Source organism: Mytilus californianus, unplaced genomic scaffold (assembly GCF_021869535.1).
Source record: "Mytilus californianus isolate M0D057914Y unplaced genomic scaffold, xbMytCali1.0.p SCAF_3, whole genome shotgun sequence".
NCBI lineage: Eukaryota > Metazoa > Mollusca > Bivalvia > Mytilida > Mytilidae > Mytilus > Mytilus californianus.
In genome coordinates this window covers 5,454,316-5,598,494 of record NW_026262679.1, presented here as the reverse complement: position 1 = coordinate 5,598,494, position 144,179 = coordinate 5,454,316, and the positions used below count along the sequence as shown (strand labels likewise).

The window sequence follows — 144,179 nt, the reverse complement described above, 5'->3', positions numbered from 1 at the left end:
CTAAATTCGGGTTACTAGTGAAAAGATTTACCATAACACAAAAGCACAATGACGGGATGTATAAGTACAGAGCCACGTTATATGTAACAAAGAAACACAAAAAGGCATGACGGGATGTTGAAAATAAATAACTCAGCCTTAATAATCACAAAAATAAATGGTTTGTTCTGTGGTACTAGTAGTTCGAAAATAAATAACCTGACTTACACTGTATTGAAAATGAATAACTCGGCAGGTCTTTAAGCCATTTTATAAATGCTATTCGAAAGTATGAGGTGGCACCAGATTCTTCATAAAATTCATCTTTTTTTTTTTAAATTCGGGAAACACTTCCCCAATCTTTTAATAATAAAGGTATAAATGTTATTTAAATATACTTGAAATGTCTGAAAATGGGTTTCATTTAACTTGAGGTATATTGGCTCAGGAACACTTACCTCACTTTTATTACAGGGCTGTAACTACATTGAGGCAAATGCCTTTATGTAGGAAATTTTAAAACCAAAAGCTTGTCTTCATATCAAATTGTTTTCACAGCAAGTGTTTGCAAGAAGCAAGTTCTGTTCTCCCTTGGACGTAGCACCTGTTTTTTCGGGATCACTGTTTCTTTAAATTTGTCTTTTGTTCATTGATTGCCCTTCTGTATACTCTTAGTGTTGCATTCCTTTTGTGATTTAGTAATTTTGTTTTCAACTTGATCATAAGATTTATTTTATTAAAGACTTTTTAGCTAATTTTACAACTTAACTACTTTAAATTGTATCCCAGTTAAGAGCTACATCAAGTTGTAATTGAAATGTTTTATTAAAAATTACTTGACATAGTTATATCACTGATAATCAGCCCCCTCTTAACTTAATATGAATAAAACCCCATATAATTTACAGGTATAAAAGATTTAAATTCTGCATGCCGAAACAAAAAAAAACAAAAAAACAAAAAAAAAAAAAACCAGCAGCCACTGGAATGTGAATAACATTTTTACTTTATTCTTCATATTGGTCTTTTGATGTTGTCCATAAAAACTTAAGTCTTACGCTGAATCTATACATTTTGCTTTAAGCATGTTGAGACCAAAATATTGTCAAAATATTATTTAAACAGAACTTGCGTTTTCAGAATAAGAAAGGGTCTGGGAACACCCAGAAAGCACGGTTTTGCATCATTTGTTCTATAGTTTCTTTGGGCCTTCAACAGCTTCAAAACCCTTCAAAATTTTTTTGCCTCGCTCCGCTCGGCATAAATATATTTGGCAATACTTTTAAGAGGCTAGTCACAGCCCAACTCGATTACCGTGTATGTATGCAATACATGTATATGCAGTTTGGAAATCAGAAGATTCAATTCCGCAGAAATTTCTGTTTTCAAATATTATTAATATAGTTATGAAAATAAATAATCAGTCCCTTGTTTTAATGAAGATGAAAAATCTTGCTTCAACAGTGCAGAAAATAAATAATCTGTCCTCTTAGTTTACAAAAATAAATAACCGATCCAAAACAAATCCTCCTGGTCCCCTCCAGAATATCAAATGGTCGTCCTTTAAAACAGACTAAACAGTTAAAGTAATATTCATAAAGATAAATAAAAGAATCCTATAACACATTTTTAAAAAGATGATAAACAACGTCAGTACCCAGAATCTATACTTCAAGACCATTGTGTATTATTTGTGAAGTTGATAAGGAATATTTATCAACAAGGTCTTGGTACCTTCCGATGATTTTTATCAACTTTCTACTCAGACACTGGTGACGTTTTACAAAGTCTGAGTAGCAGCTGCAAGCTATTGAATACCGAATAAGTTGGGAAATATATATCCCATATGGAGGTGAAGTTGGTAATTTGCTACTGAGGTGGGGGAAATTGATGATTTCAAAATTAAAATCGTCTCGTTTGTCATAGATTCTGGTACTCCCGCATACTGATCACTTGTTCCTCTATGTAGAATGTTTTACCTTTTTGTTCACTATTAACCAAAATATGCCGTATGGTATCCCAAAGAAATAAATTTATAGCGTATGCTACCATTTTTATGTTGAAAAGCATTGTGAATTATTTCTTTTAGACGATTTTTCAATTTCATATAGGGAATGGTGGTATACAGGGTTGAAAAATCAAAAGTTTTGATAGAACTAATTTCAGAAAAAGATCGAGGTTTAAAATTATCCAGAAGTTCTTTAGAGTTTTTTAGAATCCATATGGTTAATACCACTACGTGTTTCAACAGTTTCACAGTATTTCTGGAGACCCTCTTTCACTGCGGACATAATTTATGTATTAATCAAAGTTGTACAAAAATCGAACATGTAAAAATGTTGTTAGTTTATAGTTGACTAGTTGACGCGTGTTTGGTACTTATAGTGCTCGAGTATCGCTTGGTACTTAAAGTGCTCGAGTATCGCTTGGTACTTATAGTGCTCGAGTATCGCTTGGTACTTATAGTGCTCGAGTATCGCTTGGTACTTATAGTGCTCGAGTATCGCTTGGTACTTATAGTGCTCGAGTATCGCTTGGTAGTACTGAGTATCGAATACCAAAATGATACTCGACTAATCGGTTTCCTATTAGAATGGTGTTGCCTTCTTGTCTTCATTTCTCGCAGAAATTGCTATAAACGTTCAGTTTATAGCACCCCCTCCCCCCCATTTCCCTTTTACATAATGTGTGGACCCATCCCCGAATATAAACAACAGGGAACTCAAAACTGACAGCGATTTTATGATAAATGAGGTCTGTATAAGGCACGGGGGAAGGGGTGGTGTGACTTCTGGCGTGCTGCTGAAATTTTAAAAAAAATCCCCTTTCATATATTGACGAAAACCAAAAATCTTATCCATGTTATAACTTATATATTTATATAGGAAGTAACCCACAGCCACCCCCGTGGTATAGGGAATATTGAGATAGGGGAGGTTAACTTGCCCTTTTTATTGATTTAAAAGTCGATTGGATATATGCAATATTTGAGGCAAAACATATGGCATATTGAAATGTGGTATACGGGACTTTCATTTGAAAGGATTGCACTTTTGGGATTTGGGATAATGCTAATACCCCCCCCCCCCCCTTTTTTTCCCCACTTAAAAAAAAACCCTAAACGCGAAAACAACATTGAAACTTTGAAAGAATTTAAATTATTTATTTACCACAATAACTGACTCATTTTCCATATCTTTATCAGGTACATGTATATATTGAAAGGTTATGCATATTGTTGTCAGTTATAAATCGAGATATATATACATGCAAGTAAATTTGTCATAAATATTAACCTGTAAGTTGCTTCATTATTTTTTATTTTGCGCGTTAATGTCTTCGTTTAACTGGACATTGCAGTTTTTACACACAAAATACCATTGACAAGCTGGAAGACACATTTATTATTTTCAGTTACTATTATCACATAAAGAAATTACGATTATCAAACAAGAAAAATGCCATCGAATTACGATTATCATCCCGAATTTTTCGACGGCAATTTTCTAAGCGCTTAGACAATTATAGTGCACCGTTACGATTCAAATATGATGTAATGGTATAGAAAAACCTTGCAGCTGAGTAACTCTTGACAACAACGGGCTTCATTTGATAAAAATGACTGAAAAGATTTTACCTATTTCTGCCGTCGCCATATTGGGATCGTCGTAATTCCAGTTACGATTATCAGTTTAACACCAGTGATTAGAAAAAATATATATCAGGACAGTCAATGAACGCCTTCCATACGTTGGTTCAATACTTTTTATACAATTTATGTATAAGCGTCATTTGAAAAATGTTTTGAATAAAGGAAACATGAGAGCCTCATATGGCAGTGTTAATTCTGGAACACCACAATTAAGCTGTTTGCAAATTAGAATCTGTTACTGTATTTCAAGCATAAATTTTAGAGTCAACATGTTAGTCATATAACTCAGCTAAAACCAATATTTTACCAACTGTTGACATATAAAAGATAAGCCCATGAAATCCTCCTATTTCTTATAATGTGGGAGTAAATAACGTCTGTCATAGACCATTTTTCATATAGGGCAACAATATATACAATTGCTGGTCAAAAGTTTGTATAGCATTTTGCTGAACATATCTAAACATTGTTTCATAGCAGTATATACAGTAAATGTTGCCATGTTGCTAGGTTTTGTGTCTATGACCAGAGCAAAGGTTAGAATCGTATCTTCAAATTTGAATTATGATAGCCTTTTGAAAAAGCCGGTAACAATTTGGAAAATTTTTTCAGTATTTTCTGTGAATTTGGGAATTGGAACTAACCTTTGCCTTGAAATAAGTCGGGGAAATATCCAAGATATGTCAGATGTATCTATGTTTTTCTTCAAACAAAACTCAATGTCTGCATTAACAAGGAGTTTTTTGTATCTTATCGATTGGTCAGCATTCCATAAGTTTGGTATTAGAATCTTCATGCGTCACAGATCTTTCTAGTTCAAGTTTAACCTTAAAGGAACGAAGGGGACAGCCATAGCTAAAAAGTGAATTTTTTTTAAACAATGAATTGTCTCAGCATTGATGTCAACATTACATGATCCCTCCTGTATTATATGACCACCTTCTTTCAATGTAGCAATGGTGTTGGGTAAGTCCCATTGGCTATATCTAAGGACTGCTTCAACTAGGAACTGTTGAAGAGGCTTCATGTAATGTTTAGTCTTCATTTATAGTTATTGTCTTAATTTCAGTTTCAATTTTGACGGTATCTTTTCAGGTTTTAAATGGCTAGCTGCTCGAACGGCTTCAAAAATTTAGATTGAACTACTGAACCCAACATTTGATTTTCCTTCCCCTTTCTGTTGTCGTATAACGATTGATTTTTTTCACAATCTTTTTTTTAAATGTTGTCAATTCGTATATTGGGAAGCAACAGCAGATTTCATAAAGAAAAGACATGACAAAGGATGTTGGTGAACTAGCACGTCTTCATGGATGAAACCATTCAGGCAATGAGAAGCCTTCTCTAAAAACATCCAACTCATCGTTTAATTACTTTTATCTTTGGAACGCTTAGTAAAATCATAACCAAGCAAGTCATGTAGTGAATTGCCTTGGTTTTAAATTCTTGTGAAAAAAAGAGTGATTAAATTTTTATTTCTAAATCTAAAGTACTAGCATCCAGTCACAAGGAGTGGACATTGATCTGGTCAGAACAGACTAAAAAGTAGTAAGAACAACAAAGATTCAACGATGAAAAATTGATCTGTATGATCATCCAAAAGGTCAGGCTGCGTAAACTTTTCTAAATTTACCATACATGTACTAGTTTATGATTTGTTATAAGATTTGTGATACCTTAAGGTTTTTATATCAACATCATCAAGCTAACTAGACTAACGTTATAGAGTCGGTGGTACACATCCTACTTTCTTATATTCACAGCATTATAAAGGGTTCCTTTTGCAGTTAAACAGGAAAGTTATTTGCTTGTTTTAATCGGATGTTTAATTCAAAATTCCAATTGTTTGAAGCACAACTTCTTTTAGCTTGCGGAAATGTCAGTATTAATAGACTATATAAAAGATGTATTTCGGGAACACCCCTTATCCGCCCCAATTTGGCTTTTACTGTTAGAAAAAATCTACTTTTAACTTTGAAAAAGACACGATAAATGTCTTTTTGACAAAAAAATATCAGTCAAAAACGTTGAAAAACATTGTTCAATAGTCATGTGATATAAAAAATTTCCACACAATTATATTCAACTGACATAAACACGAACTATGGTATGGTGCATTCGACAATAAAAAGTAAATGTACTTCGTATCAGTTAGAGAACTAAAGACTGAAATTCACTGATTTATAATATCTATTAAAAATATGTCGAAAAATGTGAAATTATTTGAAAAAGTGAGCCGAAGTGGTCCCATAACTTTACAAAATAATGTGTTATTACTTTTTGTCTTGAAAATTTGAAAGATATCGATGTCATGATATGTAAATTTACAAATGTTGTAAACACACCGTTGAAATAAAACAGAGTCCATATTTTTAAAACTGAGCGAAAACGGATATAATAAGGATAAATAGAGGAAATTACAGTTTTACAATATGAACAAGCACTTGAAGTCTTCATAAAATCCCAAATCAAGAGTTTGAAGACTATCAAAAAGACACAAATGTAAATTGTTTGTCGAGTTGCATTTTGAATGAACAACTCAACATGTCTTTTACTTTCCATTTTATGAAAAACTGCACCGCAGGAAATAGCTACGTCTGGGCAAAAAAGTAATTAAGGTAATAGCTTTGCAAAAAAAAAAAATTTCAGCCTGCAGTTATGCCGGTCCATTAAAGTCGTAAAATAAGCACCTTTTTCTTGATTTGTCACTCGACTATGATACGTCAATGCGACAGAAACCTATCTACACAAAAAGCCCAATAAGTAATTTAATTAGATATCAAAGTAGGCCTACTGTCTTAATTAATGTTAAAGTCATATGAAACTTCAAATTAAAAAATATTGATGCATAACAATTAAAACTTATGTACATTTATATTTTTTAGAAGAAAATTCTTTAATTTGTCGTCCAAATTTAGAAGAAATTGACCCTTTTTTTTAATTATTGGCTTCGCAGACAATAATTCGCCGACATGTTTTCCGTATGCAGTTACCTCAGCGTGACCTTTCTCGCAAAAATCCGGTGATCGCAATACGCAAGTGCGAAGGGGAAAACAAAATTGGCAAAGAGAGTCAACAAACATAAACATCGCTCCGTCATTGAAATACACTATATCTTATTGTACATGTTATACACGTGCTTACCTCAATATCCATGCTTCTTTGTTGATTGTTTACAAAGGTGACAATCGGTAAACACGACAATTAATTAGCTGCCATATTTTCAGAGTGAAATATATTTTTGACGATTATACGATATGGATGCGTGAAAAATGATAAAATCGTGCACATGTCGAAGACTAAGTTTATTATATATGCATGCATTGGCCCAAAATTGAATTAACATTATTTTTCACCAGTCACTCGTTTCATATGACTTTAATCAATATAGAGTATCTATATCATTTGGCAAACTCTAAATCGTATGGAGAATTGTACGGATAAATTTAACAGACACTATCAACAAAATGAGAATCATGATAAATAAAGATAACGCCTCAAACTGTTCTTTACTTTGAATAGGTACATAAAAAAGTTGCAGATTTTAACGGCATTTTTAGAATTCAACCCAGTGGAATATATATGTGTATGAAGAAGAACTGTCAGTTAAAAAGACACAGTTATAATAAGACCCGTATTATAGACTAAAACAAAAACGCAACCGTTGAAGTGCTATGCATATCCCCTCTTGTACATATTGAGAGGGAAAAAATCGAAGTATTGGCACACAGGAATTAGATATCTGACTGACCAGAAAACTGTGAACACGTTACAACTCATTGATGTTAAGCTGCTGACCAAATATGAAGTCTCTGAAAAGTAACAAAATATTTGTTGGACCACTGGACGGACGGACGGACAATGTGGTTGCACACACTCCTAGATTAGAGGTTTAATACAGACAAGTAAGTCAATAATCATATGTACCGTAATAAAAAAAAATACCCTGAAGACAAGCATAGGAAACTTATCCATAGATATAGAAGCATGCAATTTCATGCGCAATTACCGACTGCTGTACTTACTATGAATGTTACACTACACGGTAATGGACTTTTGAGAAAATTACGACATGAATTTGCTCGAAACAGCTCTATATATTCACTTTCTAAACATGTTCAGAGTAGTTTATAAGCTAAAATGAATTAATGTGGGTATGTTGATGCGTTCATATAATGCCTATATATAGAATAGGCCGTTAGTGTTCTTGTTTGAATTATTTTTATATTATCACTAATACTTTATAATTGTTTCACATTTTGTCATGTTAGGACCTTTTGAATGATTAAAACTATGTCCAAGATGTGTTTCCTATATGAATTGTATGACTAATGTCAGACAGAGCTGCAAATTAATATTTTTTCTAAGATTTATCTTTTTTTGTTTCCGAACATTTCTTTTCTAAAGGTAATTTACTAGAGTTTCTGTCTAAGTTTCGCAAGAATTCATAAAGGTTTGGCAAATATTTTATGGTATTTTACGAGTTACCAGCTTTATAAGTTTTGATGATTAATATCATTGCTTTCGAAAAAAAAACTTGGCTATACCACTTGACTTGACAGCGTAGTCGTGAACGGCGGGATTGTTTTCACGACGTTGTTGCGATTAAAACTTATTTCAACGAAATTTAGCGCCTTATTGGCAAACGTCCCGTTTGCCATTACAAATCAAGGTTTATTGCTTTTATTGAAAAAGCAGGCACTGTTTTTTTTTCTTTTGCAATTAATCGAGTAATGTTTCAAGAACGCTCCGCCAAAATTTTAAGAAAAAAATCAACGATCGATTTTTTTCTGCACTTCTGAGTAGACGCAAAAATATTGTCAACATCTTTATTTCAGTAATAGTAATATAAATTCAGGAAAGAAGAATTTGGTTAAACCTCAAACTTGTCACAGCATGTTGGTGACATGGATCAAAGGAACATTTTACAAAAAAAAAGGGTCAAGTTATGACTGTTCGTTCAAAACTATTGCTACTTTCCTTAAAAGTCCTTGTTTCTGAAATTTTAGGTTTTTTCCCTTAAATTTGCAAATTTCGAACCAAAATATCTCAAAAAGTAAGTTTTTCTTTGCATATTTCAACAGTACACTATCAAATTGACCTTCTATCAAACCTTCAAGAAAAAAATCAATGAGGGATCTCAACTGTATCGTATGCCCAAGTTAATACTAATTTATCGTAGGACATGTAGAAAAATCCGTCCGTTTGGAACAAATCTTAACTTGTTTTTAAAGTAGTTTTATTCATATCAGCCCACTTATCTATTATCATTTCATGTTTATTCACTGCAATTTGTTTTACAAATAGTATTAATGTGAGCTGTGTGATAAACGTGTTATGGTATTGGAGCCTTTGTAGGACATCACTGTAGGAACGATAAGCTGGACCAGGAAACAGTATTTGCTTGCAATACTGTTATATTTCAAAAAGACACGAGTTAAAACAAACTCTACTGTACAGTAGTTCTATAAAATAGAACTCACAAATTAATTGTCTATTTTTTTTTATTTTCCATCGGATATTCCAACTGAAAACAAATAATGAAATTATCCGACGAAAATGGCTATTAAAAAGGAAATTGATGGTTTTATATTATAGAACTAGGCGAACAATAACCGTAAAGGGACGGCCATTTTATATTCTGGAAAAGGGGAGGGGGTCACGAGGAGATTTGTTTTCGAAATAAATACATTTTAATCCGTTTATATGTATGAATGCTAATTATTTCCAATTCTTACAAGGCCAGCATATTCATATTCAAAATCCTCCTGTACCCCCTCCTTTTCCCCCCCAAAAAAACAAAACCATAACAAACCATCATATATATATTACTTGAATTGTTGTCCCCTTATTTTCGACGAGTTTAATTTGAATTAATCGATTGTTGGTTGCTTATTTCTAAACGCCCAGTGGCAAATATTTCATGCATGTTAAAGTCGGGTATTTCCTGAATATAAAAAACAAGGAGGTGTGCTATGGTTGCCAATTAGACAAATATCCACCGTAGTTAAACTGAAGTGGATGTAATCAATTATAGGCAACCGTACAGCCTTCAACAATAAGAAACAACACATACCGTATAGTCGGCATTAAAAGGCCTCGACATAAAAAGTGTGATTCAATTTAAACAGAAAAACTGACTGCCTAATTTATAACAAAACAATTTACGAAATACAATTATGACAGACTTGAAAATGACAACAACTGAACTATAGGCTCTTGACTTGGGACAGGCACATAAAGAAAGAGGCGGGGTTAAACATGTTTGTGATTGCCCAATCCTCCCCTAACCTTGGACAGTGGTAAAACAACAAACAAGTTTTAACTGTAAAAATCAGTTGGAATTTGCTTAATCCGCACGAGGCACAAACACAACTAACATAAAAACAATAGACACTAAGCATCGGAATTATCACTCGCAGTTACTGAAAGATAGTTCAAACGGCCAATTATAACTAATAGATAAATCATGTTCCCCCAGACTGAAGTATCAATCAGTACACAACCAACGGATTCAGTGTAAAGATAGTCTGAGAAACGCATGAACTTGAATACCTTGTTTATATATATCTTTTATTTACGAAAATAATCCAGTTTGGTTACTTTAAACTTATTTGATAGATAATCAATAATTATGTCTATTTCAATCACATACAAGACATACATTGACAAATTCTTGTACAGTTTAAGATTATTCTTGAAAATCAAATGATCGGCGCTTTAAGTCGGATTTGTTTAGCAAATTAAGTTAAGAAAGCATAAAGAAAAAATAATGTCACGTTCACAGCAATTCATTCCAACCAATGTTCTTTGTTTTACACTTATAGTATAATTAAATCACTGCCAAAACAGATTACACGTAACTGAATTTTCTAATAAATCATCGTAAACTTCAGTTATGTCTTCCAAAAAAATAATCTGCTTTATTCAACGCCAAATTGAATTTGCGTTTCATTGTTTCTTCTTAAGAATGTCTCTACATGAGTTCCAGATTCATTTTTTTGACGCTTCTGCGTGTGGTCTAATGAACCGTGAAGTCTACATACCAGAGGAATGTTTTGTCGCAAAGTAATGCAGCCGGGTTCGTCAAACAACCGTTTTGGAACCTCCTTTTTTTTAATTAGGTCTTTCCACAGAAACCGTATAACCCTGGAATCTTTTTATTTGAGGTCCCTAGGTCCTAACTTAGAAAATGAGGTCAAGGTCAAAGGTCAAGGTCAAGTTCTCAATTTTGACTTTTCCTTGTTTTTGCATTTTCTCAAACACTTTTAAAGATATATATGAAACAACAAGTGCAAAATGTTTGCTTTATTGTAATGAAGATATGTTACATTTGGTCTGAAACAATCTAATGGCATCTTATAGGAGTAAGTGCCCTTGAAATGTCCAGTTATAAGGTTAACTGATTATTACTTCAACTTGGTTCATTATAAGGCATATGACCTTTTACAAAAGGTTGGATGACATATGACCTTGAAGAATGACAACCGGAGGTGACCTTGAGAAAACCGGAAGTAGCCATTTTTGCACTTTCTTCATGGAAAAGTACTCGGAATCCATATATTTTGTAATTTTAATACATTAACTTATCACTGAAGACTAGAAATGACTTTCGATAAACCGGAAGTGACCAATTATCTCATTGTTTACAAGCAAAAGTATATAGAAACTATATATTTTTGGAATCAGTGTGAAAGAAACTATTATATGAGACCGGAAGTGACATTTACTTCACCGGAAGTAGCTAATTATCTCCCTTATTTCACTCAGAATTATATAGAAACCTATAATTTATCGCATCAGTATGAAGAAACTGATGATAAGATGCCAATTTTAACTTTGAGTAAACACGAACTAGCTTCTTTTCAATAAATTTAAAAATTGCTGTGGAAAGACCTTCAATTGTTCTCTGAACAATTGGTTTTTAATTATGTGAACGTTTCATATTGTCCTGGGGGGTTGGAACACTTCCCTACCCCCTTCATTCTGTTTTCAAAATACATGATATCTATCAATGCAGAGAATAAAGCATTAATATCAGGAATCACCACAGCCTGTTTAAGGGTAGTACACCACCCTTGATTTTTTTGCACCGTCCTTGGATTTCCAGCAGCAACTCTTGACTGCTCAGCATAACCATGCAATGTATGAGAAAACTTCAGAACATATTTCTTAATCATAATTTTCATTGAATTCGAAAGACTATTTAATTTATTTGTCACAAAATTTAGATACACATATATGTTTTGTGGATGTTACAAGAAATATATATATCCCTAACATCACTGAAGAGACATTAGTTGTCGAAATCCGGATATGGTGTACTAATTTTTGCACCTCATGTTTGCGGTATACCATCTTCTCCGCAAGTTTATTGTTTTCTGTTTGGTATTAAATTAATAATTAAGATTCATGTTACATCTCATGATCAATTAATTTGGCAATCGTCAATGGCAGTCAGCAGCCAGGGTTTAAGAACATCAGTTGTTCGACCTGTTAGTCAAATGCGTTTTGTTAAAATATACTTTTTCACTTTTTTGGTCTTTTGGAAAATGTTGTTTGTGCTGTATTTAGACCCCTCTACCAAGAAATTTGTTTTACATGCACACGTATAAAATTGCGGTTTTTATCCAACGCAATCATAGGTTTGAACGTTGTTTTCAATTTAGACTTGTATATATCTATATATATATATATATATATATATGTGTAAAACTCAAATAGACATCTAAATCAAACATCATAAAGAAATACGATTCCAAATCGACGGCTATTTCTATATATGTAGCTCTACTGACAACAATGACCGAACGTTATCTATCTAAAGTGCCTAAAAATTGAAAATAATATCAGTGTATGTTTTTTTCTATGTATCGCTTTATTTTTCGATTTATCTTGCCTCTGGACTAAATAGCATACGATATCAACTTTCATTAAATTAGGAAAACACACCAAATATACAAAAATATACGAAATAAAGATTCATTTGCTTTCTAACAATTCTTCCTATAGATAATCTGCTTGCATACAATTTGATCATTTTATTGTGCATAATGACGTCTCCTCTGAACATTTGCGCAGATTTTAAAGAACAAATATGTTGACAATACTTAATAATAAAAAAATGAGATGTGGTATTATGATTGCCAATGATATATTATTTTTTAAAGGCCAAATTCAAAGTAGAAAGAAGCGAACAATAATCGTCACCTAACATATATATAGTACGCTATATGTGACCCGCCATGACTCGAAATGAACACCTGCTTTATTCACTCATTTACATTGCTCCCTCATATCAAATATACAGAGGAAGATCTTTGAAGAAACACATTGCAAAAAGGTTTTCTTTAAGAAGTGAAGGAAAAAAAGAAAACAAAAAACAAAAACACTTTGCTACAAAAAATATTTTATGAATCAAAATTAAAATCATATAAAGTATGTACAATACCTAGACCTAAACAGTAAGACTGTATTTTTTTGTATGTCATGTTACTCATCAGTCAAAACTTTATTAAAGTTTTAAATATCTTTTGTATCATTTATTCAGTCTAGCAAACATTATATTCATACTGTTTGTATTGATAAGAAATTTCCATAGAGGAAAAATAGGGGAAACCATTTCCTTAGGGGAAATTTGATGTACAGAAATTTCCATAGAGGAAATTTGGAGATCAATATTTTCCTTAGAGGAAATTTGCTGTCTTGAATTTTCCCTCAAGGAAAAATTTTTGTCAAAAATTTCCTCAAAGGAAATGGTAGTTGACAAAATTTCCTCAAAGGAAAATTTGATGCAGCAAATTTCCTAACAGGAATTAGAATTTCCTCAAAGAAAAAATTTATGCAGCAAATTTCCTAAGGGAAATCTTTTTCCTTTGAGGGAAAATCTTTTTTCCATTAGGGAAATTTGATTTCCCTTGAGGCAAACAACTTTTTCTCTGAGGAAATTTGTCAAAAAAGGGGCATAACTTTTTCAACAGAGGTGCTAGAGCCAATTTTTTTAGGGCAAATATCAGGGAACCAACACCAACCAAGTAATCAACTTCATTTTGACCTACTTGTACCTCCAAAAATTAGGGTGACAACTTTTGCACTCAGCGGAATTGCAAACTCGTCCCGGAGACTGTTAATACCCTAATACTAAACTAACAAACTGGTTTTAATATTTACTGTCCATTTTAACAACTGAACTGGCTCATTTATACAATTAAACCAATTTGTTGGATGAGCTATGTTTAATGTCCAGCGCAAATTTTGCATGCATTGATATTCATGACATTAACACGTCAAAGTATTATAAAGGTAACAATATAAAGAAATACTCTGAATGAAAATTCACCAGCTTTTGCTGTTGTCTTTGTGTACTAAAGGGAGCTACCATTTGAATTTTAGGGGGGGGGGGGGGGGGGGGGGGGAGGGCTAGATGAAAAATTTTGTCCTGCTTTTTTTTTAGTTGTTATATCTATCCTGCCTTTTTATTTTTTACTCTATTCGGTCCTGCCTTTTTTTTTTACTAGTTTATCCTGAATTTTTTTACACAAATTGTCATTCTGCCTTTTTTTACCAAGTTGCTCATCCTGCCTTTTTTTTTACTCAAAACTCCTGTCCTGCCTATTTTTTTCAAATTTCATCCTAGCCCCCCCCCCATAAAAATCAAATGGTAGCTCCCTTAGCGGAGAAACAGGAAAAACAGTTTTAGTGGTTAACTCAAACAACCTCCCTCCTCTCAATGTTAGTCCTGTGCCACAAAACTACCGATATGGTTATGATAAATTATAAATAATTTGGTACATGCAAATACAAGTGGATCCTTTTTGTGCACAAGCATAAATCTGCCAAAAAAAAAACCACAGAAAGATAAAAGATTGATCTTTTTAAAGCAACAATTAGCATCTCTACCCTGGAGACAGCCTTTGTTTGTGAAAAAATCCTAAAAATGGGCAATAATTTCATCGAAAAGAATGCACCTTTTTATGTTCGGGCGTGTTTGACTTGACTATTCATCTTGAAAACGTATAAAGTGAAAATATCTGATTCATCATCTCGCTTCAACACCCCGTATAACCCCGATACAAATGAATCCGGACGTTGACGCGTTCGAATCGAACACACCGTGTACCACAGAGTTCAGACAGAGATGAATTTTTAACTTTAAAGAAAGTCCAATATTTATTCTTCGGATATTTTGCTCCAATATATTCTTTGCCGTACTACTTATTTCTTACTGCAAGGGTTTTCAAATATGTGATATTTTTATAGGCAAACATTAAAAAACACAAGACCATGCCACTGATAAAATCATGCTTAATATTTTTAAATGATCAAAATTTTAAGTTTCTCGTGCCTCATTTTTTTTTAAAACATACATTTTAGAAAATATCATTTTTAAAATTAACAAACTAATTAAGATCGTAGGTTTATGAGTTATCTAGAAACAAAGGAGTGCATCTTTAAGCGTATCTTTGTTGTCATATTGTGTACGGTTCGTTATCGTTACACTTGTGTACAATGTACGATTCATTGCGACAATATTGTATTTATCAAATGATTTTTGTATGTATTAAAGTATGCTTTCATATGTTTTTAACCTATATACATGTTAAAAAAAAAAAATTTACCACCATTAAATGCATAAAGCAACATATACTAACCGTTGTATTGTTGAAATACTCTTGGAGGTATTTTGTACACGTAAGAAGTTTTATTATCTATATAAAAGTGCAAATTGGTAAGAAAATACAATTGATCGACAAATATACGCGTACGCGTCCGACTGCCAATTTGATAGCATTTTTTTAAACGTTTACCAAACGACATTCAACAATGAGCAAATCCCACACCGTATAGGACCGTATACTACAGCGAGAAATGAAAAAAGCAAATCATGGTAGACAGCAATCAAAGACAACCAATGGATTATAGTCTCTTGGCCTGAATCTCAGAGGCGGATTCAAAGGGGTCATGCAATACTACTGTGATACCAACATCTAATGGATTTGTCATTCGTTCTGATTATTATAAGCATCTTAAAATATGTACCCACTTCGTGAAGAACCAACGACTCTTAACATTATAAAGGGCTTTGTTCTTTAGGAGATGGATATCAAGAACCACGACAAATTTAGTGTTTCTTGATTTTTGTTGGCCGTACATTATGTAATAATGATAATCTGTATTTACCAAAGTCATAACAACTATAGGCATACAACATATAAACTACACACAGTATTCTAGATAGCAGAAGGTAGTGTGAAACATATTACATGTTAGATCTTAATTTTTGTGAACGAAAAATTTACCCAAATTACATAGTTCTGTAAGATTATTAGAAGTTGGACATTTTAAAATGAAATGTATATCATCCTCAATGTCATTTTTACAAAAGCTACAGAGTCATTTACTTCTTGGAATTGCAGAATAACGTTCACATTCTATAGCTAAATCATGACTACTAAGTCTTATTTTGGTAATACATGTCTTATAAATAACTGGTATTGGTTCAAATCATGTAAATAATATTGTAAACGAAAATTTTGAACCATATATCTATAACTTGAACATTTAACTAAATTACTTAATTAGCTGTCAAAATCTTGCTTCAGACAATCAAACAGGCGCTGTTTAATTATCAAGTAAAAAGTACTGGGAGCTTATATCTAAAAATAAATAAAATTGAGAATGGAAATGGGGAATATGTCAAAGAGACAACAACCCGACCAAAGAGCAGACAACAGCCGAAGGTCACCAATGGGTCTTCAACGCAGCGAGAAAATCCCGCACCCGGAGGTGGTCCTCAGCTGGCCCCTAAATAAAATTGTGTACTAGTTCAGTGAAAATGGACGTCACACTAAACCCCAAAACATATAAGTGAACTATAATTAAAAAAAAAATACAAGACTAACAAAGGCCAGAGGCTCCCGTCTTGGGACAGGCGCAAAAATGCGGCGGGGTTAAGCATGTTTTGTGAGATCTCAACCCTCCCCATATACCTCTAGCCAATGTAGAATAAAGAAACACATAGCAATACGCACAGTAAAACTCAGTTTAAAAGAAGTCTGAGTCCGATGTCAGAATAGGTAACAAAAGAAAATAAGCAAAATGACAATGATACATAAATTAACAAAGGACTACTAACAGTTACTGACATGCCAGCCTTGCTTATACCAAATATCACCTAAACCTATACTAAGCAGCTCATTTTTAATAAAATACAACCAATTTGTCTTATCATTTTGACATTTTTGTAAATCATCGTATACAAAAACATTAACCGTTTTTCAAAATACAGTTTGTGGTACATAGCAGCTTAAACAAGTATTTAAAAATTCTACATTTTCTGGTGTACAATCACGGCAATCTACCTAGCTCATAGTACACCATGACATTACTAGTAGAGCTTTTTACTTTCATAATACTTTTACAATAGCCCAGATGTATTATCTCTATAGCTGGTGCCTTATGAGCACCCCATATTTCACAGCCATAACAAAGTATACTGTTAATATAAGTATCAAAAAGTGAAAGTAAAGTTACAAAATTCAAATATATATCTTTTATATTTCTCCTTAAGGCAAAAACAGCTTTTATACCCTGTTCTGATAGTTTCTGCTGTAACAGATTATATTTACCATTAAAATTTAACAATATACCAAGATAACTAAACTTATCGACAACTTCTATTTCCTGGTTATTATAATACCAATTTTCATGTCATGTACCGGTATTTAGGGTCACTTTTTATAAAAGCCATTTCACAATCGTTGACATACAATCATAAGTGATAATACTTCTCTTTGCATTAACCTACTTCATTAGTAAAATAATCAGAATTAAATCCATCAACACCGGCACAAGTACTGACATTGTGTGTATTGTTTTTATGTTAGATGTTTTTTGTGCCTCGTATCGATATTGTGAGTTAAGATAAATGCAACTGATTTGTACAGTTTTTTTTATCATGTTGTGCTATTACACCATTTTCCCATGGTAGGATGAGGGTTAATGGTTCACGTGTTTAACCCCGCTGCATTATTTATGTGCCTGTCCAAAGTTAGGAGCCTGTAGTACAATGGTTATGTCCGTCATATTTGCTTTTCGTTAATTGGTTAGTTATAAATTAGGCCGTTAGTTTTCTCGTTTTGATTTTCTCACATTTTTCCTTATATAGGGGCCTTTTATTGCCGACTATACGGTATAGGTTTTTCTCATTGTTGAATGCCGTACTATGGACTATGATTGCTTACATCCACTTCATTTGAAATTTGGTGGATAGTTGTCTCATTGGCCATCACACCACATCTACATATATATATTTTGTTAAAATATACTTTGTCACTTTTTTGGTCTTTTGGAAAATGTGCTGTATTTAGACCCCTTTTCCAAGAAATTTGTTTTGCATGCACACGTATACAAATTGCGGTTTTTATCCAACGCAATCATAGGTTTGAACGTTGTTTTCAATTTAGACTTGTATATATATATATAATCCGTTCATCCTATTTTGACTCCTTAAAATTCAAGAGTCTATCCTAAATTCAGGTAAATTAAATGGCCTTCAAAATTTCGATCCCTAACATCACTGAAGAGACATTAATTGTCGAAATCCAGTATCCGGTATTATATATATAAACCAGTTGGAACGTCATCTAATACATTCGACAAACAATATTCAACGAGATCCTCTGTCTGCTTTCGTTTAGGCGAACTTTGACCAAAATCTGCATTTGAAAGAGCCTCAAATTGTGAAAAGTAAGAGTTATTGAAGTTTTATTGGCTGTTATATACTTTTTGAAACTTAATTTCATCTGATATAACGTTGAAATTCCTAGTCTTCATTAGAAAAATTGCCGTCAGATGTGCCCGGTTAAAACATTTCAATGTTGACTTTGAAAGACTGATATTTTTATGGTCTACTATTTCGACAAAGTTTACAGATAAAAAAATTACAATAAAACACAGAAAAAGGGTCGCTGATGCCATCTCGAATACCTTAAAAAGAAAGGGATTTGTGGCGGTTTTTGTCAACGAATTGTACAGTGATTATTTGTAAAAGAGCAACGAACACGACACATTTGATGAAACGAACGGTACAGTAAGAGAAAACTTATTAAGTCTGATATCGTGTTTATTTTGAGTTTTAGGGAACATTTGAAGGCACGTAGTAATTTAATGTGTAGTTATTTATTATTGCTTAAAGTATTGCTATACGCAAAAGTTTAAGTAAGAAAAGATATGCAACATTGTTTACCTCATAAAACGTAGAAAATTGCACATTCTCTGTGCGTTTTGCATCTAGCAGTTTTATCAAACGTTCTATTAAAAATCTGAAACTTGCAACAACTGCATAATTGATTAGATAAACTACCATGTACATAGACACATTGATTTATTCTCACATAAGTTCTAGAAAGACATTCGAAATTGTTGTCATCCCAAATGTTGTCCTGATTATCGCTTCGAACGCGTCAACGTCCGGATTCATTTGTATCGGGGTTATACGGGGTGTTCAAATTCAATTATTTTTATATATTTAGACTACAGGTTGAATAAATAACATTAAAAATTTACAGTACCAAAAAATTAAATATATGGGTAAAGTAAAGTATCTTTCTAATGAGTCACAGAGTAGGTGTGTTCGAAAAATATTTTTTTACTAAAATTACTTAACGAAAGACTTAACAAGTGGATCTTAAGGTTTATGACCCCTTCTGGAGCCATGTGTTGTACGAAATTTTCAATGTGCAATAATAACATAACAGCATAGATAATGAATAATACAGGTGTGCAATTTTGTTCATATACCAAAGGGAAACTTCGTTCAAAGCAACATTATTCATTGTTTTATTGCATTCAATAGAAAATTGGGATTTTGTGACAAAGCCAAGATTTTTGCAGAAAATCCACAGACTTTAATACAAAGATTTTCGTTATCAAATTTTAAACATGGATTACTCACTTGTGTATCCATAAGTGCTAGGCTAAGCGTTTGTTGTTTACAAAATGTCCTGAACAACCAAAAAAAAACTCGTGCTGAGTCACTTAAGTCGAGCACACCCTATAGTACGTGTCAAGTAAGGTAAATTAAAAAAAAAATAATGGACCGAAATACCTCATGGATAATTTCGGTCTTATTTTGAAGATAAATATAATGCCCTTTGATTAAGTCATGTAGAGCGCCAAAGAGGCGCAGATTTTTGAAAACTGTGGTCAAAGGTCAAAAGGGGGGAATTAAAAAAATCGAAATTTTTGGACATTTTGGACAATTTCTCGGTAGTCCCTCATGATAACTGAAATTTTTGTCTATGGAATCATGCTCTGGGAATGCTCCACAAATTCAGCTAGTCATATTTATGCCTGATTGCCAGAGATTAGTGATGTGTACCCCCTCTTCCAACATGTAAGAAAATGAGAAAAAGTATCTTTATCTATACGGAAATTTTCGACAAAATATATTCATATTTAATATTTAGCTATGCAATAATATATGACAACATATAAAGATATTTTTGGGAAAGTTTACTTACAATACCATAAAGAACAAAGGAGAAATAAGTACTACATGTAAACTGTAAAGTTAACACCCGGTCCATGATTTAATGAAAAAATGATGAAATTCATTACTGATTATTTAAACCCAAAAGAATGTTCGAACTATAAAAAATAGTCGTGTGTCCCACTTTTTACAAAACAAGACAAACAATGACATATATAGCAGACTTGACTAAAACCGATTTGAAAGTCCGATATATATATATGCGTTTTGTTAAAATATACTTTTTCACTTTTTTGGTCTTTTGGTAAATGTTGTTTGTGCTGTATTTAGACCCCTCTACCAAGAAATTTGTTTTGCATGCACACGTATAAAAATTGCGGTTTTTATCCAACGCAATCATAGGTTTGAACGTTGTTTTCAATTTAGATTTGTATATATATATATATGTGTGAATTACAAGCAAACACGATTCACAGAGATATTACGCTACAAATGAAGCTGTCTAGTTATATAATACACTAACATAAGACATCAATATGCACGTCAATTTGGAAAGGTAACGGAATACTAAGAAAAAAAAATATGAGTGTGGATGTCATGGTATGTAATACTTCCGATACAAATATTCGATAGTCATACAAATATATCTCCAGTTGATTTGAAAGCGCACCAAACCGCGTCAAGGTCCGAGACCACTGGCATGTTTGTTTGTTTGGTTTTGGTTTTGGTTTGTGTTGGTTTGGTTTTTTTTTTTTTTTTGAGAGAGAGAGCTCCCCAACCACATCAAGTTTGAGGCCACTAACAGCAGAAAACTTGAAATATTGGGCATTGAGATTAATAGTTCAATTATCCTCCTTATCGTAGCAATCTTCTAAACAATCTGATGAGTGAGCTAGCATACGCAAAATTTGCTACAAATAGTTTGTAACAAGTCAGAGGACATTGGATTCAAAGTACTAGTATACTGAAACTATGGAGCTATTCCCAATATCCATATTCCAAAGGTGACCTAGGTGGTGGTTTGGCGATATAAGCATTCATCCAGACGTACACTTAAGAGTGAAACTCGACGAATGTACTGTCTGAATGATGCATCTGAAGGAGTTAGTCTAACTAAGTAAGCACCATTAGAAAGCGACGACTTCACTCTTGAGTTTATTCAGATCACCATGCACCGATTGAGCATTGCTTCTGTGGTCATATTGATCAGCGATGAATCGACTTTTCACTGCAACAGATGTGTCAATATTAGAACCAACTAGATTGACAAACTTTGATACATGCTTGGATTTGTTTCGACGCCTTGTAATTGTCTTTTTTGCCAATTCCGATTAAAGAAGACTTGTCGCACCCTGTAAGAGCGTGCGCAGCTGGTAGTGTGCCAGACATCAGTGGTCGTATAACTAAAATAAAAATTGCATATTTCATGAACAGGTAAAAACTATCTTGCGTCTTTAGTTGAAGAAACGCTTCCAGTCTGAAACCACAGTTCATCATGTTTGGCATCTGAGGAAAAGACCTTATTAGAAATAAAACATAAGTGTCTGATGATTTTAATATAATGCAACCCCTGGAATAACTTTTTACCATCTGCTCATTAGCAAATACCCGTTACAAAATTGCGTCACAGTCTAAAGATTTTGAAAAGATCCCGCTAGGAATATTTCGTTATAGTCTTGAAAATCAAAACCATTGTAGTGCGGGAGTGCACAGTCACATATAAATCTTATCAACCCCGGTTTGTTTTCAGGTGCACAATTAAAGAAATTTCTTACAATCTTTAATTGATCTGCATTCAATGACTTGAAGAACCTTAGATCTACCACCATTTGAAATAGACCTTGTTGTCTCTTTGACGCATTCCCCGTTTCCATACTCAATTTTACTTCTTATTCTTTCTGCTAATTTTGTAGAATGTTCCACATCATATCGACCAAACACGTCCACAACACACCCGAAGTGTTCAAAACAAGCTATTATGGTTTTAAAGGCGTCCTTGTCCAAATCTCCAAAACTGTTGTACCGTTTTACATAAAGACTTTTAACAAAACCCAGATACTTCCATAAGCCTGGCTAGTCACATATGTGTAAGTACTCAAAAAATAATTCTTGGGTAACACATTTTTTGGTATTAGTGTTCCTGATGAATGTAAATCCAGAACAGCAATTCGGTTAACACATTTGTAAAGTGTTAATTTAATTTTTCTACAAAAGGCCCCGGTAAGACACCATGTTAAACAATACACAATAGAACATTCGCGGATATATATATTTTGTTGGCACAAAACCAACCATCCTCCTAGTGGGACAGAGGTGTAGCAAAACAACAAATTGTAAATACATCATTGCAGATAAATGTTTAATGATTTAAATTCAAGTGTACATGCAGTTTTTGTGTGTGTGCTAAAAACAATATCTTAACCACAAATAGGTTATTGAAGAAGTAGGCTTCTTATATTAGCAAATCAGATGGGTTGACATATTTAATGTCCAGTGGCAAGTATTACATGCCCATCAGAACATTAACATGCTGATTTGATATGAACCCCTGCTTTGTATTAGACTGACATTCCGAGTCAGAATTTTAACATGCTAGTTAGAAAGGCAACAGTCACCAGGAAGACATGAATCTTAGTGTTATGTGTCCACTTTTGATAATAAACAGCTGCGCCATGAGCGCATGATACGCCCGTCGTCTTGTGTGTGAATTTTTATGCAATAATCATAAATAGTTTCTGACATACGGCGCGACATGCGAAACCCCCCTTTTTTTTGTACAAAAAACTGAATATCTCTAAAATAAAATTTTGAATCAAAACCAAATAGTATACAGGTCTTTAGATTAATATAACTAAGAAGTGTGTAAAATTTTAAGCAATAATCATAAATCGTTTTTGAGATACGGCGCGACATGTGAAAACCCCCCTTTTTTTACAAAAAACTCAATATCTCTAAAATAAAATTTTGAATCATCACCAAAAAGTATACAGATCTTTAGATTAATATAACTAGGAAGTGTGTAAAATTTTAAGCAATAATCATAAATCGTTTTTGAGTTACGACGCGACATGTGAAAAACCCCTCCCCCTTTTTTACAAAATACTCAATTACTCAAAAATAAAATTTTAAATCATCACCAAAAAGTATACAGATCTTAAGATTAATATAACTAAGAAGTGTGTAAAGTTTTAAGCAATAATCATAAATTGTTTTTTGAGATACGGCGCGACATGTGAAAAAAACCACACACCTGTTTTAGTTACGAAGTCCCGTAACTCAAAAAGTTTTAATCTTATTTTCACCAAAAAGTAGACAGATCGTTTGACCATCATAAGAAACAACTATGTTAAGTTTCATGAAATTTGGATAAGTCGTTCTCAAGTTACGGTGCGACACGTTTACGCCGGACAGACGACATTTGTATACCATAATAAGTCCCGTCAAAATTTTGACGGGCGTATAAAAATGGAAACATTTATATTTTTGATATCCAAGTGCAATGGTATATCTCCCTATACAACTATAATACACGATTTCTACACCCTACAAGTTTTTGTCAGAGCTACACTGTTCTATCTCCACATTCCCATTGGCTTATTCATCTAGTTAGTTCAGAGAACAATATTTTTATATATGTTGTATCTCCACTATTTTCGGGTATTTTTGCTGTAAAGTAATCATGGTGGCGTTATCAAAATTATCTCAGCAGTGCTATGCTTGAACTGTTTGCATGGTTTAAACTAAATCTATGAGCAATTCTAAGCACATCCAGCAGTCCAGAATAGGGGATATTACAGTTAAGAAATCCATGGTCTTTCTCCTTTAGAAATGTGTAATGATACATTTCTAAAACAACATTGTTTGTAGTGAAATGGGGATGTTTTATATCTATGTTGTTTTTCTATTAAAAAAACTATTGAACAAAAAGTTACTCTTCGTGTACGTATATACTCAATATAGTCATTATGTATTAGATGTCTCTGATACAATCAAATACTTAAGATACTGCACTTTTAAAACTTTTATACTATAAATTTTTTCCACTATTACCAAATAGGAAATACATCATTACAAGATTCACACGACGACATGTCATCATACCTGGACATTATTTAGAGTCCAAGTTGGCCAGTTAAACCAGTTTAACTTCAAAAAGATAGATCGATGCGAGAAGTGTCTGTCAACCGACTAAATAACTGTTTTGATTGAAGGTCTCACTTGAGTTGTTTCTCCTCTTGTCATCTCTATGACCAGAAAGTGAATCTAACCAAATGAAAACATTAGATACACTTTTGAAACTGGGCATGATGAAGAATAAACATCTCTGTCAACAAATCATCAAATGTAGATTTTACAGGTTATTGTTATGTATTTGTGTAACCATTGTGAAACATTAACAAGATCCTCCTTATAGCCTGAAATGTCTTCATAACTGTTGACATAAAGTAAAGCTTAAGTAAGCTATATACTTTAGTTGTCTTATTCAGCTTCTATAATAAATAAATAAATTATCTCTGTACCTTTCGTTTTGTAAATTTTCTGCAAGTTTAATCACACGTTCTTTCCTCGTTGCCTGTTAAAATACTAGAACCCCTTAAAAATATCTCGCTCTTGTTTTTATACAGTAGGTATGTAGCTATTGCAATTGCTAAAGTCTAGCTATCCTCAACGTGTCACCATAGCTACTGCCAAGATTGGCATGAAATTCACCATCAGAATATTTTTATTTGCATCCAAAAGACTTGTTACTTCATTAAACTATAAAACTTATCTAACTTCCATTAAATCAATGTTAACTATACTTTGTTTCATTGAAAAACTCACCAAATATAAATCAGAATATAATTCCCCCATTTTGAGCCTCACAAATTTTTCAATATAAAAAAATATGCACATGCACACAGTCAACTTTCGAATACGCATTCTCACTAGAATTTCGTACATCAGGTGCTTGTAAGCATTAACCGATAGGACAACAATTCGAAATAATGTGAAACCTTGACATGTTAAATAGGTAAGAACGAAACAAGTCCAACCAACGTATAACCTCTTGAGGCAACTGTCATGTGCTTAAACGAAAGAAATACTCCAACCATGAGACGTCCCACTTCTCGTATGTAAATTACTTTGACTCGTCCACATGTGCTTAAATTGCTCAAACTCATAGATCAAATTTTATACTTGAATGACTCATACTATGAAAAAACTGCAACATATGTTACGTTGATCTAAATATTGTGTAAATTAGCCCACACTAGTTCTTGGTAATAAAATAAGAGGCTCTCAAGAGCCTGAATCGCTCACCTGTAGTTTTTTGCCTAAATCTTTCATCGATGATTATTTTTGTTTTTCAATATATATTAATGAGTGGCTTAAAAATGCCATTTAAATGTTCTTTGCATCTGTCATATTTTCTTCAAAAGCAAGAAAATGCATTTTACCCCTATGTTCCATTTTAGCCATAGTGGCTATGTTTCTTGACGTACAAGGAAATAAAATACAAAATTTATACTAGTTACTCTGAAACTCATTCAGCCCAAGTTTGGCTGAAATTGATACAGCAGTTTCAAAGGAAAAGGTTTTTTAAAGTAAGCAAACTAGATGAACAAATTGTGAAAAATTGTCTTTAAAGTACAATAACTCCTTAAGGGGTCAATTGACAATTTTGGTCATGTAAAACTTAATTGTAGATCTTACTTTGCTGTTTACAGTTTATCTTTATCTATTATAATATTCAAGATAATAACCGAAAACTGCAAAATTTCCTTAAAATCATCAATTCAGGGGCAATAACCTAAAAATCAGATACCTGATTTGGCGGATATTTTCAGGGCAGGTAGACCTTGACCTAATGATTACTTTATCTTCTTGTCTGATTTGCTCTAAATGCTTTAGTTTTTGAGATACGTCAAAAACTGCATTTTACCCTATGTTCTATTTTTAGCCATGGTGGCCATGTTTTCTGAGGAAATAGAAAATAAAACACAATTTTATTCTAGATAACCTAAGAATCATTCAGCTTAAGTTTGGTTTATTTTGGTGCGTTAGTTTCAGAGGAGAAGATTTTTTAAAGTTAGAAAACATGATAAACAAATTGTGTAAAATTTTCCTTAAAGGGCAATAACTCCTTAAAGGTCAATTGATAATTTTTGTCATATAAACTTATTTGTAGATCTTACTTTGCTGAACATTTTTGCTGTTTACAGTTTATCTTTATCTATAATAATATTCAAGATAATAACCAAAAACTGCAAAATTTCCTTAAAATTACAAATTTAGTGGCAGCAACCCAACAATGGGTTGTTAGATTCATCTGAAAATTTCAGGGCTGATAGAACTTGATCTAATGTACATGTATACCCCATGTCAGATTTGCTCTAAATGCTTTAGTTTTTGAGATATAAGCCAAAAACTGCATTTTACCCCTATGTTCTATTTTTAGCCATGGCAGCCATGTTTTTTTTAGGAAACAGAAAATAAAACATAGTGATGGCATGAGCTAAAAAAAAGTGGGGGGGGGGGGGGGGGGGGTAATTTATAGATCATTACAGTAGTTTTTGAGATAATAGGCAAACACTTGAAAAGTTTAATCCAAACTGTCATTTAACAGCAATAACCACAATAAGAAGTCATTTAGCACTATTGTTTACAGCTTCTACTCTTAGTTTTCAAGATAATTGGCAATCACATTAGCATTTTTGTAGCTTGTTTTGCTAATCATTTCCCCCTGTTTTCAGTTTCTACCAATGTATATCAGTTTTAGACATAAAAGACAAAACTTAAAAAATTTAGTCCAAAATTGTCATTAAAGGGCAATAACCACTATAAGAAGTCATTTAATTGTTTCGGTCATTAGGCATTTTTCTTGATCTTTTATTTACTAGGCTGATTATTTTTGCAGTTCACAGTTCCTATCTATTTATTATATTTTTCAAGATAATAGGCAGTAACTCGAAAATAAGCAATAAATTGTCATTTATGGGCAATAACTTCTACAAAAAGTAATCTTATTATTTTGGTGGAAAAGGAAGAAAGTAGCTCTCAACATGCATTGTATTTTGCCCTCTTTTAGATTTTCAAAATATAAGACATAAAAGGCAGGAACAAAAACTACAAACTTTATACAAGATTGGATGAAATTTGTTCAGTATTTCTATAGATTTTTTTGCAAGTTTATGATGATGGATACCAAGTGATGCCAATATTTCTTCTGGCCCTTTGAGCCAGGTAAGCTAGGAAACAATACAACTATGAAGCTGAAGCCTGCCACAGGGTGCGGGATTTTCTCGTTGTGTTGAAGACCCATTGGTGGCCTTGGGCTGTTTTCTGGTTGAGTTGTTGTCTCTTTGACACATTCCCCATTTCCATTCACAATTTTATGGAATGATTAATCACAAAATGTTAGATAAATATAAGAAAAACCTTCCTTTGATTAGAAGTGACATTGTAAAAAAATTTCATTTTATTTGTTGAAAGCAAAGTGGTCAAAGTTGAGTGTTACCTAGGGTAGATTTTGACAATTTAAGTCCCATAACTCTGAAAATCATATCAAAGAACAGAATTCTCAAGAAATATCTTGAGACATATAAAAAATTACTAAATATTTGATAATTCAGTCCCATTACTCTGAAAACCCTTAAAATGATATGGTAGATAAGTTTTTATTGGACCTGTTAAAATTTAGTAAAAGTGTACTTGAATTATCTCAAGATCTGCTTGGTAGGAAGTAAACAGACAATGGTATCATGGGTATAATAATGTGAAAAATTTAGGTTCCAATTGGCATGCCTTTTTGTAGCGATTCTGAAGGCAAAGCTCTTCAAATGAAAAATCTGAAGATGATGCTGATCAAAAAAACAAAATAGGTGCACAGCAGAATTTTGATAAAATAGGTAAGATTGTGAGAAATTTTCACTAAAATTATGATCATTATATACCGCTCACTTTAGAAAGCAGACAGTATAAGTTTTTTCCATCTACTTATAAACTTTTTATTAAGTTGGTTTATGTGTACATATAGTTATCTCAGGTGCATGCTGTACATGTACAACATTATGCCCGTTGGAAAAATGACAAATCAGAAAATTTTTATTCAATATTTAATACCTCAACATACAACAGAGTAACACATTTATAAATTCTTAAACAAAAATTCCTATCATTTTCATCAAATCACAAAATCAATGATTCAACTTAAACTCTAACATACAAAAATAATAATAATAAAAAAAAAAAACTAGTTTGATTTTCCTGATAAAATCTTCTTTTTTTGACTTTGAACTAAACTGCTAAAACTACAAAACAGTCAAGACTAGCATAACTGATAAAAAATACCTGAACTCTGCAGTTAAACAGTAACTGCCTATATCAATTACATCATAATTTACTCTCAACTCAATCACACAAAAAAAGAAGCTTTGATTCAGGCCAATATTACAAAATTGGAGAAAGACAGTTCAAATCCAGGCTCTTTTCCTATTGCCCACTTGCCCTCAATTTTTTAAAAAGAATAAAAACAACCCTGTGCAAAGTGCAAAGTGTGTGCCGAATTTGCTTTCAATTACGATTTTAGGTCATTTGGCAGTCTAGAGCATACAGGTCTGATCAATTATTTGATAAATATGCTCCTTCAGAGGGGTATAAAAATTCAAGCAAGGATTTTCATAACAAATTACCTGAAAAAAAAAGCATTAATCAGGGTTTAACTACTGGAGTTGGAATTTGAGGGTTAACCCAATTTGGATGCAACAGTAAATAGTGTATCAAATGTATTGGTCTCAATTACAGATGTCTTCGGGGGGGGGGGGGGGGGGGGATAACAATTCTTACAATGACACATCCATGATAGTGAATTTGCATTAATTTGATTTGTATTATAAGAAACACAAGTAAGTATTTTGATATTTTGAAAATGGTGAAATTCCTCATTTACCACAAGGGACATCAAAGTAATCCAACAGCACACATGAAATCTTAACACTACTTGTTCTAAAATTCACTCTTTTCTTTTAGTTTGAAAGACCTTGGCAAGTCTATTTGACTAGATGCAAGATCTTCCAGCAAAGGCCCTTCTTTTATAAAAAGGGAAAATAAATACAAGCATTTCTATATAAATCAGTCACAAAACATGCAATACATATTTACTACAATACCATAATCTGCGTTTTTTAACAGTACATAGTTCAATATCATTTCTAAAAAAATTGGACACTATTCTGTGTATTTTATTATGATAAATTTGATAAGGTCATTTAACAGGCTTATTCTCTTGCCTAAATGATCATTTGTTAATAGAATAGTTTTAATATTAGCATACTCGTCTCAGAACTCTTTATTCCTGCCAAGTACAAAGGAATCTTTATTGGTGATGGAAGATATGTCTGTCAGTGGCTGAGCTTTGTCTATTGTTGATTTTTTAAATGTTTTTTTTTGCCCAAGTACATTTTCCTGAAAGAATGAAGGGAAATTTTCTGGTAGTTTCCTTGAACTTTTCTCAACTGTATTTTCTTGGTTTTCGAAGTGCATCTTTTTGCCAACCTTTTGTTCTCCATCGATACATGAATAATGTTTCAAAGAAAGATCATCCTTTATTGTATTTTGCAATGTACCAAATAATTGTGTTTGATTCAGCTGAATATTTTTCTTGATCGTATTTATTCTCTCTACAGCTACTGCTATCCTGTCTGTACATGGCTTTTTATAGGACAACTCCATCATGGAAGACTCTGGTTTTCTTTTTTGAGTACTAAATGCCTGACTGGTTGGAACAACTTGGTTGTTGCAGGAATCATAATTTCTATCAGAAGAGTTATCAGAATCGATAGCTTTGTTTGAAGACAATATTTTATTACTAGGTAAAAAGTTAGCATTTTGTTTCGACAGAATACATGATCCTGCCTTCACTTCAACAGATCTTCCAATTCTGTAACTTTCTTGTTTCTTCTTTTGGTTTCCTTCATTACTTGAAGCATCTCCACAGCTAGATATAAAGGAAAGGTAACTCTGCATGAAATTTACTCGACTCTGTTTGTCTCCCCTTTGACAGACAAGGTGTTGATTATCCATGTTTCCACAACCAACGTTTTTAGATTCACTCATGATCTTTTCATCACTGGTCAAATTAGTTGCATCAGAAGTCAGTGCATTCATCTAAATATGAAATTAAACAAAAGAGATCATACAATAACACAATGACATGAAAATTGCAGTGCATATATTTTATTTCCTAGTTTAAAAAAAAAAGTTGTTTTCTCAGGTATTCAATTCTTTGTTTTAATTCATTTCTATCAAAACAAATTGTATCTTTATTTGACCGAATTTTCATTGGCATTATATTGCCATAACAAACAAGATTACATTAGATTTACACTTCATGAATTATCAGCCATCTGACTGGCATAAAGACTATCATGTGACTTAAAATTAATTCTCCAGTTCTTATGAAGCACAAATTTAACCTCTATGGGCATGACAATGACTCCAGTGAAGCTGCAACAATCATGCAGATTGCATAGTTATATCTCAAAACAATACAAAAGAAATATTCAAATCTGAAGGCAAGTTTTCATTTGAGTTAAGATTGTCGCTTTGGTATCTTTGCCTATTTTTGTTGTTGTATTGTGAAAAAAATTCTCAATCTTGAAACTAGAAATAAGATAACCCTGCCATTTTACTGTTGTATTACAGAAGCACAATGGGGTTTTAACATGAGTTCTGCAATTTTATGGATTTTGTGTAGATGAATTTTTTTTTGTGTGCAAGTACAATGACCTTGAACTTTCATCATTCAATGAGCTGAATTCAACATCATTACAACCCTGCTAATAATAAATTCTAATCTCTTAAAACTAAAGTTAAATAAATATGCTGAATATTATTTAATGAAAAGAATTGATTTTCCAGGCTGTTTGGTTGTTTTCTAAAGCCTCTTTAATACAATGTTGTTCAATTTGCTCAGATCCAATATCAATACTAGTTTGACTTCTTTTACTGTTGTCAATATATTAATTTATCCAACTACTCTTTGACTTACACTGCTGACTTCTTTCTTTGGTTGCTTTTCAGACCAGTGAATTAAACTGTTCTCTGCTGAATGACTACATGTGTATTGGCTGTCAGATTGATATTTGGAATTATTTACTTCTGATGAATGTTTTGGTGTCCACTTAGTTCCTTTAACTTTTGGTTTGCTCTTGGTTTTTATAGATCTTCCTAACTTGAATGAACCTGATGCTCCCTGTCCTTTGCATTGTATCAAAGTTCCATTTTTCACTCCAGCATTAAGGGCCATTTTCAAATGGTTATTTGCAATTTTTTCATTAACAGCTATCTTATAATTTGCTTTAATGTATTTCAGAATTGCCTGCCTTGAACATCCACGCCTGATCTTTATACTTTTTATAGCATCTTGTATCATATCTCTGAAAGGTGGGTGATCAAATTGTTCTTGTTTCAGCTTCTTTTCCTGAAAAAAATTGAATTTAAAGTCTTTGCTTGCTGAAGTGTTTTCAGTAATTCTAATTGAACTTGATGTGATGGTACGCAAAAAATCCTTTTGATATATATGTGTTGGTAAGACACCAATGCATTTATCCTGCAGATGTCATTTTGAAAGCATTTTAACATTGAAAAACTAAGGCTTTTTAACAATTATCAATCATACAGAAACACTTTTTTATGGTGAATGTCATTGTTTCAATTCAATAATTGTCAAATTCTCTATTAACAACACTGCTTAGTTCATCAATACAGGGATAAGTTAGAACAATGAACTCACAAATGTATACCCCTACCTTAAGAGAGACAATTACCACATATTGAAATATTAAAGTAAGTAAACTTGATTATCTCCCCTTTAACATGTGCAACAAGGAGTATATGCACATCCTCAGGATGTGTTCATCAATTACGTTAAGTTTCATCAACATCCATCTAGCTGTTTAGGATGAGTTGCTTTGACTGAAAACTTTTATTACATATTACAATATTAAAGTAAATAAATTTGATTCTCTCACCTAAACACCTAGGACCTGGACTATATTCCTTTATACCTATTTTATAAAGCGACCTTAGGCCATAACATAAAAAGTGGGGATGTATTCTTATATCTAAGTAACTTAAAAAACTTATTTACACATCTTAGGCCAGGGTTTTTTAATTTGTTGGTTTACGGATCCGCCGACCCGATTTTTCAGATTATCAGAAAAAAAATCAAAGAGCTGAAAGCTCTGAGGAAAAATGACGCCACTGTCTCTAATATTGTGATATTTTTTATGCAAGTCTTGATTTTCACATACCGTAATTAGTTTAACATTCCAACATGTCTCGTAAGCATATAATTGATATTTGTATATGTGTGTGTTATGTGAAGATGACAACTGGCTGTTTTTTTAGTACAAATGTATAGGTCAAGACTACCTGAATGATCTACAGTATCCAATGACTACTGGCTGTTTTTTTCTATAAATAAAAAGGTCAAGACTACCAGAATGATCTACAATATCCAATGACTACTGGCTGTTCTTTTGTACTAATAAATAAGTCAAGACTATTTGAATGATCTACAATATCCAATGACTACTGGCTGTTCTTTTGTACATATAAATAAAGACTACCTGAATGATCTAAAGTATTCTAAGTAACTAAGTAATGTGATTTTTGTCTTGCAATTACATTTTTCTAAATCAAAAATATAGACTACTAGTATCCTTTTCAAACCAAATGATTATGAAGAGCCTGTTGTTATCAAGCTCTTATACCCCACATACATGTACTCATTAAAATTAATAAGTTACTAGTGACCTAGTTATTTCTGTTACTTGAAGCAAATAATATTTCTGTAGATTTAGACAATAGTATAATATTGTTTTACTAGTTTTATTTCACCTTGAAGATTAGACAAATAGGGATACTCCTTTGATTTTTTATTTCATGTCAGTCAGGTCGCTTTATATGAAACTTGAAACCACTTCTCTGCCATATTGTTATTTCATAACAACTCTGCCCTTGACCATCTTGACCCATGTAATTGATATTCATTCTTTAACCATATATCATAGTCAGTTAGTTTTTGATTTTGCACTCCCACACCACCTTTCGGGTCAAATGTCTGTCTCCATTTAAGTTAAAGACATTGAACAATCATGGTATTAAACACAATTTCAATAGTGATAATGCTGTTCTAGTAGGTCACCATATATTCAACTTGGGTAGCATTCCAGTTATTGAAATTTGTGTCAGATTAGAACAATGATCTAGACCTTTAGGAATGGATCTTACAATTTAATATGGAGCCATAGTATGGGACCCCTACACGGTAACACAAAAAAACAAGCTTGAAAGGATACAACATTAAGCGGCAAAATCTATCACCAGAAATTACAAGTCAAGAGAGGACGGACGGGATACATCTCTAAAATGCTTGCCTAACTGGAACTACAACAAGATCTCCAGACAAGACGAACAAGGAGTTGAAGCCAGAAGTTAATATTTATGTAAAAAGTAGTTGAGGGGCTGATTCCCGCTATTGAACCATACTGTCATTCTATAATATTATTGCGTAAGTATTTCGGTATTGTCCTTGTTATTGGTCCATGTCTTGGTGTACTGCTGGCCGAGGACCAACAATAAGGCCAATACAGAAATACATGTAATAGTATCTTTATTAATTAACTACAGTGTTACAATATTTTTTTATTTCATTTCACAAAAGATAAACATTTTTACCTTGAAGTGGAACTATCCAAATCTCAGTTTCTTTTTATAAGATGCAATATCTAATGATTTGGTGCCGTTTCCATGTATCTTCAGCCTGTTCTCATCTGATGAATTTTTCTACTCTTTCCAGTCACTATAAAGTGTTACAACTTTAATTTAGACACAACACATAAATAGTAATTGGAAAGGTACTGCCATTGCATGTGTAATGCAAATATATTTTTTTTTAAATAATGTAAGAGTTGAAATTGATACAACTAGCCAGTTGACCAAAGAACGAAGATTTGCGCAATTACAGAATGCATATGCCTAGTTCGGGTTTAAAAATAAAAGACCGTTTACAAAACATGAGAAGCGAAAGTAAACAGTAAAAATCGATTTGTACCATCGACATGATGAAATTATGAGGTCGTCAAGAAATGAACTTTGTGATAATTTACTCGTTCCCCAAACCTGAAATAATTCCATTGTCTACTTTCAAAATGCTTTTCAAATGAATGGGACCGTCTTTAACCTAAAATATATGCCATACTGAACGTATCAGCTTGTTTATGGTGAGTAAATAAAAACTACGTTGTACAAACAACTGTTTACTTTCAGTTTGAGTTTATCCTGACTTACGATCTAAAAACTAGAGACGTTCCGAAATCCTGTTTTGGCCGGATCAGAACTCGGCCAAAACTGAAAAAAAATCTGTATTGGCCGAGTTGACATCTTATATTGCATATGCAGTTTTCATCATATTAAGTACAATAACAGTGTAGTTAATTAATTATGATACAGTTACAGACTCTGCTGCTATAACTTTGTAAACAAAGATTCATACGCACCGCGTGGTTATAACCGTATTACTAATTTCCGATTATTAAAATCTTCGTAAATCTGGATAAAGACCAGTTTCTATCCAATGGATATCAAAATGATTCCGATTATTACTTTTTTAATGATTGTAAAGTTGAAATGGCATGAAAGGCTGACATTATTTAGGAGAACTATTTTGTCTAGCGATTGCTGATCATTGGAGGGTAAAAATCCAACACCATAACAAAACGGATCTATTTATCATGTATACATACCGATTGTTTACGATTGTAAGACATGTGCATAAAAGTGAAAGCTCGAATAAATATGAAAAATATAACAAAGGGATAGCTCCAAATACCATTTAATAACAAAAAACATATGGACAGGTCAAGATATCTTTTTGGTAAATAAAATAACGTATGTAAACTGGTTCCCGTCCGACTACAACACTTTGTTCGAGTGTAGCGTAATACAAGCAGATTCCAGTTAGTAATAGTATGTAAAATAGTAAATATGAAACCGAGTGCTGTAGGCGGAGGCATAATCAACTTCCGTTAGTTCTGGTCAATGGTATCGGAAACATGCCGCTGATAGCGTCATTTTCCAATAAAAATGACATTTCATGGTTTTTTTATTCCCGCCGACCCTAAGAAATATATTATCCCAGATATATAAATAAAATATCTGCGTAGCAGCATTTTCCTGAAATTATATGCATTATTTAAGCATGTTAAAACATTATCAGAAATGATTACACATTGTGTTCCAAAAAAATAAAACTCGAAATAATCCGTAATCGAAACGAAACCTACATTATAAACCTGTTAAAATAAGTTTGTTTTCTTTTTTTGTCATACTTCCGTAAGTTTTTTCATCTCATGGAAATACAAACTAGAGGCTCTCAAGAGCCTGTGTCGCTCACCTGTATTTACTGATGCTTTGGAAATCATGTAAAATAAGGTTAAAATCATAATTAATAGTATTAGATATTAGATATTATAATGATATCTAAGATAATAACCAAAAACTGCAAAATTTCCTTAAAATTACCAATTCAGGGGCAGCAACCCAACAACAGGTTGTCAGATTTGTCTGAAAATTACAGGGCAGATAGATCTTGACCTGATAATCAGTTTTACCCTATGTCAGATTTCCTCTAAATGCTTTGGTTTCAGAGATATAAGCCAAAATCTACATTTTACCCCCTATGTTCTATTTTTAGCCATGGCGGCCATCTTGGTTGGTTGGCGGGGTCATCGGACACATTTTTTAAACTAGATACCCTAATGATGATTGTGGCCAAGTTTGGTTAAATTTGGCCCAGTGGTTTCAGAGGAGAAGATTTTTGTAAAAAGCTAACGACGACGGACGCCAAGTGATGAGAAAAGCTCACTTGACCCTTCGGGTCAGGTGAGCTAAAAATGGGCCACTTCGTTTATGTCAAGGATAGTGAAGTGTAGTTTCCGTGCAACGTGTTTGAAATTTTTATTTCACATGTTTTCTGCTTGAAACTCATTATTCACCATATCTTCTGAGAGTAGGCAAAAAGCAACATGTAGCTGTTTTTTTGTTTGTTCGTAAAATGACCATTTTATTTTCCTGTTTTTCCGTGAACATTAGTCCCCCCTTTTTACAATCTTATATGACAACGGCATGCATTGCATCTTTAAAACAGCTGAGAAATAATATTTTGAACTAAGAAATGATGACAACTAAGCTTAAAAAAATATTGTTGGTAAGCTGAAAGATATATATTTTTTATATACATATTTATATTTTGAAAGATTTAGAAAAAAAAAAATTTCCCAACCGACCAACCCGACCTTTTCACATAGAAAATCCGTAAACCAACAAATTAAAAAACCCTTGCCTTATATATACTATAAGTAGATTTTTCAAACCTGTGATCTCTGCAACTCTGTTCTTGGTTCAATGGTGGCTGACTTGTGATTTTCTAACACACATAAATCAACTTGGTGTTCAGGAAATACTGTTTCATCATTGTAAGCATGATCCACCTGGTTCTTTGGTTGAAGTCTTTTTTACTACCCTGAAAATGATAAATCATGCATCAGTCAACTTAGTAAGCTCCTTCAGTAGGATTGACATTTATCAAGACAATAGTTCCTGGAGAATCCATTTGTCAATGTAGTAATGATTCAAAAGATGTCTTTATAGTTTCAGGGAAAAGATTATTAATAAATGGGTCGATCATTATTAAAGAATGTGTCTGTAACCATGTTTTCCAGTTTCAGGGAAAAGATTTCTAATAAAGGGGTCAATCATTATTAAAGAATGTGTGTGTAACCATGTTTTCTGTCCAAATTAAACTAACTAAGAAGAGCTTGGTTTAATTTGGCAAAGTGAAAGGACCTTCCATAAGTTATACCAATTTTGCTTCAATTGACAAAGTAGTTACAGAGAAAAATATGAAAAATAATTTCACCACATAAATTTACTGATAATTTATGTGCAATCATTGTAACTTTTATCATCAGATAACTATGAAATGAGAATCAGTTGCATATGATATCTCACTCAGCATTCCTGTCAAAATGAAACCAAAAGTGTGAGGGACAGAGCTCCAGATAAGCTGCGTATTTGTGTGAATACGCAATAAAAACAATTGCAGCATTCAAAAACCTAATTATATGTAAAAACTATGCGTTTTAAACCCTACTTGTTGCTATCGTGTGAGTTATTTACCCTTATTGATAAATAGTTGTCGCATAAATCTATTTTTGTAATATTAGGAAATCAGAGTTAGGAAATCTACTTTTGTTCTAAAAATAGAGCGTTACAACAAATATCTGATCTGGGTCCCTGTTGGAAGAAATTATCTGTTACTCAAAGCTGCATGTATCCCCGGTAAACATAAGGGACCAGTTTATAAAATTTTCTTTGGCAGACCATGAGTCGGAGAGGCAGAAAAAGCATCACTAGTAACAATTAAAGTGGTATATTCTGATGAACTATTGACAACAGACCGCTGTGCGGAAGCACAAAAGTACACAAGTAACATTATCAATTCCTTAATGGAGAAGGCGACAACTCCGAAAGAACCCATGGCTAAATAAAATCGATTAAATGGGGGTCTCATATATATATTGCTCTGAAAGTAAGTCTACCGCAAGCTGCTGAGACAACAAAATTACAACATGTACAAGTGTTTGGGTCCATAAAGGGACCCCAAATATTAAGCTGTCAGCTGAGTGACAAGACAAAATGAGTGTGCTGAATAATACAAAACAACATTTTTGTGCATGTACCAAGTCGGATTATCTGGACCACGTTTTGTACGTTGGCATTTGTCTTTGCTTGTACAATTGTTCTTTTAGAGGAGTTTATTTTTGGTGATTCTTTTAAACATTGTGGAAAGATAGATAAATACTTTAGCCATTAAAATAGTGCTGATACATGCATATCCAAATAAAACTTACTATGTCATCAACAGGTTGATAAAATGATTTTATATTTATAGTTTTGAACCTGTCAATCCAGGCAAGAGTTCCAGGAAAATTTTCAATTCTTTTTTCTTTTGCAATATTCTTTGCATTCTCCAGCAGCAGATTCTGATTCTCCAAGTGTACATTCTGCTTAATATTTTCCTCAATATACTTCTTTAATTCAGATTCTACATCTTGAAATGTTGATCCATACAGTTTATTGAAGTAGCTTTCTACTATCTTAACACGATTCCACATGATATTATTTAAAGTATTAGAAGAAATTCCAAAATCTTCAGCGATTTGTTGTCTTGGTTGTTCCCCTTTGTGCACTTCTTCCATAAGTTCCATTTTCTTTTCCAATGATAAAGGTGGTTTATGTTTAACCATTTCCTTCTGAAACTAAAACATTGATCACAATAACATATTCTTATCAAAAAGCCTTAAGTCTGAAGAAGATGTTAAATAATAATATCATTGGATTAATATTTCATCTAATATCCCAAAATGAACACCACTTTGTTTCCAGATTATAAGAATAACTAAATGTTCAAAACATCATGTATTGCTAATCAAGTATCATTATACGCTCAATGTCAACAATAGCCATAAGCCCACTAAACAAACCTTCCATACAATTTTCCAGCTGATTGGTACAGGCAGGTCTATCACAACTTAAGTGACTTCATTGCTGTCTCTTATGCCAGCTGGTCAGACACATGTTGTAATGGAATTCCAAGTTTTCTTGTTTATAAAGTTTGAAAACATTGTGCTTTGTAGTATAAGAGGAGAGCAATCTAAAAAGACCAATATGGATCAAGAATTCCCACTGACCATGGTTTTCACATACATGGTAAGTTATGATTAGTTTACATACAGGTCCTTTCTTTCACATTATTCCTGTAATGTTGTACAATTTGGTGAATTTGTTTCAGAGGAGATAAAATTTGTAAAGGGTTCTTGGGAACCCCGTGACAGCTGCTATTGCTGCTTTCAATGAAAGAGTATGATGTTTACAGTGAAAAACTAAGTTCATTTATCATTAAAATACAGAAAAAAAAGAATGTGTCCATGGGACACAAATGCCCCTGTTTGTAAATATGCAAGTGTCAATGTACTAATTCAAACCTATTGAAATCTTGTTTTTCTGTGAAACTTAACTAGAGGCTCTCAAGAGCCTGTGTCGCTCACCTGATTCTACTTTGGTTTTGGAAATCATGTAAAAATAGATTAAAATCATAACAGATACCCTAATAATGAGTGAGGCCAAATTTGGTTTAATATTGGTCCTGTAATTTAATAAAAAATCCTGGTGGCCATCTTGAACAGTAAATCGGCAACAAAGTAGCAACACTTAATCAGCACCTCATAAGAAACATTTATGCCATGTTTTGGTTTCATTCCATTCAGTGCACCTCTAGAAGAAGCATTTGTATGTATTTCCCATAGGGTCTTATGTTAAAGGAAGTCCCCCCATTGGCGGCCATCATGGATGAAGGATCAGCTTCAAAGTAACAAAACTTAGTCAGCACCTCATAAGGAACATTCATGCCATGTTTGGTTTCAATCCATTCAGTATGTGGTTCTCTAAAAGAAGACATTTGTATGTATCATCCATAGGGTCCTTTGTTAAACATTGTCCCCATCTGGCAGCCATCATGGATGAAGGATCAGCTTCAAAGTAACAACACTTGGTCAGCACCTCAAAAGGAACATGCATGCCATGTTTGGTTTCATTCCATTCAATGGTTCTCTAAAAGAAAACATTTGTACGTATTTCTCGTAGGGTCCTATGTTTAACTAATTCCTCCGCTGGCTGCCATCTTAGATTATGGATCGGCTTCATAGTAACAACACTTGGTCAGCACCTCATAAGGAACATTCATGCCATGTTTGGTTTCATTGCATTCAGTGGTTCTCTAAAAGAAGACATTTGTATGTATTTCCCATAGGGTCCTATATTAAACTAAGTCCCCCGCTGGCTGCCATCTTGGATGATGGATCAGCTTCAAAGTAACAACACTTGGTCAGCACCTCATAAGGAACATTCATGCCATGTTTGGTTTCATTGCATTCAGTGGTTCTCTAAAAGAAGACATTTGTATGTATTTCCTATAGGGTCCTATGTTAAACTAAGTCCCCCGCTGGCTGCCATCTTGGATTATGGATCAGCTTCAAAGTAACAACACTTGGTCAGCACCTCATAAGGAACATTCATGCCATGTTTGGTTTCATTGCATTCAGTGGTTCTCTAAAAGAAGACATTTGTATGTATTTCCCTTAGGGTCCTATGTTAAACTAAGTCCCTCTCTGGCGGCCATCTTGGATGATGGATCGGCTTCAAAGTAACAACACTTAGTCAAGACCTCATAAGGAACATTCATGCCATGTTTGGTTTCATTCCATTCAGTGGTTCTCTAAAAGAAGACATTTGTATGTATTTCCCATAGGGTCCCATGTTAAACTAAGTCCCCCGCTGGCATCCATCTTGGACTATGGATTGGCTTCAAAGTAACAACACTCGGTCAGCACCTCATAAAGAACATTCATACCATGTTTGGTTTCATTCCATTCAGTGGTTCTCTAAAAGAAGACATTTGTATGTATTTCCCATAGGGTCCTATGTTAAACCAAGTCCCCCGCTGGCGGCCATCTTGGATTATGGATCGGCTTCAAAGTAACAACACTCAGTCAGCACCTCATAAGGAACATTCATACCATGTTTGGTTTCATTCCATTCAGTGGTTCTCTAAAAGAAGACATTTGTATGTATTTCCCATAGGGTCCTATGTTAAACTAAGTCCCCCGCTGGCGGCCATCTTGGATTATGGATCGGCTTCAAAGTAACAACACTCGGTCAGCACCTCATAAGAAACATTCATACCATGTTTGGTTTCATTCCGTTCAGTGGTTCTATAAAAGAAGACATTTGTATGTATTTCCCATTGGGTCCTATGTTAAACTAAGTCCCTCACTGGCGGCCATTTTGGATGATGGAACAGCTACAAAGTAACAACACTTGGTCAGCACCTTGAAAGGAACATTCATGCTATGTTTTGTTACATTCCATTCAGTGATTCTCTAAAAAAAGTCATTTGTATGCATTTCCCATAGGGTCCTATGTTAAACTAAGTCCCCTGCTGGCGGCCATCTTGGATGATGGATCAGCTACAAAGTAACAACACTTGGTCAGCACCTCCTAATGAACATTCATGCTATGTTTTGTTTCATTCCATTTCGTGGTTCTCTAAAAGAAGTCATTTGTATGCATTTCCCATAGGGTCCTATGTTAAACTAAGTCCCTCACTGGCGGCCATTTTGGATGATGGAACAGCTACAAAGTAACAACACTTGGTCAGCACCTTGTAAGGAACATTCATGCTATGTTTTGTTTCATTCCATTCAGTGGTTCTCTAAAAGAAGTCATTTGTATGCATTTCCCATAGGGTCCTATGTTAAACTAAGTCCTCCGCTGGCGGGCATCTTGGATGATGGATCGGCTACAAAGTAACAACACTTGGTCAGCACCTCCTAATGAACATTCATGCTATGTTTTGTTTCATTCCATTCAGTGGTTCTCTAAAAGAAGTCATTTGTATGCATTTCCCATAGGGTCCTATGTTAAACTAAGTCCCTCACTGGCGGCCATTTTGGATGATGGAACAGCTACAAAGTAACAACACTTGGTCAGCACCTTGTAAGGAACATTCATGCTATGTTTTGTTACATTCCATTCAGTGGTTCTCTAAAAGAAGTCATTTGTATGCATTTCCCATAGGGTCCTATGTTAAACTAAGTCCCCCGCTGGCGGCCATCTTGGATGATGGATCGGCTACAAAGTAACAACACTTGGTCAGCACCTCATAAGGAACATTCATGCCATGTTTGGTTTCATTCCATTCAGTGGTTCTCTAGAAGAAGTTCAAAATGTAAAAAGTTAACGCCGACGACGGACGACGCCGGACGCCGGACGACGGACGCCAAGTGATGAGAAAAGCTCACTTGGCCCTTCGGGCCAGGTGAGCTAAAAATAGGGGCATAAAAAAAGAATGTTGAAAGGGACGCTACCCAAAGGACAAGGTTCATTTTAGGCCAAATGTGGCCTTGAATGTCAACTTTATCATAAAATTTCATAATGGCCATAATGTGGCACTAAAATGGATCTATTTCAATAGCCTTATTTCTTTGTTAAAATAAATCTCTTCATACAAATACATTCTTGGCTTCAAAATCAGCACATTTTGGATATACTGTCAAAATATGATGGTTTTGTGCATTTTTCAGACCTAAAAGCTTGAGGAAACTCTTGGCCCCAACCTAGGATCTAAAATGTTCTATAACCAAAAGTTGCCAATGATGATATTAAATCCCCAGACACAAAAACTTTCTGGATCATGGTTGGGGGCATAAGTAAATTATGCTAAAAACTGTTAAGAATTATTGAAAATTTGACCAAAACTGACGTTACACCACAAATAATGCATACTTAAGGAGTCAATACTTGTTGTTTTGAATGTGATGTGCCAAAATGAAGTTATTTTGTATTAATAGTAATATCACAACTATTTCTATGGGAAATTTGTAGTATTTTAACCTGATTAAAATAGAGCTGCGCCATGAGCGCATGATATGGCCCTTGTCTTTAAGTTTTTATGATTTTTCAACGAATAAAGTTCCATAACTCCGCAATGTCATATCAGAAATTTAATTAAAACAAGAGGCTCTCAAGAGCCTGAATCGCTCACCTGTATTTCAGAGGAGAAGATTTTAAAATGTTAGCAAACTTGATGAACAAATGGTGTGAAATTGTCTTTAAAGGGCAATAACTCCTTAAGGGTCAATTGACAATTTTGGTCATATTAACTTTTTTGTAGATCTTACTTTGCTGAACATTATTGCTGCTTACAGTTTATATATATCTATAGTAATATTCAAAATAATAACAAAAAACTGCAAAATTTTGTTAAAACTACCAATTCAGTGGCAGCAACCCAACAATGGGTTTGATTCGTCTAATAATTTCAGGGCCGATAGATCTTGACAAATTAAACAATTTTACTTCATGTCACATTTGCTCTAAAAGATTTAGTTTTTGAGATATAAGCCAAAAACTGCATTTGACCCTTATGTTCTATTTTTAGCCATGGCGGCCATGTTTGTCAATGGATCAAAACTTCGGATACAATTTATAAACAAGATACCCTAAGGAACATTTAGTTAAAGTTTGAAGGTAATTGGCCCAGCAGTTTCAGAGGAGAAGATTTTTAAATGTTAGCAAACTTGATGAACAAATTGTGTAAAATTGTCTTTAAAGGGCAATAACTCCTTAAGGGGTCAATTGACAATTATGGTCATATTAACTTTTTTGTAGATCTTACTTTGCTGAACATTATTGCTGCTTACAGTTTATATATATCTATAGTAATATTCAAAATAATAACAAAAAACTGCAAAATTTTGTTAAAACTACCAATTCGGTGGCAGCAACCCAACAATGGGTTGTTCGATTCGTCTGAAAAATTCAAAGCTGATAGATCTTGACCAATTGAATAATTTTACCCCATGTCAGATTTGCTCTAAAAGCTTTAGTTTTTGAGATATAAGCCAAAAACTGCATTTGACCCCTATGTTCTATTTTTAGCCATGGCGGCCATGTTTGTCGATGGATCAAAACTTCGGATACAATTTATAAACTAGATACCCTAAGGAACATTTAGTTAAAGTTTGAAGGTATTTGGCCCAGTAGTTTCAGAGGAGAAGATTTTTTAAATAGTTTACGACGACAGACGCCAAGTGATGGCATAAGCTCACATGGGCCCCGGTGAGCTAAAAAAAGGGAGATTATTTCCATAAATATTAACAAGTCACCATAGTTTCGTGAAAACTGATCAAAGCGTTTTTGAGTCATTGTCTGAATACTGGAAAATCCCTCCTTTTTTATGAATAATATTTCCCAACTCGGAAAAGTTAAATCTATAATTTATAAAAACCAAAGGGGAGATTAGGTCAATAGATATAAACAATTCACCAAAGTAACATGAAAATTGGTGAAAGCATTTTTGAGTTATTGTCCAAAGTGATGACAACGGACGGACAGAGGTATACATGTACCATAATATATAGTGCATATAGAAACATCAAAATCTTAAGAGCCAATTTTAACCCTTTGTGAACTTACTCCTTTGAACTGTGTTTGGTGGTAATAAACATTGTGTAAAAGTTTCAGAACATTTGGTTGTGGCAAAGTAAAGTTAGAGTGGGGAAACAACAAATTCGGCAATTTATTCATTTATACGGGGAAATAACTCTAGAATGGTGGAAGTGAGGTTACCAAATTTTTATTTGATCTGTTTGGCGATAAGCATCGTGTATAAGTTTCATAACATCTGGTTGAGGCAAACTAAAGTTAAGAGATTAGAAACCAATTTTTAGATAGACGGACAGACGTACAGACCGACAAGGATCAAACTGTTTTCTCTAGATGCTATTTATTTTTATCATGGAGAAATTTTAAACCAATTTTTCGTATTTTGTAACATTCCATGAAGGTTTAACAAAGTGATAGATGTCTCAAAAATTCAATCCCCGACTGCATGAAAAAGTCTTTTGTAAACTAGATATAGACAATTCACTTGACAGCTTTGGTGTCAAACACACTGTTAATTAACACCAATTACCTTAGCTTTAGGTCATAAATAATTTGTGTATTTAAAAGTTGTTTCACAAAAAATTTGAGTTACTTCCCCTTTTTTGTCACCTTTCAAAATATACTCCTTAATTTTATTTTTGTAAAAAAGATTAAATCTAAAACAAATTGAATGCAAATACATATTACAATATTACTTTTCATTATTTTTCTACCTTAGTACAATTAGAAAATAAATAGTTGAAAATTATTTTTTCCATCTCTACTTCCTTTAAATGTTTTAACTTTTTTTTTATTATACTCTAACATCAACCATTATTGAGATAATGTATGTTACAACTGTACAGATAGATGCAAATTGAGTGTCTTATGACTGGTAAATTGATTATAATAAATAAATAATGAGATACTGCTAAGTATGCATTCTGAAACAGAAATCTATCAAAATCATAAGTGCAATGCAACAATAATAGTTTTAAATTATTTTCAGTTAATACTTAACCATTGGAACATGCTTTGGTAATTGTTTGTTTTAACATATAAAAACAAATATAAAAAAAATGTCCCCTAAATACTAAATTCAGCTGGAAAAAAGTTTGTACGCATTATGACCTGAGATTTTATTCTTCAATGCAGGTCATGACCTGCATTTTCATTTTCATAGGTTGACAGGTATGTGCATGAGTATAGTTCCACATATTTTAGATTTGACAAACAGTGATGTTGGCATACAACTTGAAATTGTTACACTGTCTGTAAGACACAAATGATGCCCCCGCCTGACCATAGGAAATTATAAATTTAACACTATGTATGATGATCTATGTTTTATTCTTATGCTAAAGGCTAAACTTGCAGGACTGAAAAAAAATCAAAATTCTGTGGCCATGCACACCTCCATTATGTGTATGAACATCCTACATTAAAGCTGTAGCTCCAAAACATGATCTCTTTATGCAGCTAGTACCAAAACTAGAGGCTCTAAAGAGCCTGTGTCGCTCATCTTGGTCTAAGTGCATATTCAACAAAGGACACTCTCCAACATTGAAGACAAGAATAGAATTTATTAGAAAAATCTCTGTTTTGTTGATCTTGTATTGCTGATCATTTAGTCTGTTTAGTTTCTCTATATCTTCTTTAGTTTTTGCTCAAAACACAAAAGAGGGTAAAAAAAATCCTTATTTAAGGGGCTGGGCAATCACTCCTATAAAGAGTTTATCAACAAAATATGACTTGTTAGTAGATCGGACGATTTCCTCTATATTGTCTTAATTGTAGATCTTGTCTTGTTGATCATTTTTGCCTATATAAGTTTCTATCTATCTATTTTAATTTTTATGAAATAAGGCAAAAACGCAAAATATTGTAAAAATCATCATCAAAGGGCAATAACTCTCATATAGAGTAGGCTGACGATTTCGACAATTGAACTTATTTGTAGAACTTGTCTTTCTGATCATTTTTGCATTTTAATGTTTATCTGTATCTATTATAGTTTTCAAGATAATAGGCAACTAGAGGCTCTAAAGAGCCTGTGTCGCTCACCTTGGTCTATGTGCATATTAAACAAAGGACACACATGGATTCATGACAAAATTGTGTTTTGGTGATGGTGATGTGTTTGTAGATCTTACTTTACTGAACATTCTTGCTCCTTACTACTATCTCTATCTATAATGAACTTGGCCCGGTAATTACAGTGGAAAATACTTTGTAAAAATTTACAAAAATTTACAAAATTTATGAAAATTGTAAAAAATTGACTATAAAGGGCAATAACTCCTTAAGGGGTCAATTGACAATTTTGGTCATGTTGCCTTATTTGTAGATCTAACTTTGCTGTACATTATTGCTGTTTACAGTTTATCTCTATCTAGACTATAATAATATTCAAGATAATAACCAAAAGCTGCAAAATTTTCTTAAAATTACCAATTCAGGGGCAGCAACCCAACAACGTGTTGCCTGATTGGTCTGAAAATTTCAGGGCAGATAGATCTTGACCTAATGAACAATTTTATCCTCATCAGATTTGCTCTAAATGCTTTGGTTTCAGAGATATGAGCCAAAAACTGCATTTTACCCTATGTACTATTTTTTAGCCATGTCGGCCATCTTGGTTCGCGATCGGGGTCATCGGACACATTTTTTAAACTAGATACCCTAATGATGATTGTGGACAAGTTTGGTTAAATTTGTCTTAGTAGTTTCAGAGGAGAAGATTTTTGTAAAAAATTACAAAAATTTACGAAAAATGGTTAAAAATTGACTATAAAGGGCAATAACTCCTTAAGGGGTCAACTGACCATTTTGGTCATGTTGACTTATTTGTAGATCTTACTTTGCTGAACATTATTGCTGTTTACAGTTTATCTCTATCTATAATAATATTCAAGATAATAACCAAAAACGGCAAAATTTCCTTAAAATTACCAATTCAGGGGCAGCAACCCAACAACGGGTTGCCTGATTGGTCTGAAAATTTCAGGGCAGATAGATCTTGACTTAATGAACAATTTTATCCCATCAGATTTGTTCTAAATGCTTTGGTTTCAGAGATATGAGCCAAAAACTGCATTTTACCCTATGTACTATTTTTTAGCCATGTCGGGCATCTTGGTTCGCGGGCGGGGTCATCGGACACATTTTTTAAACTAGATACTCTAATGATGATTGTGGACAAGTTTGGTTAAATTTGTCTTAGTAGTTTCAGAGGAGAAGATTTTTGTAAAAGATTACAAAAATTTACGAAAAATGGTTAAAAATTGACTATAAAGGGCAATAACTCCTTAAAGGGGGTCAACTGACCATTTTGGTCATGTTGACTTATTTGTAGATCTTACTTTGCTGAACATTATTGCTGTTTACAGTTTATCTCTATCTATAATAATATTCAAGATAATAACCAAAAACGGCAAAATTTCCTTAAAATTACCAATTCAGGGGCAGCAACCCAACAACGGGTTGTCCGATTCATCTGAAAATTTCAGGGCAGATAGATCTTGACCTGATAAACAATTTTACCCCATGTCAGATTTGCTCTTAATGCTTTGGTTTCAGAGATATATGCCAAAATCTACATTTTACCCCTATGTTCTATTTTTAGCCATGGCGGCCATCTTGGTTGGTTGGCCGGGTCACCGGACACATTTTTTAAACTAGATACCCCAATGATGATTGTGGCCAAGTTTGGTTAAATTTGTATTAGTAGTTTCAGAGGAGAAGATTTTTGTAAAAGATTACAAAAATTTACGAAAAATGGTTAAAAATTGACTATAAAGGGCAATAACTCCTTAAGGGGTCAACTGACCATTTTGGTCATGTTGACTTATTTGTAGATCTTACTTTGCTGAACATTATTGCTGTTTACAGTTTATCTCTATCTATAATAATATTCAAGATAATAACCAAAAACGGCAAAATTTCCTTAAAATTACCAATTCAGGGGCAGCAACCCAACAACGGGTTGTCCGATTCATCTGAAAATTTCAGGGCAGATAGATCTTGACCTGATAAACAATTTTACCCCATGTCAGATTTGCTGTTAATGCTTTGGTTTCAGAGATATATGCCAAAATCTACATTTTACCCCTATGTTCTATTTTTAGCCATGGCGGCCATCTTGGTTGGTTGGCCGGGTCACCGGACACATTTTTTAAACTAGATACCCCAATGATGATTGTGGCCAAGTTTGGTCAAATTTGGCCCAGTAGTTTCAGAGGAGAAGATTTTTGTAAAAGTTTACGGACGACGGACGCAAAGTGATGAGAAAAGCTCACTTGACCTTTCAGGTCAGGTGAGCTAAAAATGAAAAAAAATGGTAAAATTTGTCATTTAAGGGCAATAATTCTCTAAGAAGTTGTCTGACAATTTTGACGTAAATGGACAGTTGGTAGAGCTCAACATTCTTAACATTTTTGCCATTGTCAGATTTTCTCTATTCATAACGGTTTTCAAAATAATATACAAAACTTGCATTTTACCTCTGTGTTCTATTTTTAGCCATGTCGTCCATGTTGGTTGGCAGCCATGGTCATTAGACACATTTTTTAAACTAAATACCCTAAGGATGATTGTGGCCAAGTTTGGTTAAATTTGTCTCAGTAGTTTCAGAGGAGAAGATTTTTGTAAAAGACTACAAAAATTTACGAAAAATTGTGAAAAATTTACTTTAAAGGGCAATAACGCCTTATGGGGTCAATTGACAATTTTGGTCATCAAACTTATTTGTAGATCTTACTTTGCTGAACAATTTTGCTGTTTACAGTTTATCTCTATCTATTATAATATTCAAGATAATAACCAAAAACTGCAAAATTTCCTTAAAATTACCAATTCAGCGGCAGCAACCCAACAATGGGTTGTCTGATGCGTTTGAAACATTTAAAAGCAGATAGATCTTGACCTGTTGAACATTTTTACCCCATGTCAGATTTGCTCTAAATGCTCTAGTTTCAGAGATATAAGCCAAAAACTGCATTTTACCCCTATGTTCTATATAGTCATGGCGGCCATCTTGGTTGATGGGCGGGGTACTCAAGATACATTTTTTAAACTAGATACTCTAAGGATTTCAGAGAAGATTTTTGTAAAAGTTAACGGAGGATGACGGACGCCAAGTGATGAGAAAAGCTCACTTGGCCAAAGGGCCAGGTGAACTAAAAATGACTGTCCAAATACCTGTCATTTTCAGAATATTTGAAAAAAAAAAAATCAAAATCCTGTGGCCATGCACACCTCCATTATGCATTTAAACATCCTACAAAATATTAAAGCTGTATCTCCAAAACTGTAGGAGATAGACTGACAAACCATGATCTCTTAAGGCAGCTTGTACCAAAAAAATGATTAAGTCCAACTACCTGTCATTTTTAGAATATTTAAAAAAAATCAAATCCCTGTGGCCATGCACACCTCCATTATGTGTATAAACATCCTACAAAATATTAAAGTTGTACCTCCAAAACTGTAGGAGGAGATAGCCGGACAAACAATTTATCCTAACCTGGATGGACAGATGGACGGACAGGGGTAAATTAATATGCCCCTCGACATTTTGTCGCGGGGGCATAAAAACAAAGTCCATCTATCAGTAAACTATTTAAATATGAAACTGAAAATATTTTCTAATAAAATGCTCACAATTGCTTTCATTTTGAAATGTGAACGAAGTTAAAAACTTGAGTTGCAACAGCACATATTTAGGCAATATTTTAAATTGGAGTTCTTTCTTTATCCATAAAACTATGAAAATGTGACTGTCACGCAGATAAGTTTAATAGTCAACGTGGTATTGCAATAGAACCTAAATTTAACAGGTTCAAGAAATATTTTTACACTATACATATATTTGGATACAAAATATTAAATAGAATTGGATCAATCACCTGAACACTGGCATAGTTGACTCTTCTAGCTCGCTTTGGAGGTTCTACAAATGTGTCCTCCATTTTCTGTTTCTTCCTATAGTCCTCTCCCTCAAAATAATAAATATCAATCTCTGATGTATCCATGGTGAATGATCTTAGGTTCTTGTCACTTACACTATCCATCTTCTGGTTTATCACCTCAGTCTGAAATCAGTTAAAAGAACAAAGAAATGATTCATTTATTTAGTTGTTACCATTTTTTCATGGATTGAGGACAAATTGTACTTTTATAGAACTTGATTTCGTGTGGTTTTTTACAAATTCTGGATACAACCCAAAAGAAAATATATGATTTCTGTTGAACTCAATGTGTTGTTCTCCTGCATACACCAATGTGCCTGTACAATAAGTATACCATGAATAAAGCACTTCTCTTTTACCCGTTTTCAAATAGATACATCTGACTTGGTAAACATATTTTGTAAAAATTACACCTTTTGTTCTTTCCATGTTGGAATAAACAGTAAAGATAAATTCAAAATATTGGAATAGCCAGATAGTCCAGTGGATATAAGAATAAATGATCACTTTATGGTAAAAACATGAAACTTGACATAGTGAAAGATTAAGTGGTATAAACAAAATTCAAATATGGTACTGTGAATACAACACAAAATCTTTCAATTTACTACCAATGAAAGATATGTACATTGTATGAAACCCAACAAAGATACAAGACAAGTATTTCTTTTTTCAAAATGGGAGCGAAAATAAAAATGGCACCTCAATAGTAACTATTTGGCATAACAACTTTATAGAACATATTCAAGTTATTGATAATTTAAATTAGATCCATCTGCAGGATAATTAAAATGTAGCAAAGTCTCAATGGATTTCTCTCTAACAGTCTGGTGAGCAGTTACATAATGCCTGTATTTCAATGCTGCTTTCAAGCATTTACATGCCCCTCAACATCCTTTCTTACAGCAACAGTGGATGAGCTCTTGATATGACATTGCAGCTTCTGCAAGCCCTGGACAAAATGGTACCCACGTACCATCAAGTTTTTGCCAACGAAATAAATCCTGAGATGGCATACCAGAATTATTTACGCAATTGCACAATAGAATTACGCATATGCATAATTAATAACACGATTGCATAAATAGAATTACGCATATGCATAATTAATAACGCGTTTGCATAAATACAATTACGCATATTCAGAATTAACAAGTAAAACTGTGAGCTACCGCTCACTGATGATACCCCCGCCCAAATATTTCGGTTAACAGGAAGTTGTTGAGTGATGAATCTGAAAACGCATCACACGGTATAGCTGACTTATATAAACCCTGAAACCAAATTTCAGAAATCCTTGTCAAGTAGTTCCTGAGAAAAATGTGACGAAAATTTCAACTTAGCTATCATGTGTAAAATAATACAAGTGTTCGGTAAACAGGAAGTTGTTGAGTGATGAATCTGAAAACGCATCACACAGTATAGCTGACTTATATAAACCCTGAAACCAAATTTCAGAAATCCTTGTCAAGTAGTTCCTGATAAAAATGCGACGAAAATATTCATGGGACGGACGGACGGACTGACGGATGGATGGACTGACGGAAGGACAGACAGAGGTAAAACAGTATACCCCCACTTTTTTAAAGCGGGGGTATAATTACGTGATTGCATACTGGTAAATACAATTATGCATATGCAGAATTAATAATCTATACGCGTAAATATATTTATGCAATTTTGAGTTATGACACACATTCCGCGCCATAGATGGTCTTCAATTTTTGGTGGGTCATAACATACATCAATCTAAGTTGTTACATCATAGTTTGTTAGGGGATTCAGTAGGAATGAATCGAAAAATAAAGTTCCAATCTGTCCAAAAATTACTTCACTAGTACACCACTAATTCATAGCCCATTGCTTTCTATGTTAAATTCCTCAATTTCAAGCAGGCACAGCTCTTTTGTCTTAAGTTCAAATTAAGTGGCAATCATTGCATGTCAAAGCAACACCATATGGTGTATTGTATCCTCGATGATTGGAAGTTTGTTACACTAACTCGAAACGAAAGAAAAAAATCACAACCTTGGAGCAAATATTATCCATTGTGAATGTAAATATTCTTTACTTATTGCCAAACAGTCTGATGCACTTAATTGATGAAAAGCTTCAGAAACATGGTCAATCTGTCTACGTTTGGTATTGTGACCCGATTATGTAAAATAAGGAGACATGCTTGTAAGTTCATGACCCTTTTCTTGGACGGTGGCTTTTGCGCATGTGCAACAACAAATAGTTCAGACATATTGTATTATGTATTTGAACATTACAGAATAAATTCTGAGTTCAAATAACAAATAAATATCTTGAAAAAAAAATGAGAAATTGGGACTAATGGTAACTTTTTTATTCACCCTAAAACAATTATCCTAATTTTTACACGTTACTTCCAGTGGTCAATAGGAAAGTCCAGAATTAAACACTTTAAACATGTTTAAGATATTACTATAACATGTCATAATGTCATTAATACATCAAAGAATTTTTTCATTCAATTTGCATTCAATGGCATAGGATTCATTTACTCTTTTACGAGCCAATATTCATCATGGTTTTGTTTTATCAAAATCTTTCAAATCATTTTCTGATCTTAAAAAATCTGCTCACTTAGATTTTAAAAAATAATACTCTTGGCAACAAAAAAGGGAAAAAGAGCGCCACATGACCTAAAAATAGTTGATGACTCATTGTTGAGATTTTAAAAACATTGCTGAAAGGATTTTCCCAAGAATTCAATGAACTTCTTGGAGAGAAATAAAACAGTAATAGTGGATCGAAACAGACGTTTAAGCAAATAATATGCAAGAACATACACAACTTCTCTTTTTCATGCCGATATTAATGAAAATGCAATGAAAAATATCCGGTTAAGTTTTTTTGAAGTAGCACGTTGCCGATGATAAATACTTATGCATGACGTCACGAATAAAGTGGAAATCCCCAATTGTTACAAACTTGCAAGCATAACAAACTTGCTATCATCGACGATACTGAAAAAAATCAACATACCTTTAATTGCATATAAGAGAGAACTGGTTCCCCGAACTTCGGATGTACCAAAACAGGTACTTCAGATCTGACAAACAGGCAAAATGTACCCTCCTTTTTAAATTTCATGCAATGTTTTTATTATTAAAAATTATAGAACCTTTGTGAGCATGCTCACATACCCCAAACCCCCACATTGTCACTGGGCAGACAAAATATCACCCAGTTCCTAAGTTCAATGATTAATAACTCCTACAAAAGTCAACTGATAAAAATTTCTTGAGGATATGCAAATCTGCATATTTTTTCCTTATTATCTTCAAAGTTTCATGAAATTCTGTAGTATGATTTCAGATGAGTTGCAATGACAAACTGCTGCAGTAGTATATTTAGGCCAAGATTCTAAGTTCAAAGAGGCATAACTCCTAGAAAAAAATTAAATCAAAATTTCCTGTCGATAAGCACATCTACATAGTATGTTCTAACTATCTATGAAGTTTCATGAAATTCTGTCGTATGGTTTCAGAGGAGTTGCGAAAAACAAACTGCTGCAGTAGTATATTTAGGCCAAGATTCTAAGTTCAAAGAGGTATAACTCCTAGAAAAAACATTGAATCAAAATTTCCTGTCGATAAGCACATCTACATAGTATGTTCTAACTATCTATGAAGTTTCATGAAATTCTGTCGTATGGTTTCAGAGGAGTTGCGAAAAACAAACTGCTGCAGTAGTATATTTAGGCCAAGATTCTAAGTTCAAAGAGGCATAACTCCTAGAAAAAAAACTGATTCATAACTACCTGTCGATATGCACATCTACACATTATGTCCTAATTATTTAAAAAGTTTCATGAAATTCTGTAGTGTGGTTTCAGAGGAGTTGAGAAGACAAGAACAGGACTGACGGATGGGTCAAAAACATTATACCCTATGGAACTTTGTTCCGTGGGGTATAATTATAAGTCAAAAAGTATTCTACAATGATCATAAGTCATTCATATTTCATTTGATACCAAAATTACCAAAATATTCTACATATTTTGAAAGTTACACCCAAGCATAGTAACTATTTTGTGTTAAATATGTACTACTTTTTGACCTGCCCCAATTAGTGGTGTTACACCTTATAAACAGACCCTGTATTTCCCTTATCCTTCACAAATCTAACAAGAACACCCTTATAATATTGCATATGAGGTTAAATCCTTTTATCTGCTACAAGATAGTTTGATGACATAAAATTAAATTTTAGATATGTGTATAATATGTTACTAATAATATGTTCAAAATGATTTCAATAACATCATCAACAAGAACGTGTCCATAGTACACGAATGCCTCCACTCGCACTATCATTTTCAGGGGACAATGAAATTGGGGTTCAACTTCATCAAAAACTACCTTGACCAAAAACTTTTAACCAAAAACTTTAACCTGAAGTGGGACAGAAGGACTCGCAGACGGACGAACGGACTCACAGACCGAAAAACATAATGCCCCTAAGTGGGGCATAAAAATGTTCATACCCTTTTTTCTCCCTTTGCCAAAATGGTATCAATATCATCATCATTTACAATAGAGTCTTTAGAAGCAGCTATTTGGTTGGCTCCATGTTTTATCATATTAAGAACTTCTCCTTTTCCCAGTTTATTGGAGCTGTCTGATAATCTACCTGCAATCATTCAATGGAAATATTTCATGTGATAACAAACAGCAGTTTCTTTAGCTAGATGGCTGCTGCGTGAGTGAGTGAGAGAATGAATTTGATTCGGTAAAGCACTGGCTTCAGATTCTCATTTTGAATTGTTAAACTGCTAGTCCGAAATTTTATATTTATTCTCAAATCATTGGAGCACATAGTATTATTAAAAATCTAGTTTATTCCTTAGCTGACAGACTTGTATAGTCCTTAGTCAAATGCAAATGTTAAAATTTAAATGGCAACACTTGACCCTGTAAAATATGCTTAAATTCTTATAATGGACATGACACTGTAATGTGCATAAGCTTATACAACTGGATACCAAAATCAATTACTGATTCCCCTTCAACTGACTTCATGACAAACTTTAACAATTGTAGTCACTGCAGATGCTTCCAGTAACAGCATTACCAGGTTTCACTTCTGTGAGAGAAAAACTAGTGTCTCGAGATAATTTAACTATGCTTACACAAATCCCTATGTTTTGTTTATATTGTATTAAATTTACATAAAATGTATTCTCTGATTTATGGATAGGCATATCAACTGGCTCTTGCTGAAGCTGATCATTGAACATCTATCCCCAAATATGTTGGTAACATTTTTTTTTTAAACCTATATCACCTTGCTGTATAACTATATAGTCAAGTCGAAGCTTTTTCTCTGCTCTCTCAAGTATTTTTTCTTCCACTGTGTGTTCTGTAACAAAGCGTAGGACCCTTACTTGTTTGGTCTGGCCAATTCTGTGTGCCCTGTCCTGAAATAAGAATTAAAGGGGTATTATCAAAGTATCATGCTTTGGATTTATAATTTAAACTGATACAATAGTTTGCAAGATTTGTTTATGCTAGAAAAAAAGAATCAACGCTTTGTCCTGCTTAGTACACTGATCTCGTTAAACAAAGTATCTCTCAACAGCAAGTATGTGTCTGACAGAAATGAAAACTGGTCACTTGTTACAATTCATCACAGTCAAGCTGGTGACAAACCATGTAGTCATTCTGTCTAGTATTACTGGAGAAATGTGTGATGAAAGTTTTAGTTTATTAAACATATTGAAATAATCAAAGTATTGGCAAACAAGAAGTAGGTAATATAAAGATAAGGAGATGTCTCTGATAGATTCAAAAAGTGCACACGTTACAACTCATCTCTGTCACAGAGAAAAGGACTAACATATTCCATCTAGGGGCCCTACCTTCCAAAATATGAAAGAATAACATAAGCACAATGGTCGTTTTCAGCCAAAATTTAGGGTCCCAGCCAAATATATAGTAGCCTGTGTTACTGGGCCCAGGGTAATCCTTTTCCCTGCTGTCAAGCTGCTTATAAATAAAAAGTTTTTCTGTTCCTTAGTACCTGAGAAAAGTGTGACAGAAATGTCTGTTGGACGAACTGATGGACAGGGAGATTACAATATAGCCTCCCCCTCTATGGTGGAAGTAAAATAAGGTGAAGAAAGTTTCTGCTTGTAAGATAGGTTCCTAGACCTTGAACAACCTGTGTAATCTTAAATATTTGGTAATTTAGTTTGAGCCATACATTTTGTGGAAAATCTTGTCAGGTACTACAGAACAGATATTTGTTCCTTTAAAATTATAGATCTTACACCTTTGAAGGTATAACTATCCATCATTGGCGAGTAGACAACAGTTTTATTCCAATCCTTGCAAAATTGGGATTTCATTGTTGGATAAAAAGTTTATTTCTTGAAAATTTTGAAACTATTTAATTTATTTTATGTGAACTATTAGTTTACATATACACTCACTGATTTTCAATTTAAAGAAAACAATTAAAACTTACCATGGCTTGTAAATCCACCTGTGGATTAAAATCAGAATCATAAATAATGATGACATCTGCTGTTGCTAAATTTATTCCCAATCCACCAGCTCGGGTACTCAACATAAAGATGAACTTTTCACTTCCAGGAGAATTGAATTCATTTATTGAGACCTAAAATAAAAGCCATATTTGGACTGATTAACTGTAACACAGGTCTGACCAGTGAATGGAATAGAATTGCATACATGAGAGTGCTGTAACAATACCATTTTCTATAGAATTTACATTTCTCAAGGACACAACTTCTGAAATTTTTTTTTTTTATCAGAACTGATTTTCAAAATTGTCCGATATTGGTGATATAAACCTTTAATATAAATTTCATAACAATCCTACAAGAAATGTAGGCTTTAGAGCCATTACAATGCAATTTTCTATATAATTATTATTTCCAAGGGGCATAACTCTTAAAAATAGTTGATTGCCATGACATATTATTATGGCTGCATGTGGACTAGTCTTTAATCTTACTTTTGAATGCCATTAACTTTAGTAGTACAGAAGCAGCAAATACAGTGTATTCTCTACCTGTAATGAACAATGTTGGGAAGAGGTTCCAGAATCTTGCTAATACAATACTTTTTTCAGATGAAGTTATTGCCAAACTTTATCAAATATCAAAATGTTATATTTATTTTAACAAATTACAAAATCAGGCTAATGCAGAAAAAAACCCCTACTATTTACACTTACTGTTCTTTCTGCATGTGGAGTTTTTCCATCCAGTCTACAAAACTGGTAACCTTGCCAGAATAAGTAATCTTCCAGAATGTCTAGTACCCGTGTCATCTGACTGAAGATCAAAACTCTAGAGCCTGAAAAGTCATTACTAAATTTATATAGACAAACTATGCTGTCACTTAATTATGAACCAAATGCATGGCCAGTTATACTTTTGCAAAGTGATATGTTAATCTTACTAAAATGGTATTATCTTTACGGCACATATGAGGACATATTCTAGTTATGTTCATTGTTTCCTGTGTACTGTATGTTTAAATAGAACAGCCTTAAACTTATGTTGTTATCTTACTTGTGTCTTTTTTTCATATTAAAGCAATTTTTTTAATATATAATCTGGATATATGGACAAAATCTGCCACATCTGTTTTATAGTTCAACTAGACAAAAGTAATCTCCTGCAATCCCTTTGCAATGAATTTTAATGATTCAACAGTTTTTTGCTCATTTCCTTGGAAGTATCCATCCAGATCAGACATATATAATTCTCCTGCATATTGTCACTCTAAGACTATTCATCCATGGGTCTAAACACATTAATTGTGCACACTGTATATATGAAATTCACAACCAAAAAATGTACAAGAACTAAACATCTCTGGAAATAGGACTCCAAGTAGAACTATACACATACACTCGAGTCTCTACAAAAATTTGCAAACGTTTTATCTTTAAGTGATCTATTCCAGATACTAAGATCAAGCAACCTACCCTGGCTCTTTAATTTTGGTAGCATTTTATGTAGGACTGACATCTTTCCACTGTTTACCACAAGGTGCATATCAGTTATATATGGTGGACCTACAATAATTATTCTTTTAAAAACCAGAACATGAATAAATGCTTATTTCTATGTAGTTGTGATATAATATTGACATAGTGTAAATTTTGTTCCTTTGATTTATATACAAATACAAATATTGTGCACATTTCTTCATTTGTGCACTTTTTAAAGTGAAAATGACTTTTGATTCTTTCCTAAGTAAAATCTGGGAGAGCTTTCCTATTTGTTAAAATTAGGAAGTCATATAAAAAGTAAAACATATAAAAAGTAAAATAACAAAAATACCGAACTCCAAGTCCCTTATCAAATGGCAAAATCAACTGCTCAAACACATCAAACGAATGGAAAACAACTGTCATATTCCTGACTTGGTACAGGCATTTCCTTATGTAGAAAATGGTGGGTTTAACCTGGTTTTATAGCACTAGCTAAACCTCTCACTTGTATGACACCTTTTCTTCTTGCATTACATAGATTTTCTGTGGCTTTAGATCAGTTTATTATCTTTCATGATTTTCATAATTTTTTTTTCTGTTGCAAAGTTGATTAAGCATTTGTAATTTGAAAAAAAAAAACAGCAATGTGAAAAATCCTTTTATTAAACAATTATATTTGTTCTCCATCTTATAAAAGACTAATACTGTCATTGTATGCTTAAAAAATATCAAGATCAGAGAACCTTTATAACAGCACACCAATAAATTTTGGCTCGTTTTCAAATTTCCAATGTAACTTCCAATAAGTTCCTGTATCAATCAAATTCTTGATTTTCTACTTTTCACTAGTTTTAAGGACTTCCAGGATTTAATTATAGTTACCCTGTTCAGCTCCAGCGAACAAGTAAGGATGGTTACAACATTTCCTCAGTTGCATCAACACATTCAGTAATCTCATCTTATCTACATTACCAGTACCATTAACTATATCTATGTCTTTCATCAGTATTTTTGTGTACCTGCAGGTATAAAAAAGTCAGAATTAGAATAAATCTATAAGCTGTCATTTACATTAAATCAAATATTAAATTTCGGTTATATCAGCAAATTGTTTTGTTGACTCTCAACAAATTTGATGTTGCTGTTGAACCCTACAGTCTTGTAGAAAATTTCATAAAGATATTCCTAAGAAATATAACATCATTTGAAAAGGCCTTAAATATAACAGCCTTTTAAAAAGGGCATTTTCAAATCTTCCCAATCTTCTAGTTTTTCTGCAAAAAGAATTCCTTGGAAATGATTCATACTAAAGTTTATTTTCAAGAATTTATACTGTATAATTTGATAAGATAAATGATAAACATTGCTCTTCATAATATACATATTCCAAATTCCTCCTGCAATCTAATTTTCCAAAATTTGTATGTGTTTGGATTTAATTTTTTTTCTAAAATAACATACCATTCTCTTTGCATGCTACTTAATCCTACAAATATTTTAGTCTCCTTTTTAGGAAGTAGCTGTTTCTCAACATCTGATTTGATCCTCCTCAAAAGGAATGGTCGTAAAATCTGTAATAAGATATATTATAGATAGACCAATCAAGTAGTCATATTTAGTTAGATGGCAAGATAAAGCAGTTAAAAAACAAGCTAAATATTTCACTTCATTTCAAAGGAAAAGTGTGATTCAATACATACCAAGTTTAATGTTTAATCTTTTTTCCACTTTCTAGTATTATAAAGATGCAATTCATGGAATACCATAGAAATCTGGGAAACCCTAAGTGCAATTAATATGAACTTAAATGTATAATTTCCAGAATTTTTCGATAGTAATGGCTCACAAGTATTATCAGGAATGTTCTTTACTTTTAACAAACTATCCAATTTCACAATTTCAGTTAAAGAAGCACTTACATCATGAAGACGTTCAATCAATTCATCATCACTCAAGCTATTCTTAGTGGAAAACCAAGCATCAAAGTCCTACAAAATAAATTAAAATCTTTAAAAACAAAAGTGTGTCTGAGGACACAAATGCCCCCACTTAAGTTTGCTTTTTTTTAAAGAAAATGGGACGAACGGAAAGACAGTCAAGAGTAACACTTAATGCCCCTTCGCCTTGCGGAGGGGACATCAAAATTCAAAAGATTTCCAGATATATCTGACAGAAAATGTTCTTCACAAAAGGAAGTTTTTAATTATGAACAAAGCTGATGAAATTTTATACAATTCATATCATAATTTATAGTCAAGATTTTCTCCAAATACAGTCTGCCTACAGATGCAGACCATGACCATTAATATGAAATCCATTAAAGTTCTTTTATTGTTTCAAGGTCATTATACTCTAAAAACTTGGTTGTATTTGGTAAATATACGATTTATTGAAAAGAAATAATAAAGAAACTAAAAGTTCTTTTTTCTTTTCATTCACAGGGTCTTTCTCATTTTTATCAAGTTACTTCCTTTAGCCAGTTTTTGCTAGGAAATAATATTTCAGCATCTCTTTTCAATTTGAAATTAACATGGGCCATAAATCTTGAACAGTAAATGCAACAAAAGTAAGGATAGAGCTTGACCTGAATTTTTGGAAAATATTAATACTACAAAATTATATGATCCTATCACAACAAATATACATGTAAGATCTTGGCTGTATGCAAAGTAAGGCTATATCATTAAATTTACCATTTAGAGACAACATTAGGGCCATTACATTGAAACAGTAAATCAAGTTACAGTGAAAATCAAACTTTAACTGGATTGTATTGTCATTGTTATGTTACAAACATTCAAAGCTCAAATGATGATAACTAAATTCATACCGACATCCTCCAACTACCCAATTTTAACAATTTTCAAGGGCCGTAACTATGGAACAGTAATTGAAACAAAAGTGAATATGGAATTTGAGCTATATTAAAGGGTTATAAATATAAATATTGGAAAGCTGTAAATTTACTTCGAAATAAACTAAATATTATCATAAGGAAAACCTTTTAACATTTAGAGACAAGACAAGAACATTGCGCAAACGAATGTTATCAATTTAAATACCCCAGCTGAATGAAAAACGTCAGGTAATAGAAAATTCAGCAATGCCCACAACTCATGCAAATTATTCTGCAGTGGGGTTCCAGTCAGCAACAATCTGTTCGTTGATGTTATGCTTCGAACAATCTCTGACAGCTGAAAATACAAAACACTCTTAATATTAGGCAGTATTTTGTGAATAGATTTTGAAAAAGCAAAGACACAGATTTTTTCAAACTAATTTTAATCCAAGTACTGTTACCAACTTGTAGTATATTTTGTTTTAGTATACCTTACTGACTGGTGATCTGTCCGATAAAACTCATCAAAGATACGAGTTGTAAAAGTTTAGTATCCAAGACGAGTATTTGGTCTACATGATACTCGAATCAAATTCAGTTGGAAGGGCAAATCAATTGCTAAGTTGAAGTGCATTGAATACAAAAACTTCTGTTGTCAGTTCATCTATGTTATGTAAACAAAATGCATGGACTTTACTGGACAACAGAAATTATTTCACTTGGTTATTTGTAATTCTAAATCAAAAGAAGACAATTAGATCGAGACAGTCCAAGATCTTTCTAACAGCAAGCTATGGTTGCTTTTTTTATTCAGAAGGGTATCGTTTATTATCAAAACTTTGATATTCCTCAACCATTCTGACCACACATTACTGTGGATTCTTTTATTTTTGTGGGTTCCAATTTTTGTGGATTGAGGGAATATTGTATTTTTTAGTGGATATTTGAATTGGTGGTTTGCCAAATTTTGCATACATGCCATTTGAAAATTTAAAATTTGTTCACTTTAATCCACAAAAATGTGCTTCGCCGAGCGCAGCTGGATACAACCACAGAGGTCCAACCCTGAACAGTGGGGGCAAAAATGGACACAATATTCAAGCTTAATACAGGTCTGAATTTGGATTGTAATTAAATATTTGACACATTATAGGTTTCTGACACAGAATAAATGTAGTCAAAGAACTTGAAATTGGTTATATGATTTGAATTTATATTCAACTGAAGATTTCTTGCTGTTGTGCAATACACTGTGCTGTTGCCTGTTGCACAATACTTAGTAAATCTGATTTTAGACTATATATAAAGAATTAGCAAAATAAATTGTAACCCCCAATTTTTTTTTTTGGAAAATTGATAATTTCTTAAATCTTGAGGAAAAAAATTGACCCCCCCTCCAAACAAATTTTTTTTACACCCTCCCCTCCCCCCCCCCCCCCTTTTCCAAAAAAAATAATATTTGAAGAAATTTTCTTTTTGTAAAATGTGGTACAATTTAGACAACTGTACACTTAAACACAAGTTATTGTCTGAAAACTAGAAAAATGCTTGTTTTTGGCCCCTATTCCTAAACAGTTTAGGCAAATACCATCAAAATGAATCCCAACCTTCTACTTGTAGCATTGAACCTTGTGGTACAATTTCAGTGCAATCAAAATACTTATACACAAGTTATTGTCCTGAAACTAGAAAAAAATGCTTGTTTTGGGCCCCTTATTCCTAAACAGTTGGGACCATAACCCCTAAAATTAATCCCAACCTTCCTTTTGTGATATTAAACCTTGTGTTTAAATTTCATAGAATTCCATTCACTTGTACTAAAGTTATTGTCCGGAAACCAAATGTCTTCGGACGACGACGACGTGATAGCAATAGTCGATTCCGGTTATTTGCATAGCCTATTTGTCAGACAAAATTATGCAATAAAGCGGAGTATGCTTATATCCGAAATGCCAAATTACGGAGTCAAATAACATCGATAGAACAGGTCAGTAAAGGAAATCCCTGAAGAAAGATGAACGTCTATAATCTTCTTACAACATATTGAATGTTGATTTATTCTAATAAAAGTTATATGTCTAGTGTCATACATGTTATTTTATTTTGTATTCTTTCAATAAAGATTGTAAACACATTTTGTTTTAGTTTATTTGCGTACCGAAGTTTCCTTTACCTGGGATACGAAAATAAAACAAATTGTTCTAAAAATAGATTTGTTTCTATGACCCGTATGTACAATGTACATTATTACACTTTGATTAAAATAAACTGTTTAACTATACTACACAATTTATAATCAGATGTGTAATGAACTGCCTTTGATATGCAGTATTAACAGCTTGCACAGTAATGTAACACTGTTTATTTTACCTCGTTAGTTTCGTATATGCAAAGCAGTAATGGGGCCCTGTACGGGTTATTTGCTGGACACGAGTGTTGAAAGTGAGAAAATATAATAATTAGAAGTAAATGCTCTTTTCATAAAATATTAAAAATAAATGATTGATGTATAAAATTCTTTAACCATATATAAATGCCCTGTAATATTTAACATAAATGCAGTTCACCCCAAGCCCAATTACGAGAGTTCATATTGGATAATGATCGATAATTAACAGGCGTTATTGTTTTTTAAAATTCACCCCAAATGTAATCTATGGACAATGTTTGAAATCCAATCAATTATTAACACCTTTTTGAGATCGAATGGTCAGTGTTTTTACAACAATTACCTGTTTGACATTTTTATGACCTCGAGGCTTAAAATAGATGGGAAACTTTACCTGTGTAGACATCGAGGTTTATTTTTAAATCAAATTCCATCATAAAAACACGAAAGAAACTGTTTTAAAACTTTATTTAAATAACACAAAAGTAAATATAAAATAATCACGAAAATAATGATGCATCAAGAAAAATATACTCACCAAATTGCCGTTTCCGGTAAAAAATCTCGTCAGTTTTAACTAAGCATATCTAGATGGCAAATATTTTCTATGCAATAAACCGAAAGGCCACTTGTGGAGCTATATATATGCATATAACCGGAAAATTTAACATTAGATGAATGAGAAATGGTTTTGTGCAGGAGAAAACTATGCAATTAACCGAATTATGCTATTAAGTGGAGTCGACTGTGTACGAACGCAAATTTTTGGCGGTCGTATAAAAATTAATATCCCAAGAATAATAATGAATCCACAGTACCTTGGATTTTTCATTCTTTATCCTATGGGCCTCATCAATGATAAGATATCTCCATTTCATCTTCTTTAATTCTGCTTTCTCAAGGATACAAAGTTCATAAGATGTCAGACAAATATCCCATACTGTAGTCTTCATAACTTTCTTTATCATTTCTTTCTGTAAAATTAAGGCACAATATTAACCGTTGTAATTTTTTATTTCATGCAAAACTACTGTATCAGTTTCAATAGACATTACACAATTATTGATTCCTAATTTAAGTCATATGAAACGAGTTTCTTGTAATTTTGTAATTTAAATAAGGAAATTATTGAACCAATGCATGCATATATACTAAACCAAGTCCTCTATGCACGTTTTTTTACAAATCTTTAATATATCATCAACAAATAATATTTTACTAAGTGAATGTTGATCGCAAGCTCAACTTTCTAGTTTGTTACCAAAGTTTACCTGATTGTGGCATTGATAAACAATCAACACAGATTCATAAAGCATGTTAAAAATAAGTGAATTGATAGAGCTATGCTAACTATTTTTTATATTTTCCATGCGTTCCAATTTGTTAATTAAACTTTTTCATAACAGTTGTTAAATGATTTGGTATTAAATCTGTTCTTTAAAAATCAATTATAACTGTTTACCTTCCAATGCAAGTTTTTCTACATTATTTCATCACAGTTTTTCCCTTGCACTTGCCAAAGTTGTAATGAGAGGTCTCGTAGTTAAGGTCACTCAGCAGCATAGGGAAAAATATCAGCAAATTACAGTACAGGAGACAATAATTCAATAGCAGTACATTACTGAAGATTTTGATAAGATAAAGGGTTTTCTTTTACAAGAAAGTCCATGAGCACTTGTTTTATAGTAAACTAGAGGCTCTCAAGAGCCTGTGTCGCTCACCTGATTCTACTTTGGTTTTAGAAATCATGTAAAAATAGATTAAAATCATAGCAGATACCCTAATAATGAGTGAGGCCAAATTTGGTTTAATATTGGTCCTGTAATTTAATAAAAAATCCTGGTGGCCATCTTCAACAGTAAATCGGCAACAAAGTAGCAACACTTAATCAGCACCTCATAAGAAACATTTATGCCATGTTTTGGTTTCATTCCATTCAGTGCACCTCTAGAAGAAGCATTTGTATGTATTTCCCATAGGGTCTTATGTTAAAGGAAGTCCCCCAATTGGCGGCCTTCATGGATGAAGGACCAGCTTCAAAGTAACAAAACTTAGTCAGCACCTCATAAGGAACATTCATGCCATGTTTGGTTTCAATCCATTCAGTATGTGGTTCTCTAAAAGAAGACATTTGTATGTATTGTCCATAGGGTCCTTTGTTAAACATTGTCCCCCACTGGCGGCCATCATGGATGAAGGATCAGCTTCAAAGTAACAACACTTGGTCAGCACTTCAAAAGGAACATGCATGCCATGTTTGGTTTCATTCCATTCAATGGTTCTCTAAAAGAAAACATTTGTACGTATTTCTCATAGGGTCCTATGTTAAACTAAGTCCTCCGCTGACGGCCATCTTAGATTATGGATCGGCTTCATAGTAACAACACTTGGTCACCACCTCATAAGGAACATTCATGCCATGTTTGGTTTCATTCCATTCAGTGGTTCTCTAAAAGAAGACATTTGTATGTATTTCCCGTAGGGTCCTATGTTAAACTAAGTCCCCCGCTGGCTGCCATCTTGGATGATGGATCAGCTTCAAAGTAACAAAACTTGGTCAGCACCTCTTACGGAACATTCTTGCCATGTTTGGTTTCATTCCATTCAGTGGTTCTCTAAAAGAAGACGTTTGTATGTATTTCCCTCAGGGTCCCATGTTAAACTAAGTCCCCCGCTGGCGGCCATCTTGGATTATGGATCAGCTTCAAAGTAACAACACTCGGTCAGCACCTCATAAGGAACATTCATGCCATGTTTGGTTTCATTCCATTCAGTGGTTCTCTAAAAGAAGACATTTGTATGTATTTCTCATAGGGTCCCATGTTAAACTAAGTCCCCTGCATGGCAGCCATCTTGGATTATGGATCAGCTTCAAAGTAACAACACTCGGTCAGCACCTCATAAGAAACATTCATGCCATGTTTGGTTTTATTCCATTCAGTGGTTCTCTAAAAGAAGACATTTGTATGTATTTCCCATAGGGTCCAATGTTAAACTAAGTCCCCTGCTGGCGGCCATCTTCGATTATGGATCAGCTTCATAGTAACAACACTTGTTCAGCACCTCATAAGGAACATTCATGCCATGTTTGGTGTTATTCCATTCAGTGGTTCTCTAAAAGAAGACATTTGTATGTATTTCCCATAGGGTCCCATGATAAACTAAGTCCCCCGCTGGCGGCCATCTTGGATTATGGATCGGCTTCAAAGTAACAACACTCGGTCAGCACCTCATAAGGAACATTCATACCATGATTGGTTTCATTCCATTCAGTGGTTCTCTAAAAGAAGACATTTGAATGTATTTCCCATAGGGTCCTATGTTAAACTAAGTCACCCGCTGGCGGCCATCTTGGATTATGGATCGGCTTCAAAGTAACAACACTCGGTCAGCACCTCATAAGAAACATTCATGCCATGTTTGGTTTCATTCCATTCAATGGTTCTCTAAAAGAAGACATTTGTATGTATTTCCAATAGGGTCCTATGTTAAACTAAGTCCCCCGCTGGCGGCCATCTTGGATTATGGATCAGCTTCAAAGTAACAACACTCAATCAGCACCTCATAAGAAACATTCATGCCATGTTTGGTTTCATTCCATTCAGTGGTTCTCTAAAAGAAGACATTTGTATGTATTTCCAATAGGGTCCTATATTACACTAAGTCCCCCGCTGGCGGCCATCTTGGATTATGGATCGGCTTCAAAGTAACAACACTCAGTCAGCACCTCATAAGAAACATTCATGCCATGTTTGGTTTCATTCCATTCAGTGGTTCTCTAAAAGAAAACATTTGTATGTATTTCCCATAGGGTCCTATGTTAAACTAAGTCCCCCACTGGCGGCCATCTTGGATGATGAATCCGCTACAAAGTAACAACACTCAGTCAGCACCTCATAAGAAACATTCATACCATGTTTGGTTTCATTCCATTCAGTGGTTCTCTAAAAGAAGACATTTGTATGTATTTCCCATAGGGTCCTATGTTAAACTAAGTCCCCTGCTGGCGGCCATCTTGGATTATGGATCGGCTTCAAAGTAACAACACTCAGTCAGCACCTCATAAGAAACATTCATGCCATGTTTGGTTTCATTCCATTCAATGGTTCTCTAAAGGAAGACATTTGTATGTATTTCCCATAGGGTCCTATGTTAAACTAAGTCCCCCGCTGGCGGCCATCTTGGATGATGGATCCGCTACAAAGTAACAACACTTGGTCAGCACCTCATAGGGAACATTCATGCCATGTTTGGTTTCATTCCATTCAGTGGTTCTCTAGAAGAAGTTCAAAATGTAAAAAGTTAACGCCTACGACGGACGCCAAGTGATGAGAAAAGCTCACTTGGCCCTTCGGGCCAGGTGAGCTAAAAAGTGTATAAAACATGTTCCAACTTTTTTTTAAATTTGATGTATCATATGAGTTTAAAATTCAATACATCTCAACTCATGACAAAACTATTGAAAATATCACCGATTTATTTAAAAGGGGGATGGAGTGACACTGGGCAGAAAAGTTGCCTTACAAGTAACAAGTGACCATCCAAACCCTCAAATATTTATTGCAGTTGTTCTTTCGCATGCAAAACTGGTGGCCTCAACAACACTGGACAGCACATTCATTGAATGGGGACATTCAAAATGTTCACCAAAATATCACTTATTGTAACTGCTTACTTAATTCATTAATATATACAACCCAGTCTAATCAGTCTAACTTCGCCCATTAAACTACTGGAAATGGCTAACTTTCGATTTATAAGTTATCTCTATAAAGCTGTGGAAAAAATTTCAATGAAGACACAATATCTCTATGCCTTATAACATTTTTTTTTTATTATAACAATTTTTTTTTAACAAGAATATGCATCTCTAGGACACCATGCCCTGTTTATGATTTTACTGGACTTTGGCCAAATGGCCATATCTTGTTTTGTTGCCTGATGTAATGCCCACCTCAATCATATTAAACTGCGGTAAAAAAACATAATTTCAAATACATATACCCTTTCTTCTTTGTAACCCTTCAAACAGAAGATTTTCAATGATGGACACCATCTTTTGAATTCAGCTATCCATGTGTCCATAGTTGACTTTGGACAAATGACCAGATGGGGTTCAGGAATATTCATATAGTGCTTCATGTATCCAAGTAAAGATATTGTCTGCAGTGTCTTTCCTAGTCCCTGAAAGAAAATAAACTGTCTACTAATAACACGAACTATGTAAAACATCCACTTTTAAATTGGACATTTGTAATTTATCTATAGTAGCTTTGCAGCTGCAGAAATATTGCAATTTAACAAAACTTCACCTGAAATTGTTTATTTTATCAGAAAAAAGACAAGGGTTAATGTATTATCGAAAAAGATTACTAAATTTTTTTGTTAGTCAGACTACAATGTTATGATATGATGTACAAAATATGTTTGTAGATTTCACAATTCAAGTTGTAATATTGGCTGGATGATTCTGGACTTTAATCAAAATCCAACCGACCCAAGCTACTACTGATTATTTTATTCTTAAGTGAAAAAAAACCTTAACTTTTATTTGACTTGGAGGTATAGTAATACTATATGATAAAACGTTGTCAATGTTCCAAAGAGTTTAGCCTTTATTTCAATATTATTTGCAGTATTTATGAATATCATAAAGTTTATTGACTTGTTATCTTTTAATTTAAGTTTGAGCTAAAGCATTTGGGAACCAACAATTCCCTAATAATATAAAAGTATACACTTTCTCCAACTACCATTCCTATTACAAATAATTTCATACCATTTCATCTGCCAATATGCCGTTTATACCATTTTTATGTAAGGATATCATCCAGTTCAAGCCTCTAAGCTGGTAATCTCTCATTTCTCCACCCTGTATAACTATAAAAGTAAATAATGTAATAATACTTTAACAAATAAGTTCCCACTCAATATAAGTATAAGATGTAAGGAATAACTATCAAAATATTTAATGTTATTTGTGTGAGATTTAGAAACTTGCTTTGTTACCATGTACAGTGTTCTTTTAAGGGCACATTGTATATTTCATACCTTAAGAATTCAATCTCAAAGGCAAAAAAAAACCTAAAAAAAATATAGTGACAAGGGTTTCCTTCTTAACTTTTTTTAGGTCGTGATATTTTCATTTTTTATGATTTTGGAAAATATCGTGTTTTATCAGGTCTGTTGCAGAATTAACAGATATTGCTTTACCTATATACATACATTATATGGAGCTTGTCCTCACAGAACAAAACAAGAATGTGTCTATAGTACACGGATGCCCCACTCGCACTATCATTTTCTATGTTCAGTGGACCGTGAAATTGGGGTCAAACCTCTAATTTGGCATTAAAATTAGAAAGATCATATCATAGGGAACATGTGTACTAAGTTTCAAGTTGATTGGACTTCAACTTCATCAAAAGCAACCTTGACCAAAAACTTTAACCTGAAGCGGGACAGACGGACGAACGGATGCACAGACCGAAAAACATAAATAAATGCCTCTCTACTATCGTATGCAAGTTTTGTTCAAATCCTTTAAAAAAAACTTATGTTATCACCAGACATAGTCAAATGGACAGAGTCAAACAACGGTATAAAATTATAAATTGTTCATTGATGGGTGAATAATAAATGAATGAAAAGTGGACATGAAGTTTGTGAACTTGTACTCAATTCATAAATCAAATTCTATTTAAACAAACTGTCATCACTTGAACAAGGTTTCATAGATTATTATTCGTCCATACAGTATTTTGCATCAAGTTCTTTCTAGCCAACATGGCTGAGATTTATTTTCATAATCTTTTCATTTTCTTGATATATTTATATAAGGGATGGTCAAAGTTTCACATGTTTGCGAAGATTTAAATTCACGCTATTTTTTTCTACTCGCGAAAAATTAGTTGGTTAACGTAGTAGTTACAGAAGATAAGGAGATAGGAATGGTTGAGTTTATCTTTTCCTTTATTTGGGATTTTGCATAAATAAATTCTGATCAAACATCTGGTAGTTCTGTTAATTAAGAATTAATAAATGTAAGATATGATAGAGTAAGATATTTTGAATTTTACATTTGTATTCAACTATGTAGATGACTTACATGATGGTGTTTTTTCGAATCGTAATGGCGTATCACATTCTTCTATATTAATCAGTTCTTTGTCTTCTTCTCTTTCCCCCTCGCAATGGCGGTTTCTAAAATTATACATGTATATCTAGTATTTCAAAGCTATAATGGTAGACTTACCAGTTGCACAAATAATTTACTTAATTTCTATTATAAACATCATGTCATAGACTGATGTTTGTTGATTATCAAAATATGATAAAAGTCATTTAAATTCTTGTACATCACTAAAATTTAATGGACAAAATTCCTAATCCTCATCCTGGAAATAAACCAAGCTTCAACTAAGGAACTAATGTCTAAAATGTTTTAAAATGTTGTAATCATTGTCAAATACATGAATAAAAAAATGTTGCATGCATGATAAATATTAAATTATTATACACAATTAAAATTTGAATTACAAAATCTTTAATATTACAAAAATGTATATCTTTTAGAAATGGCAAGACGAACCTGATTATTATCCATTTACAAATTAAATTTAACGAGAATAAAAAATATTCAAACCTTTCTTTTCCATCTTTTTTCGAATCTTTTTCATTTTAAACAATGGCCTTTGATATCTTCAACTGACATGAAGGCAATTTGCTCTTTCCAGTCTCAATTCCTGTTTGTATGAAATGGGAAAATACCTCAGTCTGTTTAAGAAGGAATTCAAATCTTCTCTTTCTATCTGTTTCCTGTGACATAATAAATCTTGATTTACATGTGAATCCATCTTAAATACATATAGACGACATGTGTAGCCGGCCACATTTTTTGTTTCAAAACATCTGCTATAGCCAAGAAAAACACAAATTTTACTCATTCTAACTAGACATGCTAAAAGTTATGATGAGGCCGCAATTAAAAATATCTTTGTTTCCCCTTACCCTACCCACCATTTTGGAAGTGGGTAGGTAGGTAGGCTTTTTTTTTTTTTTTTTTTAGAGAAAATCCCTGAAATATATCTAACACACAGGAAAACAGAGAAAAACAACAAATTGAACTTTATTGATACTAAAACAACATACTGTATAACGTATTATGCATGACTAGAAGACCTTACAATTTCAGACTAGAAAATGTTTGTAAATATATAAGTCTTTGTGACTTAGAGTAGACCACATATAAATTGAGACACGGTTCTATATTTTTCTTATATTTTTATAAATTCAATTGAAAATATAAAACCCCAACGAGACTGCTACCTAGTAACATTCGATGCAAAAAATATGTACACTTGTTTTTCATTTAAGGAAATACTAGAAGCCACAAACCGTGATCCAAGCGAGTATGGCTATGCCTATTAAGGCTTATTCTAGAAAACTATGAATTTATTTTTAACAATAAACTTTACCATGAAACCTTGGGCGTGCCTATGTGCGGATCAGCATTCGCTGAGTTAGCAGACCTTACAATGTTTGTTAATTCTTGAACACATTTTACAACGCTTTCAACACAGAGACACAAAATGATAATGATAGTTGAAGTTCGCCTACGTATTTTCCTGTAATGAAACAATACTCTTAGACACTGTCATAATTATACAAAGGAGAAAGATTCTTTAACGAAGGAGTAGTATGATACAAGACATTAAAACCAATATCAAACCAACTGAAACATATCAATATCTGCACAGACACAGCTCACACCCAAAAAGTGTTTTCATTGAAAGGATTTATCAAGGGTGAAGTATTGAGGTATCCCAGAAACACAAGCAGCAAAACTGATCTTAAAAAAAACAGTAAGAAGCTCAAACGAGGATATCAAATATCTGAAATCAACGATTTTTTTTTATCAAACACAAAATACAGAAAGGGAAAACTTGCTAACACATCGCCCAGCGAAAAGGGAGCAACCGCTAGTAATGTTAACAAAATTCAACCCATCTATACAGAAACTAAAAATATAATAATAAAACACTGGCATCTTATTTCACAAAACCCTGAATGTGTGACCATATTTAATCATCAGCCCATTATAGCTTATAAAAGACATAAAAACTTACAAGAACTGTTATCAAAGAATTAGCTGGTATAGTCATCTCGACTTTTCACAACACAATATGATACTGAGCTCGAAAAAAATCAACTACTATTTTATCCAAAGACAACTGGTGTATGGTCCAATATAACATACGAAATGAAACAAAATAGCATAAATAGCACGCCAATATACAACTTATTGAGTCGACCACTGATGAAGGCGAACTCAGGGATTTACCACAAACACGGCAGAAACACCGGGCCTAACATTTAAGCTCAAGGGTGAGCTCGGATGCGCAATCGTAACTACTCGGCCATTCTCGCTACGTATTTTGTTATTGGAGGCGTAGCTAGAATGGCAGAGTAGTTACGATTGCTCGGATGCATTTATTTAAAACATTATTCCATTCCAATTTCAGTATCCTTGCATACGTTGTTTACCCTTTGCTGCAAACACACGGGCGACAATGATTTCGCAGAATGTTGAAAATACGGACCACTCAAGGAAACGAAATTAAAAAACGAACTTTTGAGCGAAACGAAAAAAAAAAAAAGAAAAACAACAACGTGATTTTCGAAAAAATTATTTCAGTCGGCGGATTTTTAGTGGGTCGGTCGGGTAAGGGGAAACAAACTTAATTTTAATTTTGGCCTGACCATGTTTTTTACACTAAAGAGTAGCATTATTAAACATGGTTTTTAAACTGACAAGACATCCTCGAGATGATTAATGCAAATTTTGTTGGAATTGGGTGTTTTTGAGCACTACAAAATTTTAAAGGGCTACCTTTTTCCTCTACAAAAAGTGTCACATCTCTTTTTATTTCTAATGCTGCACTGATGAACTATTTAGCCTCTTTCTTTTTTTTCTGCATGATTCTTGCAACTTTTTCAATTGAGTAGAAAAATAGTACAATACAAGTTTGGCCATCCCCAGTATTCATACCTGCCAACTTTTGAAAATCCCGATGGGGGTTTTAGTGCGAGACAATTTCAAAGGTTACAATTTTTTGTGGAGTTTTTAGTGCGCCCTCTTCAGTACTCTAGAAAAAGTGTCACATCTTTTTTTTTATGGTTTACTCAAATTAATTATTGCTAATGTGATCCTATACACAGGAGGAAGATAAATAGAGAGAAGTCAGTGTGTTTCCTTTCAGTGCAATGTCTAGTGCATATGGATTTGATCTAAAGCTTTTACATTTAAGTGATAACAAAATTATTCTCTCCAACAGAAATGTTTTGAAAGTTTCATATTGTTTTAAAATGATTTTACATTGATATTTGCAAACGGCAAATCTTTTAATCAGGACATTATAAGAATTGTATGTCAAGCTTGACTGGCTTCAACTTTCTGGGGTACAATTAAAGAGACAATTCTCGAATTGTTCCTTTTCAATCAAATGTAATGTTTTTATAGCTGTCATCAGCACGGTAAATAAGCAAATCCTAAGTTTTTACTTTTCAATTGTTTACCTTTTCAAAGGAAAAAAGCTGATAAAACTGAAAGTATATTTGACTTCTAATATCGGTCAGAAATACGTGTGAAAACGGGTCATTTCCTGAAATCCCACGTTATTTGAATACCCGTTGGGTATTTAAAAAATCCCCTGTGAAAGGGGCATGGGTGTAACCTGCCGAATACGGGTCAGTTGACAGGTATGGAATTAGTACTAATTCAGTTCTTAGGGGTAATGATATTGCACAATTTGAATTATATTTCAAAGTATTTAAATCAAGCTAATTTTTCTAAATAGAATTACAGGCGACTCTAGATAAACCTGGCTATTACTTATGGCTAACAAGTGTCAAAGCTTAATTGCTATAAAAGCAGCTCAAGGATCTATATGCCAAATACTCATAAGTGTCATATTCATGGGACAAAATAAAAAAAAAAAAAATAATAGCTAGCAAATGTCGATCATCAACAAATTAGCATCCCTATGTCTAACCCACCTAAAATCAAAGTTCTATATGGTGTTCCGATGTTCCATAGCTATCAAACGGAAAACTTTGGAACTGATCAATTTTTGTTAATTTGTTGAAAACATCTAAAATTGGCTACTTTGGCACTGATCGATTTTTGTTAATTTTTTGAAAACATCTAAAATTGGCTAACAAAAAGTCTGATTTATTTGTGGGCAAATTACATTTCAATAATTAATCAATTATCATAGATTATTTGGTGGTCATGGTTTTTTTTTTTTTCTCTTCATGGACTTCAAAACTCAATACTTTTAACCTGGCATTGAAAAAACATTACAACGTTACCCCCTAGATGTCTCTGTAGGTTATCTAGTTTCTGGGTCTCTATCTCATTGACGTAAATCACACATTATATAAATAAAACATAGCGGAGATGGTGATAGAGCAGATTGTTACCCCGAGAAAAAATTGTCAACTGAGGCGAAGCCAAGGTTGACAATGTCTTTTCGAGGGGTAACAATCTGCTCTATCACCCTCTCAGATATGTGTTATTTAATTTATTATACTGAATGTTCTGTTATTACTGTCTATTTATTAGATGTGAAATTCAAAGAAAAAACTATGATATCTTGTACATAACAACCACCTGTATTTAATAAAGCTCACACTTGATCAAGCATCTCTGTGAAGGGTAATAGAGTGTATGTTTGCAATGGGAGAGAGTAAATTATCTCCCTCGTATTCTCCCTTGGATGGATGACAGTAGAAAACAGAATCAAATACCACAAATATTTACTGCTATATAAATGTATGCGGAAAGAAGCACCACAGTACCTACTTCAAAAGTTTCAACTTATATCAGTTAATAATCCTTATGCTTTAAGGGGTGTTACTCAATGTATTTAAATAATTCCTAAGCCAAAAACTGAACTGTTTAAAAAATATTATGCTTATTCTGGATCAGTTTTATGGAACGGACTACCATATGAAATGCGTAAAGTTCAAAACACTTTTTCTTTTAAACAAATTATAAAATGATACTTGAGGCAGTCCCAATATTCAGTCTTGAAATGATTGCAACTATTACTTTTTTTTTTTAAAAATGTATGATTTTGATTTGTATATAATATCTATTTACTACATGCAATCTGTAACTGTTTTATATGTTCTAATGGTACATGTATATTGAACTATCATGACTATACGATTGTGTAAATATGTTGTGTGTTTTTTTTTTTGTTTTTTTTTCTCTTATTATTATTTTTTACTTGTAATGTACATGAGGGCCTCAGGGAAATTAGTAATTGTAACTAACTGTGTTTACCCTCTTTAAGTAAAGAATTTATCATTATTATTATTATTAATATTAACCAATCAAAATCTGGCATTTTGACATGAAGTATAATAAATCCTTTTATCGCTATTTTACGAAATTTTCCTTTGATCTTGCTGACTGATAATTTCCTTTCTCAGCGGAGTCGAGTGATATGAAAAATTATAGCTAGAAACTAAGGGGGCCCGTGGCGTTGTCAATTGACAACGTCGTCATCGGTAAAATAGCGATAAACAGATTATCATTGATCATCTCAACTCGATTGCTTTTCTCACTTTCGCTGTACCGGCTCAAGCGAGAAAATCAATCTCGTTGAGATGATCAACGATAATCTATAATTATTTGTACACCAATAAACAATCATCACAAATACCAGTTACAAACCGGTTTCAAGAATTACACACATTTACAGTGCATCATTCAAAGATTTACTGGGAAATTAAGGGTAAACCCGAATATCTTTTTTTTCTAAGAAGTAACATTTTATTAGTTAAGAAACAAGTACTGCCACATTACATATTTCCAACGGCCTTTAGATCACAAGGTCATGTTTAAAAACTGCCTCAGGTAACCAGATTACTTTTAGGCACTTTTAAGCACTAGGCAGTTCTAGTCTGACCGGATTTTCTGTTTTAACATTAGGTCACAGGTTTCTGGTTTGCCAATCCCCCCTTTTTCCCCCGAAAAAAAAACCAAACCCAATAGCCCTTTAACCATTACTATGGCAAATGCATCACTTTGTGTGTGGTTACTTGATGAAGTTTTATTTGTTAATTTGACCTCTGACATGTTAACTTTCGTGGCTAACAACGCTGCTCTATGAGCATGTTCACTCTGGTTCAGTTTCAGCTGCTGCACATCGTATCTCTCTCCTTCAACATTTGGCGGGAAAAGTTGCTCCTTCTGTATGGACAACCACCGAAATCCACAAATGGTTTTGAGGTACTCGAGATCTCCTCTTAAGGCTATATAATTATGATACGAAAGTTGTATTCATCAAACTACAGTACTGAGGGTCCCAGGCTGGCATCAGAGGCTGATGATTTAGGGGGTGGTCATATGACTTTATTCAACACTATAAGATAAGATAGATAAGATATTTTATTTCCAATTATGGGCCCCAAAGGGCATAAACATTACAACATCAATAATTTTTTCATAATACAATACAAACAATGAGATAAAAAATAAAAAAAGTTAAACGAGAACTATTTAAGTTCTTAAAGAATACGTAGATAAAGAATCTATAGTATGTTGTTTTTTTTAATACTAATGCATTTTATTGCAAGTGTGGTTGATATAGATAACAAACAAGCAGCCCAAAAAGAAAAAAAGAAAAATAGATATCCACATATGTATAGTACACAAAAAGTTGGATCAATTAAATATATAATAATTAGCCAAAAAGAAAGTAGAAATTAAACATGTCCATGACTCATCCTGTGTCAGCAGCAAATAGGAAAGCATTATGGTTTCCTAAAGGCAGCTGACACCAGGGGGCGATACCTTATGGGCCATAGGCATGTAAAATGTGTGTAAATGTCTCTTTTATGTACAGTTCTCCAGACAGTGGAGGTAAGATACAGAAAAACAATATGGCGTCCAAACAGGACCCCACGAGCACAACTGATCCAATAAACAAGAGTTACCTTGGGAAACGGAGGCATTCTGACTCAGAGGAAAGACTTACAGGAGAATCATCGGACAACAATTCTCCTCCACGTTTGTTTACAGTGAACAGGACGTCGAGTGAGAGTTCTGAGATTCAGTCTCAGACTTCATCAAACGCGAGACCCATCAACCATATTCCAAAGGAGACAAGAGACTGGACAGAAGAAACTATTTTCAATAATCTGCAAATTAAAGACATGCTAAGCCCATCTCCCGTCGATGTTTTCAATACGGGATATGTTGACTCTTTCTTGAAAAACCATGTAAAAATTAGAGATTACATGTTAAAGGCCAACAACCAGGTCCAGGACCAAAAGCACAGATCAAAGTACGACTGCTATGCATTTGCACTTAACGAGGCATTTGATGTAGACTGCAGTGTTCTTAGTGATTTAACAATTTCTAAAGCATTGCAGTTAACTGAAGAGTTCAAAAAACCATTTCAGGAATCATGTTTTGCCAAGTGGCTGTTTGAATACAATCTAAATTTCATACAATTGGAAAAAGACAAAATTAAGGACATGAGAAATATCTGCCAAAAGTAAGTGTTAGGGTAGTTTTAAGTATAGCAGTCCCGGAAGTTTCAACATCGGTGCTTTACTGAAGATGACATTATGTTGCTAAGCAACATAATGCGGCTAAGTAAATAATGAATACAAGTAAACAATGTCAATGTGTAAAAGACTTACCTTCAACATTGAAAATCATAGGTTGGTAATGTCTTATAATACGGTTAATTTTGGTTTTTACTGATTTCCTTTGGCTCTTTTTCAACCAAGTTTTATTTCGGATTGGTGGTCGGGCAGGGAAGGCGGGTGGCTGCCAAATCGTGTCCGGGTTGTAACTTTTTTGTCTTAAGACCTAGGTCTTAGATCTTTAATATGTAGGTCACCTTAAGACGATGTGTCGCGTAGCAAGCATGTTGACATTGACCTTGTTCCTTCATCTTCGTGTCCGGCGTGTAACTTTTTTGTCCTTAGATCTTTGTTGTGTAGGTAGGTTACCTCAAGACAACCTGTCGCGAACCAAGGATGTTTACCTTGACCCTTCACCACAAAGGTCTTAAGACCTAGGCCTCCCATCTTTGATATGTAGGTAGGTTACATTAAGACGATGTTTCACGTACAAAGAATGTTGACCTTGACCTCAAGGTCAATGAATGGGTCAGTTTAGTAACGTTTTTGTCTTAAGACCGAGGCCTCTGATATTTGGTATGTAGGTAGGTTACTTCAAGACAATGTGTCGGGTACCATGGATGTTGACCTTGACCCTTGACCTCAAGGTCAATAGATAGGTTTTTTTATTAACTTTTTAGTCCTAAGACCTAGGCCTCTGACATTTGGTGTGTAGGTAGGTTATTTCAAGACGATGTGTCAGGTACCAAGAATTTTGACCTTGACCTTTGATGTAATGGTCAATAAATAGGTCATTTTTGTAACTTTTTTGTCTTAAGACCTAGGCCCCTGAGATTTGGTGTGTAGGTAGGTTAGTTCAAGACGATGTGTTTGGGTCTAAAGATGTTGACCTTGAACCTGTACCTCAAGGTCATTTTATTAACCCTTTTGACTTAAGACCTAGGCATCTGATATTTGGTGGATAGGCATGCGCGTAGCTACGTTTACGTCAAAACGCCCGGGCGTACACATAAATTTTGAAGAAAAAAATATGTGAACCCAAATAAATTATAAGAACTGATTAAAAAAGCAACGAGCCTTGTATTTTTTCTTCAATGACTTGTAATTGGAGATAAACGACAAAGTGACGAAATATACTTTTTAATCAAATGGTATCATATGATTTATTAGGTACTTTTAGGTCATATACATGTAGCTCTGTAACTGTTTCGGTTCTTATACATCCTCGGCTTTAAAATATTCGGCTTTGAGCGTTCCTGGTGAAGGTAAATCCAGAAAAGCGCTTCAAACTCATGAAATTAATAATTGTTGTTTTCATATTTTATATTATATATTTTTTTCATTTTCTGTCAAAGTCTCAATCTACTGTGAATTCTACTCAGTTTACTATTGTTTAAAGCAATTCATTATCTGGTCAGATACGATGTGGCTTGCATTTTTATGTTACAGTTCAATATTTATTTTTACGTTACACCTGCCCATCTATGAAAATTAATTAGAAGATATGTCCATTAACAACATTTGAGTGTAAAAAGGTGAGTAAACTAGATCTATAAGGTCAAAAAAATTAATAGAACGACAACATTGAAATGGAGACTTGCTTTTTGACTATCTCTATATAAAGTTTTGATTTTTTGTCGATTGATTGTTTACCCCACATCTCCTTTTAAACCAATCTAATTAAAATATATAGTTCTGATTTCGTTATACTCATAAGATACGAGCATACGAGTAAATACAGATATAAATTTTAGATTGCTTCTAAACATATTTTTAAGCAACTGTTTTGGGCATTTTTTCTCTTAAATACATTACCATTATATTCCAAATCAGTACATTTAACTGTAAAAAACACTTTAGACTCTAAAAGAGACGCGAAAGGGATATTCAAAGTCATCAGTTGAAAACAAACTGACAATACCATGTCAAAAAACGAAAAACTATGAAAAGACAAACAACAGTATACAAAACACAACATAGAAACAAGACTTAACAACACGGACCCCACCAAATCCTGGGGGTGATCTCAGGTGCTTCGGAAGGGTAAGCAAATTCTACTCCACGTGTGCAAACCCAGTGATTAGTCTAATTCGGTAGATCACATTAGAGGAAAAGAGGACGGGATTGTGGTAATATCAACAATTGGAACATATCCGTCGTCATTAACCTACTCGTTATGTCGAACGTAAAATTTTCGAAGGGATGATTTCAACTTCACCACTTGGAACTCTTGTGCCTAGTTCACACGTACATTTAATTCGAATTGAATTCGAATCGAATGCGAATCGAATTCGCTATTCGCGTTCACACACTCTTACTTTTTAATTCGAATTGATTCGAATTGGCTAATTCGCATTAGCCAATTCGCGTTAGAAATCCGTTAACGTCGTTCGGACAGTAAAGCAAATTTGACGCGTATTGCAATTCGAATTAGAATTAACGTCCAAATGCGAATTAAACTAATTCGAATTAGTTAATGCGAATCGAATTCGAATTACGTGTGAACGCAGCATTAGTTCAGTAGCTTCCTTGTAAGCATCCACTATCTATCAAGGAAAAAGTTAAATCACAAAAATACTGAACTCCGAGGAAAATTCAAAACGGAAAGTCCCTAATCAACTGGCAAAATCAAAAGCACAAACACATCAAACGAATAGACAACAACTGTCATATTCCTGACTTGGTACAGGCATTTTCTTATGTAGAAAATGGTGGATTGAACCTGGTTTTATAGCGCCAAACCTCTCACTTGTACGACAGTCGCATCAAATTCCATTATATTGACAACGATGCGTGAACAAAATGTCACAAATAGGGGTACAACAACAACACGAACCCCACCAAAAACTGGGGTTGATTTCAGGTGCTCCGGAAGGGCAAGCAGGTCCTGCTCCAAAAGTGGCACCCGTCGTTTTCATGTTATTACAAAGCCGGTAAATAGTGTAATTCGGTAGGTCACATTCGTGAAAAGGGAACGGGATTGTAGTTACGACATAAGGAACATATCCGATATCATCTGTATAACGGATATTCCATAACGGTCAACTAACTCGTGATTGCGTTCGTAAAATTTACGAAGTGATGATTTCAACTTCACCACTTGAAATGATGATAGGAAATGCAAGCTCTGGAATATCTTATCAACTGGCATGTATATACTCCATATGCAGGTGCTGCTGGAATGTTGCTACATAGAAAAGAAAAGTTTACAATTGGAGGCTGAAATCATCTCCTTTGTCGTAAAGTTTTGTTCTTAACCGACCAAGTATGTTGCTATTGATGAGTTTTTAATGACAGATATTGGTATCTCTTTCTCAATAACGCGTGAACATCCGGGGGGTTTCGTCCCCAACCAGGAGGTCGGGGTTCGGGCGTACACTTAAAAATGGCCTAGCTACGCCACTGATAGGTAGATTACTTTAAGTAGATGTGTCGGGTACCAAAGGATGTTGACCTTGACCCTTGATCTCGAAGTCAATAAATAGGTCATTTTTTGTAGCTTTATTGTCTTATGACCTTTGCCTCAGATATTTGGTGTGTAGGTAGGTTACCTCAAAGTGATATGTCAAGTACCAAGGATGTTGACCATGACCATCGACCTCAATAATACATTAACATTTGATTTAGAAATTCATTTGGGAGGTTAATAGAAAGGAAACCCTGTTTGCTGTCACCTTGACAGCTCTCTTGTCTTTCATTTGATCTGACATATTGTTTTTCTTATTTTTGTCCACATCATACACTTGTTTGATTAATGATATCATATGAATTTTTAAAATTTCTCTTCACTGTCATTCATGTACAGTTTTCTGACACAATATTGTGCAAAGTAACTGTCGTATAAACTTTTCACAGTGCCACAAGTTGGAAGAGATCTTTTTAATGGCCTCCAGGTAGATTCACTGGTTTTTGTATTTGCACCAGTTTCAGGGTCCACAAAATTAACGGAGTGATTAACGTTCAAATGTTTGTAACCTTCCTCCTCTAGTCTATCATAAGCTTTTCAGCAGTCGCTAATAATTGTCGTGCCTGGTTAAATATGCTCTTTTATTATTTTTACTAATGTTTCAGCTTTCATGTCATCGACAGTTCAAAAAAACACCTTTTGGAATCTTGTTCTATGCCCCCATTATACCCAAACACTATCAACCTTTCTTCCTTTGTGAAATTTTCGCTTCCATAAATTACTCTCGTCAATTTCCACAATTATGCCTTTCCCTCCAATTACTTCTTTTTCATTTTTTAGCAAATATTCAGTACAAACTTCTCGAGCATAATTATACCAATCAACAATAGTAGGTGCAGAAATTCTAAGTTCATGGACAACAAAATCCTGATTGCATTTATATACCTCAAAATAAGTTATAAAAATTATTTCTTCCATTGAAGGTCAATTTGTGATTTTCAAACCAGGAACTGTTCATGCTGTTTCTTAAAGATATTTTTTTATTGCATTTTTTGTTGGAACATCTCGATACATACCCGTCACTTTTGATACAAATCTTTCAGTTTTAAAGGCATGGGATTTACGGATTTTATTTTGTTTATATCAAATTTCTTTATATTTAAACTGCACGTTGCTACTGAATATTCATTATGACGTCATGTACAATGTACAAAGGTCTTCCGAATAAAGGTGTTGACAACAAATATGGATTCATAAATTTTTTACAGGGCACTGAAATCATGATCATTTAATTAATAGATTTTATTTCAAAAACTGTTTTAAAAAACATAATTTTTTTTAACACAATTTTGCACGGAGAATCTGATTTTTGGGTTATTTTTCCATTTTATTGCTTAATTTCCGATTTCAACTTTTTTCAGCGAAATTCTCTATATAGACTACAATGTACATTGCATATTATTTGGCACGTTTTTTAATGGACCGCTATACTTAAAGTGCTCCAAGTGTTATTTATATCATCTCCATTGTAGCCAAAAAAGTCTTCAACAGGCTAAGGATGATCTTCATTAATGGGTATTATACCCCAAAACTGGTATCAGTTAACAATGATAAAAAAAATAATTTTTTATTTCAGAATATATTTTGTCATGGCGCAAACATTGATGTTAACAGCAACATAAATTTCCCTTTTAAGACCATACAGTAACTGAAAAGTGAACTTGATGAAAAATAATAGCCTCCAAAATTTGATTTTAAGAAGGCCAGTAACTTTTAACCAGTGGGTATTTCATTTATGATTCTTTTAAACAAAAAAATGCTTTTATGATGTACATGTTTGTTTGCGCCATGACATGAAATATCGGTGAAATACAATGAAATATAGGTGTTTTACCCTCTGTATGTACAAACTTTTGTTAACTACATGAAGGTCTTTCCACCCTCTAAATAGGAAATTATATGGTTCTTATTACTCTAATAAAAAAGTTATTAAAAATAAGTATTTTTTATAGAAATAAGAAAGATAAACTCTACTTCTGGTTTAAATAGATCGATTCTTATGCAGTGTTGAAGAAATCTGTGTGCAGATTCTAAAAATATATAGTTGCTAGGTACTTTTCATTATAATAAGGGAGATAATTAGGTACTTCCAGTTCATAAGCACCATTGTATGTTTCATCCTTAAGCTTAATTTATGCTGATTCTATAAATATATGGTTGTTATGTAGTTTTTCTTTAAATAAGGGAGATAATTAGCTACTTCTGGTTTCTTTGAATTCACTCCTGCTGGCAAGTGAGAGCCCTTTTCACACTGATTCTAAATATATATGGTTAAGGGTACTTTTTACATGAAATTAATGCTAAAAATGACAACTTCCTGTTTACCAAAGGGCACTTCCAGTTGATTTTTTCAAGGTCAATTATAAATAAACATTATGCAAGAGACCCCATGTCTTTATCGTGTATAATAATGAAGTTATATACATTTAATCAATAATTTTATCTTTTCAGGGGCAATAACTCCTACAAATGTTGAAATACACTCATCAAACTGTACTTTATAACTTCCCCTTTATTTCCCAAACATTTTCCTCTATTACATTCCTTGTCTCTTAATAACACTTTAAGAGAAAAAGCAAAGGTAAAAAACTAGAAAGTTGATTTGACCTATGACCTTGACCTCACATGAAAGGTAATTACTCATGGATTACAAATCAGAAAACCTTGCGTCTCTATTATGTATGGTTTACAAGATATAACAATTTGAAAATTGCCAGGGGCAATAACTCCTATAATGGATGCTTTTTTCTTTATAGAACAAAATTGCATCTTGAGGAGACAAAAAAGTTTCCCATTACAATTCAACAGAAATTATTTACGGATTAAAAGTTTTAGTGATAACAAGGGTAACCTTAACAGGTGAAAAGTGACCTTGGCCTTTGACCTTGATCTCATTTTTATACGACCGCAAAATTTTTATTTTATTTTATATTGGTATCACGTTGTCGTCGTAAGAGTCGTCTGAAGACATTTTGTTTCCGGACAATAACTTTGGTAAATGTAAATAGAAATCTATGAAATTTAAACACAAGGTTTTTAACCACAAAAGGAAGGTTGGGATTGAATTTGGGGATTATAGTCCTAACAGTTTAGGAATTAGGGGCCAAAAAGGGGCCCAATTAAGCATTTTTCCAGCTTCCAGACAATAACTTGTGGAACGGTGTATGGATCTCTCTGAAATTATACCACAAGTTTTCATACCACAAAGGGATGGTTAGGATAGGCTTTGGGGGGTTATGGTTCAAACCGTTTATGAATTAGGGGCAAAAAAGGGTTTCCTGGTTAATGGACAATTAAAAAAAAGTACAATATTATGTTTGGATTACCTCCCTTACACTGCTTTAAATTATGTATAAAGAAATGTTGTATTGTCTTGAGGTGATTTTAAGACTTTTATGATGTATATAAATGGGTAAATTATGGTTGCAAACTCTATTGGAAATTTGAATTGAGATTATGACCATATCTTGAGGGAAAGAATTTTTTGGGGGGAAAAGGGGGGGGGGGGGAGGGTAAAAAAGAAATTGTGAGGGAGGGACATTTTTTTTGGGGGGGGGGGGGGGGGGGGGGTCAATTCACAACAGCATAGTGTATTGCACAAAAGTATAATATAAATTCAAATCATATAACCAATTCTAAGTTCTTTGACTTCAGTTATTCTGTGTCAGAAACCTATTATGTGTCAAACATTCAATTTCAATCCAAATTCAGACCTGTATCAAGCGCGAATATTGTGTCCATTTTTGGCCCAACTGTTCAGGGTTGGACCTCTGCGGTCGTATCCAGCTGCGCTCGTGAAGCAATTTATTTATAGAATCTTTACACATGTTATATGTAAATACAATTGTACATATACATTTTGTAGGTGGCCTTGTGATGTTTATTTCCTGTTTTTGGTGGAGTTCCTGGCTCTTAATTTGACATACACTATTCCCTATTTCCATTCTTTATTATACATTGTTATATGTACAAAAATATACATTTACTGTGTCCAGGTATTGCTGTCTGACAGTCTGAATTTGCAGGTACAAAACTGTACATTGTATTAGCACATTCTTTTTTTTTTTGTTTTTATGAAGCATATATCCAAGATTACAGCAATTTTGTGGTCAGCTTCTATTTATGGTGGAGCGTACACATAGGCAGAATTCAGATAACCTGACACAGGCTATGTATCAAGAATTATTTGTGACCTTTTTGAGAATATTTGGTGTTACTGTTTTGTAAGTATATACAATGTACATGTTTATTTATATTCTTTTATTACTGCAATAATGATATCAACATACTAAAAACCCTACTTGGATGGATTTTGGTGCCAGTGGTTTAATTATATAGTATTCATTGTGTTTTTCTGTCCGTTTGTCCGACCTTTGTATCCACTACTCCTTCTAAACTACAGAATGAAATTTGATGAAACTTTCAGAGAATCTTCATCCCATGATAGCATCATGCACCTCCTATTTTAGAATTTGATTAGACCAATTTTTGGGATTTCCCATAGCAAAACATGGACTTTGACTTTCATTGTGGTAGGGGGTACCATGATGCCATCTGCAACTCCTCCTAAACCACTGAATGGCATTTGATGAAGCTTTCAGAGGATCTTTATTACATGATGTCATATAGTGCACCTTCTATTTTAGATTTTGATCTGATGAATATGTGGGGTTTCCCATACCTAAACATGGAGGATATTCATTGTGATAGAGGGTACCATGATGCCATCCGCAACTCCTCCTAAACCACTGAATGGAATTTGATGAAACTTTCAGAGGATCTTTATTACATGATGCCATAGTGCATTTTATTTTTAGATTTTGATTTGAACATTTGGGGTTTCCAATACCAAAACATGGACTTTTCCATTCATTTTGATGGGGGGTACCAATATCCCACCAGCAACTCCTCGTAAACCACTGAATGGAATTCAATAAGAAATATATACATAAATATGTTAATGAAATAATAATATAGTGACATTATGCTTTGCATAGTGTTATACACGTATACATGCATGTGAATAAAAAGAAACACAACAAAGTTTGGCAAACCAACTAAGGGCATAGCTCTTGCTGGCGATGTTACATGTTCAGCAGTCTATTGTATTACGCCAAAGACTTCACGATGTGTATGTAGCAGAGATGCTGAAATGAAGTTATGTCACATCTGCTTTAAATTGTTTGAGGTTCTTTACTTAGCATTATGCGAAACAGCGTTTCATCATCGTATTCACTTAATTCCACACACAACTGTAACGGAAAATTTTCTATTAACATATCCCACCATATATTACGGTTGTCTGCTGTGGCTGTAAAGTTAGAAGAGACATCTGAAAATTGTCTAAGACATAGTTGACAGTCAAAAACTTCATTTTACGCCACAGTTGAAATAAGTTTAGCTATAATATTGCGGTCCTAAGTTCTGCTAATGTTTTTAGAAATGTCAAAATTTTTACTTTTGATATATTGTTGTAAATATCTTTAAAGCGATTAAAGTCTTTTACAAGATTTAATTCTTGCTATCCAGTTGTTATACGACCGCAAAAATTTTTGCGGTCGTATATTGGTATGACGTTGGCATCGTCGTCGTCCGAAGACATTTGGTTTTCGCACTATAACTTTAGTATTAGTTAATAGAAATCTATGAAATTTAAACACAAGGTTTATGACCACAAAAGGAAGGTTGGGATTGATTTTGGGAGTTTTGGTCCCAACAGTTTAAGAATTAGGGGCCAAAAAAGGGCCCAATAAGCATTTTTCTTGGTTTTCGCACAAAAACTCTAGTATAAGTAAATAGAAATCTATGAAATTTTAACACAAGGTTTATGACCACAAAAGGAAGGTTGGAATTGATTTTGGGAGTTTTGGTCCCAACAGTTTAGGAATTAGGGGCTAAAAAAGGGCCCAAATAAGCATTTTTCTTGGTTTTTGCACAATAACTTTAGTATAAGTAAATAGAAATCTATGAAATTTAAACACAAGGTTTATGACCACAAAAGGAAAGTTGGGATTGATTTTGGGAGTTTTTTTCCCAACAGTTTAGGAATTAGGGGCCAAAAGGGTCCAAAATTAAACTTTGTTTGATTTCATCAAAAATTGAACTATTGCCTATTGGGGTTCTTTGATATGCCAAATCTAACCGTGTATTTAGATTCTTAATTTTTGGTCCCGTTTTCAAATTGGTCTACATTAAGGTTCAAAGGGTCCAAAATTAAACTTAGTTTGATTTAAACAAAAATTGAATTCTTGGGGTTCTTTGATATGCTGAATCTAAACATGTACTTAGTTTTTAAGCAGTTAAGCTGCTTTATGCGAGCACCCTAGATTTGTGTTCTACCCAATAAATGCTGAAATATGTGCCATTGTTATTATCTGGCTGGCTATTATGTTATTTATAACTAATTGAACACTTTTTTCATACTTTTAATTCTGGAATACAAACAAAATGACCAGAAAAACCTTAAATGATCGTCGAACCACCCAAAAGTTTTGAAGTTGCACATAGGAAGTAGTGCTCAATAGAAATCCTTATGTAGTTTATTTTCCCCTGTGCTTTTGGCCAAGATGTCAAAGAACAATTGCATGAATTATTTCATCGCCGAAAATCTCTAATTACAAGTCGTTTACAGTTGCCAAATGGCACAAAGCGCAGGAATATTGTATAACGGCTGTGACTAAAAATTATATGACACGGAGTTGAAGTCTCAGTTGGCGGTAATTTTAACTTCGTCGACAAAACGTAAATCAAGGACGTTTTAAATTTGGTGATTTCTGATAATAATCATTTTGTTCAACCGCTAGCTGTATACCGAAAATCGCCAACATGTTATGTGTAAATCCGAGTAAATCGTATCTGACTGACAAAAACAACATTGAAAAACAATGGATGCCATAAACCGGAAATGAAGACAATTATAATACCGGACCTAATTCCGGGGGCGGATAAGGGTAATTCCGGGTTTGCCGATCAAATACAATAAAAATATAATAATTCCAGGCATGAGACAAAATACATCTATCATGATGAAATATAAACTCTAGAATTGAAAACCAAAGATATATTGAAAAGAAAGAAAAAGCAGGAAATATTTTATACAGAAACTCAAAATTACTTTTAGTTCACAAATTTTCATGTCAAAAACCAATAAAATGTGACAGTATTTTCCTTATCATTAATAAATATTGATATTACATGTAGATGTTTTTATTGTTTAAACATATTACTACAATTCCATGAGGTAATTTCTTCTCAATTTTGAAGGGCCTATAAAATCTGGAAGTTTCTTACTTTATTTTCACAGAGGAACTAGCTAATATAATATATAGTGCAACTAGATATGATACACTTAAACAGTTTTGAATTTGAACTGTTTAATATAATGGTATAATTAGTAATAAATAATCAGTTGTTGAGACAACACACCCACCCACAGTGATACCCTCAGCCTCCCTCAGCCTTCCTAATACAAAAAAAAAGATTATTTGAATTCATAAATTAATATACAAGACAATTACATTTATTATTAAACATGTTAAACGACAGTGACACTGACAATGAAACAAGCTAACTTAACACCAAAAGCACATTAAAGTGTCTTACTAAGTTATGAACTATTTCAAGTAAAAGCAGGACCTGGAATTTAGGTTGTGGACCTTTCAGTTTGGAGTGTCAAAGGTCCTGGACTGTCCAGTACCAAATGTTAATTTTAACCCCTGCATTCACAGTAAAGCGATTTTGACGTGTATTGCAATTCCAAGTAGAATTTACTTTTGGACATTAAACGTTTCGAATGCGTATTAAACTAATTCAAATCAGTTAATAATGTGAATCGAATTCGAATTATGTGTAAACGCAGCATTGATATATCTAAGAAATGAAGAATATTAAAAAAAAGATAGACAAAATATTTGTATTAAATTTGTTGCAATTTTTGTCTTGCCTTGACAGAGTCAAAAAGTGAGACATATATATATATATATAGGCATGCTGTTTTGGCGGAATCAACAATGTATTAGTTTGTGATTTTGTGATAAGGTCTGGTTTCTGGTAGGTCAATGACATTTGGTAAGTAGTTGTGTTAGCATAGGCACATCTCATTACCATAGAGAATATTTGGCCCCACCCCCTTAGTCATGGTCTATTGACTTTGAAACTTTGCATAGTTTACATGTATATGTTTGTGATTAGGTCAGTTTAGGGGGAACCACTAGTGGTAGGTCAATGATATTTGGTGTGCAGTTGTATAAACTTTTTCATTTCTAATTTCCATTGAGATTATTTGGCCCCGCCCCCTCAATCATGCTCTTTTTACTTGGAAACTTATGTTACTTTGAAATTTCATTTATTAGTTTTTGATTAGGTTAGTATTAGGGAAACCAATAGTGGTAGGTCAATGATAATTGGCATGTAGGTGTAGAAGCATTAGTACGTCTCATTTCCATAGAGGATATTTGGTCCTCACCCCTCAGTCATATGCATGATCTATTGACTTTGAAACTTGTACTTAGTTTACATGAATGAGTTTGTGATTATTATGATTATGTCAGTTTAAAATTTACAGTAATCTTAAGTCAAAGCTATTTGGTATGCGAACGTATTGGTATTCAAAAGTTTCATTTCCATGGATATTATATAACCCCACCCCCTCATTATGGTTCATTGACTTAGAAATTGAATTTGTGTTAAGGTTTGTTTAAAGGGAACGACTTATGAAAAGTCAATGGTATTTGGTTTGCAGTTGTACAAGCATTGGCACCTTTCATTTCCATAGAGATTGTTTAGCCCTGTACCTTCAGTCATGGTTCATTGACTTTGAATATCACTTACATGTTAAAGTATTACTATTTTAAGTGTAACATTTGCATTATCAAAATAACAAATAGGCAAAATATATCGTTGTGTTAATAGCTTATTATAGATTAGACATGTGTAATTATTATAAAACTGATAAGGAGATGTGGTATGATTGCAAATGAGACAACTATCCACCAAAATTCAAATGAAGTGGATGTAAGCAATTACAGGCAACCGTACAGCCTTCAAAAATATATGTTGCATCATTGCTAGGCCATTATAACAACATCAGCATTTCTTGTAATACTAGTAAACAAGAAAATTGCACCATTTCAGATAGTTTCAGGTATGATTTGATAATTGTGCATAGTGGCACCAGCTGATCCAACTAAAAGCGCTAATATGGCATATTCAAACTCTAGTACATAGTGGAATTAAACCATACACCACTGTTGGACACCATAATTGAAATTATTATTCTGAAAAGAATATTCCCCCATGCAGTCTGCAACAATTAGCAAAACCTATACTGCATAGTAAGATATAAACGACCACGAAATGACAAATGTAAAACAATAAAACTAAAGCAGCCTGATTTATGTACAAAACAATTATGAAAAATAAATATGATATACAGCAACAATCAACAATCACCAAATTACTGGGTCCTCACTATGGACAGGTACATACAGAATGTGGCGGGTTAAACATGTTAGCTGGCACAAAACTCTCCCCTAACATGGGACAGTGTATGTGCATATCTCAGACATTAAATCTTTAAAAAATAAATTGGAAATAACTTTTGAAAGTGGTAGGATTGGATAGCAGAAACATTACGGTACAAACATTATTTGATACTTGAGAAATAGCTGAGATATATAGATTCTACCACTGCATCGAGTGTGATACGATATTTATCCACTCGAGACAGTTAAATTTTCAAATTTAAAACGCGAGGCTCGCCGAGCGTTTTAAATATTTAAAATTTAACTGTCGAGAGTGGATAAATATCGTATTGCACGAGATTTGGTGGTGGAATCTGTTTCTCTAATGATTTTCAAACAATATGCAGGCAAACTTATTCCGTCTTTTCGAATGATCTGTAAAAAGATGTGTTCTTTCTATGTGACGTCATCAGGCATGGTCGCCTTTTTTCATGCCGTCACAATAGGAAATTCAGAGGAAAGCAAGTAAATTCGACGTCATAATCGGATTTTAACCAATGAAGAACTGAGATCAAACGAACCACACGTTGATTAAATTTTTTTTATACAATGGGTGCAGAAAGGGATAAATTGAAGAATTAGAGAAAAATATTTTCATCCATTCTTCCATAATATTCATCTTAACTTCTGCCAAGTTTACCTTTGATTTTTTTAATTAACTGCCTATAGCGCCTTTGGTGCTTTGATTTTATTATGGGCCCAGTTGGTCCAAATCGGGGTCCAAAATTAAACTTTGTTTGATTTCAACAAAAATTGAATATATGGGGTTCTTCAATATGCTGAATCTAACCATGTATTTAGATTTTTGATATTTGGGCCCGGTTATCAAATTGGTCCACATTGAGGTTTAAAGGGTCCAAAATTGAACTTTATTTGATTTCATCAAAAATGGAATTCTTGGGGTTCTTTGATATGCTGAATCTAACCATGTATTTAGATTTTGGATATTGGAATACCACAAAGGGATGGTAAGAATTGTCTTTGAGAGTTATGGCTCAAACCGTTAAGGAATAAGGTGCAAAAAAGGGGGGAAAGGGTTTCCAGGTTAATGGACATTTACTTAAGTACAAAACATAATTTAAAAGGCAGTGTAAGGTTGGTAATTGAAACTCATTTGAATATCTCACCTAAACTGCCCCAAAAAGTTGCGGGGGGGGGGGGATTTTTTTTTCCAATTTTTTGGGGTTCATATTTTTTTTCTTCAAAGCTTTTGTAATCTTCAATTGCACAGTATTGCGCAATAGCAAGAAATCTTCAATTGCACAGTATTGCGCAATTTCACAATATTGTACAATAGCACAATATTGGGCAATAGCAAGAAATCTTCAATTGCACAGTATTGGGCAATAGCAAGAATTCTTTAATTGCACAGTATTGCACAACAACACAGTATTGCGCAATAGCACAGTATTGCGCAATAGCACAGTATTGCGCAATAGCACAGTATTGCACAATAGCACAGTATTGCGCAATAGCAAGAAATCTTCAATTACACAGTATTGCGCAATAGCAAGAAATCTTCAATTGCACAGTATTGCGCAATAGCAAGAAATCTTCAATTGCACAGTATTGTGCAATAGCAAGAAATCTTCAATTGAAAATAAATACAAATCTTTTAACCAATTTCAATGGGATTAATTTAAAGTCTTTAATTTTTGGGGGTTCTTACCTTGTATTACTTTTTTGGATATTGGGCCCCATTTTTAAATTGGTCTACATTGAGGTCAAAAGGGTCCAAAATTAAACTTTGTTTGATTTCATCAAAAACTGAATTATTGCGGCTGTATGATATGCTGAATCTTATTGTGCATTTAGATTTTTTATTTTGGGCCCTGTTTTCAAATTAGTCCATATTAAGGTTTGAAGGGTCCAAAATTAAACTTTTGATTGATTTCAACTAAAATTAAATTTTTGGTGTTTTTTTATATGCTGAATCTAACCATGCTGTTAGATTTTAGATATCAGACCATTCTAGGTAAAATGAATGTCCCATTTCAAATTTTTAAGCTCTTTGACCACATTTATTTTGTGTCAGAAACCTATATTATGTCAAAAATTTGATCACAATCCAAATTCAGACAGTATCAAGCTTGCATATTGTGTCCAAACTTGCCCCAACTGTTCAAGGTTCGACCTCTGCGGTCATATCAGGCTGCACTCTGCGAAGCATTTTATCTTTATCATGTGAAGAGTTAACAGCATTAGATACAATTCGCTTCCAGTGCAATTTACTAGGAAATAGACCATCAGATATGAAATTGTTTAAGAATTCAACAAGGTCGTACTTTATAAGAATGTTTAAAAGGTCGGGAATAAATCCAAAAAAGATGAATCCTCTTGCTTGACCAACATGTATACAGTCTCTGTAAGAACATTTGTTTTGGTAAATGATAGTGTTCTTATGAAAACAGTTTTCTAAAAAAAAAATACAGATTACGTTTCTCTATTTCTGACACAATATAACGTAGGCCAACTATACTTTCGCAAATGTCTGATGTAGTATATGTATTAAACCCCTGTGTCTGTTTTACTACAAAATTTTGAAATCTATTTAGTTAATTCAGATCTTGAGACTTCAATTCGCACCATAGTTCACAGCCATAAAGAACAGTAGGAATAACAACGGATTTGTAAAGCCTAATTAACACAAGAGGAATAGTGTGTTCATTTCTAATGTTTGAAATACTAAAATACAAATTTTTTCCTTTCCTACATACACTATTTGTTCTTGACACCGATGTTATTTTGCTGTTTAATTCAATTCCAATATTTACATGACTGTCAGCTGATACAGGTATAGATTTGCCGCTTATTTGCCAAATCAAGTATGCTTTATGCATGGATTTAGAAAATTGTATTACACATGAGGTCAATAGGTCAAAGTTGAAGGTAGCAATAGCTATAAAAAGTTTGAAAATTTTACAAATCTTTGCTTTTTTATTTGTCATCCGATAAATAATTCCAAAATATGGCTTAGATATAAAGCAAAAGGAAGACTGCCCTATCGTCTGGAGGCCAGATATTTCGAGGGTTTGATATTCTTAAGGTCCAATGACCTGACACTCCGAAGGTCCGATAGTTTTATATTTCCAGAGGAGTTGCACCAATATACCAGTGTGATTTTGCACAGCAATTTCTCGTGTCAATAGACAAGTTTTCAAAGTTCTGAATTTTTTTAGCAAATATTTATTTGCTATATTTTAGAAGTAGCTCACACTAAAACAGCAAAATATTTGCGAATATAATGCTGACCAATGATAAAACAGCATTAGTATGGCATGCATGATTTATTTCTTCATGAAATTGAGTGAAACCACTGGGGGATAATGATATCTCATCTACTACATTTCCGATTAAAAACAATGCATGAACATTGAAAGACTTGTGTCACAGTGATGTATAAGGAATAAAAAACCCGATCAAATATTGTCTTTAATTATAGCAGCTAAAAAGTTATCTACGGTCAAAAAATTAGTTACCTATATCTGACACAAGTTACCTAGGTCTTTTCATTTTTTCAAAGTCATTTATCAACTTTAATCAACTTTATTTATGGGTATGATCAATCATAAAAAAACACCAAAGTGGAGCAACATATTATGCAATACTTTAAAAAATACAAGGAGTTAAAAATCTTAGCAATGTCACCTTCAGCACCTACGTCCGCTTTCTCCCAGTGATAATATTATTCTTTATTGAAAGACTATATACATTGTATCTACATTTTCAATTTAAAGAGATGTTCCAAATCTGCCTGCTTATCATCTGACAATTGGGGACAGGGTAGTAACTTCAATACCTGATGCTGTTGTTTGTAGCTATGTTAGGAATGGTGAAGAAGTAGAGGAGAAAGTTATTGCTGTTGTAGAGGTAAATAATGTTGTATATGATACCATGTTAATATGACTTCCGACTTAATCTGTTGTACAGGTACATGTACATTGTAAGTAGCATATGATGTTAATACAAAATTTACGGACTCCAGATAAGCTGGGTTTTTGGGTAATTACTCAATTGAATTAACTGAAAACCCAATTGATCCAAAAATGCTTGCTTTTAAAAACCTAAAATATATGTTGAAAACTCAAATATTCCCGAAAACAATGACAATGGGTAATGTACACCTTTTAATAAATTCAATAAGTTTAAACTAAACTTGCGAAGAATGATGCATGGAAGTCTCCTAATAGAAATGATAATCACAGATGAAATTTACTCAATAGATCGATTCTTATCTGGAGCTCTGGACTTTCTTTGTCCAGGTCTCTATTCTGTTTTATGGAGTGGCTATGCTTATATAGAGAAATAAACAAAATAAAGTTATATATACAACATGCTATTCTTTAATAATTCACTTCAACATTGTTCAAAGTAAAAGTAAGATTTATTTACAACTTCTCTGCAATGTAATTTCTTAACTACATGTGAATTGTTTCAGATTCTATTTCATGATGCATTTAGTTGTGAGAATTTATTTATATCTGGGATTTTGGATGAATATGCTATATTGATATATTTGAAAGGTAAAGAAAGACTACCCCAGACCAGACTCAAATCTGGAAATTGTGAGGCAGACCAGAAATTCTGAAAGGAAGACATCAGCTATTAAGCATATTGATTCTGGACTAAAAGGCCAGCATGCTGGAGAAATGTTAGCAGTTATTCCTTCATCTGTATTTGGTTCTAATGGAATATATGGAATCATAGTACAGGGAACAATGGTATGGATTCTTATTATAAAGAATGGAAATGAGGAAAATGTCAAATAGACAACATCTGGACCAAAAATAGGAAACAAAAAACCCAAGGCCACTGATGTGTCTTCTATGAACGGTGGAAGTGCCCCACACTTGGTCGCAGACTGCAGCTTGCCCCTAAAAATGCACTAAGTTCAGCAAAATTAATGCCAAACTAAGCTCTGAGACAAGGAACCAAAATTTTTTTATATGATGTATTTGATTTTAAATGTATATAATCATATGGTTTGCAATGTACATCTGTCAGTTTATCAAATTTTGTTGCAGTTTTCTCATCAACTATGAATCACAGCAGCTTTATATTTGATAGCAAGCTTCAGTATGCAATACCATATTAAGTTTCACAAATTCAGATATGTCACCCATGTATTTCTTGTTTTCTGACTTTGTTTATTGATATTTTTTGGGGGTATGCTTTGTGAGCATTTGCTCACACTTAATCTTGTCATTTCAACTGCAGGAAAATTTGGTAAACTTATCCCAGCAAGCAATAGAATACCCTTAAAACATCAACCAATTTATAAATTTTTACTGTAGGATATAATAACAAAAGAAACCCTAATTCACCAAGGACTATCAAAAATTTTGAACTAGAATTGTTATATATTTGTATTATTAGTTGAATTAGAACAAATGAATTAATTAGTGACTGAGTGACTAAACATCCAGCAGCAACTTTATATGCATATTCATAACCACAGTATGTTGATGAGTTCATAAATGACCCCTGCTTTGTACTAGACCGACATGCTGAGTGGATTTTTCATGTGCTAGCAGGAGTGATATCAGGTGCTCCGGAAGGGTTACGCATATCCTGTTTCGCATGCAACACCCTTTGTCTTTCCCAATGGTCAAAGCAGGTAAAATGTCAAATTAGGTAAGTGTCATAATCGGTAAAAGAATAAGAAGCACTCAAGAAAATAGGTCTAAGATCATTTAATACACACTTACTGAAGAACAAACCACCAACTAGTGATGGCAGCAGTAAAACTTCCATAATGATGACAACAGTTTAGACAGAATGTATCCTTGTCTGAGCCTATATGATTGTGTCCTCACAATCTCAAGAAATTCACTGTATAGGACACAAGCTCATAAGAAGTGGATCATAATGAAACTTTACAGAATTGATGTATACAAGGTGAAGTTGTGCAAGTCTTACATTTTTAAAGTTCCCTACCGACAAAGTCGAAGGAGACTTTAGGTTTGCACTCCGTTCGTCTGTCTGTCAATCCGTCAGTCCGGCAAATCAGTTTTAAACACTTTTTTTCTTTATGCTAGAAGATATTGGTTTGATATTTAGTGTATTGTTTTATCTTGACAAGTTACAGATCAAGTTCAAATTTTGGTCTGGTCTGATGACTTTGTGCAGAGTTATGGTCCTTGGACTTAGAAAATTCACTCAATTTATCAGTTTTCTGCCCTTTTTTTCGTCATGCTTAAAGATATTGATTTGATAATTGGTATAAAGTTTTATCATTTCAAATTGCAGATCAAATTCAAATTTTGTTCCAGTCTGATGATTTTGTGCAGAGTTATGGTCCTTGGACTTAAAAAATTCACTCAAATAATCAGTTTTCTGCACTTTTTGTGCCCCTGCCGTAGCAAAGAGGGCATTAAGTTTTACCCTTGTCCGTCTGTACGTCCAAAAATTGGTTTCTGTTCTCTAACTTCAGTTTGCCTCAACCAAATGTTATGAAACTTATCCACAATACTTATTACCACAAAACACAGATCGAGTTTGAAATTTGGTGGCATCACTTTTACCGTTCGAGAGTTATGCCCCTTTACAAATGGAAAAATTGCTGAATTTTTTTGTTTCCTTTCTCTTACTTTAGTTTGCCTCAACCAAATGTTATGAAACTTATCCACAATGTTTATTACCACAAAACACAGATCGAGTTTGAATTTTGGTGGCATCACTTTTACCGTTCGAGAGTTATGCCCCTGTACAAATGGAAAAATTGCTGAATTTTTTGTTTCCTTTTTCTAACTTGAGTTTGCCTCAACCAAATGTTCTGAAACTTATCCACCATGTTTATTACCACAAAACACAGATCAAGTTTGAATTTTGTTGGTGTCACCTTTACTGTTCTAGAGTTATGCCCCTTTACAAATCTCAAAATTGCTGAAATATTTGTTTCTGTTCTCTAACTTTAGTTTGTCTCAACCAAATGTTATGAAACATATGCACAATGCTAATTACCGCAAAACACAGATAAAAATTGAATTTTGGTGGTGTCACTTTTACTGTTCTAGAGTTATGCCCCTTTAAAAATGGAAAAATTGTTGAATTTTTCGTTTCTGTTCTCTAATTTAAGTTTACGTCAACTAAATGTTATGAAACTTATAAAGCAATTTTTATTATCACAAAACTCAGATCAAGTTCAAATTTGGGTAGTGTCACTTTTACAGTTCTAGAGTTATGGCCCTTTATAATCTTATATGCAAGCGGGGGCATCATCTGTGTCCCATGGACACATTCCCCATTTATTTTCATCATGCTTGAAGATATTGATTTGATAATTAGTATATAGTTTTATCATGCAAGTTACAGATCGAGTTCAAATTTTGTTCCGGTCTGATGATTTTGTGCAGATTTATTGTCCTTGGACTTAGAAAATTCACTTAAAATAATCAGTTTTCAACTCTTTTTTTTGTCATGCTTGTTTTTTATCAAATCAATTTTTACGCTTTTTTTACGACCGCAAAAAAAATTTTGTGGTCGTATATTGGTATGACGTTGGCGTCGTCGTCGTCGTCCGAAGACACATTGGTTTTCGCACTCTAACTTTAGTTTAAGTGAATGGATCTCTATGAAATTTTACCACAAGGTTCAATACCACAAAAGGAAGGTTGGGATTGATTTTGGGGGTTATGGTACCAACAGTAAAGGAATTAGGGGCCAAAAATAAGCATTTTTGTAACTTCCAGACATAACTTGTGTGTTAGTGTATGGATCTCTCTGACATTGTACCACAAGGTTCCATATCACAAAAGGAATGCTGGGATTGATTTTGGGGGTAATTGCCTCAAAATTTTAGGAATTAGGGGCCACAAAAGGGGCAAAAAACAAGCATTTTTCTAGTTACATGACAATAACTTGTGTTCAAGCATATGGATCTCTCTGAAATTGTACTGCAAGGTACCATACCACAAAAAGAAGGCTGGGATTGATGATGGGGGTAATTGCCTCAATATTTTAGGAATTAGGGGCCAAAAAGGGGCAAAAAACAAGCATTTTTCTAGTTTCAGGACAATAACTTGTGTGTAAGTGTATGGATCTTTCTGAAATTGTACTACAAGGTTCCATATCACAAAGGGAAAGCTGGGTTTGAGTTTGGGGGTAATTGCCTTAAATGTTTAGGAATTTGGGGCCAAAAAGGGGCCAGAAAACACATTTTTTTCTAGTTTCCAGACAATAACTTGTGTTCAAGTGTATGGATCTCTCTGAAATTGTACTGCAAGGTACCATACCACAAAGGGAAGGCTGGGATTGAGTTTTGGGGTGATGAATCATAAGGGGGTTAAAAAAATTTGGGGGGGGGATTTTTTTTTTTTCCTTTTTTTTTCTTTTAAAATTTTCCATTTTAAGTTGGTTATTTCTGATTTATATTTAAAAGCAAATAATAATGATATGGTAGGAGATACACACCAAACAGGATGTGTAAATTTTTATATCATAAGTATTGTGCAATAGCAAGAAATTTTCAATTGCACAGTATTGCACAATAGCAAGAAATCTTCAATTGCACAGTATTGCGCAATAGCAAGAAATCTTCAATTGGACAGTATTGCGCAATAGCAAGAAATATCCAATAGCACAATATTGCGCAATAGCAAGAAATTGTCAATTGTACAGTTGCGCAATAGCAAGAAATATTCAATTGCACAGTATTGTGCAAAAGAAGATACTTCGTATAAATTGCTTATTTCTTGACCAATTTCAATGGGGTTTTATTTTTGAATTCTTGGGGTTCTTTAATATGCTGAATCTAACAGTGTATTAAGTTTTTGGATTTTGGGCCCCGTTTTTAAATTGGTCCACATTGAGGTCCAAAGGGTCCAAAATTAAACTTTGTTTGATTTCATCAAAAATTGAATTATTGGGGTTCTTTGATATGCCGATTCTAACCGTGTATTTAGATTCTTAATTTTTGGTTCCGTTTTCAAATTGGTCTACATTAAGGTCCAAAGGGTCCAAAATTAAACTTAGTTTGATTTTAACAAAATTTGAATTCTTAGGGTTCTTTGATATGCTGAATCTAAACATGTATTTAGATTTTTGATTATGGGCCCAGTTTTCAAGTTGGTCCAAAATCGGGGTCCAAAATTAAACTTTGTTTGATTTCAACAAAAATTGAATATATGGGGTTCTTTGATATGCTGAATCTAACCATGTATTTAGATTTTTGATTTTTGGGCCCCGTTATCAACTTTGTCCACATTGAGGTCAAAAGGGTCCAAAATTAAACTTTGTTTGATTTCATCAAAAATTGAATTCTTGGGGTTCTTTGATATGCTGAATCTAACCATGTATTTAGATTTTGGATCTAACCATGTATTTAGATTTTGGATATTGGATCATAATAGGTGAATGTCCAATTTAAAATTTTTAAGTTCTTAGACCACATTCATTCTGTGTCAGAAACCTGTGCTGTGTCAAATATTTAATCACAATCCAAATGCAAAGCTGTATCAAGCTTGAATGATGTGTCCATACTTGCCCCAACTGTTCAGGGTTCGACCTCTGCGGTCGTATCAAGCTGCGCCCTGCGGAGCATTTTATCTTTACTATAACGTGGACTTGGCAATTCTCTATATATTAGAAAATTTGTGAACTCAAAATTTCCTAGTTTAAAATGGAATGGAATGAAACTTAACAGATTTGATGTGTACCAGGTGTGGTTGTGCAAGGCATAAATTATTTTTGATCAAATCAATTTTTGGGGTTTCTTTTACCGAAACATGGACTTTGCCATTTCTACATATGTGGAAAATTTTGAATGCAGAATCTCTTACATTTAACAGTGGAATGAAATTTTACAGATTTGATTTATACTAGGTGTAGTTGTGCAAGACATAAATATTTTTATCACATCGATATTTAGGGTTTTCTATTTTCTACACTGGTTTATCAATATCGCTATGTCTACTTACATGTACTTTATGCTTTATCACACTTTGATGTGTTTCCTGGACTCTTCCAGTTGTTATGTCCTCCCTTTAATAAATTTCTATATACAACCCTGGGAATGATTCTTAGAAGGTTCCTACTATAGTTCCTTTTTTTTGGTGGAAATCAAACTGCTAGATCAATTTTTATGAAAATTATGCAGGAATGAGTTGTTGCATAGACTGAAATTCTTTTACAGGATTGATCCATTTGGTGCCAATAAGTTTGCAAAGTGAACAATACAGGCACATTAGAGCCTTTGTTGAGTTGACAAGCTTTTATATCTGGGTTCTCTTTCATGTATGAGGTTCAAACAGTAGCATTTTATTTTTATTCTGTTTATATATTCAACCTGACATATTTCACAATACAGCATGTTCTTCTGAAGCTATTTAAGAAAGTAGTATTAAAAGTTGGAAAACTGATAATCAGTACAAAGTGCACATAACAAATGACAGACGAAATCTCTACCATCTGATCAAGTGTATCCTGTTTATTTGCAGATCACATTTGTATCCCTGGCAACAAGTCAAGAATATTGTAATAACCTTAGTGAAGGGAAAATGAAGAATTGTCATGCTACAATAAAGTACAGCAATGCAGTTAATATGCTGTCTACGGAGGGAAGAAAAGAACTTGTCAGTACCTTCCTTGGAATGTCAACTTTACTTGATTGTATGTCACAGGAAATAATGAACTAGGTATTTGTTTGTATTAGTTATCTCTTCAAACATTTTTGTCAAACATTAAACTTAGTTTAGAAGTAAAATACTGCTGGATTGACAACACTTTAGTGAACTGCAAGTTTTATTGTGACGACTAGCTATCGTCGTCTTCAGGACAAATTATATAGACATTACAATCCCTGAAGTATAAAAAAATGGTATCTAAATTTTAACGTCATAATGTGTTTACTCCATTGTCTTTGTTGTTCCTGGTTATCAATATATGAATGAAATGAAAAAATTACAAATGTATGTACATAAAGGTAGTAAATTAAAAAATATGTGTAACATGAATGTAAGTACAATGTCAGTGTACAGTTTGTATAAAGTTTCTTCCTAATTTGGACAACACTTTTAGGGCACACCCCTACCACTTCGACTGGCTTCCCTTTGGCCAGAGGTACTACTTCCAATCGCATCGGGAATGCCGTAAAGTGGTTTACCGTCGCAAAATTTCTAGGCAATTTAGGGATGGTATCTCTGTTTTTACATTTATATAAATAATTTTGGTGTTGCTGGCACCTAACTAATTTAACATTTAATTTTCTGAAGGCACGGAATGATGGTACATTTATTTCTCGAATCCTTTGCGGCTCTTCTTTGTACATGGATTCTGCTGTCTGATCTTCGTTTGTTCTTTTCCTTTTATTTGTTTGTAGTTCGGCAGAGGTTGATGGTGTCGGTTGATTGCTGGCTTCTTGAAATTCTTCGGTATCGTTCGATTCCATGGTGGCCAAGTGGTCAACGCTGTGTGGTAAAGGCAACTTTGTTGCAAAGGGGTAATATTGTCTTTGATCCACCTGTATATCAGTCCATTTGAGGTTTCCAGACAATAATTTGAAGATGGATTAACAAATTTTCTTCAACTTGCTACAAACCTTTATGACCATAAGGTACAGATCAAGTTTGAATGTGGATGTAACCAGATTTTTTTTTGTTCCATGGTGAAGCCCCTTTGTCAACTGATTATATAGAAAATATTGAGTTTTCAAAAACTTGGAAATGAGGTTTCTTTAGACCTGCCAAAGGTTTATTTATACTATGAGATACAGATCACTTTTGAAATTTGTGCATAATACTAAGTAAATGACTGATATGCATAGAACATACTTATGTAGCAACGTCACTTTATATTAAATTAGATTACCAGTAAAAGAGCATCGTTATATTTTTCTCAATTCCGTTTTTATATCAATACTTCATCATTGGTATTTAGATATACATATCAAAGGGACAACTTGATATCTAAATTAAAATCGTCACACTTGTTCATTTCATGTCTCCATAATAATATATTGTATAGTATCATATATGTTTATTTGATATTGTCTTGTTATTTATTATTTGTATATAATGGAGAAGACGTTCTATGTTGAAAAACTTGTGTCTGATCCTTTTGTTGTTATTTTGACAATAAAATATGTTTAAACTAAACTTTGTAGGAAGCAAGTATTGAATTCAAAAGATCTTGCTTACAAAGAAAATAAGAAACTCATTTTAAGTAAGCTTTTCAAAAAATATTTATGAAGGTTTTCAAATTTATGAATCTTATTACATGTATATATGAATTCTTCCCTTATACCTGTTTCTTCCTTTATTTCCAATATTTTTATGGAAGGTCTGTTAAAGCTTGAGGACATAACATCAGCAAGGATAATAAGTATATATTTAATCATCCAGTGAAATGTTCATTTCAGTACCATTCAAAACAAAGTGTATTTAATACATGTCATGCATCTCATTTAAATAAAACAGAAAAATTAGCACTTATTAACTTAATTTTTTCTGTTTTATCTAAATAAGATGACTTGTATTAAATACACTTTGTTTTGAATTTCATGCAAATTGAAGATTTTTCTCATCACTAATCATTAGTCAGATGTCCATTTGTTGTTCCTTAAATTTTACAAACAATTTTTGAAGCAAGAGAGCTTTCAGAGTGATAGTCAATTGGGTTCACTTCCTATTTACCTCCAAAATGAGTTTCTTGCACTTAAAAGAAATGAAATTAATGAAATTTCTAAGTCAAATATACATGTATTATTGAGATCAAGGGTGATGATCTAAGTTACAAAAATGACCTATTTTTTAACTTTGAGGTAAAGGGTCTAGGTCAACATTCTTGGTACACAACACAAATTTTTGAAGTAACCTACCTACACACAAAATTTTGGAGGCCTAGGTCTTTAGGCAATAAAGTTATAAAAATGACCTATTTATTGACCTTGAGTTCAAGTAACCGCCCTACACACCAAAGATTGTAAGCCTAGGTCTTAAGACAAAAAAATTACAAATTTACCCTGAGGTCAAGGGTCAAGGTCAACATCTTTTGATCTTTTCATAAAACACTTTTTTTCTGCCAGTTAACATTACATTCACTCTGTAGTTAAAAGTTTTTAAAATTTTAATAACTTTCTTAAACTATCCTGGATTTGTACCAAACTTGGACAGAAGCTTGTTTATGATCATAAGATAGTATCCAGAAGTAAATTTTGTTAAAAAAAATCCTGTTTACCGGGTATCCGTATTTTACTTATAAATGGACTTAGTTTTTTCTGCCAGTTAACATTACATTCACTCTGTAGTTAAAGTTTTTAAAATTTTAATAACTTTCTGGATTTGTACCAAACTTGGACAGAAGCTTGTTTATGATCATAAGCTAGTATCTAGAAGGAAATTTTGTAAAAATTAATTTCCTGTTTTTCCGTATATTACTTATAAATGGACTTAGTTTTTCTTCCAGTTAACATTACATAAAGTCTGCAGTTAAAGTTTTTAAAACATTTATTAGATTCATAAACCATCCTGGATTTTTACCAAACTTGGAAAGAATCTTCTTACAATCAAAAGATAGTATCTAGAGGAAAATTTTTAATAATGTTTTCCCCGTTTTTGTTGAGCCTGCGACTAACAGCAAAAGTTGGCGAGACACTGGGTTCCACGGAACCCTTACAAATTTTTGTATTAAACAGAGTAAAATTTAGCGGTATTAGGTCATATGTAATTATATGGTGGAAGGAGATTTGTCCTTTCGATTTCTATGGTAGGGCATTTCATGATGTAATGATATTCGTCGCCTATTTCTTGCATATTACAGATATTACATTTTCATTCTAACATGTCATAATTATACCAACGTCCACTTTCTATAGGTAATGAGTGGTTTACAGTTCAAAATTTACATAATGTTGTAATGTCGTTATCTCCCAGAATATCAAAGTAATCTTCAAAATCCAAATCTTCTTTAAAAGTCCTGTAATTAAGACATTTCGGGGAGTACTGAATTTCTGCATACCATGATTTGTTTTTATTGATCAGTGAGTGTTTGTTTTTTTTTTTTTTTTTTTTTTATTTTTTTATTTCCAACAATTAAAACACATACATGACATACATACAATATAATACATGTAAGATGTATACAATGTTATTATTATAAATACATCATAATTGGAAATATTTGAAATTTTCTATAGATCAGATCTAAAGAAAAAAAGTTCAAAAAATATAAAAATTGATAGATAAATAAATAATAATAATTAACAGTCAGATAGGAGTATAGGAGTGGAAAATGAAGAAGAAGAAAAAGAAGGGAAAAAAACTAAACAAAAACAACAAAAAAAAACAATCAAAAGAATTATCCAGTTACATCTCTATATATTTTTTTAACATTTTTAAATGTAACATATTCATGATGAAAAATATTTGAAAAATTAACTATACATATTTCTTTCGTAACAGCCAGCAACACAGATCAAGGACATAACATGACAATACTATTTTCTTTAAAATAAATGATAAGTAAATAGTCATAAGTTATTATAACAAAAATAGGCATTAGCATGCATTCAATAACAGTTTTTCAAAAACTTGCCATACATAGTCGAATTCAGTTATCTTTTTATTTTTTACAGCTATCATACTCTCTAATTTATACATATCTTTCAGCTTTATTATAATTGCTTGCAATGAGAGATTCTTTTTAAATCATCTAGAATTATACACATATTGTTTAATATAAAGAAAAATCATGTTGTATGGGTTGTTGGGGATATCTTGGATAAGTCTTCAAAAACAAAATTTATTTATTCATTGGGAGACTTATTCCACCGCAAAGGAACCAGTTATCAATATCAAAATTTTGTACAGTATTGCAATTGCAAAATAGGTGTTCTATAGACTCATTTTCTGATTTACAAAATGTACATAATGTTTGTTTAATGTTTAATGTAAGCAAGCCACTTGTGTTCATTCTGAAGGTGGAAAGGGTTAGTAAGTCCGCATTCTTTGAGAATTTAATGAACATGTTTTATTAGTCCCCTACCGACGAAGTCGAAGGGGACTTTAGGTTTGCACTCTGTCCGTCTGTCTGTCCGTCCGTCCGTCTGTCCATCCGTCAGTCCGGCAACTCAGCTTTCCACACTTTTTTTCTTCGTTCTTGAAGATATTGATTTGATATTTGGTATATAGTTTTATCATGACAAGTTATAGATCAAGTTCGAATTTTGTTCTGGTCTGATGATTTAGTCCAGAGTTATGGTCCATGAAAAAACTCCATAACTAATGTTAGAGTACTATGTTAAACCAAATAATCTGTATAAAGGGAGATAACTTATTTTTTAAAAGACATTCTTTTTTTAAATGTTTGAGGTATTTTGTGGCAGGTTTATATGTTATTTTGTATAAACTAATTTTCTGAATGCTACATGTATATATATATTTTTTTTTTATTAAGTGAAATCCTTTAATTAGATAATAATCTATTTTTATTACGGTATATATTTCATTACATTACATTGTGTAGATAAAAGTTGTTGACATTTTACAGGTAAGTTACAAATCTATATTAGTTTGTGACAAATGAAAGAAAAAATATTTGGAACTATTAATTATATTTGATTGTAATTTGAAAATAGATATACATTGTATTACATCATATCTAATGTTAGAGTGTTATAGGTTTTCCACACTTTTTTTCATCATGCTTGAAGATATTGATTGACAATTGGTAAATAGTTTTATCATGACAATTACAGATCAAGTTCAAATTTTTGTTTCGGTCTGATAATTTTGTGCAGAGTTATGGTCCTTGGACTTGAAAAAATTCACTCATATATTCAGTTTTCCACACTGTTTTTAGTCATGCTTGAAGATATTGACTTGATATTTTCTTTTTGTTTACACCATGACAAGTTATAGAACAAGTTAGCATTTTGGTCCAGTATAATTAATTTTTACCCAGTAGGGGACTATGTATTGCCATGCAATACTCTCAGAATGCTTGTTCAAATCAGATTATAACCGATAATTCTGTAATGAAAATATGCCAGCTTATATATGTTATGCAAATTATAACCGTTTATTGTATAATGAAAATATGCCAGGTAACATATAATTTAGATGTATTAAGTAATTCACCTTGTAGAACGCCACATGCTGAAGCCCCTGCTTGTGAAAACATATGTCCACCCATCCATCTCCTGTTCTACCGATGTCATGGAAGTAGCTGGAGCCCCTGCTTGTTAAAACACATGTCCACCCATCCACCTACTGTACTACCAATGTGATGGATGCAGCTGAAGCCCCTGCTTGTGAAAACACATGTCCACCCATCCCATCTACTGTTCTACCAAAGTCATGGAAGCAGCTGGAGCCCCTGCTTGTGAAAACATATGTCCACCCATCCATCTCCTGTGCTACCAATGTCATGGAAGTAGCTGGAGCCCCTGCTTGTGAAAACACATGTCCGCCCTTCCATCTACTGTACTACCAATGCGACGGAAGCAGCTGAAGCCCCTGCTTGTGAAAACACATGTCCACCCATTCCATCTACTATTCTACCAAGGTCATGGAAGCAACTGGAGCCCCTGCTTGTGAAAACACATGTCCACCCATCCCATCTCCTGTTCTACCAATGTGATTGAAGCAACTGGAGCCCCTGCTTGTGAAAACATGTCTACCCATTCGTCTCCTGTTCTACCAATGTGATGGAAGCAGCTAGAGCCCCTGCTTGTGAAAACATATGTCTACCCATTCCTCTTCTGTTCTACCAATGTCATGAAAGCAGCTGGAGCCCCTGCTTGTGAAAACACATGTCTATCCATTCGTCTCCTGTACTACCAATGTGATGGAAGCAGCTGGAGTCCCTGCTTGTGAAAAAATATGTCCACCCATCCATCTCCTGTACTACCAATGTGATGGAAGTAGCTGGAGCCCCTGCTTGTGAAAACACACGTCAACCCATCCACCTACTGTACTACATATGTGATGGAAGCAACTGGAGCCCCTGCTTGTGGAAACACATGTCTACCCATCCATCTACTGTACTACCAATGTGATGGAAGCAGCTGGAGCCCCTGCTTGTGAAAACACATGTCCACCCATTCATCTGCTGTTCTACCAATTTGATGGAAGCAGCTGGAGCCCCTACTTGTGAAAAAACACATGTCCACCCATCCACCTACTTTACTACCAATGTGATGGAAGCAACTGGAGCCACTGCTTGTGGAAACACATGTTTACCCATCTATCTCCTGTACTACCAATGTGATGGAAGCAGCTGGAGCCCCTGCTTGTGAAAACACATGTCCACCCATCCATCTCCTGTTCTACCAATGCGATGGAAGCAGCTGGAGCCCCTGCTTGTGAAAAAACACATGTCCAGCCATCCATCTACTGTTCTACCAATGTAATGGAAGCAGCTGGAGCCCCTGCTTGTGGAAACACATGTCCACCCATTCATCTGCTGTTCTACCAATGTGTTGGAAGCAGCTGGAGCCCCTGCTTGTGAAAAAAACACATGTCCACCCATCCACCTACTTTACTAGCAATGTGATGGAAGCAACTGGAGCCCCTGCTTGTGGAAACACATGTCCACCCATCCATCTCCTGTACTACCAATGTTATGGAAGCAGCTGGAGCCCCTGCTTGTGAAAACACATGTCAACCCATCCATCTCCTGTTCTACCAATGTGATGGAAGCAGCTGGAGCCCCTGCTTGTGAAAAACACACGTCCACCCATCCATCTACTGTACTACCAATGTCATGGAATAGAAGTCCCTTTAAAACATTAGTTCAAAATGGACGAAATATTCTGGAATATTAAGCCACTGGATGAAATATAACAGTAATTGTTTCTGACATAATAAAGGGTAGAAAATATGTCTTCCAACAGGAACAGATATAATAGCATTGTTTATGACGATGTTTTTACAGAAACTTCTTATAGATGGATTAAGTATATGTTTACATCCCAAATAAGTAAATATATTTTCTTTTCGTGTCTGTTAAAGGTAAGCACTGATTCACTTAAAACTGAGACCAAGAATAGTCAAGTCTGTTCACAGCAACCTGATCATACTAAAAGGTTTGTTTGTCCAAAAGATGATCATTCGAACTCTCAGCACGATAGTGGATATGATCAGGGTCTGGACTTTGATTCAATTACAAGTGCCAATCAGGATACACATGGTTTCAACACTGAGTCTCTAGGAATAAATAGATTAAATGAGTATAGTGCTCTACTGACAAACAATAGTGATGGGTATGAATCAATGGATGGATCTACTACAAACAGCCAAGGTACCTAAAACTACGAATAACTATTAGAGCAAATATGATTAAGGAGGCATCAAAATTAGATTTAATTTTCCAAATGACAATACTAAACACTTGTTAATAATTTCCAAAATAAAGAACAATTGTTTCTTGTAAAGGTCTTGCCAATTATATATTCTACATATGTTATCTCTTAAGCACTGTTTCAATTGCCCCGGAATCTATGAGATAAGAATGAAAATAATACCAGAAACTCAAACCTAAATACGGACTAGGGATCTAGGGATAGCTAAAGGGGATCATTTGCAAAAGTGTGTTTGTGGTTAGGTAAGGTATGGGGTAATCGTTATCGGCTGTAATCAATTACATTTTGCAATGTAATCCCATGTAATCAGTAATCATGCAATTTCTGATTACAAATTTAATCGATTACAATGTAAGAAACAGGTGTAATCATGATTACTTTTAGATTACATTCATATGATTACTTGCAGATTACAAATTTTGTATATGAAAATAGTTTTTGATATACAATATAAAAAATAAAAAGATGTGAAGCATGAATGAAAAATTATCAAACTAGTATTCGCTATGATGGATTGTTGTTCAATGTGATTGATCATATCATCTATATAACAAATTTAGTATAACCAAGTTCGGCATGTAGAGTGAAATGCGTATTCAACTTGTAAACGGTTTACTGAAGGAATTTGTCATTGTGAGATTGAGTTCTTGTGATACAAGAATACGCTTCGAAAGCATTTTGTGTTCCTTGATGGAACACTTCATATATTAACTCCAATTTAAGTTTACACAATATTTTGGTATATCTACATGGAAATTCAATAGCACAGAACATTTAGGTCCAATTTTGACTTTGATGATCGACATAAATGAGCCCACTTAATTAATGATCAAATTTAGAACCAAATTTCATTTTTTTACAATTTTATAAATTATATACATAATGAAAATAAGCTACTTTTATAACTTTATTGATATTGCAATAAGGACAATTAATTTTCAATACCCAAGCCCACCTATTGTTTGTCAAAAAAATTTAAGTAGTGTTTAACACCTGTAAAAACATATGGATGTGTCAATCATATCCCCACAGACAATAAAACTACTTAATTGATTTTTCATTATTTGGTGAGGATTTTTGTGAATTGGGCAGTTGACCAAATATTTTATAAAAACAATGTTATATCTTCTACGTAGAATAGGGCACTTGTCTATGCTATCAAACTTTACACGTGCTACACTGCTCCTGGTCGATAAGATGAATAAATTAAGGATATAAAGAAAAATCACAAATTTTCACAAAATTTGCTTTTTTCACAAAAATGAAAAGTTTATAAAAAATTGTTAAATATTACAATATACAATGTTATCCAAAGTAATAATGATTACTTTAAAGAAAAGTAATCTAGTATAATTCATTACATTGGAATTTAGGTGTTATTGTAATGTAATCGATTGCATTAAGGGCATACGATACAGTAGCAGGGGCAGATAATAACGTTTTCAAAACTTTTCGTGTTGTTTTAGCGACGTTGTTAATCAGAACGTTGTAATTTCGCGATTTTTCTAATAAGAACGATTACATTTCGCGACGTCGCTTTAGATGTAGTCATATTTGCGGAAATCCACTGACGTCATAATCCCGATTGCGCGAATTTGAAAAAAATACCTGCAATGAAAATCGGCCAATTCACGAGAATTGTTATATTTATTCATTAATACAACAATATTAACTTCGAATGGGAAAAAAATCAAATCCACATGCTTAATTTTGTATGTCTGTTATTTCATATGGGAAATGAATAAGAGATATGAAAAACACAAGACGTCGATGAGAGAGAAAACCAACTACACAAAAAAAAACATAAGTAATTAATATAGTAACTTCACCATTTGGATAACTCTAAATCGTTATGAGAATTGTACGGATAAATTTAACAGAGACTATCAACAAAATGACAAAAAAACGTAATAAATAATGACAGCGCATATTACTGTTCCTGACTTTAAAAAGGTACATTAAAGAGTTTAACGGCATTTTTAGAATTTAACCCGTGGAATATATAAGTGTACGAAGAAGAATTGTCAGTTAAAATTACTCAGTTATAAGCCCCGTATTATAGACCAAAAACAAAAACGCACCCGTTGATGTGCTAAGCATATCCCCTATTTACATATTTAGAGAGAAAAATCGGCACACAGGAATTAGGTATTTGACAGACCAGAGTTGCAACTCATTGATGTTAAGTTACTGACCAAATACGAAGTCTTTTTGTAAAGTAGTTTCTCAGATAAGAAACAAAATATTTGTTGGACCGGACAAACAATGTGGTTGCACTCACTCCTAGATTGAAGGTATAATACAGACAAGTAATTCAATGATTATATGTACCGTAATAAAAAAAAATACTCTGAAGACAAGCTTAGGTAACTTATCTATTGATACAGAATCATTAAATTTCATGCTCTAATATCGACTGCTGTATGAAATGATATACTACACTGTAATTGACTAAGCTGACCCGATTTAATGTGGGTATGATTTTGTGTTCATGTTATGCCTATAGAGTAGGTCGTTAGTTTTCTTGTTTGAATTATTTCACATTTTCATGTCGGGGATTTTTAAAGCTTGACTATACGGTGTGGCTTTTTCTTTTTCTTATTTTTTTTGTGTTGAAGGCCGTAGGGTGACCTTTAATAGCGTTTATCTTCGTCATTTGAACTATGGTTGACAGTTGTCTCTTTTGCAATCATACCAAATGTCCTTATTTTTATATCATCCCCCTTACTTTATAATTGTTGCACATTTTGTCATGTCGGGCCTATTAATAATTAAAACTATGTTCAAGCTGTGTTGTCTACATGAATTGTATGACTAATGTCGGACAGAGATGCAAATTAATTTTTTTATTATATATCTGTTTTGTTTCCGAACATTTCTTTTCTAAAAGTAATTTACTAGAATACTTTTTCTATCCAAGATTCGTAACAATTCATAAAGGTTTGGCAAATATGATGCTATTTTACGAGGAGCCAACTTTATTAATTTTCATGATTAATATCATTGGTTTTAAAAAAAACCACCTTGGCTCTACCACTGAAATTGACAACGTAGTATAGTGAACGGCGGGAAAGATTTCACGACGTTGTTGCGATTAAAACTTATTCCAACGTAGTTTGGCGCCTTATTGGCAAACGTCCCGTTTTCCAATAAAAATTAGGGTTTTTGCTTTTATTGAAAAAACAAGCACATGGACCCCGAGTTTTTTCTTTTGCAGTCGATCAAGTTCTGTTTCAAGAACGCTCCGCCAAAATTTTAAGAAAAAATCAACGATAGAATTTTTTCTGCACTTCTGTGTAGACGCAAAAATATTTTCAACTTCTTTATTTCACTTGTATTAAAAGAATTGAGAATATAATTACTTATTTCAACCGTTAACTTGTTACAACATGCTGATGCCATGGATCAAGGGAACATTTTACAAAAAACCCGGTTAAATTATGACTGTTCGTTCAAAAGTATTGGTACTTTCCTTAAAAGTCCTTATTTATGAAATTTCAGGGTTTTTCCTTCAAATATGTAAATTTCGAACCAAATTATCTCAAAAAGTAAGTCATGAAGGTATATTTTTCTTTGCATATTTCAAAAGTACACATCAAAATTGACCTTTTACCAAAATTTCAAGAAAAAATCAACGAGGGATCTCTACTGTATAGTATGCCCTTAAATTAGCAAAGTAATTGTAATTTAATTGATTACATTTCAAAGTAATTGACCTCATCCCTGCAGGTTAGGCAGAGGGTGACTTCAAGTAATATGCAGAAAATGTGATATTGAATTGATATTATCAAAGTATTTTACATTTAGTAGAATTTAAAACTAGATGTTTCATCTATAGGACTGAAATAATATTTCAAGTGAATATAAGTACTTTGAAATACAATTAATTCAAAACATTATGACATTTAGCATTTGATATTAGATATTTCTGGTTTAATAACCTATTGTGCATTCATGCTACTATTTGAAGAATGCTATTTAATAATCCAGAAGCCAAAGTGAGAAGACATATAGAACTGTGTCATTAAAATACCCTTTGTTAAATTTTATTTTATTGTCTTGTACTTATCTGGTAAACTTCTCAAACTTTGTCAAATTAGTTGCCTTCTGCATACCTTGATCGTAAGAAACAATATGTTAAACATAGATATTTATAATTTGATGCATTTGTTTTATAAATTTACTGATTCAGCATGTCAAATTTATCTGATAGATGTTTATTGTACCGCGCGTAACGTGTTGCAGGGGACATAGAAATACCGGGTGTCCGTGTGTGCGTCTGTCCGTCCGGTCTTGTTAGCGCCCTTGCATGTACGATTCTTGCCAGATTTTTATAAAACTGATATCATAGGTTTATATCAACAATGTCTCGGACAAGTTCGAAAATAAGTGGGTAACAACAATTTTTAAAAGAGTTATTCCCCTTAGAAATATTAATTATATGGAAAATTGCATTGTTAGCGCTCTAAAGTGTACAATTTGTGCCAGATTTTTATGACACTTATATCATAGGTTTATTATAGCAATGTCTCAGACAAGTTCTAAAATCAATGCCAATCAATTGTTTTTAAAAGAGTTATGTCCCTTGGAAATATTAATGATATGGAAAATTGCATTGTAAGCGCTCTCATTTGTACATTTTTTGTAGCAAAGGCTTGAACCTTTTCAAAAATCAGTGCCGATCAAATATTTTTAAAAGAGTTATGCCCCTTAAAAATATTAATCATATTGGAAATTACGTTGCATTTACTCTCAAGCCTTCATTTCTCTTAAAGTATTTATAAAAATTTTAAAGAGTTATTGCCTTTGGACAGATAAAATATACAATATCTTTTACACACCTGTCGATATTATGACATAGAACTGACCGCTTGCAAGAAAGAACACAGAAGAAATATTTATCTGAATGCTTCATTGGTACACAATTGTCAATACATATAGCAAAATATCTTTTTAGGATGATAGGGTCCAAAAATGTTAATCCAAAATCATACATAATCAGTATACTCTCTATATATGTAAGAACATGAACAATGGAACTAATCTCCCATCAAACAATTGCTTTTTTTCTTAAAATTTTTCTTAATATTGGAAATTATTTTAAAAGATGAAAGTATTTATTTGTGTCTTGTAATTTACAGGTGCTTTCCTTCTATCGTCTACAATGAGAAGAATGTTACCTGCTGCCAGATCTACTATGAAAAATACTGTGGGGACAATGATTAAATCTGTGATCCATTTACAGAAATGTGACCAAAGTTTTATTTGATATTGTTTTATACATTGTTTGTGTTCCATAAAAACTCATCGAAGAAACCAGGTTTATACTTTTGTACGCCAGACACATGTTTCATCTTCATAAAACTTATCAGTTACGCTTGAAACAAAACAGTCGAAAAGACAATTCAGATACAAAGTTAAAAAGCATCAAAAACCGAAAATTCGAAAAAAAAGTTATGCAAAATAAAGCTAAGGCAATTTTAACCTAGGGGTAGAAAAATCTTTTCGAATGACTCAACATTTCCTGAATAGTAAATTTACAGAAAATGATATTTCATGGCAACACAAAAGTGGTGACTACTGGTCTGGTGATACCCCCCGAGGATAAAATGTCTGCCAGCAGTTGCTTCAACCCATAGTTGTAAAATCTATGTACAGAAATGTGACCAAAGTTTTATTTGAATAAATTATATATTTATTGTTTAACATATTGTTGTTGTTCCATAAAAACTCATCGAAGATACCAGGTTTATAATCTTGTATGCAAGACACGTCATCATTTACGCTAGAATCAAAATATTTGGTACGCCAAACACATCATCATTTACGCTAGAATCATCATTTACGCTAGAATCAAAATATTTGGTACGCCAGACACGTCATCATTTACGCTAGAATCAAAATATTTGATATGCCAGACACGTCATCAGTTACGCTAGAATCAAAATATTTGGTACGTCAGACACGTCATCAGTTACGCTAGAATCAAAATATTTGGTACGCCAGACACGTCATCAGTTACGCTAGAATCAAAATATTTGGTACGCCAGACACGTCATCAGTTACGCTAGAATCAAAATATTTGGTAGGCCAAATCAAAAACAAAGTTGAAGAGCATTAAAAAATCGAAAATTTCAAATAGTCAGGCAAAAAAAAGGCTAAAGCAATCTATACCTGAGGTTAGAAAAACTTGGGTGTTTTGAATATTTCAACATTTTATAAACAATAAATTTACAATAAAATAAATAATAAATTTATTTCATGCTGACTACTTGGCTTGTGATACCTGAGGGGACAAAGCGTCCAACAGTTCTATGACAAAGTTATTTTTACAGGGAAATCCTCTACTTTTCAGGTTTGAAACGTTGATGAGGCCTTTTGAAATATTAATAAAACGATAAAAAACTATGCCTAAATCAAAATTAATGTTAGTGAACATATATTAACTTCGTATTATCGTTCTTTAATAACCTGATTTAGAGTTGTATCAATGCGAACACCATGTAAAGGTTACCTGGCCCTTGTGTGATATTGCTATCACTTTGAGTGTGTTGTTGTCAACCCTTATCATTGTAGTGATATGTTTGGTTTTTTTTTTATATCTTTTCTGAAATCACTGGATTAATTTCAACCACACTAAAATAGGATTTTCGAAATGTTGCCTGTTATCTAAAAACTATAATAGATAATGTAAACATAAAAAAGATCAGCAATATTAGATCTACCAGAATGTAGAAATGACTGAAAACATAGGATGACTCCTTATTAACTAATATTATTAATATATTCGAGTTGTTGCCTTTTATATAGAAATCTATGATAGACAGGTAGAAACTGTTAGTAGTAAAAATGATCAACAATTACAAGATCTACTCAAAAGCCTATATAACCGAAAACTTTGGATGGCTCCTAATATGAGCTATTACCCTGAAATGACGATTATGGCTAATTTTCATGTTTTTAACTTTTATGTCAAAAACTATAATGGATAGCTTAGACTACTATAACACTGTGTTCAAGTAGTCTCCGTGGATAGGTAGAACTGTAAACAGCAAAACCAATGATCAATACAGTAGGACTGAGTAAACAGCAACACCAATGATCAATACAGTAGGACTGAGTAACAGCAAAACCAATGATCAATACAGTATGACTGAGTAAACAGCAAAACCAATGATCAATACAGTAGGACTGAGTAAACAGCAAAACCAATGATCAATACAGTAGGACTGAGTAAATGATCAATAGAATAGGACTGAGTAAACAGCAAAAACAATGATCAATACAGTAGGACTGAGTAAACAGCAAAACCAATGATCAATACAGTAGGACTGAGTAAACAGCAAAACCAATGATCAATACAGTAGGACTGAGTAAACAGCAAAACCAAAGATCAATACAGTAGGACTGAGTAAACAGCAAAACCAATGATCAATACAGAAGGACTGAGTAAACAGCAAAACCAATGATCAATACAGTAGGACTGAGTAAACAGCAAAACCAATGATCAATACAGTAGGACTGAGTAAACAGCAAAACCAATGATCAATACAGTAGGACTGAGTTAACAGCAAAACCAATGATCAATACAGCAGGACTGAGTAAACAGCAAAACCAATGATCAATACAGTAGGACTGAGTTAACAGCAAAACCAATGATATATACAGTAGGACTGAGTAAACAGCAAAACCAATGATATATACAGTAGGACTGAGTAAACAGCAAAACCAATGATCAATACAGTAGGACTGTTATAAATTGATATTATATAAATAATGGAACTAAAAAAGCAGAAAAAAATGAAGGGTCCGTGTGCTTGTTTTTGAGATATAAGCCGTTGAAAATTTGGCGGGAAATGATTCTCTCTAGATTTTTTTCATACTATTAACATAGGCACTGTTTTTCTATCAAAAACTATTTAAAAAATAACAAGGATTTTACAAGACTTTCATAATTATATGGCTTTTTAAACTATATGTTATAAAATTATGAAAAGAAAAGTAGGGCTGAGTGGGCAATATTTTTAATGGCATTACATGGATAAAACCAGAGGATTCCGAATATCTGACAAATATTCAAAAACAAGAGGAGCGAACATCCTTAATTGAAAAACATTAATAAATAGTTTGAAACTTAAAACAGCAAAAATGATCAGCAATATAAGATATGTTATTGACAGGTGAACGATTCATGCTCTTATGGGCCATTTGTGTTAGTCAACTAATAGATGTTTATAGGCAGAGGGTAGTAACGTCTGGCAAAAAACATTTATCCCGTCACATGTTACATATATGTTTATATTGTTAGCTTTTCGTACTAGTTGTGTTTTGTGGACTGGTGTTTGTCAGTGCCATTCCCTTTCAAGAATCTAGTCTGTGATTATTTTATTCTCCTTCCTTCCTTAATTCGGAATGACACCCGTCTATTAATATTGGTGATGTCTTTCGTTATCAAAGTTTGTATGTTGTTAGGATGTTTGCTCATTGATATATAACCCACATCTCTCATTATAGCGCTTCGGACGCATGTAATTTATAACATGTTGTTTTCATTTTTTACAGCAATGGTTCCATATCACAGGCACTTATTTCTATCAATAGGATGGTCGACTATCGATACCTTTGCCGGTGGTCTATCAGTCCCCGAGGGTATCATTGTAAAGCATAATTCTTCCGGGTGAATTAACATCTGGCGGGGGGAAAATATTACATTATGATATTGTTAGATTCTTTCCGGAGGAAAACATTTCATTATGTGATATTTACCATTGATATGAAATTTTACAGATAGAAGGTGTGAAACTGGTGTTTGAGCCAAAGTAGTCGTATTTGAAAATTAAAATATCGAAAAGTAAATAAAAACTAAATTTTTGCAAATACTATGGGCTCAGGATAGAGTAATTAAATAAAAACTAAAGTGTAGGTCATACTACATCATCAGCTCAGTAGTCAGTACTTCGGTGCTGACATGATTTATAACAAACCTTTCTAAAATTGTCCGTTTATCAATTTTAAAATTATAAAGAAACCAAAGTTTCATCTCCCTCAAATAAAGTTGACCTTGGATTGATTTGGCTATTTCTAGGTCCATTTTTTTCATAAAGCTCTTCAACTGTTTCGGTTCTCGTGCATCCTACGAAGGTCAGTGGTCTTCTCAGGGCACTCCTGCTTTCTCCGCCAATATAATGTGACCAGCAAGAAATAGCCAATAGCAGAGACATATAGCCAATAGTCACGGCTGAAAGTGGCACAAAACACCAATCAGTCAATAAATCAATCAATCAAATATTCGACTTTGAGCAATCCTGACGAAGGTAAATCCAGAATAGCGCTTCGGACGCATGCAACTTATAAAGTCTTGTTTTCTTTTTTTTTATTCATATTTGAATGAACACTATCATACTATGCTCTCCTAAATGCATCCATAAACCTATACGTAAATGACACCTGAACTCAGACATACAACATAATATACTAGTTCTTCAAAAGAGCATAAAATGTAGGTCATATTGTCAACCTATTTGTAGATTGCTGTTTATACTCTCCTAGATACATTATTACTTCTGTTATATGACCTTTGTCTCTTAGTATCTTGGATCTGAACTTGAACGTAAAATGAAATTTAAAAAGATATTTTTTGGTGTGCTTGGGGTTTGTTTGTTTGTTATCTATTATAACATCATTAAAGAGTTAATTTCCTGCACTAATTTCTATTGTATGGTCTTTATAGATAGTTAAAAAACCTATCTACATGTTCATATCCCTACCCCGAATCAGGAACCTCGTCAGTGGTGTTTGTCATATTTTAATGTTGTTTTTTTTTGTGATTTAGTGCATCTGGTGTTTATTCTGAGAAACTTTCCTTTAATAGTTGTAATTCTCTTTGAATTAGTCTTCAGTTACTGCGAGTACTCTTGGATCGGTACTATGGTTCTTTTTTTTTCTTTTAGTATTTAGTACCGGTCTGGTGAGTCAAGCCCTTTACACATAATGTAATAGTTTTCCGACCGTGTGAGGATAAATACCCTCATTTATTTATCAATGTCATTAAACACTCCCTAGTAGTAGTTATAGTGTACGTGGTCGTATGGTGTTCTGTTAGCAATGCCTAGGGGATCACAGTTTAAGCGTTCAAGATGAGGATCCGGGATATTGAAGAGGGGGACCGAGGCCCCCAAACTAGGCAACTTTTGCAGTGGGACATGTAGAAAATCTATGTATTAACCATATATGTAGCTCCACTGGGGGCCTGACACCCTGACCCCTCTAAATCCGCATTTGCGCTCGCAAACGTGTTTAACCCCGCCACATTCTACATGTGCCTGTTCCAAATCAGGAGCGTTAAGTTCAGTGCTTGTTGTTGGTTGCTTTCTGTCATGTTTGTTTTCGTCTGTTGTTTTTTATAGCTTACTATATGGTATTGGTGTTACTTCCTCATTGTTGAAGGCCATACGGTGATTTACATAGTTGATTAAATCCACGTCATTTGGACTCTGATGGATTGTTGACTCATTGGCAATCATACGTTATCTCCTTATTTTTATATATATTCTGTATGTTAACCTCTAGATTATTATTTTTTGAGAGGTGACTATATTTTAAGTTATTGATTAACGATTAAGAAAGCTTGATTGGCTGGCTTCCTTTCAAGCAGCAACCGTATAATAAAAAAAATCCAAAGAAGGATATTTGAGATAAGGTACTGTCGGGGCGTTGCTACACTGAAACAAACGTAACGTAAATAAGAGAAAAGGAGAAATTCATCGTGTATGTCTCCATGTCATACACTTTTATTTCAATGGACTCTCATCTGTGATTTAATGCATATATCGTTGTAAAGATATGATCGAAATCGTATAGTGGCCGGATGCGGTCCGAGTTCGCACTTTCGCCTTGCATAATTAATAAAGCGAAAAAGCAGAAATTATGGGATGTATAGATACGCTGCCACGTCCGGTCTGTGTTTAGTTAAGCCGTTTTCAAATGATTTTTATAGTTTGTTTTTATGTTGTACTGTCCCACCACTGTCCCAGGTTAGGGGAGGGTTTGGCGCCAGCAAACTAGTTTAACCCGCCATATTATAAATGTGCCTGTCCCAAGTCAGGAGCTAGCCTGTAGTTCAGTGGTTGTCGTTGGTTCATGCCTGTCAATTTTGTTTTTTGTAAATTGTTTTGTTATAGATTAGTCCGTTATTTTTTTCAATTGAATGGTTTAATATTTTTTATATCGGGGCCTTTTATAGCAGACTATACGGTATGAGTTTTTCTCATTGTTGTAGACCGCACGGTTGCCTATAATTGCTTACATCCACCTCATATGTCTCAAAGGCAATATACCACATCTCCTTATTTTTGTATTGTTTAGCGCTTTCGCCTTTACGCCCTATTTGAACCATTATTGCAATCTATTAATCGTGGTATTAAATATTGGGATTTATAAAAGATCATACGCGAAGACGTCCCATTAAAATGGTAAAATAATCTTTCAAATTTTGTTTTTCAAATGTGAAAAGAATATTTAACAATCTTTGAAAAAAAAATTCTTATGCCACTTCCAGCGTGTAAAACTTGAGAAAAAAAATGAAATTATCTGGTAACAGTGTTTTTCCATATATTTTATTACCTTTGCCAAAAGCTTAAAAGTGTTCCTTTATTCTTATATAAAGAAAAGCTTAATTAATAGATGCATTATTGATTTTATTTTCTTAAAGCAAGTTATGGTGTATGAACAAGTGAATAAACATTAGTTTGGCTCGGATATGTTTGTAAGGACATCCTGTTAGTTTTTGTTCTATAAATCTTATCCATGAAATTTATTCAAGCATACTTGTCAAGAAATTATATAACTTGAATTGTTTATGGTTCATTTGTTATAAAAATATCAAATATATCGAGCTATTATACCCAAATAATTGTACACGATTCTAAACGATACTTACCTTACTTATTATTTAATTGTATCAAAAAAGAACTGTTTGATTACGTTAAAAAATAGGTAATTTTAAGTTAATTATCATTAAACAGAAAAGTCATCGTATTTTCATGTTTACGGCTCCCGATTTTCCACAAATTTCAACTGGCTTAGTAAAATAACAAGGAAGTGAGGTCTATTCTTCTGTTTTAAGGTTAATATGGCATATTTATAATTTTAAGTAATATGTAACAATTGCGTTCAACTGTTATTTATTTCCTTTTGTTAACATTTGAGTATACATATCCTGTTTCTTCAATGGTTATATGTATATATTTATTTCCTTTTTACAACATTTGTGTACATCTCCAGTCTCTTCTGGAGTTACATTTTTATTTCCTTTTTACAACAGTTGAGTACATATCTGTTCTCTTCTGTGATAATATTGGCAAACGAGTTCTAACCTTGTCGACAAAATCCGGGTCAATGTCACAATATACAATGGTTTCCAAATGTTCTGTAGTAATAAGAACATCTCCCCAAGGACTAACCACTGTACTGTGTCCCCATGCAACGTATGAAGCTGTTTCATCGCGTGCTCCCGACACCAAAGCTACATAGACTTCGTTGTCAACAGCCCTGGCTCTCAGCAAAGGCTCCATATGTGAAGGGCCAGTGGTCATATTAAATGCCCCTGGGTATACCAGAAATTTACACCCCATTTCACCGTAAATGTGTGCTAGTTCTGGGAATCGTAGATCATAACAGACTCCGATGCCGATTTTACAATATGGAGTATCAAATGTGGTAAAGTCACATCCGGGACTTAGCGAATCAGCTTCTCTAAAGCGAATTTTACCAGGAACATCAATGTCAACCAGATGCATTTTCCTGTGTTTAGTAAGAAGTTCTCCTGACGGACTAAAGACTGGACATGTATTATATACCTTTCCATTATCAATTTCTGGTATAGAACCTCCAATGATGTAGACATTGTTATCCTTGGCTGTCTGTGCTAAGACATCTGAAGTCGGTCCAGGAATAGACTCAGCATATTTTGGGAAACATGTCGTATCGTAGGGAGAGTTAAAACATTCTGGCAATATGACTAGTTGTGCTCCATTTTTAGCGGCCTTATTAATAAGTGTGACTGCATGCTCAATGTTTTCTAATTTGACTGCCGTTACAGCCATCTGAACAAGTGCCACCTTAAAAGTCATGTCTGTTCTTTATGCTCTATGTACTGTTGAGGTTGAAAATGTTCATTAATATTCTGAAAAAAAAATATGACGTTGATAAGAAGTTGATGAATCGATTATTAACATTGATTTGTGTAGTAAAATGTCAAGAAAACATTATAGCTCACAAGGTTACAAGGACTTCTTTTTCTTCATTTAAGACGAATAATCATAGCTTGAGGACTTTTTATTCTGTATGCTTGGCGGATCGAATAAGTAAAAAAACAATTATTGTCTGATTGGGTCACAGATTGAATTTTGAACATCTCGAAGTTTAGGCTTGAATAAATTTTGACGAAATACTTGTGAATAGTTACAATTCAACAAAAAGACTTAGACTTTAAATTCGTTCAACATGAAAAAGTATAGTTATCTTGTTATTTAATTAACTGAACATCGCAATATAAAAAGCAGTAATCCACGGTTGTCATTCGGTAAATCGAGAAAAATGATGTGAAAGAATAAGTAACGGTGGCTTGCATGCGACAAGATGGTGAAAGATCTGATATGGGATCGCCAAAGAAATCTTATCGAGGAGACACATGCAAGGTCAACAGACAATCTAATTTATTGAAATGTAAGGAAAAATTTTCCACTAAATCTCGTGTTTGTCAAAATTGTTCAACATTATGATCAGTATCTGAGAGATGTATATGTTACAGTGAATTTGTATAATCAGGGATTATGTAGAATCCCTGGTTTTTCAGGGATTATGTAGAATCACTAAACTCATTAGTGATTATATATAATCCCTGAAAATGACCAGTGATTTTACATAATCACTGAACATTTTACTAATTATTTTACAAATTCCCTAATATGATTTCAGGGATTATCAATAATGAAAAAAAAAAAATATAAGGGAAAGGTTTTACCAGTGATATTTTATTAAACTGTATGTTGACCACAATATTTCACAAACAAATAAGTATGGCAGAGGAAAATACAAAATGCAAGCTATGGAGAAGGAACAAAAAATGGTATTTTTACTTTGATGACAAAAGAACCAAGTAAAAAAGACTAAAATCCTGCTTAATTCTATCTGCTAACAAAGTATATATTTAAATTGTTTTAAGGCTGCTATTATCCTATATATTTCATACATATTACACTCTTTACAGCATTATGCAGTACTATAGGAGGGGACGGGGTTGGTGGGCATGGATCTAAAAATAGATAGTCTTCAATATTTGACGAAACAAATATATATTTTGTGAAAAGCAAAAGTTGTCAAAACTAGATATACAAAAACAGAAGTACCATTTATATGATTTGCGTCTCATAAGTATACTAGTTTTTATAACAAATCAGTGGTTGATTCGAGTTGAATTGAGGGCGTTGTCCATAGAGGGGATAAAGAACATGAAATTCAATTCTGAGAGAAATAACGCAACAGAATTCTGCTAGCATCAGCAATCAGTTCACGGCTGCTGATTCCCTTTTTTTGGGTACCTTCAGATGATTGTATTACAAACTTTATTTCTCTTAGACATGCCGTAAAATCTGATTCGATATGAGAAAGACAAGGTTTTTTTTTAATGTGGATAGTGTATGGAAATATTTTAGGATGTTTATAATGAAGTTTTATTATGATTTGATATTATAAATTATTTAGTTTAACTTACATTCATTTTCTTCATACACAAAACTGTTTCTTCATTTCAGTTATTATGCATAATCCCTGACGTCTTTTCTAGTGATTATACATAATCCCTGAAAATTTCAGTGATTATATATAATCCCTAAACTAACCAGTTATTTTACATAATCCCTGAAAATTTCAGGGATTATGTAGAATCCCTGATTATACAAATTCACTGTAACATATATACGCATATTTGTCGGAATTGAAATTCATGTTCAATCAATCAGAACCCGTTTATTACGCATGTGCATACAGGTTGTACATAAATTTATTACTAGTATTTCAGCATGTTCTAGTGGTTTTTTGTTTTGTTTTATGGGTTTTGTAATTTGTATAAAATGCACCGGAAAAAAGTTGTTTTTAAACATTTTTTCATCTATTTTCCAACAAGTTCCAAAATAGAAAAAAGTTACATACAATTAATCTTTTTATTTTCTACAAGGTAAAAAATAATTCAACAAAAACTGATAAATTCATTATTGTAACTTTATTTCCTGTGACTTTTCATCTATATTCATCAATACGAACGTAGGACAGGAGGTCACACAAATAAAAACAATGGAAGGACAAGAAGTCACAAACTAGTTTTTGAATATTTTTTTGGCAGAGATCTAAAAAAACTAACTTCTTCAACTTTTACTTAATTAAAACATTTGTAGTAAACCATCAATAGTTATACATTTTTGCTAGGTAAAAAGAATATCAAAAGGAATTCATGGCACCAATAAATATATACACTTGGTATGGTTCAAATTCATTTAATCTCTATCCAAAAATACTAATACAAAAAATAAGGAGATGTGTTGTACGACTACAAATGAAGCAACTATCTGCCAGAGTTCAAATGATAATGAAAGACTCTGACATGAAACATGTGAAACAATGCAAACTCGAAAACTATCGAAATAATCTATACAATACCATAGATGTAATACCCATTATACATCTATGACAATACAAACTACGAAAACTAAATATGACAGACAACCACCAACTACTGACAATTTTATGAATTACAAAAAACGCTGCTATGTGGAAGCATTTGGTTTATTTTAGAACTTACAATTTGTTGTAATTTTATTATTGACAATGATAGAAGAAAACTAAGAGTTTCATTGTATATCACCAGAAAGTTGAAAAAAAAGAGTCACTGCTGTTTCTCGTATTGTGAGTTAAGATGAAATTGTTTTTGTTTAAACATTTTATTTCTATAAATACCAAGTCCTCTACATTCTCTGCTATGAATAAATGTTATGGTAGTTTTGTCAATGTCTCTATTTAAGCTATTGGTGTGTTTTTTTAAATAACTACATAAATTGTTTTGTCTTGTTCGATTGCAGTCCCGTTGATTTGTACCTTTATCTCTTCTTATTCATATTCATTTCCAAATAATTTGGTGACATACACCGTTTGTCAGAGGCTTTGATAGGAATTCGTATACAGGCCAAGGAAAATAATATATTTGAAATCCTTCCATGACACAATAATGTCTTTATTACATATTGTTCTAATCGTGCAGTCAGCCTTCAAAAGGATACTTTATTTATATAACAGTTGAATAAAATTTAAATGCACGGTATTAAAACGAAAGATTCAAAGTTTATAAAAATATTGCAAAAGAATATTGTGTTTTTTACAACACACACGTAAAACTAAATTTAAAAACTTACTTATCATTGCTTCATATTTTACAGGATAATCAGAGTTTTATGGAAGTTGCATGTTGAGTGCAACTTTAGATACGAAACCATATTGATATTTTGTAGAAAACCTGTTTTCTGCATTAATTTAACATAAATCCTGTATTTTCAACACATTTCAAGTTTTCTAGGAGAAAAACCAGTCAAAATGATAAAAATGTTGCCGTCGTAAAATATATGTTCCAATGTGAAGAAAAATTGTTCCCATGGGAAGAAAAAAATTGTTCCGTTGGGAAGAAAATTGTTCCAATGGGAAAATAAATTGTTCCCATAGGAAAAGTTAAATTCCCATGGGAACAAACTATTTACTAATGTTCCCATGGGAACTTAAAAGTTCCGATGGGAACTTTAAAATTCCCATGGGAAAAGTACTTTTTCCCATGGGAACTTTAAATTTCCCATGGGAAATGTACTTTTAATCAGCTGTAGTGACAACAGTGACAGGTTGGGACATATGGGAAAATTTAGTTTTTTTATTGTCGTTCACTTGACCAAAAAATATTTTTGTTATCTTGTAAAACAACAAAGTCAGATTTGCCAATTCTCGAATGGCAAATTTGTCCCGCAGTGTTGAAGGGAGACTCTACTACACTTAAATGTATCTTCCTCCGTCTTGGATTTGAAATAGCAGATAACAATCGATGTAGATCTTTAATGAAATGTGCAAATTTCGAGAGTAGTATGTAATTCATGTGCAAGACTTTTCATGTTGATATCGAAAATTATGTGTTTTATCATATTTTACGGCTGTATTTAACAAAAAAAAGAATACTTTTCTTTAATTCATTTTTTTTTTCAACTTTGCCACATAAGGGGAAATAACTCAGATAAAGTAACTTTTATAATAGAATATGTTTGTGAATTTACCTATTTTATTATGTAGCAAGAAAATGAGTCCTGTGACCCGTTTTTTTCCTTTTTCTTATCTAAAAGCATTATTATTAGAGCTATCTTCTCATATTTTATTTTAAAAATCTATGGTATAGTTTTCTATTTCTCACACAAAATTTAGTTTAAATTTAGTTTTCCATGCATAATCTATACAAAATCTGACAATTTTGCACAACCTGTAGTGTGAAAAAATCCCGGTGATCCATACTTTTTAATGTTTTTTTTTTTTAAATGTATGATATAAACTACATTTTGACAAATTATTAAAAAAATCTATTTTAGACACCCCCCCCCCCCCACCCCCCACCCCCCACCCCCACCCCCCAATCTACCTTAAGATTTCGAACGCCACAAATTACTTAAAAGCTTTACATAAGATCCTGGTAAACGTATCGTTTCTTTAAATAATTTTATTCTAAAAGGTTGTCAATTCAACACTGTAATTATACCTTTGAATATTGGTTTAATTGGTTTAAATATTGATTACCTTATCAATAAATTAAAATCCAACTAAATATTATTGTTATACACATATGTACTTTCCCGGTCCTACAATATGTCCATACCTATAGTTTGGCATTGCACAAGGTCATTTTTTCTCTGACTGTTAATGACGTCTTTACACTAAAAGCATTGGATGTTGGATGTGTACTGGTTGATATTTTAGTCTTAGATCCATATATAATTTGTTTATCAGTTGTTATGGGCTTTGAACTAGCTTTCAGTAACTGCGAGTACTCTCAGATCTGTACTTTATGTCTTTTGTGTTGTTTTTGTGCTGTGTATCAATCTGGTGAGTTAAGCCCTTTTCAACTGATTTTTATAGTTTTTTCTAATTTTGTGTTGTTCCACTACTGTCCCAGGTTATTGGAGGTTTTGGTGCCAGTAAACATGTTTAGCCCCTCCAAATTCTGTTTGTGCCTGTCCAAAGTCAGGAGCCTGTAATTCAGTGGTTATCGTTTGTTGATTAGTACACATAAATCAGACCGTTATTTTTTTTTTGTTTGAATTATTTTACATTTGTCATCCCTGTGCCTTTTATAGCTGAATATGCGGTATAGTTTTTCTCATTGTCGAAGGCCGTACGGGGACGTATGTTGTAAACTTCTATGTCATTTGCATCTGGTGGGAGTTATGCCATTGGCAATCATTTGACATCTTCTTATTTTTATATTGACAAAAACCTCACAGTAGTGATAGATTCATAAAAATCACCAAAGAGTAAACAATAATATCTTACCTTAAGGTGAAAAGAGAAAAAGCTATGCACGATACCAATATGTTGTCATAAGAACCCACATCACTAAGATAACATTATATGTTCATTTGTACTAATATTGATCAATATTCAAACTCACTCTTCTCATTATTAATTTATTCTGTTCCACGAAACGAAACTTTATGTTTAACTTTGTTGTCATCGTTCATCCATGAAATAACCTGATACTTTAAAAAAAAAACAGTTTTTATAACTTTGCACATTTACATAATAATACGACCAATGAAGTAGTTCTTTTATATAACCGTTCCACGTATTTTTGACGTTATTGGATGTTTCTTCTGTACTCATTTAAAGATGTCCGTATTTTGCCAGTTTACTGGAACTGAAATGAGAGGACTTCGGCATTGTCAAAAACACATGATTTAGAAGCATATGGCGGTTAGCCTTGATCTGTAAAGAAGTTTAGTTCAACAATTTCTCCAGTATATCAGTTTATAATTTAATTTTGGATGTAACACGTGTTCTGATTGGCTGAGAGAATTTTGTTTATCAGCTCATAGACATAATTTTGTCATGTGACCGTGACGTTATCAACGTTTTTTTCACGATTAACTCCTTAAAAATGGAATTTAGAATTAAATTATAAGGAATGATTGTAATATTTTTTCTGTCTATTCGAAATAATAGAAAAAATGTGGTGCACACTGTTAAATAACCCACTTCGCGCGTTATTCAGTGTGCACCACATTTTTGATGTTGTCTTCATAGACAGAAAAAATATCACAGTCATTCCTTAAATATTACAAAATATCTACACACACAAAAAAAAAAAAACACAGAAAAACAAATCCAGCACAAAAAAATTACACCAACAAAACAACAAAAAAAGTCAACTTTCAAACACAAAATGTTAATCTTTATAATTAAAAATTAAATAAATATTGGTGTACTCTTCTAAATTATGAACATGTCGTGCTAATTTGAATAATTGTAGTCTTTGTAAGATTTGTTTAAAATCTTTTGATATTTATATTGTAGGAGTAAATGTTTTGATCATTTGTCTTAAATTCTTATGATCATAAATCCTCACCTAAAATAAAAGACCATATAAATAAGAGGAAACGTGGGCTTAACATTGATAAGACAGCAAACCAACAACAAAGTTAAACCAAAGGAGACATCTAAAGGACAATATATGGTCTTCAATTAAGTATCTATAGCATACTTTAAACTCCAAATCGCTTGGTGTTCATTTTCTTCGGTGTTAGTTGCACAAGACATGAACTATCTATTGACATATATAATTTGGATTTGAAGGATCGAAGCAATAATTACGTTCAGCGGCAAATCATATACTCTGCTTTGAACGAAACCGACATGCAAAGTAGGATTTCTAACGTGTTATAGACTCAAATCGGTCAAATTATTCGGACTCATATCCGGCCAGTCTTTGATCTTTCTCCTATAATTACCACTGGCAAGGTGGCGAAAGAGCCAGTACCAAGCCTAAAGTATTTGGCTTGACAGTATCGAACCAATATCCCCCTCCCCACCTAAACGAACTCCGAGTCAAGCACTCTACACCAGACCAGAAATGTGGTAATAGGTTATGGACAAGTAAAACAATGTTTCTATTGTAGTATTAAGGAACAAACCGGATATGAACTTTTTAGTTCTGAGATAGTATGGCAGATTTGACTGACCTTGCTTTCAGTGACTACAAGAATTTTTTAATAAGGTGTCATGTCTATCTTACGTCTTTTATGTTTTGACGTCTGTTATGCCCATATTTTAACCAACTTAGTAAATTAAAATCATTCTTATATTTTTGTTATACACTTTAACGGTACTACAATCTGTCGATCCTTTATTTTGGCATTGCACAAGGTCAGGTTTATCTCTGACTGTTAATGACGTTTTTACACGAAATGCATTGGATGTTGGATGTGTACTGATTGATATTTTAGTGTTAGATACATGATTTTTTTATAAGTTGTTATTGGCTTTGAACTAGCTGCCAGTAATTGCGAGTACGTTCAGATCTGTACTAGTGTCCTTTTTGTAGTAAGGGATGAGGGATGTATAAATACCCTGCCACGTCCGGTCTTTATTTTATGTTTGATGTTTTTCTGCTTTGTATCGATCTGATGAGTTAATCCTTTTTCAACTGATTTTTATAGTTTGTTCTTTATATGTTGTGCTGTTACACCACTGTCCCAGGTTAGGGGAGGGTTGAGCGCTTACAAACATGTTTAACCCCACCATATTCTTTATGTGCCCGTCCCAAGTCAGGAGTCTGTAGTTCAGTGGTTGTCGTTGGTTCATGTCTGAAACTACTTGTTTTTCGTTAATTGTTTTATTATAAATCAGGCAGTTAGTTTTCTCAATTGAATTGTTTCATATTTTTCATGTCGGGACCTTTTATAGCCGACTATGCGGTATGGGGTTTTCTCATTGTTGAAGGCCGTACGGTTGCCTATAAATGCTTACATCCACTTTATTTGAACTTTGGTGGATAGTTGTCTCGTTGGCATCCTTATCTTTATTTTGTCTGAACCATTTAAACCTTATTGCAAATGTATGATAGAGATTTATAAAGGGAGAGAAACCACCAACTGTTAATGTTCTTATCAAAAGTAAAAAACGTCGTCAGTGGTTTATCTTTTGTTCTGTATCAATAGTTGTTTTTGTTCTTTATTTTTTATCCATTTGAGGATTTAAATAGGAGTTAATAGCAGATTTTTGGTAGTATTTATTTGTTGTTGCGATTTGGAGCTTTACATATGGTATAGATCATTTTCTGTTGTTGCAGCATGTTGTTGAATTACTGTCTCATTGACGTATGCTGGGTTGGAATGAAAAGAGATGATATATGGAAGGGAAAAAACCATAGTGATGATATCGTCAATAGGTCAAACGTCAAGGTCGCTACTGAATAAAGAGACATTTTGGAAAACTGGATTCCAGATCGTAGACTATTTTTTGCTTGATTGAAATGAAACACATGGAATATAAAGGGAAGGGAAAGAAGCCTATTTATTTTGTCTTCAGATCTTCTTTTTAGATATGATTTCCGGAAAATAGTTTGAGTTTCCCTTGCTTAGTTGGAATTAAACGTTTACAAATGAAAGATACAGCGCAGGGAGGGGAAGCCTACTCCCTATTGGGTCGTAACTATTGGCTAGTGAAGATTGATTAAAATGAAACTATAGCACATTGAAGATATAAGGAAGATTTAAAAGCCTATTAGTTTTGGGGCTAGCAGGTTAAGGTTAAGGTTACTGTTACTAAAATAAGAAAGAAAGAAAAAATAAAATGACTTTCGGGATGGTATTCTAATACATGATTATGTTATATAGATACAATGGATAAGCGTGGATTCTTGAAAAAGAAACCATGAGCCCGGAGGGCGAATGGTTTGTTTTTCATGAATCTACGCTTATCCATTGTATCTATAACTTAAACTATTGTGTTCATTTCTTTTCAAAATTAAAGCCTTTTTCTTAATTAGAAGGTATTGTAAGTGAGTTTAAATAACCATGTTATCGTGTTCAACGATGCATTGATAAATCTCAGATCACAATTAATTGGTTAAAAAAATACAAATATAACCCTTCTACCTTTAAAGATCTTTATATTATCAGGCATCTGAATATTATCTTATTACAAAATAAGACATATTCGTATGTATTTCTAATTAAATTGAGAATGGAAATGGGGAATGTGTCAAAGAGACAACAACCCGACCAAAGAGCATATATAAAGTATATATAATAAGTATATTACCGAAATTTCTAGCACTCTAGGCACATCACGATTTTTCTCGCATAGGAATTTGCGAACAAACATTTGTAAAATTATGTAGTAAAACAGAAGAAATCATACTATATTTATACAACAAAACAGAGACATATAATACAAGAGATTCGCAACTCGGCGAAATCCCGTAATAACACGCGGCCACTAGTTAAACCTCGCGAGATCTCCTTAGGTAATAAAGTCATTAATAAAAGTATTAAAAGTACTCGAAGTAAGGACGAATGTTTAAGCATAACATAAACTGTTTCAGTGTTAAATTTATCATAATTAATTAAATATAATTTGAGTACATATATAATTATTTATTTTAATGTAATTTTGATTTTAGATTTGTTTTATTGAAAAAGAGACATAATTTGATATTTTATAAAAAAAAACTGATATTAAATAATTAACACTTGATAAATTGTGTCAGAGTTCATTTTATTTGATAGTTACATAATGGGTTTCTATTGAATATACACCTGTCTCGGAGACATAATTTCACAGTGTGACATGTATATTAGGTTTGAATTATTCGATGACCAGGTAAATCACGAACATGTTATAAATAATGAGTTTTAATTGACACCTTGTAAACAAGAAGTTGTCACACCACAGGTGTCCACACTCTTTCCACAAATACAATTCACAAAATGTATAATTAATTAATATGGAAAAAAACTTAATTTATTTGTTAATTAATTGTTAATCATGATAGGCTTTGTTTTTTATTCTTGATATTTATAAATTATTAAAATTTTATTTATTTTTATATTCCTCATTTATTGGGCTTTCATTGAGTTTTTTTTCTGTAGGATTGTCGGTAAATGTTTGATTTCTAAGTGTTGTTTGACAGTTTTATCATATAGGCTTGCATTGAGTTGTTTTTTTAAATGATTGTCGGTAAATTTATGGTTTCTTCATGTTCGAAGTGTGTATTGAGAATTAATATTTAAGAAAATTACAATTAATTTCTCATTTGAATAAAGCTTCATTCATGTGCACGCAATATGGAAAATTCCGATTTTATTTCGTGGGATCATGACAATCTTAATTTCGTGGGATGACAATCTTAATAGTTACGACTTAGATATACTCCTAGTTGAATAAACTGATAACGAACTCTTTGTTGATAGTGAAAAGGACGAAAACATAAGCGAGAGACCCACCAACAAAAACTATTGACAATACTGCATACATAGATGGATATGTGTGTCCTCGAAGCAACAAAAAATCTATAAAAAAACACAGGTCATACATCAAAGCAACACGGAAGACACTATTTAAAAAGTATTTTATAACCTTGTTTCCACGAGACAATCATTTGTAGTGGTTTTTGTCTTTTAATCATTTGTAGCGGTTTTTGTCTTTTTATTCTGGGGTAAAGAGATGGCAATTTAAAAGTAAGATTGTTTATGTGTATACATATACAAATCCTTGGTGTAAATAAAATCTTTTATTATCAAATATATATATATATATATATATATAAAAGTCTAAATTGAAAACAACGTTCAAACCTATGATTGCGTTGGATAAAAACCGCAATTTTTATACGTGTGCATGTAAAACAAATTTCTTGGTAGAGGGGTCTAAATACAGCACAAACAACAATTTCCAAAAGACCAAAAAAAGTGAAAAAGTCTATTTTAACAAAACGCATTTGACTAACAGGTCGAACAACTGATGTTCTTAAACCCTGCTGACTGCCATTGGCGATTGCCAAATAAATTGATCACCAGATCTAACAAAATGGATCTTAATATTAATTAAATACCAAACAGAAAACAATAAACTTGTGGAAAAGATGATATACCACAAACATATATATATATATCTTTTGCAGTCACCATTGAAATGTCCTCAATACGATTTTAATTTAAAAATGAATTAGGTTCATGTTTTGAACGAGAAGCGTAGTCTGAAACGACAACAGATGCATATGAAGCTCATTCATAATATTACGACCAGCAGAAGGTTTCCTTTACTAGGAAAATTTTACTCCTTTTGTAAATTTACTGCATTCGTTCATCTTTGGCACCCTAAAAAGAAGAAAAAAAACAATGACTTCAGAACAGGAGAAAATAAACAACTTTGCTATAAACAGAATGAAAAATGAATAAAATGTCTAACAAAATGCAGGCTATAAATTTCATAGTGCACAAAAAAGAAGGACTGATTTAAGTAAATTTGTCCATGAACAATTTCAATATTTAGCCAGTTTAATAAAAAATTTCGGGTATCAATCAGAAAAAATCGCCACATTGTTGGTTCAAATTTTACGAAAATAGTCTTATTTTCAGTCACGAAACAACATTTGGGAGTACTATTGGCCCATAAAATTATATATTTATTAGCATATTTTTCAAGTTTTAAGAAAAAAATTGGGAGATCAAATGGTTTCTACGGCAATAGGTGAAGTAAAATGGGCCGAGTTTTAACTTTGTTTGTATTTGATTAATCTCATCATTAGAACACATTTTATCAATAACAAATTATTAGAATTAGTTTTTTGTAACTTTTAAATATACTTGCATGCTTTAGCTGTGAAAGGTATCGGCATTATCCATCAGAAAAATCGTGAGGCGTAGAACCTTTTACACAACACTACGGGTTATTACCCATAAATCCATCGGATTAATCGGCTTTCCGGTGGCCACGTCATTTCATTGGCTGTTATATAGACTCTACTAGAGTTGCGAATCTCTTGTATTATATGTCTCTGAACAAAAATGGACAAATAGAATGTTATCATTTTTGTTTCAAACATGTGAAATAGCCAATAATAATCCAAAAAATAAACGGTAAACTCGCTATTATTACAAAAATATCCACTATAACATGCAAAATTAGAAAAAAACAGAATTGGGACAACAGAGATAATACTGGGATTCGAACCTAAACCGACAAATCCCTATCTTTTAACTCGTTGATTTTAAGCATGCTAACCTCCCGGCTACCAACTTATACTATACGACCGCCCATTGTGTATATATAAAGGTACAATGTGACATGTTCACCCCCCTTTTTCGCAATATTTTGTATCAAATAAATGCAGATTGTTGCCATGGTTACACCAAAAAGAGATTATATTTCACCTTTTTAACTATTAAAAATGAAATCTATGGAAGATGCTCTTCCCAGAAATATACACATGCATAACACAAATAGTAAGCCTTATTTATTAGATGGGAAGGAAAAGAGGGTGGTTAAAAATTATGAGTGTCAATTTTAAGATTTTTTCCTAACTGTGTATTGCTACCTTATGGCATTTGACAAAATACAGAATTGCTTATTTTTAGACAAATTATACCACAAATCTATTGATATTTAGATTATAGATACATTTCTGAGGGAGAAACATCTGTTAGTATGACAATATATGTTAGTTTTGTTGTTTATTGTCCTTAGCAACCAATATAGACATTTTGACACAAAGACTTGGTTCGGTCATAAATTGATACTTTATTGGCTACCCCTAGGAAAAGAAAGAATGCGCGTTATGTAGAAACCTCAATAGGGAACGCTTTATATTTTTTCATGCAAATAAATCAAATTTATTATTTTAGTAAGTATAAAGTTACAATTTAGCATGAATTAAGTCTAAATTTGTTCCCGCTGTTATAAATTAATTCAGTATTTGCTAAATTTTAACCAAGGCTTTGGTATGCTAATACACAACAAAATTGACATTCTAGAGCTTTAAAATAGCTTTAATTTGTAAAACTTGTCTTCTTTTAAGGTTAATTTAAGTTTTTAAACAAGAAAAGACAAGCACAGAAGGTAAAGTTTTAGAAATTTGACTAAAAAAGGAGAATTTACACTTTGACATGGCATGTTTCTTCATATCTCTTTTTTGTTGCATTTCAGTGGCAACTGCTAACCTTCATAAAATATTCATTTCTGAACCAATTTTCAAAACTAGCAGGCCAATTTACTCAGTTTAGCTAGAAGAACACAGAAATTCATTTAAAGTGGAATTTGAAAAAAAAATGTTTATCCTTAAGGTAGCAATACACAGTTAGAAGTTTAGTTTCGCATTATGGCCATGGTGAATTTTTTAAATATGAAAGTTTTTGTACATTAAAATTGATTTTTAGATAATTGAAGAATAATATAGCCTTCCAAGTGGGTTTATATGATCATTTAGATTGTTTTTAGCATGTTTTATAGGCCATTTTTCTGTGTGACAGTCCGTATTTTCCTATCCGCACCACCCTAGATCTAGAAATTATTGTAGTGTTTTTCAACAAAGATTTGTTGCTCGATCTTTTCAATTCAATTTTATGGAAAAACAAGCAGAAATGCATATGATTTTTTTTGGACCTCTTGTTAGATATAGGTCTATGGTTTCAGGAAAGGTATCACTCTAATTGATTGAAATTTTCCTTTGGACCAAATTTTTGAGACTTTTGTGACATGTTCACCCCCCTTTTTCGCAATATTTTGTATCAAATAAATGCAGATTGTTGCCATGGTTACACCAAAAAGAGATTATATTTCACCTTTTTAACTATTAAAAATGAAATCTATGGAAGATGCTCTTCCCAGAAATATACACATGCATAACACAAATAGTAAGCCTTATTTATTAGATGGGAAGGAAAAGAGGGTGGTTAAAAATTATGAGTGTCAATTTTAAGATTTTTTCCTAACTGTGTATTGCTACCTTAACTCGTTGATTTTAAGCATGCTAACCTCCCGGCTACCAACTTATACTATACGACCGCCCATTGTGTATATATAAAGGTACAACCCCTGTGTGTCCGATGTTCATTTATATATATAAAATAGACATGTAAGTTGTAACCCATTGGTAGCCGAGAGGTTTCATCGATGTGTTGATGTCAGTCATTCATAACAGATTTCAAGGAAGGGTTCGATTCCCAGTGAAGGCATATACAAATTACAAAGATTAAAGGTAAGTTTTTAAATTAATTCCATTAGTGAACAGAAATCAGTAAATTAGCCAATTCAAACTTAATTGAATTGGATACACAAAGGAAACAATTGAAAATAATTTGGTGAGTCCATTTCAGCGGCAGATTTAGGAAGCGTTGATTCTAGAAAAAGAATCCACGGTAAACGAATAGGCTGACGTCACCACAATGGTTCAATACTACTTATTTTTCACCTCAGGTGATTCTTTTGCAATAATAGTTCATGTTTATTTGCTCCACAAAGGAACTCTTGAAATATTTTTTTTTCAATAAATAGCAGGGGTTAAAAAATCCACTAGCCCGACGCCCGGGACTAGACATTTACGCCTCGGGCAATCAAAACTTGTAACCCAGTATGCCCGACGGACTAGTAACAAAACATTCTTGGCGTTTCTAAAATAGATAGTGGAAAATCCCTTCATCACCTTTATACCTTAGCCAATCAGATTCAATTACGTCATCCGGGATTCCAAGAATTTGAGCTGGTTTGTACAGGTCCTCATGCGCAGTAACATGTTTTAAAAATAGAACAAATAACTCAGGGTGACCCGTTATCATGTATTGATCGCAATTCTTGTACTTTCAATATCGATTTCTAATTATAGGGGATATTGTGCATTGCTTCTGTCGAGTTTTTCAATTAACGGTACCGGGGGGTATTATGTATTGATCGGTATTGATCTGTCTTGTCGGACAACTGTTCATGCAGTGAGCACGAAACAATGTCAATGCAACAAAATATATCAAAATATTTTACTACGGCCACCGCAGGAAATTCATCAACTTCAAAGCGAAAATCGGTAAATGAAGGCGATACTAATGAGGCTGAAAATACATCTAAACGATCGGGACAAGCGAAAAGGAACTTTCATAGCGACATGGAATGAAAGATTCCCGTGGGCAAGGTCGGTTGTGGAGGATGAAAAACCCGAGACTATGTACTGCGAATACTGTCGGTGTTTTCCCGAGTTTGCGAATAAAAAGTCCGCCTTGTATGTGGGGACATCAAATATAAGAATTGATCCACTTGTTTCCCACGATAAAACAAATGAACATGTTTTCTGTGCCAGAAAAAATCTAACGACCCATAGTACTACAACGGATAAACATGAACTAGTTTATAGAAAAAAGGTGACTCCCGCCGAAAAGCATATTTTTAAAGCTTTAGTGAAATTATCTGACAAAGAAAAAAACAAAATGAAATATCTGTTTAATACAGCCTATGCAGTAGCTAAAAAGGGAAAACCCTTCTCGGACTTTATTTTTATGATGGAAGTCCAACAAATGAATGGATTTATTGACTTTGAAAATTACCAAAACATTCTAGCATGTATAATGTTTATTGAGTCCATAGCTCAGGTACTAAGGATTGGAATCATGGCTGACATGAACAAGGTCAACTTTATAAGTGTTATGGCAGATGGTTCAACAGATTCAGCAGTTATAGAGCAGGAAATAATTTACATAAGGTACGCCATGTTAAATGTCAATGAACATTATTCATATTAGTAAAATTTCAAATGTTTCAAATTCTTCCCTTTCCATTGTACAAGCGAAAAGTTATCTTTGAAAGAGTTAACTGTTTTCTTTTTGTAAATTAACACTAACTAAGTAACTGACAAAATCGGTTTATATCCATTTTTATTCCTCCGTTAATCGACGAAAGGGTATCAAGTTATGTTTACTCTTGTTCTTCCTTATAGATTCCTTTAATTTTTCTACAACTTTAGCTTAAAAAAAACGTAAAAAACCTGTGTATAAAAAGGGCAATGAATCGTATGATATCAGATATGTCTCTGATGGTTTTAAGTCTACCCCAATGCACATATATTTCAAAATCTTTATACATCGTCTTGTGTGTGAAACTGATAAAGTTAAAACAATTAAACTTTGGTGGTGTCTCATTTTGCCAATCATACCACATCTCCTTATTTTTATATCTCAGTCAAGTCTCAACTTATTTACTGGTCACCGACCGTGTACAATATAGTACAAGTCCTTCTCAAATTGAACTTTTATTTCAGGTATATGGATCCAATTGAAAAGTTACCAGTGGTTCGAATGATCGACATTGTGTCACTTAATTCTGCAGATGCTCCCGGGATACTCGAAGCGATAAAAGAAGGGTTAAAATCTGTTGGGCTCGATTTTGAACAGTTAAAAGCCAATGATGGGACTCATCCAAATCTGTTAATGGTTAATTTTGATGGGGCTTCAGTGAATTTTGGTTCTAAAAGTGGTGTAGTAAAACGAATTCAAGATGCAGTGTCTGAAAGAGTGTTTGCTATTCACTGTATTGCTCATAAGTTAGAACTGGCAGTTCTAGATGCAAATAAAAAATTTACCTACATGACAAAGTTTGAAAATACACTGAAGGGAATTTTTAACTTTTATCATTATTCACCACGGAGAAGGCGCCAAATAAAGGAAATCGCAAATATGTTTGAAACTGATTTGACACATTTTTCAGGAGTAAAACAAGTGAGATGGCTTGCAAGCAAGGACAGGGCAATTAAAGCTGTGCAAAATAATTTTCCATTAGTTGTTAGTCATTTGGAGCATAATTATGAGGCTGGTAATAGAGCAGATGATGCTAATAAATCTAAAGGGTATCACAATGACTTGACTTCTTTTAAATTTGTCAAAGTTCTTCACTTCCTGTTAGATGTCTTGCCTATTCTTACTAAACTGTCTAGGTGTTTTCAAAAGAACGAAATCCTGATTTTTCAAGCCAATGATCTCATTGAATCTACAGTAATGGAACTTATTGCTTTAAAAACTGTACCAGGTAAAAATATGAATGAATTTGGAACAATGTATGATGTTGACAGTCATGAGTACAAAGGCGTTAAATTGAGAAATTTTTCAATTGTAAAATTTCCTACACAGATGACCAGGATATCATAAATTTCCTTACAGACACTATATCTTACATTAATAAGAGATTTGAAAATTTGAAGCAGGAACCACTCTGCTTATTTAGAATCTTTGACATAAGTAAATGGCCATTTGATGTTCAGCAGCTAGCTTTGCATGCATGGTCTATGTGAGATCAGAACACTTATGTCTGAATATCTAAATGAACACTTTACTGAGGTTGAAATTGACGAAATCCTTGGACAGTTTGCTGATTTAAAAGTAAAATGTAGGCATCTGAAAAGTGAAAATGTTGTTCAAGTCATGTCTAGCTACATATTACAAGAATCAGTTAAGGACACAGCATTTGCTAAGCTGGTTGAGTGCATAATGTCAATTTCTGTAAGCACAGCTAGTTGTGAAAGGGGGTTCTCACATATGAAAACTGTTAAAACGAACTTGAGAAGTATAATGACACAGTCTCACCTAAAGAACCAGCTTCTTGTTATGAATGAAGGTCCAGAGTTATCACAATTTAAACCAGAGGCCAGTATTGAGCACTGGCTGTTGTCGAGTGAAACTACCAGGCATGTCAATCATCACAAATTGCCTGGACCAAGGTCAAAGGACAGAAATCAAAACTTGAACATTCAGGATGAAAATGACAATGCTGTCTTTGATGTCGAATTCCAAAAAGATGCCTGAAGATCCTTGTTATAATTAAAAAATAAAACATAACTTCATTTGATTTATTTTATTAAATAGTGTATAATGCCCTTTCAAAACATGACACCCAGCCTGTATTATGCAGCACACTCTGATTTGAAAGGGATATTCGGGCTAGCAGGTTAGTTTTGATGGGCTAGCAGTTCTTGGAACAGGGCTAGTAAAATCCAGCTGCCAATAAGTCCTGGGCTAGTTAGCTGTAATAAAATTTTTTAACCCCTGAATAGATGTCGGTACCGTAGTTTATAGAATATCAGTTGACAATGGTATTTTAAATGCGTTTACAAATCCTTATATTATCTTACATTCTCGACGTCCAACATTACAACGAGAAAATAAACCCAAGAAACCAAGTGGAGGTCTTGCAACTTTTATTAAAAAAAAAATTCATATGTATCCAATTAGTTGATAAATCAGTCAAAGTTATGTTATGGTTCAAAAACACAAAGTTTTTTTTAAATTATCTAAAGATCTATATTTGTGTTGTTTTTTTTTTTGTTTTTTTTTCTCTCGGAAATGTTCTTCTTACGCATTAGAGACAAATTGTGATAACATACTTTTGAGATACTAGAGAGGGATGTTTCAAAATATATCAATTGGGAGATATTCTCATAATGGGAGATTTAAATGTGTACATTAATCAACAATATGAAAATAAGAAGTTGTGGTATAATTGCCAACGAGACAACTCTCCACAAGAGACCAAATGACACAGAAATTAACAACTATAGGTCACCGTACGGCCTTCGACAATGAGCAAAACCCATACCGCATAGTTAGCTATAAAAATCCCGAAAGGACAAATGAAAAACAATTCAAATCCTGGGACAGTGGTGCAGCAGAACAACACAAGAACTGTACAAAACGATAAACAAACAACACATATGATCGACAGCAACAAACAACAGCCACTGAATTACAGGCTCCTGACTTGGGACAGGCACATATAGAATGTGGCGGGGTTAAACATGTTAGCGGGCGCCCAACCTACCCTAACCTGGGACAGTGGTGTAACAGTACAACATAAGAACAAACTATAAAAAATCAGTTGAAAAAGGCTTTGTTTTTTTCTACATTGGCTAGAGGTATAGGGGGAGGGTTGAGATCTCAAAAAACATGTTTAACCCCGCCGCATTTTTGCGCCTGTCCCAAGTCAGGAGCCTCTGGCCTTTGTTAGTCTTGTATCATTTTTACTTTTAGTTTCTTGTGTATAATTTGGAGTTTAGGGGCCAGCTGAAGGACGCCTCCGGGTGCGGGAGTTTCTCGCTGCATTGAAGACCCATTGGTGGCCTCCGGCTGTTGTCTGCTCTATGGTCGGGTTGTTGTCTCTTTGACACATTCCCCATTTCCATTCTCAATTTTATTTTTCACAGAGTTTGTCTTTAGTACCGTGTGGAGACAGTAGAGTGCCTCCCCGTGCTTCAGGTTTATGCTCTTATAATATACTAGATTATGGAGTGTGTGTCCGAGCGAGAACTTCTCTATGTTCATTACTTTAGGAATATTTATCAAAAAGTAGTATTTCACATTCAGCCCCATTCTTCTATTTAGTCAGACGTCAGTCGCTACCCTGATATACCCTATCTTTTGTTTTATTTTTCGGGTAATTTAAGACGGATAGCGTTTAACGTCTTTAGCCGAACAGTTTTATTATATTCACATAATTCAATTTATTGTGTGCTGGTTCATATTCTGGACGCTAGTCTTTGCTCCTTTCTAATAAAATCCACAAAAAAAAAATATGAAGCTTAGAAATGGAAAAATATTAAATACTAAACTCGTTCAAAGGGTATCTACACGTCTCAATCTTCAAAATCGCTTATCTAAAAATACTACCATCGCTAACATTTTTGACAATAAAAATCGTGGTTACCCTTCTATCGATAAGTGTCATGCCAAAAAATGACTTACATGTCCCCGTCTTTCCACCAACAATACGGTAAGGTCTACATTTAATGGTCGCACATTTTCTTTAAATTTTGAAACTGATGTAACTTGAAAAACAAACAGTATTATTTATTTACTCACATGAAACAAACCGGGATGCGATATTCAGTACGTAGGTGTAACTGGACGATATTTATCTAAACGCACGCAAGAACACCTGTATCGTTTTAAAGACCCAATAAATTCAAAAGTATCATTTATCAACATCTTAAAAAGCACAATCATCCTATTAAATATTTAACAGTTCAACCTTTAGAAGTAGTAAATAAGCAGCCTGGTGAATCTCATTCAAAGTTTGTACGATCACGGAAAATAATTGAATTAAATTGGATTAAAAATTACAGACAGTCTACCCTCTCGGTCTTAATGATAATATCATGGGAATTGGTAATATACCAAGAACCGATTCTGTTAACATTTTGGATATAGTTTCTAAAACTGTTCGTAAAAACCGTTCTCATGGGCGTAGAAAAAATCGCAATCAAAGAAAATTTCGGACCAACCATACAAATATTTCGGACCTAATTTCTATTTCAAAAAACAACGGCAGACATTATCTATTAACCAAGCTCAGTTCTTTACCTATAAATAAATTAAATAAAATTTTAGAGGATTGCAACACAATTTCATATTGCAGTCCTAAGTATGAAATCGTTCAAATAATATTGGCATATTGTTATTCTAAACTGTTTCCCAAAATTGATCGCCCTGAAGATCATAAAATACATTTTATTAAAATAAAGTATGTCAATAAAGGTTTTGATTTTGTAAATATTGCCGGTATTTTTAACGACCATTCTGTTAAAGAACAAATTCCTGGATATTTTGATAATACTGAACTCCCTCTTATTTGTTATATTTACAAGAAATCTACTCGAAAATTTGTGTTTAATTATAGCCAAGTCTGTAAAGATGTAAATATCAGTGAAAATACACCTCCGTCATGTAATTGTAGTAGTTCCGAATACACTTATGGCCCTAGCCTGGCATCCTGACCCAATCTAATACTTCGTCGTGCAGTGAGCCAGGACCCCAGGCTAGTATGGCCCCATTTCCCATGTTATACTAGTAACAGGAGACCTTAACATCGTTCGCGACCGAGAGTTAAAATCATTCCTCAGTAAAGGACCTAAATATCGTCCCCCGTCAATTATTAATTGGAATGAGTGTCGTAATATCATCCACGACTCACTTCGTGCTTACTGTTTGAAATGGATAAAACGGGAAAAAGCTGACAAAAAATCTTTGGACTCTTTTTTTAATTCAGTAATGAAGATAGTTGATAAACGTATACAACATTTTAAAGAACATTTTACTCTTAACAACAACCATAAAAATCCTATTTCTCGTATCAAACATAAAGTAAAAGAACTAGCCAAGGAATTTGTTTTTGTCCCGGCTGATAAAAGCTGCTAATAATATCATTATGGTTTGACGTAAATTTTACATTGAGGTTCTGCAAAAGGAAATCACGAATTCATTAACATTCCATCTGACTTCATTTTCAGAAAACGATATCTGTAACAAACATAAACTATTAGCTACTTCTTTACAAGCAGAACCAAATACAATGAAAGTCCCAACTATGCACTGGCTTCCGAAGCTACACAAATCACCTTACAAATATAGATTTATTTCGTCTTCAAGTCATTGTTCCACTACTAAATTGTCTATTCTACTTACTAGTACACTTGGTACAATCTAAAACCTGATAATAAATTGTTCAAATAAGGCCTTTGAAAATAGTGGAATTAACTACTTTTGGAGTGTCAAAAACTCGTTGGAAGTACTTGATAAATTGCATGCATATATTGGTGATTTTGAATCTGTTCAAAGTTTTGATTTTTCTACCCTATATACCACTTTGCCTCATATTCTTATTAAGAAAAAATTCACACACCTAATTAAATGGGTATTTAAAAAGCTTAATACAAAAA

General features: G+C 33.2%; 3 protein-coding genes and 1 long non-coding RNA gene across 7 annotated transcripts; 1 reads left to right on the top strand and 3 right to left on the bottom strand.

The window, feature by feature from the left end:
- Positions 1-28,924: 28,924 nt before the first annotated feature.
- LOC127733351 (SWI/SNF-related matrix-associated actin-dependent regulator of chromatin subfamily A member 5-like) lies at positions 28,925-71,360 on the bottom strand. The gene is made up of 20 exons (XM_052242720.1): positions 71,357-71,360; positions 71,060-71,084; positions 70,523-70,617; positions 69,194-69,294; positions 68,419-68,598; positions 64,233-64,388; positions 61,249-61,380; positions 60,106-60,174; positions 59,648-59,757; positions 59,069-59,205; positions 58,178-58,267; positions 57,419-57,540; positions 56,684-56,836; positions 55,502-55,634; positions 54,702-54,847; positions 50,123-50,308; positions 38,084-38,491; positions 36,545-36,693; positions 31,156-31,587; positions 28,925-30,272 (listed from the first exon to the last, which is right to left on the bottom strand). Exons 1-18 carry the CDS (start codon positions 71,358-71,360, stop codon positions 36,598-36,600), a joined length of 2,343 nt encoding a protein of 780 aa, XP_052098680.1. The 3' UTR covers positions 28,925-30,272; positions 31,156-31,587; positions 36,545-36,597.
- On the bottom strand, positions 65,985-67,523 carry LOC127733878 (uncharacterized). The gene is made up of 3 exons (XR_007997228.1): positions 67,308-67,523; positions 66,478-66,643; positions 65,985-66,311 (listed from the first exon to the last, which is right to left on the bottom strand). It is a non-coding gene; the product is annotated as an uncharacterized LOC127733878 (long non-coding RNA).
- A 5,984-nt stretch (positions 71,361-77,344) lies between the features above and the next one.
- LOC127733874 (uncharacterized) lies at positions 77,345-115,072 on the top strand. 2 transcript variants are annotated; one of them, XR_007997227.1, is made up of 7 exons: positions 77,345-77,987; positions 85,627-85,770; positions 94,806-94,938; positions 95,592-95,789; positions 101,505-101,702; positions 109,017-109,305; positions 114,508-115,072. XR_007997227.1 is itself a non-coding variant. In XM_052243320.1 (6 exons), exons 1-5 carry the CDS (start codon positions 77,371-77,373, stop codon positions 101,700-101,702), a joined length of 1,290 nt encoding a protein of 429 aa, XP_052099280.1. In that variant the 5' UTR covers positions 77,345-77,370; the 3' UTR covers positions 114,508-115,072. The 2 variants fall into 2 exon arrangements, 1 of the variants encoding a protein (XP_052099280.1); XM_052243320.1 differs by lacking the exon at positions 109,017-109,305.
- A 6,459-nt stretch (positions 115,073-121,531) lies between these two features.
- LOC127733876 (omega-amidase NIT2-like) lies at positions 121,532-128,459 on the bottom strand. Of its 3 annotated transcripts, none has more exons than XM_052243321.1 (2): positions 127,991-128,459; positions 121,532-122,549 (listed from the first exon to the last, which is right to left on the bottom strand). In XM_052243321.1, the coding sequence occupies exon 2, from the start codon at positions 122,494-122,496 to the stop codon at positions 121,669-121,671; it is 828 nt and encodes a 275-aa protein (XP_052099281.1). In that variant the 5' UTR covers positions 122,497-122,549; positions 127,991-128,459; the 3' UTR covers positions 121,532-121,668. The 3 variants fall into 3 exon arrangements, with proteins under 3 accessions (XP_052099281.1, XP_052099282.1, XP_052099283.1); XM_052243322.1 differs by having other exon boundaries at positions 128,109-128,459; XM_052243323.1 differs by lacking the exon at positions 127,991-128,459 and adding an exon at positions 124,140-124,349.
- Positions 128,460-144,179: the final 15,720 nt, after the last annotated feature.

Bases quoted from the DNA above. Each gene is read 5' to 3' on its own strand.
- LOC127733351 (XM_052242720.1), bottom strand. The intron at 57,541-58,177 runs GTAGGTTGCTTG...ATGACTTTTCAG, and splicing joins ACCAAAATTAAAGAGCCAGG to GCTCTAGAGTTTTGATCTTC. The intron at 54,848-55,501 runs GTGATATAGGTT...GAATGATTGCAG, and splicing joins CTATATAGTTATACAGCAAG to GTAGATTATCAGACAGCTCC.
- LOC127733874 (XM_052243320.1), top strand. From the start codon at position 77,371: ATGGCGTCCAAACAGGACCCCACGAGCACAACTGATCCAATAAACAAG. The intron at 94,939-95,591 runs GTAAATAATGTT...TATATTTGAAAG, and splicing joins AAGTTATTGCTGTTGTAGAG to GTAAAGAAAGACTACCCCAG. The intron at 95,790-101,504 runs GTATGGATTCTT...GTTTATTTGCAG, and splicing joins TCATAGTACAGGGAACAATG to ATCACATTTGTATCCCTGGC.
- LOC127733876 (XM_052243321.1), bottom strand. From the start codon at position 122,496: ATGACTTTTAAGGTGGCACTTGTTCAGATGGCTGTAACGGCAGTCAAA.